Source organism: Theropithecus gelada, chromosome 13, assembly GCF_003255815.1.
Source record: "Theropithecus gelada isolate Dixy chromosome 13, Tgel_1.0, whole genome shotgun sequence".
Taxonomy (NCBI): Eukaryota; Metazoa; Chordata; class Mammalia; order Primates; family Cercopithecidae; genus Theropithecus; species Theropithecus gelada.
This window is the reverse complement of record NC_037681.1, coordinates 91,147,292-91,291,470: the sequence shown is the minus strand read 5'-3', so window position 1 is coordinate 91,291,470 and position 144,179 is coordinate 91,147,292. Positions and strand designations below refer to the sequence as shown.

Here is a 144,179-nt window from a genome sequence, read left to right as displayed (position 1 = left end):
AACTGTTTACAATATTGTTCCCTGTTCCATCAGGCCCAATTCTGAAGAATTCAGGCTAACCCAGTGCTATGGTGTGAATGTATGTTTCCCCTTAAAATCCATATGTTAAAACCTAATCTTCAATGCAATAGTATTAAGACGTGGGCCTTTGGGAAGTAATTAGGTCTTCATGAATGAGATTAGTGCCCTTATAAAAGAGGCAGTGAGAAGGTGCCATCTTTGAAGCAGAAAGCAAGCCCTTTCCAGACACCAAATCTGTTGATGCCTTGATCTTGGACTTCCCAGGCTCCATAACTGTAAGTAATAAATTTCTACTGCTTATAAATTACCCAGTCTAAGGTATATTGTTATAGCAGCCAAAACAGACTCAGAGTCTGAGGTTTAAAGACTGCAGGAGGCTGGAGGCCACAATGATGCCACATCCTCACTGTGCCTGGATGCTACTAAACTAGGCCAATCTCCTACACCCTTTGCAAGTGTCTTTGGATAAAGTGGCCAATGTGCTCCTAAATGAGCATTTGATGTGCTTTAATTCAGTTTACCAGAGATCACTAAAGCCTAGGGGAGGACAAGACCTGAGATTCAACTTTGAAAGCTGCTGATAGACTGTTTTAAAAAAATGAAGCCCTTGATTCTTGCTCACCTCACTGTCATCAGTGATGAGGCTTTGAGAATAACGTCAGCCCCACACTGAACTGCGAGGGGTGCTGGGTGTCTTAGGCAGAAACCCTGCATGCAGCAATTGGAGGCCAATGAAAGCCCTCCCAAGTCCATGTCCAAGCTGTTTGGGGATGCACTGGAGGCAGGGAGAATTCCGTAAGGATGTGACGATTTGGGTGGGTCCCGAACCTGAGATGTGTGCTGTGGCCAGTACTTGCTTTCCCCCACAGACCCTCAGGGTAGGAGGCTTGTATCCTGTTTGCTAAATACATCAACTAAAGCAAAGGGCCACAGAAGGAATGACTATATCCTAAAGGGTTATATTCACATTAAATCTCTTACCAGGAACAGAAGCCTTAAACTGTGAAAACGCATCTGTAGTCTATACACTGGCCATATGTTTTTAATTAATCCAGCCATCTCCCCACCCCTTCACTTTCATCTTAATGTCATCAAGCTAACCTCTTAATCAGCAGCCCACTTCAGCCCACCCCCACGAACATTTTTTGGTTATGTCTTTTAATCTTCATTCCATAAATAAGATTGCAGCCATTATGTCTAAACTAAACCAAGATGTTTAAGATCTCTTATAGCCCTATCTTGCTAAAAGATTGTACCAGAAACTACCAGTACCCAACCTGGTTCTCAGAAAATGCTTCCACCCCCGTAGGTCTGAAATGACTATTTCTGTGGGTGGGGTAAGGTGAGTGGTGAGGAAACCCTCTGAAAAGTAGAAATAAAGCTCAGATAAGGGTTTGAGATCCCTGAATTGAAACCCCTCTGGGGTTTACATCAGAATCTGGGGCTTCAGCAGCCTCAAACCCCCTTCCCTGCCCTCATCTCTCTCTTAATCTTGGCTGTTTGATAATATTTTACAAAAGACTCAAAAATTAAGAAACACTAGCTCTAAAACTCTCAGAAAAATGTACAACACCAAACCTGAAGCTGATTTCCAAATACAATGTAAGCCTTCACACCCAGCACCCTCACCACTCCCTGCGCCCATCTCTCCTCACGCACATCCCTCAGACGTAGAAGCTTTTCCAAAAAGATGAGAAAACCATGTCACACTCCTAAGCGTGTGTAAACCAAATTGGTTTATACCATCAGAATCTTACTCAAAGGCCTTATCCAGTTGGACCTCCCTGGTAGGTGTCCCTAGCATATATACACACACAGGCATGTACTCAACAGCACTTACTCACAAGTTCCCTTCATGTCCACACGTTTTTCCTGTTGTAGCTTCTTCATCATGCAGGTTTATAAGAAAGAAGCACAAAAAAGGGTTTGAGGAAGACGAGTAGGTCAGTTGGCAACTATGATCCGCAGAAGACACATTTGAGCATGGTTCTGTATGCTGCAAGGGTCACCTGATGGAAAACGAATCACCTGCAGAGCAAAAATGTTTGGAAAAATGTGACTGATGAGCAGGAAGGGTGGGCAAAGGAGACAGGAAGAGAGAGAGGAAAAGGGGGCCTGTGCTAGATGAAAGCAGGTGGAGAAGCCCCTTCGGCGCCCATGCAACACCTTATTACAATGCGTAGACTCGCTGCATTTCTACCACCTCTGCATGAAATCCACAGCCCACTTTAAAAAATCAAACTACTATGACACTCCAGGGTTTCCAAGGCGTATCTAAAGATACATATAAAGTCAGGAAGTTTTTCAGAAGCTGCAGCTCTGTCTTCTGATTCAGAGTTTTTAGATTCTCATCTTCACTCTACATCCTACAGTGCTGAATCAGCTGTGATCACCGGAAGAGAAAATTATCAGCTTTATGCTTCCTGGTGGACTACTGTGCTTGGGTGATGTTTGGAGCTAGAATTATCTTCAGACTTTAAACATTTGCTTGAAGTTTGACAGAAAAAAATTTTATTATCTTACAAGTTGGTGTGTGGGGGGCATGTACACACATATACATACATATGTATAAATACATATACGCTTACAAGTATATATATATTTCCTTTTGTTGGCACAGATGCAGAGATGGATGGGGGAGAATAGTTTTCAAGCTGCATATGAGGATAAAGATAAACTTCATGCAGTTAAGTGAAGTCGCTTTATTTGAGAAGCCACAGACTGGGAGATATTAGAGATTTCTTCCTGAGACTCACTGGGCTGGGGAGGCTCCCTAGATCCTTCTGAAGTCCTATTAGGGTATCTGTAAGTATCAGCTCCCAAACGGAAACCTAGTTTCATGAATTTAAAGTGCCATCCGCTTTTCTTCTCTCTCCGTCTTAGCACCAGGTAGACAACTTGTCGATTTAATGCAGAACTATTCTTAGAGATTCAAATACTCCATGCTTTCTGCTGTGATGATGAAAGGTGAATTTTTGTTGTTGTTATTCAGTTGTCCTCTTTCATGCTATCAGCAAGCTTTCAACAACATCATAGAGAGCTTATAAAAATGCTACATTATCTATTAACGAATTTATGAGGTTACGTAAATTGTGGCGTCAGGGTGCCCTCGGTCAGAATGGTTTTATTTTGACCATCGCAAGGGCAACAGTTTCTATAACCCCAGCAGAACCCTAGAGCTGATGTGAAAGAATACAAGACTATGTGTGCTCTGTGTGATGGGCCCTATTATTTTTACAGCTATCCCAACTGAACAAAGACAGCTGCAACTCCAGAGAAGCTTGTAGGGTTTAACCTAAACTAGAGTGACAGCAATTTGTCTGCTTAAAATAGCTTTTTACTTCCCCCAGAAATCCTGACTTTGGTAGCATTTACAACCTCAGGGCCCCTAGCAGTCACTTCCTCATTCCCCACCCCCACATCCCTCCACCATGTCCAAATGCACAGAAGATGTAAGAAAGTATGTGGAGAGTGAGTTGGGTGTTTGGTTTCAGGCACACACTTTTGAAGACTGTGCAGAATCCAAAATGCCTAAGTAGATATGGTTAAACAGCATTGTGCAGATATATCTTATTAGGAAGCCACACAGAAAAGGCTTGGCTTGATCATGGACATTTCAGTTGTGTTATACGAATCCCTCAAATGCAGCAATATTGGAGGAGATTTGAATGAAGTCTTCTTCATTGACTCCAGTTGGCCACTCACGGGGCGGGGGCGGATTAACAAGTTAGCTGGTTTTAAACATCAGGACACTCCTAAAGTGCTACCACCAGAAACGAAATAAAATGTTCAAAGATGATATTCAGGATATATTCAGAGACCGTTTAGAACAGAACAGAAAAAAATGGAAATTCTTATGGAGTAAACAATTTCAATTCATGCACTACTAAAAATAAAACCAATAGACTACACATAACAAGAATTTTGGTTAAAAATGACAGGATTTAAAGAAGAAAAAAGAACAGCTGATGAATATACTGAGAAAATGATCAATTTCACTAGTACACAAAGAAATGCAAATTAAAGTTGGCCACACAGAATGCTGGTAGGAGTGTAAAAAGTACTTACATTCCTAAGTAAGGAGGTGGTAGCATGACCTCCACAGCTGCCAAATTTTACTTTGGGTTGCTCTTAATTGCAAGTTACAGTTGTATTCAGAAAACCCTAGTATCACCCTTGGTACCCAAACCAGGCTTTACAAGCTGGAGATAGCAAGGCTGAGACTGGGGACCGCAGCAGGCATGCCCATTATCACCGCCATAGACTGCTGGAAGGCCTCCAACCCTGACCTTGCCCCTCATGGCTTTTTCTTGAAAGGGAAAAAGTTTCAGAAAGGCATAGAAACAATTTTAGAATAGGTGAGAAATATTAAAAACTTTTTGTTTCTTGATGAGCCAAGGTCCTATAACAAAGGCCTATGGCCTCTATGGGGGACCTCCCTGAATCCATTGACATGGAGGAGATTTTCCAGCTTCAGCTGTGTCACAAACTCACTGACATCACATTAGTTAAAAACCGGATACTGATGCATTTCTGGATCACATGTCAATGTGCTACAGAGCAATTCCTGAGGATGTAGAGGTTAACACAATTGAAGTCCAAAGCACGGGTGGGGATCCCAATAGATGCAATCTGGTCTTTACAGTTGTGTGATCCAAGCTAAATCATCTAATCCTAAAGATTTTAATTATGAAGTTGGTTATTTGTCCTTTCCTATTTGTTTTCAGCATTGGTAGGACAAAATCCCAACTCATGAAACAGACCCTCTTGTTTCATGAGGGTTCAAAATCCATACCTCCAGCCCAGACTGGTATATTCAGCTGCCTACTTGGCAAGTTTGCTTAGATATCTACTTTTAAATTTAGCATGTCCAAAAGTAACCTCTGCACCCCCTAAAAAGATTGTACCTTTCATTTTCTTCCCCATGGCAGTAAGTGGCATTTCCAACTGCCCGGGTGCTCAGGCTGGAAATCTCTTCCTCTCACACCACCATCGGTCAATCCTGCCATTCCTATCATTGCTATGCACCCCAAATTCTCACCAACTCCACCAGTATCACCCTGGTCCAAGTAACCATCTCCTTCCACCTGGATTATCGCTAGGGGATCCTCCCTGGCTTCCTTGCATCTATTGTTACAACAGTGCTGTCACTAAAATATCTCCACCAAGAAATTCATCATAAATTTCTATTACATTTTATAAAAACTTACAAAGTTTTTCTTTTTATGCCAAAATCGTAGAAAATGGGTGGATGATAGCAAACTTTGCTATGATTTGATCCATTGCTTTAGAACGAGTTTCCATTCTTGGTGAAAATGATCAAGACATTCAAACCTTGCACTTTTGAATTCTTCTGGCAATGGTCACATGACTGAATTGAATTAACTCCAGTTCTATAGGAGCCCATTTCCAGCCCCCGTCTTCCTTTCCTTACCCTAGAGGCTATAAGGCAAATTCCAGATTTAACAACAACTCCTGCAGCCAGCAGGGGATCGGGGACACAGTGGGGCCCGTGAGACAAAGTCAGAAGCCTGCTGGTGTCATTCATCTCCCTCTCGTCCCATATTTTCTAGCCTTGGGACTAAGATGATGCCTGGAGGATAGCAAACATTCTAGCAATCACAAAATCAAAAGAACCAGAAATGTGAAAGGGACCTGGAACAAGAATGGCATTGTCTGTGGCACACGCAGCCTGATCTCCCAACCTCCAGTCACTTGTGATATAAGAAAATGAATACCCACAATGATCATACAACTATCAAGAGGGTTTTACATTGCTAGCCACCAAAAGCATTCCCACATTTTACAAATATATATACAGAGCGGATGAACTCATCTTACATTTAGGATGACTGAGTCATCTTGGTTTGCCTGGACTTCCTTGGTGTTAGCACTGAAAGTCCTGCCTTCCGGGAAAACCCTCAACTGGATACAAACTGGGACGGCTGGTCACCCTGTATCTGTGCAGTGCATACATTCAAGGACAAACATCAGGAAGCTTTGAGGATGTAGGCTGTCTTTAACATTTATTTGTTCATTCGGAAATTTACCTGTGCTATCTTGAAAATTTGCCTTTATTGTTTGTAAGTCCAAGTATTATGGTAGAGGCTGTACTGTGAGACAACTGTCGCTTCAGAAAATGAGCTGGACACTATGTCACAGTGCAGGGGACTGGCGCACATAAAGAACTGAGCCTTAAACATCTGCTGTATTTGACCCTTTAAAGTTGCTCCCAATAAAGTTACTAATGGAGTTTCCTGGAAGCAAGAGCCATTTTCTACATTTGGAAAGAACAGCCAAGGACCTGGATTATGTGAAACCCAGACTGACTTTAAAGTATTATAGCTCTGTGCAGGTAATGAAGACCATGAGACAAAGAATCAACGCAATGGGCTTGATCTCAGAGAAAGCTGTGTTAGCAATTTAATATCCTCAAAAGATTGGCATTGGTGTACCTAGCGTATTTGATACCTGGAGCGGGCTGGGTTTTTAAAAATCCCCCTCTCCTATATACAATGAAATTGTTTTTAATAGTAATAATGAAACAGATAAAAACAGCAGAAACAGTGGATTTTTTTATTGAACCTTTTATATATTATCACACCAGTAAAAAACCAATTATTAGAAAATACTACAACAAAGAAAAACAATAAATTAATGCATTTTAATGACAACAATGTATTTTTTGAAAAAGAGAGAAAACGCATACCTACATAGTGGTCTGGCACAGAAATGAGTTATAAAATAATAACAATAATTTCTGGTTTTGAGACGCAACCTCTACAAATTTGTCACTGCCCTCATCAAAAATGATATTTGTGCGTCTTCATATTCATTGGATGAAACGGCCAGATTTATCAATCTTTGTTCATAGTTGAAAAAACCCACTTTTAATTCATTTTAATTTCAAAAGTTTTTATCACATGAAGCACCAGATATATAAACAATTTGGAAAAGTCTAAAAGACAAGGATAAATTTGGTAGAAATTATACTTTCAGAAACAATGATGGTGTCATTAAATATCTTCACCAAGAAATTCATCATTTATTTCTATTACATTTTATAAAAACCTATGCAGTTTTTCTTCTTATGCAAAAATCATAGAAAATAGGTGGATGATAGCAAACATTGCCATTACTTGATCCATTGCTTTAGAATGAGTTTTCATTCTTGGCCGAGCCACGGTGGCTCACGCCTGTTATCCCAGCACTTTGGGAGGCCGAGGTGGGCAGATAACTTGAGGTCAGGAGTTCAAGACCAGCCTGCCCAACATGGCAAAACCCCATCTCTACTAAAAATACAAAAAATTAGCTGGGCATGGTGGTGCACACTTGTAATCCCAGCTACTCAGGTGGCTGAGGCAGGAGAATTGCTCAAATTTGGGAGGCAGAGGTTGCTGTAAGCCAAGATTATGTCACTGTACTCCAGCCTGAGTGACAGACCGAGATTCTGTCTCAAAAATAAATAAATAAAATGTTTAAGGCTACTGTCAGCGCACTGCCCATGGGGTAGTTCTAATCTACAAGGAGCAGTTAAGGAAAATAAAAAAAGAATGAGTTTCTATTGTTAGTGAAAATGATCAAGACATTGAAACTCTGCCCTTTTGAATTCTTCTGGCAATGGTCACACAACTAAATTGAAGTAACTCCAGTTCTACCTCTTTATCCTTACAGTCACTGTGCCATTGTTGTTTATTGCAAGTCTCTTTCAGCGTAGGACTATGTAATGCCACAGAATTGGAGACACAAAGTGCCTCTGAAATGGGATTAAATGACTCTAAATTGTTATAAACTTACTTTCCAAACCTGTGTAACTGAATCCATATGTATCAGGGGCTGACTGTTTACCTGAGAGGTCTCAATTAGTTCCATGTAGGACACAATGTTTATTAATAGATAAGTAATGAAAATCAACTAAGTGGAAACATGCATTATTTAAACTCAACAACAACTGCAACAACTGTTTAGAAGTTAGAGTATTTTTTAGGAGGAGGAATATTTTATTACTGGTATTGTTTAGAACTGTCCCTCTAAAGTGATTATAAAAGCAGGCAGACTTTTAGTCAATTTATCAGTTTTTAAAATTCTCCACAGCAAATACACGCTCTTACTGCCTACACTGAGGGAGGACTGCCTCTTCCATTCCATCCATCTAACAGTCTTCCAGGTAGAAAATTTGATAATATGTTTAAAATGATCATTTCTCTCTGCTTTTCCAACCTGCACTACTTAATTTCTTTAAAGATCTAATTGCATTTATTAGCACTTCCAGAAAACTGATAAGAATAGGCGATAGAATGTTCCTTGTCTTTTTCCTGGTTTGAATGGAATACCTCTAGTGTTTATCATTAAAAGTAATATTGGCAGTCAGTTTTATTTAAATATATATTAAGAAAAAAAAACCCTTGTTCCCAATTTACTAGATGATTAATCAAAAGTAAATATTGACTTTTATCAAATTACTTTTGACAGCTATTAATACCCTGTTTTTCTCTTTGACCTACAATGTGATAAATTAAGCATTTATGTCCATAATTATACCATTCTTACATTATTTCAACAAGGTCTACTTGGTCATGGAGTATTTCTTTCAAATTTCTGATGATTTCAATTTGCTAGTATTTTCTTTATGATTTTCTAAAAATTTATATTCCTAGGTCAGATCAATAATTTAAAGTCATCTCTCTCTTTTTGTCATAGTCATTGTCCAGTTTGGTATCAGGGTTATACCAGCTTTGAGAAGTGCATTGAGAAATGTTCTGTCCTTTCTTGTTCTAAGACCATTTAAATAACATGAATATTTTCTGAGTAGACTTCTCTACAATCTCTGTGAATGCAATAAATGTCAACACATACATTTAAGATAGTTTTTGTTTCCTTTCAAGCTGGTGTTTATTACTTTTAGAGCTTTTATTTTTCATTGCCTGATCAACATATTTTTATCTATACAATTTGTTTAGGTATCTTGGGTTGCAATGGAGTATATCATAATTTTCCCAGAGAAAGTTAATGAATGAAAAAGTACTTTTATTTAATGGCTTTTTATCTAGCAGCAGGGTTTCCAAGAGTGGGTTAAAGTCCTTAAGCAAGATATAGGTGTATATTGCTTAGTTTTGCCTGATCTTTGTATTTTATGTAAATGGAATCATATTATATATATTCTTATGGAACATGCTTCTTCAGCTAAATATTATGTTTTTATATTTATCCATGTTACTGTATAATCTGTAATTTGTTTTGCTTATTTTTCTATGGTTTATTATTGCTATGAATATGTCACAATTCATGTGACCTACTTTTTATTTTATTTTTTGTAGAGACAGAGTCTTGCTATGTTGCCTAGGTGGGTCTTGAATTCCTGGCCTCAAGCCATCCCTCCGCCTTGGACTCCCAAAGTGCTGAGATTACAGGCATGAGCCTCTGAGCTCAACCCTCATCTGACATACTTTTGATGAAAATTTGGGTGGTTTCCTATTGTTCACTACTGTAAACCATGCTGCTATAAACATCCATTGCATATAGGATATATAACTAGAAGTTGAATTGCTGGGTCAAAGAGTATCTACATGTTCAACTTTATTGGGTAATCTAAACAGTTTTCCAATGTAGTTGTACCTCTCCAATCAGCCAACTCTGAGAGTTCCCATTGCTTTATATTTACTGAAGCAAATAAATCCAAAAATGTCAGTAGCTTAACACAATAGAAGTGTCTAATGTGTAGTTTCTGGTTTGTGGTGGAGCTTACGGAGAAGGCTGTGCTCCACACAGTCATTCAGGGACCTCAGCTGATGGAACACATGCTGTCTTCAACTAATGGCTTCTAAGGTCACCAGCATCAATAGCTAGCTGGCAGAAAAGGGAGAAGAAGGTATAATGACTTTTTTTTCTTTTTTTGAGGTTGTTTTCTTTCTTTTTTTAAATTAATTAATTAATTATTATTATTATACTTTAAGTTCTAGGGTACATGTGCATAACGTCCAGGTTTGTTACATATGTATACTTGTGCCATGTTGGTGTGCTGCACCCATCAACTTGTCAGCACCCATCAACTCGTCATTTACATCAGGTATAACTCCCAATTCAATCCCTTCCCCCTCCCCCCTCCCCATGATAGGCCCCGGTGTGTGATGTTCCCCTTCCCCAGTCCAAGTGATCTCATTGTTCAATTCCCACCTATGAATGCGAACATGCGGTGTTTGGTTTTCTGTTCTTGTGATAGTTTGCTAAGAATAATGGTTTCCAGCTGCATCCATGTCCCTACAAAGGACACAAACTCATCCTTTTTTATGGCTGCATAGTATTCCATGGTGTATATGTGCCACATTTTCTTAATCCAGTCTGTCACTGACTTTTTAACTACAATGGTGTGGAAATAACATGTGTAACATTCATTAATGAGAACTAGTGCATGGCTGTCCTAGATACAGGAAAAGCTGGGAAATGTAGTTCCTGTCTGGGAAACTGCCTGCTGACAATTCTGTTTCATGGAAAGGGGAGCATAAGCTATGGTGGTCAGTTAGGCAGTTCTGCCATGGATGGGTTCCTGTTCACAAATTCTGAGTGGGACACAAAGAATTCTTCTGCTAGTACCTAGAGTTCAAATACTTTTCTTCTGCCATATCTTTGATTATTTCTGGTCTGCTTTGTTCTGGTTCTTCTTCAGTGGTGTCAGTTAGCTGAATGTTGGTCACCAATCTATCCTATTATCTTCTCTCTTGTTTTCACGACTTGCCCCTTTCATCTTAATTATGAGGTGTTTTTTTCTGTTTTTTTTTTTTTTCATTCTTATAACTAATTCAGTTTTCTTCAGCACTAATTCTGATTTTTACCGAACTCAAAGTGGATTTTAATTTATTATATTTTAGTTTCCATTAAAAACTTCCTTATGTCATTCTTGTCCCTTTCCCCAAAAAATAGGGTGGTGGTGTATGCCAGTTTTCTCATGACAGTCTGGTTATACACTTAATACTCTGGCACTTTTTTCTGTTTTTTCTTTCTACTTTTTAGTAGGGGTATAATATATATTCAGTAAAATATGTGGAATCACTAATCTTAAATGTATAGCTCAATGAATTTTTTCACATGCATTTTCTAGTGTAACTACCATCCAGATAAAGATACAGAATGCTTCTAACATTCCAGAAAGCTCCCTTGTTCCTCTTACCCCTGCAAAGTAACCACTATTCTGACTTCTATCATGTTAATTTTGTCTGCTCTTGAACTTTATATGAGGTAGTCCCTGTATTATCCACGTGGTATATGTTACAAGACCCCTAGTAGATGCCTTTTCGAAACTGTAGATATTACCAAACTTCATCTATACTATGTTTTTTTCCTTTACTTACATACCTATGATAAAGTGTAATTTATAAATTAGGCATAGCAAGAAATTAACAATAATAGTAAAATAGAACAATACACTGCAATAAAAATTATGTAAATATGGTCTCCCTCTTCCTCCTTCCCTCCCCCCATCTCTCTCAAAATATGTTATTGTACTCCACTCACCTATTTTTGGACCGAGGTTGACCACTGGCTCCTAAACTGCAGAAAGCAAAAGCACGGATAAGGGGGGACTACTATGAATGGAAACATACAGTATATATTCTTTAATGCCCATTTATTTTGCTCAACATACTGTCTGGGATCTTCATCCATGCTTTTGTGGTATCAGTAGCTTGTTCTTTTTATTGTTGAGTATTCTTTTGTGTAAATATACCATAATTTATTGCCCATTCTTCTGTTTATGAACATTTTCATTGTTTCCAGTTTGGGGATGTTATTAATTAAAGCTCTGTGAACACTGTTGTATATACCTTGCCTTGAACATATGAACTCTTTTCTAGTGGGTGTATACCTAGCAGTGAAATTTCTGGGTCATAACTATATTTAGCTTCAATGGCTATTGCCAAACAATTTTCCAAATTGGTCGCGCTGTTTTATACTACCATTTGCAGTATATAAAGGTTCCAATTTTTCCACATCACTGCCAATGCTTACTTTTGTTAGTTTTGATTTTAGCCATTCTGGTGAGTGTGTGGTGGTATCTCATTGTGGTTTCAATTCCTATTTCCTGATGAATAATAATATTGAACACTTGATATATACTTATTAGCTATTCTCTTTTACAAAGTGACTCTTTAAGGGTTTTGTGAACATTTTTATTGGGTTGTTTGTTGTCTTTTTCTTTTTACTTTTTGGCATTCTTTTACATTCTGTATACAAGCCTTTTTGTCAGATATGTTTTGTGAAAACTTCTCCCATTTTGCCAGTCATCATCTCACTCTCTTCTAAGTAGTATCTTCTGATAAACTGACATTCTTAATTTTTAACAAAATCCAATATATCACTTTTTAAAGCTTGTGGTTAGCTCTTTTTGTATACTGATTAAGAAACTTCTGTGTACTCCAAGGTCCCTGTGCTAGCTTCTCTTGCTACCTAACGACCAATTTCAAAACAGTGATTGAAAACAACAACAGTCATTTATTATCTCTCAGGGTTTCCGTGGGAAGGAATTTGGGAAGGGCTTAGCTCTATGCTTCTGGGTTCTCTCATGCAATTGCAGTTGGATGATGGCTGGAGCTGGAACAGCAAGAAGCTAGAGCAGCAGGGGGCTGGCCAGGCATTCATATCATCTTCTTTTCGTGTAGTCTTGGGACCTCTCCATGCGATCCCTCCAGATAGGCTGACTTTGGGCTTCCTCATGTCATGGTGCCTCAGTTCAGCTGCGCTGCTTACATGACAGTTGTAGTCTAAAACAATGGCTATTCCTGTAATCCAGGTTGAAGCTGAATTGCCATTTATCACCTGCTGAGGAAGCCATGCAGCATATAAGCCTATCTAGATTCAAAGAGAGAAAAAGTAAACTTCTGTTAATGGGGCAGTGGCAAAGCCATATTGTAGAAGAACATTTGGGATTTGGATTGGGATTACAATAGAATTTAGTGAGGATTGACATCTTAACAATATTGTATGCTTTGATCCACAAACATGGTATATTTCTCCATTTATTTTGGTCTTTTAAACATTTTCCCTTCAGTGTTTTGTAGTTTTCAATGTAGAGATCTTAAACATATTCTGTTGTATTTATTCCTTAATATTTGATGATTTTATGTTGTTGTATATGGTATTTTTACTTCATTTAAAATTATTTACTGCTAGTACATAGAAATTAATTGACCTTGTATTCTGCATCCTTGCTCAGGTCACTTATTAATCCTAATTATTTGTACATTCTATTGAATTTCATACATATGCACCCCCTTTTCAGACCTGGAGTACAAGTTGACATGCATGAGTCCAGACCAATTTTCAGTTTCTAGCAGGCATGCGCCAAATAACAGTTTCATTCTACTGAGGTAGCACATTCCCCCATCTAGTTCTCTATTCCTGTGACCCATAGAGTCACCTGCAAAACTGCAATTGATAGTGTCCTGCTATTAGGACTCTTCCTGTCTCCACCCTTGTCTGTAGTGTTTAGCTTGTAAAGTTAAAGTTACACCTCCCAAGATACAGTACAAATTGCTGGTTTTCCTTCTTCCTACCCCTCCCCCACATATACACACACTTCCTGGCCAGTTATTTCCTGGGAGGTGCTATCTCCAAATAGATGTAGTACTAGCATCCTCAAAAAGCAGCACTTCCATCGCACATGAGTGCCTGCTTAGTGTTCTGGTTGGTACAGACTGTGAATCTCTGTGTCTCTAAGAAAATAGGGGCAGCTGGCTTCCCATTGCCTTCTATTACATGAGGCATAATTTGGATGGGTTTGTATCAATCCTATGTTTCTTGCCTTATGATTAAGAACAATGCTTCCAAGAATCTGGATAAGTCTTTGATTGGGTCAAAGTTTCTGGTGCTTGTTTTGAGTTCTTGTCTTTTTCTTTGTTTTCAAAGATATCGTAGGAAAGTTAGGAGACACTGCCTGAGACATTTCTAGCCAAATGACATTTAAAGCTAGAAGTTATTTCTTTGTGGCCACGTATTTTTATATATGTGTTTAGATCTGTCATTAGGAGAAGAGGCAAAGTGCCAGAAATCTGCCAAATAGGATTGTTTTTGGTTGAGCAGAATGACATAAGGAAATAGAATCCATACACTAGAGAACGCTATTATCTTGTCACTTGTAATGACATATTTATACAGGACTTGTTTTTCTCTATATATCAGACATCATTGCATTGATTTCAGCATGAAGGGATCCCCTTTCCTGCCTCTCCTCCAGTCCGCATCTTGCCAGGTCATCTTTTCTGACCATAGGACACTGTGCTAGCATCTTCCCCATCAGCTGAGACCTCCTAGAGTGCAGATCTTCTCGTAGTATGTGCTTTACAAAGTGAACACTCCAGTCTCAGCTGCTCATTTCTCAACCTGCTTCCTGAGTTTATTCTCGTAAAACTATTTGATCAGGCAGTTAAATCTGGAAAAACACAAGAGAAAAGGGTGATCTGGTACGACCACGTGAGGTGGAAGGTGAGCACTTAAGAAATCTAATCCACACGGTGTGAGGCCGACTCTGTGTTGTCTTCTTACCTTTTTTAAAAAAACAACAACAACCTGTTTTTCAAAAGCGGTGCTGTCATATCCTGAGAGTGACACTGTATGAAAAAAAAATTAAAAATAAAAACAAAACAAAAAAACTTATGCTTTCAGACTTGCAAGGCTAACATAGACTAGCTCCCAAAGACATGTGGGGTAGTGGTGGTTTTATGATTTTGTTTTGGTCAAAGGTTCCAACAAAAGGGTTTGGGATTATTGGAAGATTTAAGGATGTTTCAAGGATTAATTCACTCATTGATTGAACGAATACTGATTGAGAATCAAGCACCTTCTAGACTTTGTGCTAGGTATATACACTTCTAACAGGGAAGGTAGACATGAAAACTAACAATTTTGGAAGTCCTTATGTAATTGTAATTGTTCTATGGGCATAATAGTTATAAATTTAGATGAAAGAAAAGACCCTTTAAATCTGGCTTGAGAAATTAAATCTGGCTTGAGAAGCCCAGGCTGTTGGTGTTCATCCGTTTATCCCTGCTATCCCTGGGTGATGTCATCCAGGAAAATGAGGTAGAGCCCTATTCCTCAGACTGGGTGGCTCCCACAGGGGCTGGCCTCTGTGGAGGAGCCCCTCCTTCTATGCTTGACTATGGCAAGTCCCCCCTGAGGGACCCAAGTTCACAGGCTTAGTGCCTGGACTTCACAGCTCCTTAGCAGCTCTCCATCAGAGGTCTTATCACTGCAGGGAAGATGGCGCCATGCGGTTGAGCTCACAAAATCAGCTACTTTCTTCTCTAAGCCCAATGCCCATGGTTCCAATGCCCAGCTTGGTTCCCACTTCCACCTAGGAGGCACACAGCCTCCACATCCTTCTGGGGATCCTTCCACTGAACACCTCAGGATGCTTGCAATGTCAAAAGAATCTAGCGAGAGGTATATTGGGGTAGAAGGGCATCCATACCTGCATTGTGGGATCAGACAAAACACCCCAAGATGGGGACAAAGGAAGTGCTATGAATGCCACGGGGAGGTCTATAGGGCAGTATGAGTTCATGGGTGGCCCTGACCATGTTTGAAGAATCAAGGGGGACCTTGAAAAGGTGAGGTTTTGGCTGAGCCCTTAAGGGCGACTAGGAGTTAACAGGAGCCATTTAAACTTGGCAGTATGGAATATTCTTTGTGTGTGTGTGTGTGTGCTTCTGAGAATATGAGAATGCAGTAAGTGTGGGAATAATTCTAACAGAATTAGAAGGATGGCATTTTGATTGGGAGCATAGCTGGTGAGTAGGGTTGCCTCAAACAAGTCTCATGTCTAGACATCTCTTATCTTCCTGGGACTTCCAGCGACACTCCCAAGAGCACAATACTGGCTCTGACTGCCCGGCTGAATTCTGCAAGAGCCAGGGAATTCAGAGATGTCTCCCAAATTTTACATTGTTTATTACGATCTCCAGGGGTAAATCATTAAGCATGTTCCAGGTTCTTCCTTGTACTAACTATGAATTCCTCCAAATCATTCACACCACCATGCATGTAAGAACATGTTTGGTGTCAAGATTCCCGTATGTGAAAGCGGCAGAGGGTAGACCCCGCCCACAGGCGCATACTCGGCATTCCTCATTCTCTTAGTCACTAGGTTCTCTACCCAGCTCCTAGGTAGCTTCTTTCAGCTGTAATGTTTCCAGACAGTTTTTTAAAAATTGTCCCTTTCTTCTCCTTTCCCCCAAGTTTTTAAAATAATAAATGGGCAAAGCTAGCTTTATTTTCAGGATCAAAATACAGAGCAAATGAAAAAACTTATGGTATTTAACCTTCCCAAGTTTGAGCCTTCACAAAGAACGCAGCCAAGTTTTATATTTGCAACAGCCCTTCTACGTACACTTTACCTTCTCTAACTTGGTTCCAAGCTTTATCTTCATTCCTAATTACGCCGATTCCATTTTTATTTAAAAAGAAAAAAACCTTCCCAGTTGTTACTAGAAACTACTATTTAGCTTCCCCTCTCTGCTACCTAGCAAACCACAGACAGGAGTGTCCTAGGAGTAGCCAGTCTTACGTGATTCATGGGGCCGCTTAGTCCTTACATGAACCTGGCCGCCAACATGTCTATTTTACTGTGGTAATGACGCTCAACTGTTATCCCGTGTGAGAAATAGGAGATTCCCTTCTTTTTCATGCAGTGGTACATAAAGTAATAGTCTCATCAGTTGAGCTAGCAGGGGACATCCAAGAGATCCGTGAGAGTTCTGAGATCTGAATAATGAATATCACAACAGAACTGGGTCTTTAATTCCTCTCTGCCAGAGGTCCTGGTGGTGGGGATGTCCTTCCATGGAGAGCTGGTCCTACAAGACAGAAGTGATGACTTTTCTTTAGCTCATGGCAGGTGCGATGGGAAGAAGAAATGTCTGCTGGGCCCACTCTGTGCCAGGCCCTGGATCTGAAGTTCAGAAGCCCAGGGTTCAAATTCTCGCCCTGATGTTTCCTGGCTGTGTGACCTTAGACAAGTCACCTAGTTTCTGTGAGTCTCAGTTTTCACATCTTTAAATTGGGGATAACATTAGTAGCTTCACCTCCCAGGGTTGGTGTAAGGATCAAACAGATAATTATTCAGAAGCTCTTTGTAAGTGGCATCATGAGAAGGAAAATTTGGTTATCTCATTCAGTGTGATCCAACAGTAATATCAGGGGACCTATCCCACCCCCACCCAGGACTCTCATCCAGGGGAATCCCAAGGTCCTGCCCAACTGGAGAAGCAAGTTACTCGCCTGACTTGTGTCTGGCATCAGGAAGAGGCCTGCTGGCCAGATATTTAGTGATACGTAAGTCAAGGACCGGGCGGGCACATTTTTCTCAGATCTGACGTGCAGTTTCAGAGCATAGGTGAAGGCTATGTCATGAGCAAGAACTGGATTATGCTGAGTTACTTACTACTATATTTGCAAACATACATTGTCAAGTTTATAAAAATGCAAGAAAACACACACACACACACACACACACACACACACACTAGAGGTCAGTTGTCTAACAGTAAGAAATAAAATGGCAGGATAAAACACCTTTCGGATCAGCACAGAAGTCAAAGGATTGTTGTTAATTTAAAATACATGCACACACAGTGGGAAAAAAGTTAAGTGAATTATATCTGAATAAAGGTCAACTAAATTTAGGTTTTTAATTAAAACAAGAAAAAATGACAACATAAAGATCTCTTAAAATCAATGACGTTAACATTAAATAAAATATCATATAGGCGCTTACTTTCTCTTATTGCTGGTAAACAGAGACAGAAAGTGAGAAATAGGAAGACAGACAGGACAAGAGGGAAAGGAAAAGGTGGTAGGAGAGCAAGCCCAAGTGGGGCGGCAAGGAGAGAGACAACACAGCCCAGGGAAAGGAAGCAACAAAAGGTTCTTTTTTCTTTTTCTTTTTTTTTTTTTTTGAGATGGAGTCTCACTCTGTCGCCAGGCTGGAGTGCAGTGGTGTGATCTCAGCTCACTGCAACCTCCGCCTCCTGGATTCAAGGGATTCTCCTGCCTCAACCTCCCAAGTAGCTGGGACTACAGGGGTGCGCCACCACATCCAGCTAATTTTTGTATTTTTAGTAGAGGCGGGGTTTCACCATGTTGGCCAGGATGTTCTCGATCTCTTGAGCTCGTGATGAGCACCTGCCTCGGCCTCCTAAAGTGCTGGGATTACAGGTGTGAGTCACCACAACCGGCCAACAAAAGGTTCTAAAGTAAGTGTGGAGCCCAGCAAATGGCTCCTGTCCCCTGAAGCATGAATCGCCAAATAATTACTGACTTTACTGACTCTTGGTTTTCCGACAGTTTCTCAGAGCAATCACTTCTGCTCTCAACATCACTTATCTACCTGTGGGGGAATAAATGCTTGTTCTCATTGGAATTCGGAAAACGTGATGTGTAAAGAAATGACTTGTGTTTAGGGGATTTTCTTTGTGTGAGCTTGGCTATATCTTAAAATCTGTTGGCTCACAGTGGGTCCTCAAATAATGTTTTGTTCACTGTCGTTTTGTTATAATGTTGATGAGAAAAAAAATCAATACCTGGCTGGGGCCACTGTCTGAATGGAGTTTGCACATTCTCCCTGTGTCCGTGTGGGCTTTCTCCAGGCTTTCCAGTTCCTTCCCACATCCCAGAGATGTGCACGTCAGGTTCCTTGTTGTGTCTACAGGGCCCCATTGAGTGAGTGTGGGTGTGTGTGTGAGCGCCCTACGGTGGCCCGGTGCCCTGTCCAGGGCTGGTTCCTGCCTGGTGCTCTGAGCTGCCAGGATATGTTCCAGCCACCCCTTCCCCTGAACTGGAATAAGTGGGTAAATAATAATCTTACATGTTTTTATTCATCTTTCTTAAATGTAAGTATAGCTCACATTTATTTCATTGTTCAATACTAGAAGTGTTTTGGTCATTATTCAGAAGTTTGGTGATGTTTTTGTAACCAGAAATATGCTGTATGAACTTAACTCTTGTTTATATCAATTAGCCTATGGTAAAACTGGTTTTGTTATACGTCATTTCTTTTAAAGTTGCGGTTTCCAAGAACCCATCAATGATGTTAAATGAGGATTTACTACACTTTACCTTTCTGCATTCCTGCTGGTGGCCAATAGAAACTCGAGATAAAAAGAAGTGGGATTTAAAGACTTCTATGTCTGATAAAAACTCTATGTCTTAGCAGGTCTAATTGAGGGGGGTTTTGAATGAGCATCTGAAAGGAAAGGAGTATTTCGAAGTGTGGGAGGTTGGACAAAAGGAAGGAGTGTTTCCATAATTATGTCAGTACTTCCAGCCTCGAATGAGCTTATTGCCAAAGGTCAAAGGTCACTTGGCCCAACTGACCAAGGAATTGGGAATGCCCCATTTCTTGGGAAATGAATGGACAATTCAGAGGCCTAGTCAGTCACTGCTACTTCTTAAGCTTTAAGCCATAAATCTAAAACACATAGTAAACAAGGAAAGCTCTTTAAGACTCCTTCAGCAATCTAGTCTGATTGATTTTATTCACAGAAGATGCCAAAAAAATCTCCAACTTACTACAATTTTTTTTTGTAAGAAACTGAAAAGAGGAAAAACTCAAATGTTGTTGCTGTCCTTCATTTGAACATTTCTAATCCAAAGTAAACAGGGGACCTCTGTCCTTTGTGTTGGACAGTGGAAGACACAGGGCCCTTGTTCCAGGAACCAGCAGTATCGGCCCATCACAGGCCCCGGTTCACACTGAGGCGCCTGTGTCCAGGCAGTGAGATTGGCCCAGACAGCCTCTGATTCCTGCCTGCCCTGGTGCACCAGTGCAAACAGTTGATGTTCAAACTTCACTCTCCACAACCCCCAAATCATCTCTACCCACAAAGGAAGAGAAACTCTCCCACCTCTCATTCCCTGTAGCTCTGTAACCAACCAAGCCATTCTCACTGTTTTTCCTTCTGAAAGAAATTAATCTGTTTCTTATTACAAAAGCAAAATATATTCATTGTGGAAAATTTAAATAAAGAAAAGCAGAGAATAGACAAAGAATCACTCAATTTTACCACCCCTAGTATTGAAACATTTTGCTGTATCTGTAGCTTCCTGTTTCTCTGTGCATGTATATAACATATTTATGGGGAGGGACAAAAATTGGATCATACTGTACATTTTTTGGAATATATTGTAAATAGTCATCAAAATACATTTCCATTGAGTTAAAGAGCGAAAAAATGTAAAATGTAAATGTGCTAGAATAAGCATAGATGAATATTTACTGCAGATGTTGTTAACCTGGGATCCATCATAAATTTCAGAGAGTCTATAAATACCTATAATAATATGTGCAATTTGGTATATAGAGACATGGATATAAACATAAATATATATGGGAGTAGCAGGCAAAACAGCTCATAGTTTTCATCAGACTCTCCAAGGTGTAGGTGACCCGAAAAATCAATAATTTATATTATGAAGTTAAACTAATGCAAAACAGTGTGAAGTTGTGGAAGGGGACAGAGACAGACAAATAATTAATACAGAATATAAATCCTGAGGGGGGGAGCATGGAACCAGGAATATTAAATAATTTGCCATATGATAAAAGTATTATTTCAAACAATACCTTGTTTGAAGTGGGGAAAAGAATGGATAAATGTACTCAGTATCAAAAAACCTTAAGATTCTTCACCACAAATCAAACTGTATGGAAAATGTTATATAATTGTGGTTAAATTGTGATCTGTGTTTGGTCCCATTAATAAGAATACTCCAAATGTCTTAATACGAAGGATTTTATCAACGCTGATTTGACAGAGGTATTCTTTACATAAATGAAATATCCTATTTCCAGTTAACAAAGAAATTTTCCAGCCACTGTAGATAATTATCAGTTTTATCTTTTATTTTAAGATGTAATTATTTATATTAATGAAACATTACCTGAATTACTAGAACAAACTCTACTTTGTCACAGTGTATGATTTTTCATGCCATTTGAACTTTGATTTGGTAGCATTTTACTTACCTTTTTCACCCATACTGTTAGGTCAGATCGGTCTTTTCTTTTTTGCTTTTTGTTTTTGCTAATTTAGTTAGTTTGGGGTATCAGGATTCCTTTAGTTTCAGAAGCTGAATGGGGACCTTTTTCATTCTTTTTTAATGTTCTGGAATATTTTAAACAGCAAGAACATGAAATTTCTTGAGTGAAAAGAAATCCACGGTATAACTCTGGAACAGGCCTTTTTTATAGAGTAATTATTTAACAATATATCCCTTTCTTCTTTGATTATTAGTCTTTTCAAGTTTTCTAGCTCTTGAGTCGATTTAGCAATTACATTTTCCTGGAAAATTTATTAATTTAAATAAAATTTTAAAATTCATTAACATTCAATTACACATTTTCTTATAATTAAAATACCTTTTCTATGCCACTTCTCATTCCCAACATTGTGCAGTTTTAATTTTCTCACTACTGTTCATGATTAGTCTTGTCATGGTTTCATTATTTTCGAAATGCTCTTGTATTGCTTTCCAATCTTTAAATTCATTAAGGTATGCTTTAATTGTAAACCCATATTTTTGCCTTCCTTAGTTTTACTTTATTGCTTTTTCCTTCTCATTTCAGTTACTTTTTGTTACCTTAGTGAGTTTTGTTTCTTGATAATAAAAGAAAATTTGTGTCTGCAAATTTTTCTTTGCATATAACTTTAGCTGAATCCCAAATGTTTTGATTTTGCTCTCATAATCATTTTGTAGCATTCACTTTCTCTTTGATCTGAGAGTAGTATGGATAAAAAAAATTTATTTCCAAGTGATTAGATGTTTAAGTTGTCCTTTTGTTATTAAGTTCTAGTTTAATTGTCTTATAGTCAATGGCTATAACCTAAAAAGTGTTTTCTTAGAATTACTTAAGATCCTGAGGGTTGGCATATGATCATTTCTTAAAAATCTTCTAAAGATACTTGAAAGGAATATATATTTACAGAGTAGAAAATTTTGATTTGTATTTATTAATTATATTGGACAAATTATTCAAATTAATCATAATTTTACTTAATTTCTTTCCTTTTGAGAAGCCATAGACAGAAAGATGCTCGGGTTTGACAAAGTGTGGTCATTGCTTACTGCTGCATAACAAGCCCCACTAAAATTTAGTGACTTAAAACAATGGCATTTTATTATTTTTCACAATTCTGTGGGTTGACTGGGTTCACTCTTACAGCCAGATTCAACTGGTAGGTGGGGTGAGGGGCTGGGTTCAGTAATGGGGGCAGTGCCCCATGCGGCCCCTCGTCAGCCTCTAGTAGACTAGATTGGCAGCTGTTCATGATGCAGAAACATTCCAAGAGCACAAGCCCTAATGCACAGGAGTTTATGAAGTCTCTGCATGCATCATTCTCTTTACTCACGTCCCATCAACCAAAGTAAGTCTCATGGCCAAACCCACAGTCCATGTGGGAGGGGATTACACAAGGACAGGGTAATGGGAATTTTGCTTCACTGGGGGCCATTAATGTTACAGTCTACCAATACAAAGGAATTATAAATTTGCCCTTGTAGTTTTTCTTATATTTCTAATAGTTTTGACTAAAATGATCCTGTGTATATATTAATTTCTTTTCTGTAGTGAATTTTTGTTTTCTCCTCATTGTATCACCTCCCCAGGTTTTGTTTGGTTTGCATTTACTGAGCAATGGTTTTTGCTTAATAGTGATATAAATCACTATTGGGTGTGTTTCTTACAAGCCTTTAGTCAGATTTTGTGTTTTAAAGGAGCAGTTAAGCCTATTCATGATTAACAAGAACACAGATATATTTGTGCCTACTTCTACCAATCTAATCACATTATATATGCTTCCTAGCTTTTCTATCTTGGGATTTTCTTTGTTCTTTCTTCTTGCTACGTTAATATTACACACAACATCTCTTGCTCACTCTCTTTGTTCTTTTAGAAATTTGGATAAATTCTATTTTTATCCTATTACTAGTTACCTTTAACTTTTTAAATAAATTTTAAATTTCTCTATCAGAGGAAAGATTTCACAGTAGCTATTAATTCTCTTCCACAAAAGATGAGCCTGGTATGGTGTCTCAAACCTGTAATCCCAGCACTTTGGGAGGCTGAGGCAGGCAGGAGTGGTCACCTGTGGTCAGGAGTTTGAGACTACCCTGGCCAACACAGTGAAACCCCATCTCTACTAAAAATACAAAAATTAGCCAGGTGTGGTGGCACATGCCTGTAATCCCAGCTATTTGGGAGGCTGAGGTGGGAGAATCACTTGAACCCAGGAAGTGGAGGTGAACCGAGATCACACCATTGCACTCCAGCCTGGGTGAGAGGGTGAGACTTCAAAAAAAAAAAAAAGAAGAGAGAGAGAAAGAGAGGAAGGAAGGAAGGAAGGAAGGAAGGAAGGAAGGAAGGAAGGAAGGAAGGAAGGAAGGAAGGAAGGAAAAGAAGCACATTTTTACTTTCCCTTCTCCTATGCCACCCCGTCCTCCCAGTTTCTAAGACAATAATATGGGCCTTTAGATTTATTTTATTATTATTTAGTCCCAACTCCTAATTCATGTATGTTGTTTTAGAACTTTCTGCCATATCTCAGGCATTATGGAGATTGTAATCACCCCACACAGAAACATGGGAGAAAGAAACAGGTCCAGGGCTGGCTCAGCAGCTAGCTCTTCAGTGTCAAGGTGGGCATGTCTCAGACTCTGTTGGCCTCCTCAGAGTCACAAGATGGATGCCACAACTCCAGATATTTCATCTTTTGACAACCAACTTCGAGGCAGAAAGTCAAGCTACCTTGCTGCCTGTCTTTATCAAGAAGCAAATTCCTCCCCAAAAAGCCTAACAGGAGACTCCCCCTGACATTTCACTGGCCAGATTTAGTCATGTGTCTGCCCCCAGGTTAATCATCAGCAAAGGCCAAGGCATTGTCTTGCTTCTCCTATGGGCAGAGGCATGCTGTCCACCAAACATAATTGGGATTCTGTTAGCAGGAAGGAAAGTAAAATTTCCATCCTATTGACAACCAACAGTGAGCAGTACAACATATTAAAAATCAGGAATTGGGTTCAACATTAAATTTTATTGCTGTCATTCACTGACATTTCTTTTACTTTATTGAGCTTATTTGCTTGGCTGGAATATTCTCTGTGGATTCTTTTGTTTTCATTTGGAGTGGTACATAAATGGTTTATTTTTTAATAGGTTATCTGAAATATGTTGGTAAGAAACAGAATTTTGTGTCACAATCATTTCCCTTCAAAATTCCATGAGTATTGCTTTGTTTACTTTGGCAATTATGTCAAATGTCAATGTCAATTATGATTTTTTTTAACTTTGGAGGTAACCTGATTCTTTTGCCTGAGTAGCTCCACAAAGCAGAAAACACTTTACTTGTCCATTGTTGAATACCTAGTGTCTTATCCAGTGCCTGGAACACAACAGGCTTGCAATGAACAAATGTGGAGTGAAGAGATGAAAGAAAACTATTAAGAGCCAGTGGTGCTCTGTGGGGGCCCCCAAGAGAGCGGAGTTTTGCCTTCATATTGAAGAGCTTCTTTTCCCCGCATGCTGTAAACACATAAAGCCAGCAGGGAGCTTGTGTGGCTGCCTTCGCCCCTGCTCCCCAGCAATGTTTTCTCTGTACCAGGCACCGAATTAGGATCCCCTCAGTGGGATCCCTGCTCTGTATGCACCCCAGTACCTGGGCACTTCCTAAATGTTTCAAGAGGATGGAGACTTGCCCCACATGTTTATTTATTTATTTATTTAAGACAGAGTCACGCTCTGCCGCGCAGGCTGGAGTGCAGTGGCGCGAGCTCGGCCTACTGCAACCTCTGCCTCCTGGGTTAAAGAGATTCTCCTGTCTCAGCCTCCCAAGTGGCTGAAATTACAGGTGCCCACCACCACACCCAGCTAATTTTTTTTTTTTTTTGTATTTTTAGCAGAGACAGGGTTTCGCTGTGTTGATCAGGCTGGTCTCAAACTCTGACCTCAGGTGATCCACCCGCCTCGGCCTCCCAAAGTGCTGGGATTATAGGCGTGAGTCACCGTGCCCAGCCTCTGTGGTTTATTTTTGCCTGCAGCTCTTGTCATCACCAGTTTGGGAGCATTACTGAGTCTGGGGTTGGGGGTGGGGGTCCTTCCCTGGAGAGGCTTTTCTCTAAGGTGAATTGAAGGTTGTCAAATCCTTCTGTCAAACTAGTCTCATCTGCATTAAGTCTTACAGAAATTCCTTACAACGTCTGGCATGTGGGTGGAATCCTTCTTTCAGTTTTGAACAATGACATAGATTTTCCCCTAACATTATTTTCCTTTGGTTCTTCAATGGGAGTTTGGAAGCAGGGGGTGGGGATGGGATGAGATGTTCAATGTGACGGTTTGGACGTCTGTCACAGAATGCAAGTTTATCCTTGCATCTTTCATAGTCTCTTTAAACAAGATCCTCTCCACCTTATAGACCTATGGGATTCTTAACACCTTCTTGCCATCACTAGTCCTTCCTTCTGGGGGATGTAAGAAGTTTCTCTATCAGCTCTCTTTGTTTCTGAGCGCTCCATTACTATTTTGGATATTCTGGCTTTGGCTTTGTCTCATACCTTAGCTGTCCCAATTTATTTTCCCTTTTCCTCCGAGCTTGGGGAGAATCTCTTGAGTTTATCAGGCACACTGACCCATCACTGAAAAATAAATTATCAAGCCACCTTTTCAGCTCTCTGTAGTTCTTTGATTTCTCCTTCCTTGATTCTTCATATTTTCTTTCTCCTATCTCTCTGTTGCTTCTGTTAATCATCACTACCCTATTTCCATCAACATCATTAAGTGTACTTGCCTGAGGATTTCTGGGTGCTTGATTTAGGACTTTCCCAGGGGCACTCCTGCTAGGGCAATCTTTCCAGTCTCCAGAAGGGTATGGCTGTGTGGTTGAGACTGCTGAGGACAGTAGCAAAGATAGGAGGACAGAATTGAATGCAGAGTTATCCTGCCTCCAAGCACGCTTAATGGAACGGCTTCACAGCAGTTGTGCTCCATCCTGTGGGTACCGCTACTGCATCCTGTTGTCTAGGAAGCTCACAAACTATACAATGTCTTTCATGTGGTAGCCACCTGGTGACCCTGAATCCTAGAGACTCTGACCTAGCACCTTGACTAGGACGTGGAGCTGCTTGGACCACTAGTGGAACACCAACCTCCACACTTCAGTACTGGGCTTTAGAGCCATTCTGTGAAATCTCTGGAAAGGAAAGATTTGAGCTTCATTTTCAACTTCAATGTGCATTCCAAAGGTAGGCCTGAGAGCTGGGGGATGGAAGATGTTAAGCAGAAGGTAAGACCAGTCTTCGGACAACACTGGCAACAAAAATCACCAAGGTAGCTGAGAACAAAGCAAATGCCTCTTATCTCTTCTTACCTTGCCCATTATGCTGGTGATGAAAACTGTACAAATGAGCCCAGCATAAGGTTTCCTACTTTTTCCTTTGGCAAGAGATAAGGAACACACTAATAGCTAAGGCCCCAGAGGGAGCTGATATTTAGACAATAGATTTCTTTTTCTAAATCCCCTTAACACATTAAAATCTCCTCACTCTCCCTAAACACAGTTCTCCAGAGTCCTTAATAAAACTTCCCTCTCTTTCTTTCGTATACACAGATGACATCTCTCCTTTGCCCTCCCACTACACCAGGTGCCCCATCCTGTTTTCCCTCTGAGCCCGGCTGTCTGCTGCTGTCACCCAGGAAGGTCCTGCAGCCACCTGAAGCCAGCCCAGTCACTGCTCCCTGGGGCTTGACTGTGGGAATTGTAATTCCTTCAATGCTGGGCCCATGGCTGTGCGTCCTCCCAAAGAATGTCTGGGCTGTTCACTCCCCAGTATCTTGGGTAACTGCTGATCTAAAACAGCAAGCTCAGCTGGCCTGAATTATTCAAGGAAGGCTCTGGTGCTCACAACTCCACAATCACTTCCACAGATGAATCAGGAAGGAAGGGGAGGCTGATCACAGTGAAGAAGGGGGCTCTTTAAACATACCCTCTATAATAAGCATGTAGGAGAAAGGAAAGGGAAAACTGACAGGGGGTTTTACTGGCTCTCAGTAGAGCATAACGTAGTTCTCTTGTTTGCACAGGGAGGAGAGGCTGTGATTGGCTTCTCGCAGAAGAGATTATACTGAGCTCAAGACCAGCTGCAGCAAGTGTGTGCAAAGGCAGTCCAGGCAGATTCTTAATGGGAAGGCCACATAATTATCAGGCTCCACATGCAGAGAAACAGGAGCTGCAGTGGCCAAGCCAGGCAGATGCAGTGTCTGTAGGTGAAGGCGCATACCTGAGTCTCCACACAGCTTCAAGGGGCTACAGTTGGAATTTCACTTGGCTCAGAGAGTGAGGTGTTCCAATACAAAATGTCGCACCACCCTTTAGGAGAAATGATTGCTTTGCTCTAAATTGCATTCTGTCATTTTTTTTCTAATTTCTTTCACACCACAGGCTGAGAAACAACTTCATACCTCCTGATTCATCTGTGAAGATATTTCCCATAGGAAGAGGTGTACACGTGCATGTACGTGCATATGCTCAAGCAAAGGAGCTGATATGAAAATGATAACATAAAGATAGTGGAAAGGAACTAAGAGAAGGGAAAGGTGTGTCCACTGAGGGAGTTTTCTTTTAAATAAGAGGTAGCTTTGTTGATGTCAAATATTGTGCTAACTATGCAAATAAATTCTTGTATTTAGTACTCATATCAACCCAATGAGTTAAGCATTATCCTTATTAAAAATGTGGAAACAGAGGCAGCATAGCATAGAAGCCAGCACATGAGCCTTGGAACCAGCTTGTTCTGTCTTCAAAATCAAGCTCTGCCCCTTATTGCCTGTGTAATTCTGGATAAGTTACTAAATTCACCGCCTTGATTGTTCTCTTATAAAAGGGGGATGGGGTCTATCTCATAAGATTATTGTGAGGATTAAATGAGATATATAAAATGCAAATGCTAGAGCATCAACAATTTAGGATATTAGGTTTCCTCTATGACTAAATGTTTAAAAATCATTTCATTTCAGTTTACTGAAAAATGACCTTTAAGTTAAAAAAAAAAAAAAAAAAAAAAAAAACAGCCCCTCATGACCTGTTGGACTTGAATGAATGAATTGGAAGGTTATAAAACTGTAGATATGGACCAGCTTTTGAAAATCTTGGAGGGAGAATTAATGCTTTTCAAGCATTAAAATGTACTTTGATTTGGATACTCTTTAGTTTGTAAGATGGCAAATTATCTGTTTTGTTTGTTTGTGTGTGTGGGTTTTTTTTTTTTTTTGGAGACAGAGTCTTGCTCTATCACCCAGGCTGGAGTGCGGTGGCACAATCTCAGCTCACTGCAACCTCTGCCTCCCAGGTTCAAGTGATTCTCGTGCTTCAGCCTCCCAAGTAGCTGGGACTACAGGCGCACGCCACCATGTCTGGCTAATTTTTTGTATTTTTAGTAGAGATGGGGGTTTCATCATGTTGCCCAGGCTGGTCTTGAACTCCTGAGCTCAAGCAATCCACCCACCTCAGCCTCCCAAAGTGATGGTATTACAGGTGTGAGCCACCGTGCCTGGCCTGCAAGTTACCTCTTGATTTAAAATATTTTCCAATCATGAAGGAAATTGGCTTGATTCTGCTACTTCCCTCCACCTCTGACTTTGGAGGTAGGGGGCAGATAAGCAGAAACTGCTGAGCATGACTCTCAGCCAGCTGGGCAGCCATCCCTCAGCCACAATGAGCTTGATTTGCGTGTTCCAGGAGGAAGCAAGGAGTCAGGTCCTTCTCCAGTCCTGGGGAACAGGAGAAGGGTGGGGGAACCCCTGATTCCTCCCCTTCTGTAGCCAAGGCAGACTTGTTTAGGGAGAAGACAGGGAAACCACCAGAGTAGGTCAAGATCAACCTGAAGGAAGTGGGAGTCAGGGACAACCTACTAAAGGAAGTGCATGTGTGTCTTGTACACACATGGGGTGGACCAAGGAAAAGAGTTACCCTAAAAGAACAAAGTATGCTCCAACAAATGTATTGAAAGGAATGATTTACACTGGTGCTTCCTGCCCAAATGTTGAGACCAATGACCTGGTGCTTCCTTCTTGAAACTAGGTTGCTCTACTTACATGAAACAAACTGGGCAAAAGTCAACGGTGAGAGCCTGAGCCTCCCCAAGTAAGCAGCAATAGATTCCCCAGGCCCAACACCCCCCACCCCCACCTCCAAGGAAATTGGATCTACTCGGAGCACCTAGGCCAGAGGAGGCAGGAGAGGAGGGTCAGTCCGTGAGCTCTGGGTACCTGCAGAACATGACTCTCCCGGGTGTACTGTCCCCATGAGGGTCACCAAGGAACCTATGGATCTTCCACTCTTCGCCCAGAATGTTTTCCCTGTATCCCCTCCTCATCCCCAAATTCCAGCACCAGGGGCCACCTCAGAGTCACAAATCCTGAAAGAACCACCCAGGTGACTCGGGCCCACACACCCCTCTTTCGGGGTACACTTGGTGGCAGGCTAGCAGGCTCTTGGCCTCAGCTGGTGGTGCTGTATAACCAGATTCGTCATAGAGACCCATCTTTTATCAGCCCCAGGCCAGAAGTACGAAGACTGATCATTACGATGTGGCCTGCCTGGGAGGTAAGGCGGCAGGCGTTGCAGAATTGATGGGGACTGGGGCACAGGTGGGAAACCTAGTTTAACAAATTCTTCATTGATTCGGGAACCACTCTCCTTGAGCCAAGTCTTGGCAAGCGACCGGCGAAACTCGCAGGTCCCTTTCCTGGCTGCGTTCCCAGCCTCCAGCCTTCCCCGCCCCAGAGATGCCCCAGGAGCGGCCCCTCGATGTAGGTAACGGGCGCCCAGGCGGCTCCGCTCCGCCGCCTAGAGCCTGGAAGCCGCCACTGCGGCCCAGGACAATCCGGCTGCGCGGCGCGCGCCGACCCCGCACGCTAGAGTCTGCTGCCGCACGGCGCTGACAGTCGGGGGTGGTGTCTGAAGTCAGGCGCTTCCTGCCTTTTCCTTGGCCCGGGTGCCCAGCTCGCGCCGCCAGGCTCTGGGATCCCAGGTCGCCCCGCCCAGCAGCCCGCGCCCTGCTCGGTGCACTCAGCGTCCCCGCCCCTTACCCCAAACCCCCACCCTCTGTGCCCTCTGGGGGGCACCCCCATCGGGGCGGGAGGGGGGGTCAGCCGTGCCCCGGTCGCCGAGTGGCGAGGAGGTGACGGTAGCCGCCTATTTCCGCCCGGCGGGCAGCGCTGCGGGGCCAGTGCCAGCAGAGAGTCGCTCGGTCCTCCCTCCGCCCGCCCGCGCCGGGGGCAGGCCTGGTCTGCGCCTTATTCCCCCGCACCGCGGCGCCGCTCCGCCACTCGGGCACCGCAGGTAGGGCAGGAGGCTGGAGCGCCTGCTGCCCGCCCGCCCGTAAAATGGTCCCCTCGGCTGGACAGCTCGCCCTGTTCGCGCTGGGTACGTACTCTGGCTGCGGCGCCCCCTGCGCCCCGCGACACCCTGCTTCCCCAGGTCCCCGCCGAGCTCCCCTTTCCGGGGGTTTCTGCGCCAGCCTGGGAGAGTGGAGAGAGGCGAATAGTCTCAATGGGTTGGCGCCTGGGAGGCAAGGGGAGTCATTAAGAATGACAAAGAGGGGACTGTCCGGTCGAGCGCCCAGGCTTCCCCGGGAAAGTGGCTGCCTGGGCCGTGCCTGAGAACGCCTGGGAAGGGGAAGCGGAGTGTGAACCGGCTTGAACTTTAATCCGCCGCGGCTGTGTGTCTGCTCAGACACATGCCTACACCTACCTGCTTACCTGGCCGCCTCCAAGCCCGGCTCAGCCGGCATCGCTGGCGTGTAGACTGGGCTGCCTCGGAATGGGGGCCGGCGTCTGACGCTCTGGCCGGGTCTTGCCTGCGCCCCTTTGGCACCCCCTGCCCACCCCTAAGCCCCAGCGACAAGCAGAGATGTTCACGATCCGCAGAGGCGCCCTCAATCTCCTTTCAGGGCTCTTGAGCTTTGGGGGTAGGTTTTGGATTTTTGTGCGGATTAATGGTTCCTTTAATTAACTTCCCTGGGAGAAGTGGTTTCGGTGTCAGCCGAGGGCAGGAGCGAAACCCTAGGCGGAGCGTTGCCAGTTTCCTTTGAGTATGTCCTTGCCAATGAAGGAGGGATGGGGAAGGGGAGGGGAAGTTGAACCCCTCTCCCGGGTCGGGTCTGCGGAGCGGTGAGTTCTTTGGCGGTGAAGTTCACAGGTCTGTCTGGACGCAGTGAGGGCGCAGCGCCTTGCGCCGCCTGGCCAGCTCTTGCCCCTTGTGCTGGTGGTTCTCTCTGGTGTTGAGATAGCTGATTAACAGTGCAGGTGTCCCGGTTATTGCTACAGTTTTCCGTGAAGTCAATTGTTCGTTCGATATGCCGCGAGTTTAACCCTGTATAGCATGCGGCTCGCTACAGGGTCGTTAGAGTCTGTGGAAAGCCGTGGAACCCCTCACCAGAAATGCCCAGAGCCGCAGCCTCACCCAGCTCCCTGTTCAACTCCAGGGGGTTCACGACCCCGCCTGCAACCCTGCCCTAGAAACGCTGATTAAAAACCGCAGCAGAAGGGGAGGCATCCTCTAAGAGAAATACAAGGCAGTCTTGGAACCGGATGCTCCCAGCTACACCCTTACCTGAAACTCACCAGCAGGTGACATGGGTATGGGAGGCTTTTCCCCCACTTTTTTGAATAATTGCCTTTTTTGTGTGCATGTATTGACTGTTGCTCTGATTTAAATTTTAGAAAAAGCAATAAAACATTACCGATACAAGGGAAGCTTCCTGGATATAATTATCCCTTGTAGTGTTTTTGCAAATAATAGTAGTAAGTAGTAGTAATAATAACAGCTGACACTATTCGAGCATTTTACTCTGTGTCAGACACAGTCCAAGTGCTTTACATTTATTCATTCAGTTTTCACACCAACCTGATAAAGAAGGTATTAATATTATACTCATTATATAGCAGAGGAAAGTAAAGCACACAGGGTCCACAATTAGTAAGTAGTTGGACCAGGATTGTCAAAGAACATGGAAGGAATATGAATATGAAAAGTCACCTAACTTGTGGTGATTATAGTCCCATCTCTCAGTTTTGGGACTTTGCCTTAAAGAGAGATTATGTGGAATACCCTGGAACTTGCTGTTCAATTGAGTTTCCTATTGAATTCCTGGGATCTCAAGGTGGTTATTCGGTAAAAATTAGAGGCAGGAAATGATGAGGCTAAGCACATTTGAGTAAGTGTTTGAAAGTTGTCCCTATACCCCACGCTGCCATCCCAGAATACTCGCCCACGAAGACTGCATTCATTCATCGTGTGATTTTTCTCCTTTGCCTGAATATTCTTTTCAGCTTGATCTTTGTTTCCTTCCTTAAGAAAATGATGTATAAACTTTAAAAGATTGATCAATATGTAAGAGCTGGTTCACACAGTTCCAAAATGTGCGCAGTTGAAAAAAGTGGAGGAAAAAAAAAAGGCAGGAGTAATTTATACCAGTGAGGACTCCTTTTTATTTACATGTCTTTAAAAGAAAAATCAGATCTGTGAGTTCTGTGCATTTACTAGAACTGCTGCCTCCCACATATAGCTTTACTTTGCACGTTTCCTCCAAAGCTGCTTTCCCCTCTGATTTTTCTTAAATAGTTGAAGGCAGTTCCAGGAGAGTTAACCGGTGTTGCATCGCTACCCAAGATCTAGGAAACCTTCATGGGCCTAATCTGAGAAGGAACAGGCTGTTAGGAGTCTCAGTTAATGTTTGATTACTTGGAACCTAAGCATTGATTAATGTTTTGAGTAAGAGAATGTGAAGACTGTTGCCCACATGGCAACACTGGAAACATAATCCAGGTTCCTGTGGTGGCTGCCCTCCCATGTCAGGTTTCCATCACTGGCAGGCAGACCGCACAGGGGCTTGGCATTTCCAGTTACATTTCCTCCTCTGTGTTCACAGAGCAAGATGTGTCATCTTGGGCAAGTTACTTAGCTTTTCTGTGCCTTGTTTTTCTCACCTGCAAAATGGGGATATTAACAGGGTTGTTGAATATATTTAATGTATATATTAAATATATATACCTGGTATGTAGTAAGAGCTTAATCTCATCATCATCATCATCATCATCGTCGTCGTTGTTGTTACTTTGAACCCCATAGAATTCCAGACATCATTGCAGGTTATATGAGTTGTATAACTGGGAGAGTTTGTAGGTTTTCATTTATCTCATCTCCAGGCTCTTTACCATTCCTTAGAAAAATATCACCCAACCTAAAAACCTACCTAGGTAATTTCTGGTGAATATTATTTGGCCGATGACAAATTCAAGCAAATCTGGAGGTTCTTTTAGACATCATGAATTCTTTAATTTTTTTATGCAAAGCGTTTGTATCTCCTCTTTAATATTCAACGATCAGTTGTTTATGGAGGTTAGCACTAAGTTCCAGTTTTCTCGTCCGTAAAGTGGGAATAATAAAACTGTGCCCACCTCATAAGCTGTTGTAAGACTCAAATGAGATGGTAAATATGGAAGCTATTTATGAAAAAAAAATAAGGACTGCACACAAAATGCAATTGATTTTATGATACAAAAATGGGTTTTATAATCCAGAGATAAGCTTTATTATTTTTATGGCAACTCCCATAAGTAAGGACTGAATGTGGACCTAAAGAATGATGTCATAGGACACGAAGTAGCATTAAGGATGGGCAGAGGCGAAATAGATCACCTTCCCTGTTTAAGTCAAGACTGAGGGACCAGTATGGGAACTGAAATAAGACATTCGTTTTCTCTGTTACTGGACGTGATGTCTTTCAGAGTAGACAGTGGAGGTTTTCCTAGGACACATGTTTTCCGTATTGGGCAGCCGTAATTAGGGAGTGTTCGCTTAGAACATGGGCTGTAAAGGTGAATATGGAAGCCTTGGAGGCTGAGTTTTCCATATTTGCTTTTCCAGATTTTGGGTTCCTCAGGATGAAGTGATCCTTCTGTAAATACTCAATGTCCCCTGCAATGGGGACTTTTCTTATAGGAATAAATGATGCTTCTTGTTACTGTTACTGTGGTAACATGAAAAATAGATGACTTTTCCATTAGGCCTATCTAAGGACCTTTTCAAAGTGTGTCTTGAACAAAGTCCTACTCTTTGCACTGCCCTCTAAAAGGGATGGGCAACGGGAAGAGGAGGTTTGGTGAACGGAAATGAAAATGGCTTGTACACACTGAATTAAGCATGTTGTGCTTGATGTCATACTCAAGACCTCTGTAGTATCTTCTACAGCAGGCCTTACATTGGAATAACCTGGAGGGCTGGTTAAAATGGATTGCCAGGCCCTCTCTGCTGCAGTTGTGATTCTGTGGGTGGGAGTTTCGCCTGTCTAACAAGTTCCCAGGTGTAGTTATGTTGCTGATGGGGAGAGGGCAGAAGGGACACTTGGAGAACCACTGCTTTTCAGTCAGTTGCTGTCAGGGAAACGTTTGGCTTAACCAATTGCATCTTACCTAAAGTACGTTCAGACGTTTGTAAATGCCACCGTGAATTTACCAGCTGTTATTAAAGGCAATTCTAAGGCCTGTCTTGCTGACCAGGACAGAGTTAGCCCTCTCACTGAGACCTCTTAATTTTAAGTGTTCTTGTTCTTTATCCATGGAAAATGTAATGACCCTAAGTTATTAAACTTAAGCTTACCAGTACTAATCATATCACCTTTTCCTTTGGATTGCCAAAAGCTGACCATTGTTTTGCTGCTGTTTCAAATATTTTTAATCACCTAATTTAAAAATATGAACATAGTTCTCTGCTAAAGGGCTAATATGTTTAAGATTGCACCTAGATAGAGGAAGATTGGGAGACTTATACGATGGCTTTTGGTTTTGTTTAGCCTTTTCTTCCCCTTAGGAAATGTCAAGTATAAAAATCTTTCATAGACTCAAGAAAGCCAGAAATCTAGACCATCTCTTAGGAGCTCTTCAAGTTCAAGGCACATTCCCTTTAGAATAACACTAAAAATCTAGGTAAAAACTGGGTAAAATGGTAAATTCTGTTAAAGATTACACATTTGTTGTACTGAGTATGACTTAAGAAATAAATAGTTGCTACCTGGACTTAGAAAAAGTTGGAAGTTTATTGAGATGGAATTTAATGTATTTTGCTAGTGCTCTAAGTCAGAGGAAGCAAATTTGTTTCACATGGAGCTGCTCCCCTAGTTAAGTGAGTTCTATGCCCAGCACTTTTGGCTTTAAATTTTTTTGTTGTTGTTGTTCCCTTACTGTGAAAGGCTTTCCGTTTTCTTCACCTTCGCGTTTGTACCCTTGAAGTGTTTTTTGCTGGTTAGGGTTTCCTCAAGACGGAACCCCTTTTTGTAACAAGCAGGCTGCCATTGCTTCACCAGTTTTCATCTTGAAATGTGTTAACTTTTCTGGCTGGGAACCCCAGTAGCAGAGCCCTGGCCCCACTGTGTTCTGGTTTGGATTAATGTTGGTTGGTGCTTAACCTCTCTCCTCTATCAGTTTGAGAGCTTCTTCCTCCTCATCTCTGTGTTTGGCACCTCTGAGCACAGGCCGAGCCTCAGCAGGGACCAATAAGTATTTGATGACCTCTTGGGGACTCAGTGCAGGATACTCTGAGGTACTCAGTTGGCAAACACTTGGTGGTATTCATGTTAATCCCGAAAAATTTTTTATTATGACAATCAAGGGAGGTTGCATATAAAGTCTTGCATCACTAATACTTGTAGTCTTCAGGATGGTGTTTTATTGTTTTTAAAAAATAGATTATAATTTAATGTCTTCACAATTGCAAAAACATATTTTTTCTCTAGAACACTTGGAAAATTAAGACAAGTGAAAGAGAGTGTTTTAATGACCTATATTTCCACCACTGAAAGATAACTGATTTTTTGTTTTAGAACTTGATGGATCTATTCTTTATAGTATACTATTGATCTTTTATAGATATAGGTATCTATTATATAGATAGTATAATATCTATTATACTTGTATTATCTATTATATAGACAGTATAAGTATCTATTCTTATCCTATTCTTATACTATTATATAGATAGGGCAAGTATTCTTTAAAAGCGTATATGTATTCCAGTGGGTTCACACTGTTTAATGTACTTGTTTTTGTAACTTAATCTTTCATAATAGTTTTTTGTTGTTGTTTTTTGTGTTTTGGTTTTTGTTTTTGTTTTTTTTAGATGGAGCCTCGCTCTGTTGCCCAGGCTGGGGTGCAGTGGCACAATCTAGGCTCACTGCAACCTCTGCCTCCCAGGTTTAAGTGATTTCCAGCTAATTTTTGAGTTTTTAGTAGAGACAGGGTTTCTCCATGTTGGCCAGGCTGGTCTTGAACTCCTGACCTCAGGCAATCCGCCTGCTTTGGCTTCCCAAAGTGCTGGGATTACAGGCGTGAGCCACCACACCAGCCAACAAACATTTTTTGTGTCATTAAACATTCATCTATAATATTTCTAGTGGCTGGGAAATATTCCCTTGACTATATATATTTTAATGAATTTTGAAGCACTTTGACCGCATAGATTTTTCCTATTTGTCACTATTATGAATATTCCACACATTGTTGTGGGAATATTAACTGATACAACATTTTTTAAAAAGTCAGTGTGGCAATAGCTACAAATTTTAAGTGGGCATAACTTCTGAGTCATCAGTTTCACTTTTTGATATATCCTACATGAATACATGTTGAAATGTGCAAAGAAAAATGTAGGAGATGGTGACTGTTGAATTGTTTGTAAGAACAAGTTGCTAGTACCACACTGCTACAATTATTTAAGGAGATTTCTTAAATCCTTTATTTTTCTATGTCAGTGCAATGATTTACTAGGTAGCTGTTTAAAAGATTTAGCTATTAAAAGGTTTTCTGGCCAGGCAAGGTGGCTCACACCTGTAATCCCAGCCCTTTGGGAGGCTGAGGTAGGCAGATCACTTGAGCCCAGGAGTTCAAGACCAGCCTGAGCAACATAGTAAGACTCCCTCCGTGGCTGGATCAAAGATGGCCGAATAGGAACAGCTCCACTCTGCAGCTCCCAGTGAAAGACTCCCCGCAATCTCTGCAAAAAAAAAAAAGAAAGAAAAAAGAAAAATTAGCGGGGTGTGGTAGCGCATGCCTGTAGTCCCAGCTACTTACTGGCGAGGCTGAGGCTGGTGGATCACCGGATCCCAGGAGGTCAAGGTTGCAGTGAGTCATGATTGAGCCACTGCACTCCAGCCTGGCCCTGTCTCAAAAAAAAAAAAAAAAAGGTTTTCTTTGGGATGGAGGGAGGAAGCAAGTGTTGAAAAGCATGGTACCTATTCGGCACCATGCTTACTATCTGGGTAACAATGAATCGTACCCCAAATCACAGAATTACACGATATACCCATGTAACAAACCTGCACATGTACCCCTGAATCTCAAAATAAAAGCTGACATTAAAAATAAAAATAAAATAAAGTAATGAAGGGTTTTCACAATACACTAAATTTAAAGGGCAGGTTCCAGTACTATATGTATAGTAGAGTGTCTTGCTCTGAATTGGTTAATTTTTTATAAGAAGCATATATTAAATCTATAGTGCCTAAAGTCAAAGAAGATAAGTAATACAACAGACATTCTTGTACATAAATGTTTGGCACAGCTTTTAATATTTAGAATAAATTTCTAGAAATTGGCCTTTTCTCTCACTTTCTCGACTCTTCCATAACACTGTAAGTTAGATTTAACATTTGCCAAGTTGATTGGAGAAAAATGAACTCAGCCCAGTTTTCGTTTTAGTATTTGTTAGGGTCAGTAAATTTGTTGGACGTTTGTCATTTTGCTACTTGCATCTTAACCTTTAAAAATGTTTTCCTTATTGATTGAGCATCCTTTTCTTGGAGTTTTATAATAACAGTTTATATGAAAAGAATAATAATCCCTTTTCAATCATATATTGCAAGTATTTTCCCCCATTTATTTTTTATCTTCTACTGTTTTGTTTATGGTGTTTTGACATACCTAAGGTTTTTATTTTTATGTAGCAGAAACTATACATCTTTCCCCATTAGCTTTCTACCGTTACTTATATATTTAGAAAAACCTTTTCTTATTCCAAGATACAGTCAATATTTTCTTTTTTTCTTAGAATTCTTTAGTGGTCTCGTATGTTGAAATATTTTATCTCTAATTTTTCTAGAGTATGTTGTGAGATGTAACTCATTTTCATTTTTTTAAACGGTCGACCAGTTAGTAGTCTCAAATGCTATTTATGGAATAATCTACTCTTCCCCCTGTGGTTTGAAATTCCATTTTCTTCATATGATCAATTCTGTTTTTTTTTTTTTTAACAACGAAAATTGTTTCTCTGTAAAATGATAAGAAATGGGGCATACTGTCGCATAGGAACTAAGCACACAAGACTTGGACTCTCACAGACTCTGGATTCAAATCTCAGTTCTGCCTTACTAGCAGTTTCTTTTTTTTTTTTTTTTTTTTTTTTTTTTTTTTTTTTGAGACGGAGTCTCGCTCTGTCGCCCAGGCGGGAGTGCAGTGGCCGGATCTCAGCTCACTGCAAGCTCCGCCTCCGGGTTTACGCCATTCTCCTGCCTCAGCCTCCCGAGTAGCTGGGACTACAGGCGCCCGCCACCTCGCCCGGCTAGTTTTTTGTATTTTTTAGTAGAGACAGGGTTTCACCGTGCTAGCCAGGATGGTCTCGATCTCCTGACCTCGTGATCCGCCCGTCTCGGCCTCCCAAAGTGCTGGGATTACAGGCTTGAGCCACCGCGCCCGGCCACTAGCAGTTTCAAATGAGACACACTATGCTTTCTTCTTCTTCTTTAAAGTCTCCTTCCAACACTTTTACAATTTTTAATTATTGTGGATACATAGTAGGTATATATATTCATAGCGCACATGAGATATTTTGATATGTAGATATGCAATGCGTAATAAACACATCAAGGTAAATGGAGCATCTGTGATCTCAAGCATTTATCCCTTGTGATACAAACAATCCAGTTATACTCTTTTAGCTATTTTAAAATATAAAATTAAATTATTATTGACTATAGTCCTCTGTTCTGCTATCAAATACTAAATCTTATTCTTTCTAACTATTTTTTGTACCCTTTAACCACCTCTACTCCCATACCACCCACTACCCTTTCCAGCCTCTGGTAACCATCATTCTACTCTGTCTCCATGAGTTCAACTGTTTTCATTTTTAGCTGCCATGAATAAGTGAGAACATGTGAAGTTTATCTTTCTGCGCCTGGCTTATTTTCATATGCTAAATTCTTAAGTATTGGAATCTGTTTATGGAATATCAGTTTGGTTCTGTTATTTTGTATTTTTGCCCTTACTGTGAATTTGTTCACTCGTTTATTCTATAAATTTCATATTTATATCTTATTTATATTTATATTTATATCTTAATGAGTTTTGTTAATTCTAATAGTCCTTCAGTTGATCCCCTTTAGGTTTTCTAGGTGGATGATCATTTAAGCTTGAATAATAACAACTTTGCCTCCTTTCTTTTAATATTTTAATCTCTTATTAAATACTTATTTTAATCTTTTATTAAATATTAAATTATTAATATCTTAATCTCTTCTTATAGCGCAGACCAGGACTTTAAGAGCATGGTTTCTTAAAAGGCAGTAGATTTCCTTGTATTTTTCATGGCTTTACAGATAATGTTTGTGCATTTAACAGTTAAGCATGAAGCTGACTTTTTGATTATATATACGTATATATACACATATATTCTTTATGATGTTAAAATGTGTGTCTCATCATAATTTACTAAAAGAGTCGGCATTTTTGTTTTGTTAGTTTTTTAAAGCAGGAGGTGATAATGTGTGGGGTTTTTTCCCCAAATGTTTTGAGGACATCGATTGACTCAATTATGTTAAAGCCACCTTTAAATTCTTGAAACAAACCCTTCTTGGCTGTGTGGTATTATTCTCTGTATATACTGCTAGATCCGATCCATTATAAAGTATTCGGGGTTTTGTTTTCTTTTTTAGATTTTGATATCAATATTATGTCAGCTTTATAAAATAAACTTTAAAGCATCTCATCTTTTTTGTGTTCTGCCAGTCAAAGTATCAGGGAAACCAACAGTTTTGTGAAGGCTTCAAAGAAATTGCTATGAAGCTTCTGGCCTGCTCCCTTTTTAGTGGTCAGTTCAAATTTGCTACTTTTTGAGTAAGTTTTGGTAATTGTATATTTTCTTCACAGTCTATTCAACTCAAATTTCTAAAATTTTAGCATAGATTTATAAATGAACTCCTTTTAATTAAAGAAACTTTTTTTGTATCTGTGGCCCCAGTTAATGTAATTTTTTTTTTTTTTTTTTTTTGGAGACAGAGTCTCTTTCTGTTGCCCAGGCTAGAGTGAAGTGACATGATCTCAGATTACTGCAACCTCTGTCTCCTGGGTTCAAGCAATTCTCCTGCTTAGCCTCCCAAGTAGCTGGAATTACAGCTGTGTACTATGCATGCCCAGCTAATTTTTGTATTCATTAGTAAAGACGGGGTTTCACCGTGTTGGCCAGGCTGGTCTCAAACTCCCGGACTTAAGAGATCCACCTGCCTCGGCCTCCCGAAGTGCTGGGATTACAGGCATGAGCCACCATACCAAGCCTAGTGAATAAGACTTTAACAAATGTGAAATAAAGTAAGTATCAAGGCCCCCAAGATAAGACATATTTTAAAGTTTGTTTTTCTTGATGATATTTAGGGGGGAAAAAAACCTTTCTTTTATTTTTTGTTTTTATTTTTATTTTTTTTTAGGCGGAGTTTCACTCTTGTTACCCAGGCTGGAGTGCAATGGCGCGATCTCTGCTCACTGCAACCTCGCCTCCCGGGTTCAAGCGATTCTCCTGCTTCAGCCTCCCAAGTACCTGGGATTATGGGCACCTGCCACTACGCCCAGCATATTTGTGTATTTTTAGTAGAGACAGGGTTTCATCATGTTGGCCAGGCTGGTCTCGAACTCCTGACCTTAAATGATCTGCCCGCCTCGGCCTTCCAAAGTGCAAATACCCTTCTTTCAAATAAAATTGAAGGAAAAGTTTCATAAGTAACAATGTTCCCATAAGCTCAGGTTATTTGTAGTTTGTTTGCATACATGCATATACCACAGTTGTTATAGCAATGCCGGTTCTGATTTGGAGAGTATATGACATTGTAATTTGTAGCTGAGGCTGCTAAGCAGCATCTTGATGCTCTGTTAAACTTTAAAAAGCTTAAAAACCTCCAAATACACCTTAAAAACCTCCAAATTTACCACCGTGTCCATTAGGTGCACAACCAATGCTTATATGAGAGAATTTATTGTTGGTTGGTTGGTTTTTTGTTTATTTTCTGTCTTGTTTTTAAAGTCAGTACTTCTAGGTTAAAACAGTAGATTCTTACAATGAGACCATATCTTCAGCTTGGGTTCCTTAGGGGTTTTACTCTGACTTTGAATGAGGTCAGTAAACAATTCTCCTGGGTGCTGAGAGGATAGATGTACCTTTACTCTTTTTCGTCATCTCTCACCAGGTCTGAGGCATTCTCTTTGTAATTACTGTACTTCCAAGAGGCAGAGGAGATTAACTGGCTAAATAGTTCAGGTAATGTGGTCACACAAAAGCGGCTGAAGCTGATAAACAAGGGGTTTGCAATTACATACTTTCCTCCCTTCCCTCTCCCAGTTCTTAGCAACTAACAAGGAAAACTCAAATTTATGAGATTTTTTTTTTTTATTGACAGAGCTTAAGATCTGTAACTTCTGCCACGGCAGCAGCCCTGAGGAATTGCAACATGAATTATGGTGTGCATAACCTGTCCATCTTATTTGTCAGTGAGCGCAGCTGAAAACTTTGGGCTGGAACCCTTCTCACCTTGGGATGGTTTCTGGGTTTTAAATTTGCAATGGAGGATCGCATCATCAGGCCGGTCTGCGTGCTGTATGCACTCCCTGCCAGCAGATTTCAACAATGACAGATGTTTTTTGCACATAGCAGACCTCGGGTGTTATAATTAGGGTTTCAGGGATGAATCATAGGTCCCTGAACTGGAGTGAAAGCAAGCCTGGGGCCTGAGCAGTTTTTAGGAATGTGAGGTAAACTCATAGATCACACAGATGGAGAATCCTTCTGGATTTGGGCTCTTTCTGAATCTCATCAAGCACTCTCCTCCCCCAACAAAGAAAACCCTCGAAACAAGCACACCCCTGGGCTGGCCTCTTCTCATTCATAGAACACGTAGAACACATGCATCCTCTGCTGCCATCTCCCTGTGTGAGCTCTTCACGACAGGCTCCTTTTCCACCAGCCTCAGTTCAATCCTGCACATTGTTTTCCCAAAATGAAGCAGAAATCAGAATCTGCAAACGGTGTAAAAACACCCCCAGACTGACTCACCAGACACATCCTCTTACTAGGTTTAACTACCAGGTGTCCTACCAGCCTTCTTTCTGGGCAAGGATACAGATATTTGTAGAGTCGTTTTTTTCCCTTCACAACATTGCTAGATTCTGTTTTAAAATCTGCTTTTTGCTTACAGTATGTGGGGAAAATATTTCTGTGGCAAACATATATAAATATATCTATAAACTATTAATTTTTAATGGCTAGGATATATTCTGTTATACAACTCTATCACTTATTAATCCATCCCTTATTGATGGAGATATAGATTGCTTTAAGCTTTTAAATATTCAAACCTGAAATGAAAATTCTTGCTACTGAGTTATTATCAGCATTCTAAAATTATTTTCTATAGATGAATCATCAGAAATTGATCACTAGGTCAAAAGTTTTACACTTCTTTTTGTCTCAATATATTTTGACAACAGAAAAGCTGTACACATTTATACTTCTATTGTCTATGTGTGAATGCCTATTTATTGCCAAATTTGCTCATTGTGAACATTGTCATTCTCTAGACTTTGCTAATTCTGTTGGCAAAATGGTATCTCATTATTTTAATTTGTATTTCTTTGGTTTTCAGTAAGATTGAATGCTGCTTCATGGTTGAGTATTTCAATTTATTTTCTTGTGAGTTACCTGTTTGTATCCTTAGGCCATGTTTTGGGTAGGTTAGTGATTTTATTATTGATTTGTAAGCAGTTTTTTAAAATACACACTGAAAATATTTTGTCATCTTGTCTTTTAAATTTATGTGAGTTGTATTTAGGTTTACTAAAAGTGTGATTTTTGTTTTGAACCTTTAGGGACTAAAAATCTGTTCATAATCCCTTTATGATTTCCACTTTTATATAATGCTTAGTCTTGGGGTAGAAAGGATTTTCTGTGACTCTTCGATCTCTGATTTCCCCTCACACCTTTATGTAGTTACCTTCAAATCTAAATTTTAATTCTTTGGGTATGTATTTTGGTGTAAGATGTGGGATAAACATCTAACTTGTCTTTTTGTCAAATAATGATCCAGTTATTCTAACATCATTTTTTGAATAGTTTATTCTCCACTCACTGATCTCAAATCCCACTTTGTCACTTGATACATTCTTAGGAGTACTTGGGTCTGTCTGTCGAGTTTCTGTTCTGTTCCATTGATCTGAGGATCATGGCTACAATGAACCACTCTTATGAGTCGGAATGTGTTATTGCACTAGAAAATTAAGGCAGAAAATATTCAGAACCAGGAAGATAAAGTGTATTACAGTGGATACCCATCACTTCTAACCCTCATAATGAGACCTTGCCTTCCCTCCTACCTAGGTGGTGTTGAAGGGAAGGATTACTTACCACGTTTCTTTCCCTGGTCTCTGGCCATTGTCTCACTTGGCCAGAGACTGGTGGGCACTGGGTCTCACTGTACTGAAAGGCATGGTGAACCTGCTTATACTCTCTCCTATTGTTTCTGGAACTTTGTGTTTTATAAGAATTGGGCTGGGTCATGAGGCAGGCCTGCAATCCTCCACATTCTGGTGAACTGAGACTGTATATTTTCATGTCCCCTTCTCAAATGGGAGTGCTAGTATAGAGTATGCCATGGCATATGTGGAATCACAGACCACACCTGGCACAGGAACAACGAGAGAATGAAAAAGGAACTTAACTGGCAAGTCATAACATTGTTTTCTATATTAAAACAAACTTAGATATGTTAATGAATAGGATGCAAGATTGAAATATCAAAGTTGTCTGGGTGTGGTGTCTCACACCTATAATCCCAGCACTTTGGGAGGCTGAGGTGGGCAGATCACTTGAGGTCAGGAGTTCAAGACCAGCCTAGCCAACATGGTGAAACCCCAACTCTACTAAAAATATAAAAATTAGGTCGGCATAGTGGCAGGTGCCTGTAATCTCAGCTACTTGGGAGGCTGAGACAGGAGACTCACTTGAACCTGGGAGGCGAAGGTGGCAGTGTACTGAGATCGTGCTACTTCACTCCAGCCTGGGCTACAGAGTGAGACTCCACCTCAAACAAACAAAAATATCAAAGTTAATTTTTAGAATAAAAGATAAGACTTTATGTAAATTGTGATTTTTTTTACTTCCATTGGGTTACTTCAGGCTGTGTTCCCAGACTAGAGGGATAGGTATGAGTTCCCTCTCTTTTCCATTTTATGAGGGTTTTGATGGAAAAGTTTGAGAAGTATAGGTGTACCTCAGAGATATTGCAGGTCCAGTTCCAGGGCACCACAATAAAGCAGATATTACAATAAAGTGAGTCACATGAACTTTTTGGTTTCCCAGTGCATATAAAAGTTATGTTTACACTATACTGTGTTCTATTAAGTGTGCAATAGCATTATGTCTAAACAAATTACATACCTTAATTAAAAATAGTGTATTGTTAAAAATGCTAACAATTATCTAAGACTTCAGCAAATCATAATCTGCTGGTGAAGGATCTCACCTTGATGTTGTTGGCTGCCGACTGATCAGGGTGGTGGTTGCTGAAGGTTAGGGTAGCTGGAGCAATTTCTTAAAATAAGACAATGATGAAATTTGCCATGCTAATTGACTCTTCCTTTCATGAAAGATTTCTCTGTGGCATGTGATTCTGTTTGATAGCATTTTATTCATAGTAGAACTTCTTTCAAAATTGGAGTCAGTCCTCTCAAACCCGGCCACTGCCTTACCAACTAAGTGTATGGAATACTCTAAGTCCTGTTTTGTCATTTCCACAATGTTTACAGCATCTTCACCAGGAGTAGATTCCATCTCAGGAAACCACTTTCTTTGTTCATCCAAAAGAAATAACTCTACGTCCATTCAAATATTATTGACATTGCAGCAATTCAGTCTCATCTTCGGGCTTTACTTCTAATTCTAGTTCTCTCTCTTGCTATTCCCACCACATCTGTAGTTGCTTCCCCCACTGAAGTCTTAAACCCCTCAAAGCCAGTCATCAGGGTTGGAATCAACTTCTTCTAAACTCCTGTTGATATTTGGACCTACTCCCGTGAATTACAAATGTTCTTAATGACATCTAAAATGGCCAATCATTTCCACAAGATTTTTAATTTACTTTACCCAGACTTATCAGAGGAATCACAAATCTGTGGCAGCAATAGCATTATAAAATGTAGGTCTTAAGACTTGAAATTTGAAATTGTTCTTTAATCCGTGGGCTGCATAGTGGATGTTGTGTTAGCAGTCATGAAAACAACTTTAATCTCCTTGTACAGCTCCATCAGAGCTCTTGGGTGACCCAGGTACATTGTCAATGAATAGTAACATTTTGAAAGAAATATATTTTTTCCCAAGCAGTAGATCTCAACAGTGGGCTTAAAATATTCTGTAAACCATACTGTAAACAGATATGCTGTAATCAGTCTTCACTCTTCCATTTGCAGAGGACAGGCAGAGTAGATTTAGCATAAGGACTTTGGAATTTTTGAATGGTAAATGAACATTGGCTTCAACCTGAAGTCACCAGCTGCATTAGCTCCTAACAAGAGAATCAGCCTGTCCTTTGAAGCTTTTAAGCCAGGCATTGTTTCCCTAGCTACAAACGTCCCAGGTGGCATCATCTAACTGAAGGCTATTTCATCTGCACTGAAAACTTGTTGTTCAGAGTAGCCACCTTTATCAATGGTCTTAGTTAGATCTTCTGGATAACTTGCTGCAGCTCCTATGTCAGCACTTGCTGCTTCGCTGTGCACTTTTCATGTTATGGAGAGGGCATCTTTCCTTAAACCTCTTGAACCAATCTCTGCTAGCTTCCAACTTTCTTCTGCAGTTTCTTCATCTCTCTCAGAATCAAAGAACTAGGGGCTTACTCTGAATTAGGCTTTGGTTTAAGGGCAAGTTTTAGCTGGTTTGATCTTCTTTCCAGATCACTAAAACTTTCTCCATATCAACCATAAGGCTATTTTGCTGTCTTATCATTTGTGTGTTCACTGGAGTGGCACTTTTAATTTTCTCCAAGAACTTTCCCTTTGCATTCACAACTTAGCTAATTGTCTGGAGCAAGAGGCCTAGCTTTTGGCCTGTCTCTGCTTACAACATGCAGACTTCACTAAGTGCAATCATTTCTAGCTTTTGATTTAAAGAGAGAGACATGCGACTCTTCCTTTCGCTTCAAAACTGAGAGGCCATTGTGGGGTTATTCATTGGCCTAGTTTTAACATTATTGTGTCCCAGGGAATAGGGAGGTCTGAGGAGAAGGAGAGAGATGGAGAAATGACCAATAAATGTTGTGTGTTCTGACTGCTCCATTGATCAGATAAGTTTGCCATCTTCTATGGGTGTGGTTCATGGCACCCCGAAACAATTACAATAGTAACATCAAAGATCACTGAGCACAGGTCACCATAACAGATATTATAATAATAATGAATTGTGAGAATTACCAACCAAAATGTGATACAGAGACACAAAGTGAATGCTTCCTGTTGGATAGATGCTGCAAGCTTTAAATGTTTAAAAAAAAAAAAAGAAAGAAAAAAGAAAGAAAACAAAACAAAAAACCACAGTATCTGTGAGGCACAATAAAGCGAAGTTCTATAAAATGAAATATGCCTGTGCTATCCCATGTGGATGACTAATTTTCAGATACTCAGCACACCACAAAACAGTAACTAAAATGAATAACTTAATCTTTCTTCTGTTTACTTTGCACTTAATTTGCTCTTCTCTTTCTAGTTTCCTAAAGTGGAAGCTTAGAGTATTGATTTTAGATGCCACTTCTTTGTAATATATTCAGTAAGTGCTATAAATCTCCCTCTAAGCCCTGCTTTTGCTGCATCCCACACAAGTTGTATTTTTATTTTCATTTAGTTCAAAATATTTTTAACTGCTCTTGAGTTTCCTTTTTGACCCATGTGTTGTCTAGAAGTGTGTTGTTTCCTCTCCAGTATTGGGGGATTTTTCAGCTGTCTTTCTGTTATTGATTTCTAGTTTATTTCCATTGTGGTTTGAGAGCATGCATTGTATGATTTCTCTTCCTTTAAATGTGTTAAGGTATATTTTATGGCCCTGAGATCTCTCTTGGTGAATGTTCCACAGGAGCTTAAGAAGAATGTATATTCTGCTGTTGCCAGAGCTCAACTATGTCCCTTATTGATTTCTGCCTGCTGGATCTAACCACTTCTGCTAGAGGGATATTGAAGTCGCTACCCATAATAGTGGATTCCTTATTTCTCCTTACTGTTCTATTAGTTTTTGCCTCATGGATTTTGACACTGTTGTTAGGTGCACATACAAGATTTTGGCTAACAGACTGGTGTTGCACTGGTGAACCACTTGAAAGTTAGGGATTTACACTTAGGAAAACAACATTAACTCACTATGTAATATGACCTTATTTTCTTGTGAAGTGTCTCTTTCCCATACTGTGCAACAGAGGGAAAAATAAACAAAACAGTCCTTTCAACTAAAATGGATGTTTTGGATTTCAGATAAAAAGCAGGGCATTTTTCTTTTAATAGTGAGAACAGAGGCATGTGGAATATCTCTGCTATCATCCCATGTAGAATATATCTAAGTGATCAAACAGTAGTTGTGATTTTTGTGAGCTGGGCCCTAATGCAACATTTGGTGCTTAATTCACCAGAGGTAGCTACTTTCTTTACGTAATGCTTATAGAGGCAATGGAATGAATAACAAAACTAAGATCAGCACAAAGTAGGAGATGCTATGTATCTACATATTTATTTTGGTGATTTATTTTGTGGATTGTTCACTTTAGTAAACATTTAACTATATATTAGATACTCTGCTGGGTCTGGTGTTATTAATGCAAAGAGAACCATGACCTAGCCCTTGCCCGCAGCTCCTGAATTTCTTATAGATCGTGGCAGGAGCAGACACACAGTTTTTTACAATATGACATGAGGTACACAGTGGACACTTTGGGCACCTTCTTGGTATGACAGGGCAAGGGTGCTTTCTTCTAAAAGATAATGGCCAACAGTTAGAAGGATGTCTGACTCATAGTTCTTCAAGTACCTTACATGTTGTACAAACTCCTTTAACCCACCTAGCAATCTTAAAAGATATGGTATCTCTGTTTTATAGATTTAAAAAAAACAACGAACTGAGGCACAAAATTGTTAGGTGGCTTGCCCAAGTTCCCTCTGCCAGCAAGTAGAAGAATAAGGATTTGAGCCCAGGACCCTTGCCTGCCATCCTAGCCACCCCGCTTCCATTCTGACTCTCCATGTCAGCCATGGAAGGCTGTGGATGCTGAGGTGCCTGGAGTTGTTTGTGTGTGAGAGCACCATCGTGTAACAGACTTGGGCTAAATGCAGCCAGACTTTCAGACAGCCACTCTCCAACATATTTACCATGATGAGAGTAATTCCTACACAGGTGGTTGTCATACTGGTTAAAAAGAAATACTGCCCTTCCCAGTGCTAGGAAATATCATAAAAAAACAAGTATGGTAGAGTGGTTTTTTTCCCCCTCCTTCAGTCAACAGTTCAGGTGTTCAGATGATCACATGAGGCATGCTATTTGACATATTTTATTATGACCAAGGAACCTCTAATAACAAATTCATTAACAGGGGCTTGTTTGCCTTCCTACCATAAATTTTTTTAAAAGGTGTTTGATTTGAAGAGTGATCTGTTGGTGTAGGCAGTCTGTCCCCCAGTGAGTGACATGCCTGGAAGTCATGGAGCATGTGAGCTGCAGCCCCTGGGGCACTGGCTTCACCTCATCCTCTTCCCCCTCTACACCTCTCGGTCAACATTTCCCCCAAACAGTGGCAGAAGGCTGCCGAGTCTTTTTTTTTTTTTAATACTTAAGTTCTAGGTACATGTGCACAATGTGCAGGTTTGTTACATATGTATACATGTGCCATGTTGGTGTGCTGCACCCATCAACTCGTCAGCACCCATCAACTCATCGTTTACATCAGGTATAACTCCCAATGCCATCCCTTCTCCCTTCCCCCTCCCCACAATAGGCCCCGGTGTGTGATGTTCCCCTTCCTGTGTCCAAGTGATCTCGTTGTTCAATTCCCACCTATGAGTGAGAACATGCGGTGTTTGGTTTTCTGTTCTTGCGATAGTTTACTGAGAATGATGGTTACCGAGTCTAACACTTTTACTTCAACACTTTTAGTTCTTCACAGTCCAACTAAAGATAGAACCTGTGTGAGCACAGTTGCTAATAGCTGGCTTACTTTCAGACTTGTCCCCACCAACTTTAGCAATGACATGTACCTACAAAAAGCATAGGCATTTCCACTGACTTGAAGGAACAGCAGATGAGAACAAAAATAGCATTTGCTCTTTTACTTGTATGTAAGAACTTCATTCAGCTGGCAGCATTTTTGAGTGGTCTTTGTACCTCCCAATAGTGGACTCTTCAGTATCTGGTTCGGGTCTGGATCCCCAGGTGTTAGAGCAGGGCCACAGTATGTACAGTCTACAAATGTTTGTTAAAGTTGTATTTTCTTTTTTTTAGATAAAGAGAGTTGTACGCATTAGCAAACAGTGTATTGCTAACACACAAAACAACCAGTGAGACAGAATTCTTTGTAATGAATAAGCTTCTGGAAAAAAAAAAAAATGTAAATTTTAAACATCTGTCTCTTGTTTAAAGGACCTTATGGTCTTCCATTAGGAGAGTTTCCCCTTAATTTGCTTGTAATTCCGAATCATTCACATCTCTGGATTACTTGAAGCAGATTACCTCTACTGCAGTGCCCACCCCTTCTCCCCGGCAAAAGTTGACTACTTGTTAACTGTGTAAAAGCCTATCCAGCTAGTCTATGGGGGAGGAAGAGTTGATGTTTTCAGAAGCCAGGAAACTAAACTATCTCCTGAGATTTAAACACACAGACATCAGCTTCTTTTTAAAAATTCTGCTGCTCAGAGCAGAGGCCCTTGTAGTATTTTCTGCAGTTTTTGTTCACATTGTACTCTAGGCTTCCTTGATCTTCATCTGGGTCAGCTAATCTTTGTGACCCCCAATCTGAAATTTGTCTTCCTCATCTGATTGATGTGCTTCCGTTGTAACATTCAGCAGGCATTGGGGGGGTGGGGTGGGGGAAAAGGTTTCACCTTTTATAACAGAGCAGTCCCTTTGGGTTGAAATTTCTTCATCTTTTCAGCTTGTACCTCAGAACACAAGGAGCCCAAACTACACAGAGCTGGTGAATGATAACACGTAAAAGACGCTGTTTTCTAGCAGGAAAGAAAATAAACTGCTGGGCGTGGGAGCTTACGCCTGTAATCCCAGCACTTTGGGAGGCTGAGGTGGGTGGATCACTTGAGCCCAGGAGTTTGAGACCAAACAATATGGTGAAACCCTGTCTCTATGAAAAAAAAAAAAAATACAAAAATTAGCTGGGCGTGGTTGTGTGCATCTGTCACCCCAGCTCCTCGGGAGGCTGAGGTGAGAGAGTCACCTGAGCCCAGGGAGGTCAAGGCTGCAGTGAGCCATGATTGTGCCACTGCACTCCAGCCTGGGCAACACGGTGAGGCCCTGTTTAAAAAAAAAAAAAGAATATAAACTTGCTCAATTATTCGGAGATGTGCTTCACCTACAATCAGGGAACAGCACTTTCTGGCTGTTTTTGGCTCCTCTGTGGGAGGAACTGCCTAAAGCAGGGAGAGGGGTCTGCTCTAGCGGTGACTGTTCACAGGCCACGGATGGGGACCGGCTGAGAGAGGATGGGCAGTTTATCTGAGTTCCCAGCCTTGAGAAATGAACCACAGGCATAAGAGGGTAGGGTATGGTTTTTATCCCAGCAAATAAGATATGATATGCATCTTCCCTTGAACACACTTTTAACAAGGCAGGCACCGGCCATCCTTGTGAATGAGGAAGAGGATTGCGTTGGAAAGGGAATCCCTATCTTTGTGTGCATGCTCCTCTTCCCTGAGCCAAGGCTGTGCCTGCCCTCTGGGGGCTGTGATGTCATCTGTCTCCACTGGGGGCAGAGCAAAAGTAGATGAATGGCCTCCCTGCTTGGCCTTGAAGATAACGTCATTAATTTTGGGAAAACTCGTGTTTAGTTTCCCAGTAAGATAATTAGAAAACAAGAACGAAATCTGGATTGTTCTAAACTCCCTAGCTATTTGCTGGTTTGGGTTTTCTCTATTTTAGCTTCTTCCATAAATGATTCTGTTGCTTTCAACTGGGCTATTTATCACCTGATGAGTTATTTTCAGAGGCTTTGCAGGCAGAAACTTTCCAAAACTCTGGAGCTTTGTTTATATAAAAACCATTTGCTTTAAGGAAGTAGATAGATTGGTATGAATAGCTGTTGATATTCTTGTGTACTGTCTCCCTTATACTGGGGGGTAAAGAATCCACTTTCATTTTATAGTCAATACCAGCGAGTGTCTCTGGAGGACCTCTTGCTCCATTGGCAATAATTTTGTGTGAGTATGTGAGAGTGTAGGTGTGTTTCAAGTAGAAGTTTCATTTCCTACTTCACTGACTTTTTATTTCACCTTTCCTCTTGCCCTTCTGTTCAACCTCTGCAGTGACATTCAAGGGTTGACCAGTGTTTTCATTGATGACATACTTTACCCTTAAGAGTCTCTCTTCGCTTCCCTCTTTTTTCCTTCCGCCCACATCCTTGACATAGCAGCAGATATTGTTTGAACGTAAGTGGGAAATAGTCCATCTTCTGTGCCAGTTGTGATCACTTGGAACTAGCTGTTTAGAAGGACTTGGAAGCTGCATCTGAGTTCAGCAGGAAATAGTGCTGTGATCAATTAATAATGTCTGCTGTAGGTTCTGTATGGAGGTGGTGATACAAGCACAGTGTATTTGCATTCTTTCTTGAGATAGTGACTCTTTTCCTTAAGAATGAGGAAAATATGTGTTTCTAAGAATTAGTTGAAGGTGTCCCCACTTATGTTGCTTATATCTCATGGCTTTTTATTTTTTTAAATACAGTACTTGAGGTTTTAAAAGGTGTTCCATAAACCTAGTACCATAGCCACGGGGAAGCACTACTGAGTCCTGTTAGACAGGATTGGCTTCCCAGCAAGGCAGAGAACCCATGAGGGTGTGGACTGGTATGTTTGTCATCCTTCAGGACACACTGGGGTATTTGCCTCCCCTCAAAGTAAGAGGCAAAAAATCATAGCTAATGTGACTGACCATACTCTGTGTGGATGTTCAGGTCTGTCAACCTTGGGCCCTTGTTAAGTTATCACAGGAGTATTCTGTCTGGCTCCTAGTTAGAAGGAACACTGCCTTCTACCTTTTGTTAGAGGGGAGGACTCCTTTCCCTGGAGGATATAGGGCATGTCTGAGTGCTCCTGCCCGAGCAGCCAGCTCAGCATCATCACACCCACTTCAGTGGGGGTGGCTATCTCTGTTACATTCTCTCCCACAGGCACCGTGTGGAGATATGAAGGAAAGTTAAGACCTGGGGCCTCAGGGATTGCTGCAGAGGTGGTACATTGAGGGCATAGAAACCTAGAGCAGAGCACAGTCTTGGGCTGGGCATTTGCAGCTTGCATGTGCTCTGGTACCAGGTTGGCACTGAGCCTGTTTGCTTTGCCTCTGATGGACCCTTCACCTCCGAGCTTGGGTTGCTGTCAGACCTGTCTGCGGGTGGTATTGCTGAGGTCTGTGCTGAGCCAGACAAGACACTATGTGAGCTTCCAGAAAGCCTTGGGCATAGCCATTGTCACCTGGAGGCTAATTTCTCCTGGGTATTTAATGTGTGTCTCATAAGTAAACCTGGAGTTACCTTAGACCAAGCTTGTCCAACCTGTGGCCCACGGGCTACCTGTGGCCCAGGAGGGCTTTGAATGTGGCCCAACACAAATTCATAAACTTTCTTAAAACATTATGAGTTTTTTTTGTGATTTTGTGTTTAGCTTATCAGCTATTGTTAGTATATTTTATGTGTGGCCCAAGACAGTTCTTCTTCTCCTTCTTCCGATGTGGCCCGGGGAAGCCAAAAGATTGGACACCCCTACCTTAGATGGAGATCCCTAGGATCTTCCTGTGAATGACCAAAGCCTTCATTCCAGGTGGCAGCATCCTGAAGTATGAATATTTCAGGGATGGTGGGCAGACCCTGGAAGGGAACTTGAAAGTGCTTTAGAGAAATTTTAAACTATCCAGACCAAGATAATATTTACTGATGTAGGTCTGACCTTCATAGCATTTGAGCCTGCTAATGGATGTCTCTAAGCCTGTGTTCCTACTTATTCATGTGTTTGCTTTTTAAATTTTTTTGAGGGAGACACAGTCCCCCATCTGAGGCGGTCAGGAAAGGTTCTTGAAGACATTGGTACTTGAACTGGCCTTGGAGATGGAACATGGCCTTGGAAGTAGAAGGAGAAGGCAGGGAATAGTAAGAGGCAAAAAATCAAGGATAGAGGCAGATGGAGGCAGAGGGAAGAATGACGCCAAAGTATACCTCCACGTTCAGTCCCTCAGGAAGTTCTGCTGGCTGTTTCTGTTATGTTCTATGTCTGACAACTCTCATATCCTAGCGGCCACCCCACTGTGACCTTCACCTGAACTTCTACAGTGATCTCACACTATTCTTCCAGTTCCCACTTGTGCCTCCTTAAGGCCTTTTCTGTCCCCAGGACCCTGAGTGTCTCTTCTGACACATGCATCAGATGTTGTTGCTCCTCTGCTCAAAGTCTTCCAGGGGCTGCCCAGCTTGGAATAAAGTCCAGGCCCCTAATGTTCCCCACTGGAGGTGTCTGCTCCCGCATCTCTGCAGCCTCATTTCCCAGTATACCCTCCCTCAGCCCCAGCAGCCGCCTGCTTTTTTCTGGGACTAGTGGGATTCACGCCTCAGGACATTTGTACGTGTTCTTCCTCCAGATATTTCCAGGTCTGGCTCCCTCATTTCACTCAGGCCTGTGTCAGATGTCACCTATTCAGAAAAGACATCCATGATGACTATTTATCTATTTACATGCACCCGTGATAAAAATTGCTCCAGTGTCTGTGTTATTTGTTGGAGAACTGTCATCACAGAAAGGTTTGAACAGTGTCTCCTTACTCCAGATGGAAATTACCTAAATTCCACAAGGTCCTTACAAAGTTCTGCTGCTCAGATAGGAGTCCAATTGTTGTCTTCTGTAGTTCACGCGCCCTGGATGTCTCTGTGGAACTGCCTGGCAGGTTTGGCTTGAAAAGAAACAATTCATTCCGCAAGTATTGGTTAAGAGCTTGCCTATGTGTCAGGCACTGTTCTGGGCAATGAGAATATGGTGAACCAAAAACACTCCCCTCCACCTCACACACCTCACTTGGTCCCAAGGAGACAGAAAACAAACAGACACACATACCATAAAATGTCAGGTTGTGACAGTGCTGGGAACAAAGATAAAGCCAGGGATGGGAGTGAGCTGCTTGCTGCACATTTTCACCAGAGGTGGATGCTGGACAATTGAGAGCCCCCCTCATCCCACCCAGTGCTCTCTTGTTTCTTTCTCTCCTGAAGTGTAAGAAGGAACAGGAAGAGGAGGCTGGAAGAGTTCTCTGTAGTTGTAGCTTCATTTTATGATAAAGGCCGTGTCTTATACCCACTTGGGAGCCCTCCCTTATGTAGCTGGAGGATCAAGAAGTTGAATTAAACCACCCTTGTAGTAACTCTTAGGTTCTGCCCTCTTGGTCACAGAGATCACTGACAATAGATTTTTAAAAATTGTGTTGATTACTTATCCCCAGCTGAGAGCCAGCACACCTAAGATACATCGTCCTTTTTGTGGAAAACCACACAAGCAAGGCCAGTTGCACTGAAACCAGGATACTGACTTTTCTTCGTTGTTTCAAAGGCTGCTTAGATTCCTGACTGTGTGCCTGTCAACCTTTCTACTAGATGACTTCTCTGGAAGACCCCCTCCCACATCCTTCTACCCTTCCCTCCCCTCTTCCTCCACCCCTGCCTTTTCCAGGACTCTTTCCACAGGGATCATGGTTTTTCTCAGCCTCCTCTCATCTGATATGCTCCCAGTGTGAGAGTGAGGCTTGGGGTATGGGGCAGCCCAGCCCGGTGAGATCAGCTACTGATCGAAGCTGGTCATTGCTTCTCCCTTGGAGCCACTGTGAATACATGCTACTATGCCCCTGTTATTAACATGTGGTATTGATGTAGTATGTTTGTTACAATTAATGAGCAGTTGTTCAAAATGTATCAAAAACATTGATACATTATTAACTAAAGTTAAGACTAGTTGACTAAAATTAGATGTTACTGAACATAGCCCTTCAACAGGTTTCGTGATAGGTGAGAAATAAGCGTGCTCCTGCTCTCTCTGTTTTCAGCAGGGTAGAATTCATTGTGATGGCAAAGGTTGGAAGTGAACTTTGTCTGTCTTTGCAATCAGCCAAACCCACAGGGCAGCAGATGAGGCTGAGAGCCACAGTGCTCCATAGAAGGCTGCTCATCCCCAACTAAGCAGGGTCTCCTCTGCATTTCAAGAAATGTCTGACTCAAGCTGCCCCTGCCATAGCCTCCTTAGGAGAAGGACGTTGTACCTGAACCTAGGGAAACAGTATGACTGGACAATCCAGAGTGCAGAGTAAAGTCATCCAACTTCACAGTGCTGCAACTGTCATCAGCTGGTAATAGAATGCTTTTTTAGAGTAGCTTTAGATTTATAGAAAAATTGAGCAGGAAGCACAGAGAGCTTTACCCCACTGCATAGTTTCCCCTATTATTAACATCCTGCATTGGTGTGATATGTTTATTACAATTGATGAGTCAATTTTGGTACATTATTAACTAAAGTTAATATTAGTTAACTAAAGTTAGATATAAACTAAAGTCTCTCATTTACATTAGGGCTCACTCTTGTAGTTGTACATTCTATGTGTTTGGACAGATTTATAATGACACATAACCACCATTATAGTATTGTACAGAGTCGTTTCACTGTCCTAAAAATTGCCTGTGCTACACCTGTTCATCCCTTTCTTCCCTCTCCCAGGCCCCGGCAACTACTGATCTTTTTACGATCTCTACAGTGTTGCCTTTTTCAGACTGTCATATAGTTAGAATCATACAGTATGCAGCCTTTTCAGACTGGCTTCTTTCACGTAGCAATATGCATTTAAGCTTTCTCCATGTGACTTGATGGCTTATTTATTTTCATTGCTGTATAATATCCCATTGTATGAATGTACCACAATTTGTTTATCCATTTACCTACTGAAGGACGTTTTGGTTGCTTCCAAGTTTTCACAGTTATGACTAAAGCTACTATAAGCATCTATATGCAGATTTTTCTTTGAAGATAAGTTTTCAACTAATTTGGGTAAATACCAAGGAGCACTATTGCTGGATTGTATAAGAGTATGTTTAGTTTTGTAAGAAACTGAAAAACTATCTTCTGAAGTGTCTGGACCACTTCATCAACTGGTTTTGACTCCTGAACCACTTTCATTTAGATGAGTCTAATTTTTCCAGGAAATACTTCAGAAATGCACTAACTATTAATAACCTGAAACCCTTTTCTCACTGCCCTCTTACATGGGACTTAGATGTGAAATGCCAGCACCTTCATTCTTCTTTCTGTAGTCTTCCTGCTGGTCTCTGTTCTTGCTAGAACTAAACCATCCTAGCAGGAAACTTGCTCTTTTCCCTCTCCCTCCCTTTTGCTTCTCATCACTGCCCTTTCCCCAACAAAAGTTAAAGGGGAAAATGGGCTAGAGCAGGGTTGGCAGGGGAGATCCCACACCCATTTTCCCATAGAAGAGCTATTGCGTGTTCTCCGGGGTTTTTTTTTTTTGCCTTTAAAATGCTTTAAATTGACACTGCTGAAAGGTGCATGATGCTCTCTGCCCCACAGCTCTGGGGATGGCATGCCTTGTTCCTTACTGGTTTGTCTCGAGTCAGTAAACGAGATTCTGCCCGTACAACTAAGTGCATTTGGGGCATTAACTGAATAGCTTTGCTACACATGGCTGGTAAGAACATGTATTGACCTGAGGGAGATACATTAGGGGCCCTAAAATCTGGCAGTGGACCAAGAGAGAGTCAAATGCATCACCCCGGTGTGTTTCTTCCCTCTCAGGGCTCCCGAGTCTCATTGGAAGCCCACGACTATAAAACACCTGGAGTGGGTTTTGTGACTTGTCAGTCTTGTTACTTTATAAATAGGCTTCATGTTGTGTAACCTGAATGCTTTGGGTTAATACAAAGAGCCAGACAAGATAGGCACAGGACCTGGAGAATAGAGGGAAGAGCTGACAGGAAAGAGAGCATTCGAGGTAAATGGGGGCAGGTTGGATCACCATGGTCCCTCTGTGACCATTTTCAAGGCCCTAATGAGTGGCCCTGTCTGCTCATGTGACTACCAGCTTGTTCCATTTCCCCTGAGTTTTGGGTACATCTGCCCATATACAGTTGGAAACTAAATGACCTGCAGTTGAAGGGACTTTCTCTGTAGGGACTGAGAATTGCTCAACAGAGTGCACTGTCAATATCTTAAGCAAGACAAGGTTCTGTGCATTACAGAAATCAGAAACTTAGCATCCCTGGCCCCACCATTAAGTACCAGTAGCACCCCTAGTCCTTGCGATGGTCAGAAAGCACCTCCTTCTACAGGTTCTCAGATGCTCCCTAAGGGGCATCTGCTACCAGCAGTGAGAACCCCCTGGGCTAGTGGGTGGTCTGGTCAAAGTCTCCCAGTGAAAGGGAGTGAATCTGAGCACCACCCCCTCCACTCCTCCTCTTCAGCACCTGGAGCCTGCACTTGTTGCCCAGGCCTTTCTCCCCTACTCGCTTCTTCTCCCTCCTCCTGCCCCTTGCTTCTGGGGCCCAAGGAGGAGAACTTAGAGATTCTGCCAGTTTGCAGTGTGATGTGGGTTGAGAAATGTGGAGCTACAAGAAGTGTATTTACCCCTTAACTCTTGAAAACCTGTAGTTCTGGGGATTTGTTTCCTCCTTGATTGAACTTGCTTCTTAATCAGCCACCCTTATTGACTCAAGTGAGCATGCCTAAGGGGTGTCCTGTGGCCAGCCTCCGAGGTGGACAGTGGGGATTAGCAATGGAACAGCATTGTCCCCTTCCCCCATCCCCTACTTCCAGGCTGATACCGCATTGATCTGAGATTCTGCCAAGTCACACTGGTATTTATGTTGGCCCAAACCCAAAGCCTCACAATGCCTTCTGCAGGGTGGTTCCGGGGTGTCCAGGGTGTCGTGCACCAGGGGGCAGGGATGAGTTTGTCATCACCGAGCTATTCACATGGAGGAAATGGGACAGAGTTCAAGGATTGCTTATTTTTACCTCCTCCCTGCTCATACCCTACTTTCAAGCCACTTGTGTGAATGATGCCCACACATGGCCTTGACTGAGCTGAGGGGATGGACTTGGTTTGATTTCAGTCACCAAGAGTCTAACTTTGCTGGCCCGAGTTGCACACCAGCAGAACCACTGCTCACCTGGGCCCAGAGGATGGCAATTCTGAGACGTCACAGGCCAGGGAAGTTGAGATGGGGCCGATGGGCCTTCATGGATAGGGAGGGACTTATAACATCCCCATGGATCCTTCCAGAGGTGGTGTTTGGTTCCTGTACTTCTTGTCAGCCAGGTGCCCTCTGCTCAGCTGGTTCACAATGCAGAGGGCCCGGGGCCCTGTGGATATAGCTATGGCATCTGCCACTTTATCCCCAGCCTTGTCCCTAGCCCACCACCCCCATCCCCTTCTTCCTCCCTCCTGCACTCTGGGAAAATCAAGTGTCACCCTTTCCAGAGACACCTCAAGGCCTCGCGTCACAATGCCAGTCAGCTGGAACAGGTTTTCAGAGTACCTCAGCTTGGCACGGCTTCTCTGCAACCTCAGAACTCGGCCCTGGTAGAGCCTGTTAGTGATTCAGCAGCTGGGGAACTCCAGCCAGCCCGAGAGGGCTCGGCGATACTCGCCCTGTTGCCTTGCAATTCCAGGAATTTGGATGGGGGCCCTCAGCCAGCCAGTGTGTGAGCAGCTCTGGGGAAGAGGAAGGTTGACTCAGTACCCAGCCCCTGGTCTCAGTCTTTGATAAGGCTTTAACTCTTCAGAAGAGACAGTTGCTTCCTCCTGGCACAAAAGGGTGTGGCATAGATCTGCACAGGTGGGAGCAAGCACAGGGCCTTCCTCACCTCTAGCCAGGTGCGTGCTGCATCCTGGTTAACATTGTTGGCTAAAGATGTTTTACCTGTCTGCTATTTGCTTTGCTTTATGAGAGAGGGTTCTCTTGGACCACCAGATCAGTGGGCAGCCTTATCCTATAAGGCTTTGAAGTGGGTAACATGTTGAGGAGAATACAGGAAGATGTCTGTGTGGCAGTGTGAGGTGTTACATCACAGTGGCCGGGCCTTAGAAACAAAAATGTCTCAACAGGAAGCACCTGGCTCCTCCTCCAAGGGTCTCTGTGCTTTTTTAAATTTAGTTGTTTATTTTTTGCATGCTTTTCAAAATGCATGTTGGGAAAAGCATTTCACCTCCTTTTGCAGCGATGTTACTTCTCTGTTAACATAGCTGCAAAGGGTTATGTAACAACTATGTTACTTCTAAGGTGTCGGTTCTGGGCACTTGTTAGGGCATTGACTCTAAAGAGTTCAAAGCATTTTGCCAATATTCTCATTTGTCTCTTGAAGCTGGGAAAGATAGTAACCAGCTCTCCTAAATCAGTAATGGTAGGAAATGAGGTCTGGGCTGAGAGAAGGAGGGGCAGGAGGTACTGGTCCATGTGAGTGACCTGATCTTACACCCAGCCCAGTGCTGGTGGGTGTTAGGAGGTGCAGGCAGAGAGCCCTGCCTGCCAGAGTGGTCAGGGGGCATCATGGAGGACCTGGGGATCTAGCTGGACCTGGAAGGCCAGGTAGAAATGACATCAGGCAGTGAGGAGGCTTTTCTATTCAGAAGAGAGGGAATTAAGTGTTTGTAAGAGACCTGTACTAGGTAAACACATTTGGGTGGAAGAAAGGGCTGAAATAGGGAGCATCAGAGATACAGGAACACCACTGGGTGTGTTTGCTTTGATCATCTGGATTGTAAACTCCTTGGGGCAAGTCTTGCCTTTGCTTGAAGAGCTCCGGAACACAGCGTTCACAATGAACATTCACAGTAAGCGTTCACTCTCTCTGTCTTAGCCTCCCTGGGAGGCTAAGCCAGGCCTCTTTGGGGTCACTGGATGGAAGTCTTTGTGTTCTCATAAAAGTTTCAGGAAAAGCCAACTTTTAAGTTAAGGGTGGAAAATAAAATGTTGCAGGGGTCCTCTCATCGGGTGACCGAACAACTCAGGATCAACTTGACAGGCCTCTTTAGCAGACTTAACTCCAGGCTTTGGATAAGGATGACAGTTCCTTCATTCCTCATGGATTTTTCAGTATTCTAGTGGTACTATTTAATATCATTATTAATAGAAACAGAAAATAGAAAAACACAGATTTAACTTACCACCCAACTGAACAATGGTACAGCCATTTATAACGGAGTTCAATGGTTTTTGAGAATTGGAAGGATTCTTTCTCATAGGAAGGGACTCTTCATTCATTGCTCTCTGCCCAGCACCTAGAACAATGTCCCGCTAATGGTGCAGCAGGTGCTTAGTGAGCACTTGTTGAATGGATGAATGTCAGGATTCAAGTGCTCTGTGCAGCAAACCACCATGGCAAACGTCTACCTATGTAACAAACCTGCACATCCTGCACGTGTACCCCTGAACTGAAAATAAAAGGTGGCTGTAATCCCTGCACTTTGGGAGGTCAAGGCAGGCAGATAACTTAAGGTCAGGAGTTCAAGACCAGCCTGGCCAACATGGTGAAACCTCGTCTCTACCAAAAATATAAAAAATTAGCCAGGTGTGGTGGCACACACCTGTATCCTAGCTACTCAGGAGGCTGAGGCAGGAGAATTGCTTGAACCTGGGAGGTGGAGGTTGCAGTGAGCTGAGATCATGCCACTGCATTCCAGCCTGGGCAACAGAGTGAGACTCCATCTCAAAAATAAACAAATAAATAAATAAATAAATGTTAGAAATAAAAATTCAAGTGCTCCCCATCTCCACTGAAATCAGAGTAAGAACCAAGACCTAGAGCTGTAGCGGCAGGGATCTAGAATAGAAGAAAGGAATTCCCAAGGATCTGTGGGTTTTCCCATTCCCCATCTGCACACCCTCAGTACTCACTACCCAGCCCCTAGTCCACGTCTTTGATAAGACTTTAACTCTGTTTTCAAGCTGGTGACCTCTTAGAGAAATTCAGTTCAACATATATATATTAAAGTCCTATGTAGGTGCATTCGGCAGGTGTAAGGATAGAGATGATTTAGCCACAGCTCCTGACCACACTAGAGAGGAGAAACAGATAAGATGTAAAAACTTCTGAACTGCAAGGCAGAATAAAGTAAGGATTCCTCTGAGGAAGAAATTTTTTTTTTTTTTTTTTTTTTTTTGAGACGGAGTCTCGCTCTGCCGCCCAGGCTGGAGTGCAATGGCCGGATCTCAGCTCACTGCAAGCTCCACCTCCCGGGTTCACGCCATTCTCCTGCCTCAGCCTCCCGAGTAGTTGGGACTACAGGTGCCCGCCACCGTGCCCGGCTAGTTTTTGTATTTTTTAGTAGAGACAGGGTTTCACCGTGTTAGCCAGGATGGTCTCGATCTCCTGACCTCGTGATCCGCCCGTCTCGGCCTCCCAAAGTGCTGGGATTACAGGCTTGAGCCACCGCGCCCAGCCAGAAATTATTATTTCTGACATTTGAGCAAGGCTTTGAGAGGCCAATTTGATTCCCATGGGTAGAGGACGGGATATGCCGACTTGAGAGATCAACATGATATGAATGAAAACTGTCAATAGGCTAGGTACAGTGGCTCATACCTGTAATCCCAGCACTTTGGGAGGCCAAGGCAGGTGAATCATGAGGTCAGGAGTTCAAGGCCAGCCTGGCCAATATGGTGAAACCCCATCTCTACAGGTGCGTGCCTGTAGTCCCAGCTACTCGGGAGGCTGAGGCAGGAGAATCGCTTGAACCCGGGAGGCAGAGGTTGCAGTGAGCCGAGATCATGCCACTGTACTCCAGCCTGGGAGACAGAGCGAAACTCTGTCTCAAAGAAAAAAAAAAAAAAACTATCAAAAGTAGCAGCTACCATTTGTTTCATGTTTATTGTGTGTCACTCAGTATACCACATTTTTCTCATGTGTCCCTTGTTTAATCTCTAAACAACCCTGTGTAGGAGTTGGATATCTTTATCTGCTTTTCCAGTGAAGGAAACTGAGGCTCAGGCAGCTAAACTAAAGTCAGCAGCCGTAAGAAGTTGGGTGAGGATCCTAGTAGCATGAGCCCAAAGCACCAAGCTGGGAGTGCCAATTTTTGTGCAGGGAAAAGGGGCAGTGCTGGGCTGCTGGGGTCAGAGGACCTAACAGGAGGGAATGGGCGGAGTTTAGGTGGAAACGGGGTCTGGGACCAGGTTATGCATGCTAAATCTCCACTCAGCACTTGGGACTGGGTTCTGTTTCTGTGCTGGGTTCTGTGAGTGGTATGGAGCCCATGGAGAGTTTAGAGGAAAGAAGTGATTTCATTCAGCAAGGTCAGTCTAGTAGTAGGAGCAAAGATTTTTTTTTTAAGCTGTTGGCAAGGAAACCACTCTAACAACTATTGTGATAGTGCAGGGAGAGATGATAGGGCCTGAATTGGGGCAGTAACAGCAGGGATGCAGGGGGATGGAGAGGATGGACCGTGTGGAGGCTGGGTGTGTAGGAGGGCTTGGCTTGGATACTGGTGAAGGAGAGGGAGGTACTGACAATGACTGCCTAGTTATCAGTCCCACCCAGAACCAAGTAAGAGGTGGAGGACATGAGTTTAATTTTGAACACATGATCTGGGGTACAGGCCTTGGGGAGAGTGGTGGAGGTTGGAGGTAGTGTTTGGGCATGGAAGCAGGGGAAGCATCTATGGGAATATAGGGTCAGTCCAGTGCCTCGGTGGGCTGTAGTGATAACTTCAACAGCCTACACTTGTCTGCCTTTGTTGAAGTGTGGAAGATTCCATTTTCTCTGGTAGTTGCTGTCCCATGTGACTTGGACATTTTAAGGGAAAGTCACAGGTCTCAGATTTCTCTTTTTTTTACTTAATTTGCTCACAGTAGGTAGGTGCTCAATAAATATTTGATTAGTTAACATAAGTAAATAACAATTTTTTTTTTTTTTTGAGTGGGAGTCTCGCTCTGTCACCCAGGCTGGAGTGCAGTGGTGCAATCTTGGCTCACTGCAACCTCCGCTTCCCAGGTTCAAACAATTCTCCTGCCTCTGCCTCCCAAGTAGCTGAGATTACAGATACCCACCACCACCACACCCGGCTGATTTTTGTATTTTTAGTAGAGTCCAGGTTTCGCCATGTTGACTATTTAAACCCTCAAAAGGCATAAAGGGCATGCTATTTCAAGATCAGTCCATGGAACATCAGTAGCCTGCAGCTAAGTGACCCCGGGGCCTCAAATAAAACCCTTTGTTGAAGTTGCCTTAGTGACTTCCAAAGGGAGGAGGGTCATGACCACCTCCTCGTCATCCTGAACTTCCTGGAAGTTATGATGAAACAGGAGCAACATGAAGCGCCATCAACTGCTGTGTTCAGTGGGTGCTCACGTGACTTCTGGACCTCATTTGCTCTATTTCATTTTGTTTCACTTAATCCTTGCAAGTCCCATGAAGAGCTGTTATCCTTGTTTTATGGATGAGCACACCAAACCTCAGCGAGGGTACATAATACAGACAAGGTCTCACAGTGAAGGAGTGGCAGAGCCAGGATTTGCACCCAGGCCTGATGGCAAAGCCCCTTTCTGCTGTGCTGTGACAGGCTAGAAAGTGGTAGGGGGTTGTGGTGCAGGCAGCCGTTTGCCCATCTCTCTTGCCTCCCTGATCCTGAAGGTTCATTCTGAATACTTTGTTTTTTGCTATTATCAGATATGTTTAGACGGATATGGAAAATTCCTATGAGCTTTCAGGTAATGCTGGATCATTTCCTGTGATATCATAGTCATGAAGTATTTCCCCAGATTTATCAAGTTGGAACTTGCTGCTGTCCAATGGAGATGCCACGTGGCTGCTTTTGGCCTTAATATCCTAATCAGTTTGTGGATAGTCCATGATATGCTCATCCTACCAGCCTTGCTCGTAGTCCTCCTCTGCAAGGCCTTCCCTTTTTCCTTCTTAATCAGTTCTTACCCTGAAGCCAGCATCCTCACCTGGCTGTCAACCTCTTGGATTTAAAAATATTGATGAAATCATACAATTTAGTGATTTTTGCTATGCAGTTAAAATCCTGTCATCCTTGCAAATAAAATTTAAATGTTGAGATATAATTCGCACAGGAAGATGCCATGAACCTGTACTGACTGGCCCTGGGTTCTTTGTGGCCCATTTCTTTATATGTTTGTGCCCACATGGGAGCCTCTGCAGACCTCTCCCTGAGCAGCGGGATTCCCACCCTCTATGTACCACTGACTACTTCCTGTTCCTTAGGACCTGCCAGGTCTAAGAATGGTAGGAGAGGAAGGGGAAAACCTGCTGCCCTCTGAATACCTACACTCCCTTCTGCCCTGCCCTCTAGCACAATTCCTATCCTCCTGCCCTGAGTGTGTTCTTCATCCAAAGACCTTTCCTCACCACCTCTTCTGAATCCAGAGCATCCTTCATCCAAAAGGACCTGCTGCAGCCTCTTCATCCTCCCACATCCCCCCGAAAACAAAAACTCACCCTTCGCCCCTTCATTCAGGAAGTCTGGCTGAGAGGATCCCAAGCAGGTGAAAGGTAGAGCTCTTGATATTCTAGAGGGAGCAACTGCTCCATGCCGTGGAGTAGGTAGGGGCCTGAAAGCAAACACCAGCCCCAGCAGAGGCCAGAGCAGGACGTGGTCCACTCTGCTGAGGTGGCCGGGGCCGGAGGATACTCCTCCCAGCTCCAGGCACTGTGGCTGAGTGTCCACAGAAGAGGTGGTCACCAGGCCAATGGGTGGTTGAGGATGAAGGGTGTTGGACGCTGAAGGCACAGCCTGGGTATCTGTGCAGAATTGCTAGTCCTGTGCCTGAGTGAGGGGTTGGAGTAGGGGTGTCCTGCTCTGGGGCCCAGGGGAGAGGGGTGTCCAGCCTCTCTCAAGAGCATTTCCCATTGACACATCAGCACATAGGTTTCGGGATGGCTTCCCTTCTGGGGACTCATGAGCTAAATAGGTGAGGCTCCTTTTTACCTTGTTTCTGTTGGGAATATTTACCTGAGTACCAAACAGCTGAACTACAAGCATAGCAACACTTGTCCTTCCTAAGGGCAGACCAGGTTCCCACTCTATTTTGGGGGGCACGGGATCAGCCTTTCATAAGGGTTTTCTTCCGTTGCATGTGGTTTTCCCCTTGACACCACCCGCTTCTTTTCTTTTTTCTTTTTGAAGTCTACAGTCTTGGGATTCCCCTCTTTGGAGCTATTTAAACAGAAATAGGATGCCAGCAGGAGTGGCCTAGAAGGGATTCCTAGAAGCCTTCCTGTCCCGAGGGCCTGTGGCAGGCAAGGGCCAGCTTTGAAACTTAGGCAGGAGGAGCCTGTGGCTGTGGGCCACCAGGCCTGTGCACTGCGTGTCTCCCTGAGCCACTGCATGTTGCTGCGGTCCCTGTGGCTGTCCTCTCCCCATCCTTCCTTTGTTTGGGATGACCCTTGGAGCCTGCCAAGGTCATGTGTTTCTGGAAGGCCCCCACACAGCCTGGCTTTCTAAGCACAGTCGTGTGGCCAGAGGGCTGGGCAGCTGGTGAGCCTGGATGCTCATACCTTTGCCCCTCAGTAGACCTTGTTCATGGCAGGGAGATTGGAGGCAGTGGGAGAATCCCCAAGAGCCAATGCGTGGCTCTCAGGGAGAGAGAGATCAAGGCTCAGCCACTGGGCCTGCAGAGTCTGTTGTTTGGACTCACCTGGGGTTTGTGACTGCTGAATACACACCTGTGTCACAATTGGCTATGGTCAGAAGGACTGTGGTGTGGTCTGGTAATTAGACACTGTCTTGTGCATGGGAGTTGGACACACTTAAGTTTGAATGTGGCTGCAGGAACTTGGGCAAATTTCTCAACCTCTCCAAGCTTCAGTTTCTTCATCTCTATGATTGGGCATTTCTACCAGCTGGACTAGAAGGTTGGGAGGCACCTATGTCATGAGTTGTTATGAGGACTAAGTAAGATAACACATGCAGAACCTTAGCAGTGGGCCTGGGACTAGGTCCAGTGCATATCCACCTGCACAGTGAGAGACCTGAACCCTGTCCTCCTGCTCCAGGGTCCTCTTAGGTTCACCATGTAATGAAGACAAAGCAGAGGCCTTGCCGCTCATCACAGGGCCTCAGCTGATGCTGGGCATGGATCAAGATTGCAGAGTGAAGCTCAGGGCACCAAGAAGTCTTTTTCCATGGGAGCGTGAGGGTATAGAAAGGACCTATTCTTCTTGTGTTGCTCAAATTATGAATAAAAAGCCAGTGTCTTTCATCTGTGGAACATCGTGGTTTTGCAAACTTCAATTCATTCCCAAAACACCTCTGTGAGTTTGGCAGCTGCGAGCTCATAAGTGAGGAACAGAAGGTGAAGTAAGTTGCCCCAAGGCTGGGGAGCAGGCCCCCATCGCACACCCTCATCTTCCTGGAGCAGTGGTGCTCATCAGTGCCTTGTCCTGGATTCAGCTGCACAGTGTTTGCTTTCTTGTCTGGGTTTTGCTTAAGCAGAGGCTAACATGGAGCCTAGGAACCATGCTGACTGGGTTCGCCCTGACCGACAGGATATGGAGCAGGAACAGGGCGTGAAAATAATTCATTAGTTCAGGGGCAGTTTGTGACAGGCAAGTCACGCTTCCCCTCAGAGTATGCAAAGCATCCCTAGTGTCATCCTTGGATGCTATTATGGGTCACTGGCTGACTTTAGCCAAGGGTGGTTTGTGGCAGTGCCAGCGAAGTCAGAATGTGACTGTTCCCCAGCTTCAAGTGGGCAACCCCTGACTTTTCCCGGCTTGGATGGGGATGCCTTGTTTTAACACTGGCGTGTGGGTGACAGAGGGGCCCTGGGAGCCTTGCTTCCAAAATTAGCATCTATTGGAGAGCAAGAAAGAATTGCACAGGGAAGACATGCATGATTTTACTGATTTTCTCTCCCTGTCCCCCTGCCCTGCCTCCAACTCCAACCCAAACATCTGGCTTAGGATTCTGTAAAAGTCTTTGGGAGGTCCATGCCAGACCTCCAGTAAAAGCAGCCTGAAGTTCTTATGTTTCTCATTTCAGAGGTTGAAAGAACATTGGGAGCATGATTGCTTTATCTGTTCCAAGTGCTTTTTTTTTTCTTTGAGAGTCAGGACTTCTGTGTCTACACCCTAAGTGAAAAGGGGCAAGAAACCCTCACAGCCTGCAGAGTAGGGGGCCGCATCGATCCTGTAACAGACAGAACTTTGCTTGTTTCCTGTGCTGACTTGATTCATCTGCCTTCTGGGCTAACCTGTCAGAGGCCCAGCCCCTTGGCATGGCAACCATGGTATTTTTTTGCATTTCAGTTTTGGGAAGTCATTCTAATGTGGCTCATGCTGGTTGCATAACTCAGAAGAGTTCCTTCTTCATTGGAAGGTTGCTGCTGTTTCCAGAAACCTCAAGTACTGTAATCTGAAGGCACATAAAGGTCATCTATTGGCAAGGCAGGCTTTATGGGCATGCAACCTGTGTAGGTCCCACAGGACCCCATGCTCACAAGGGCCCTAAGCTTGAGGTTTAACACTCTGTAGTTGCAGTCTTAAAAATCTTGTAGTTTTATCTTTGAATTTGTGTCTTGTAGGTGAAGTCCAGTGGGACAATACAGTATGCACTGGGGGCTTAGAGCCTTGGTTCCCATGGTCCTGCCTATTACTATCTCCCTGCCTCCCCTAGGTTTTCTTGCTCCTTGCCATGCTCTGTCCCTGGCGGGGCCTGGACACAAAAAGGGTTGGGGGTAAGTGCATGGCATCTCAGGGTCCGGCATGGTGGCAGCTGTCCCCATTCTGGACTGGCAGCTCCATGGCATCCTCAGTGGGCAACTAGAGAGAGGTGAGCTGCTTGACTCCCCCAATCCAGGTACCTAGTACATCCTGACAGGGAGGAGGCAATATCCTTAAGGGGTCACCCATCCATCTTGGGTTGGGACAGCAAGTTCCTGGAAAGAAGAGATACCTGACTAGACCCCTCAACCCCCAGCTGGGTCACAGCACATTGGTCCGGCTGCCAGCTGGAAGGAAACCCCAGAGGCAGTGGATCCTTTGCTCCCTTACACACTCTGTCCCTGGGGTGCACCTGTGAGGGGCTGCACTCAACCTGTGGATATCCTCATACCCAAAGGACAACAATGACATAAATAGCAAACAAACATGACATGAACAACAGGGTGAAGGTACTTAATGTCACTGAAATGTACAATTAAAATGGTTAAAATGGTAAATTTTATGTTATGTGTATTTTCCCACCATAAAAATATATATATATATATGGCGTTAAGAAAAAACAAAAGCCAAAACCACCCTGACAGATGCAGATACTGGGAAGAAGTGGAAGGCTCTCTATTTCAGTGCTTTTCATGGGCACTTTCTTCCTGCTTTTTCAACAAGGGGCTCCACGTGCTCATTTTGCACTGATATCCACAAATTATGTAGCCGAGCCTGTCTACCAGCCACTCTGTAAAACCACCAAGCATTTGCCTGTCAAAGGGTCTGCCCTCTAAGCGTCTAAGGACATCGTTTGCCAAGCAGACTCTGACCTTTTCCCTCTTCTCCTCCACCCAACAGGTATTGTGTTGGCCGCGTGCCAGGCCTTGGAGAACAGCACGTCCCTGCTGAGCGGTGAGTGCAGCTGCCGTGGGTGTGTGGATGGTGTGTGGGAAGGGAGCAGGCCTGCTGCTGTGTGGAACCTCAAGAGCTCCGTCCCTGGCCTCCTGCCCACCAAGCACACGCCTATCCCAGAGGCCTCTCTGCTCCTCCTCAGGGGCGAGGTGGCGCTCACTGGAAGGCCTTAACTGCAGGCCCAAGTGGGGGCTGCTCCTGGCCCCCTCAGAGGCCTCCCCTCCCTGTCTCTCTTCTGCTGTTCAAACAATTCCTGTGGGCAAGTGTGTGAAACAGGGCCTGCAGGACCCCAGAGCCCGGGGCCAGCCATGTTTTCCCCACTCTTGTAATAGTCCACCTGAAGTAGAACCCAGATTTCTGAACCCCCATCTGCTTCTGCCTGGTGACCTTTGTTTAGTTATTTTTGGTTTACATTTTAATACTTGTAGTAAAAAAAAAAATCACTGTGTGTATATATATATATATTTTTTAAAGATCCCAAATCAAAATAGTGGAGAGCTTGGGACATGTACGAGGCAAACCACCGGTGGTCACAGCACTGCAGGGGAGAAACCTCTGTTTGATTTGCATGTTGCTTTTGCTCTTTCTCCATGTGTGTTAATATTTTTATACAATTAGTCCTGGTGAGGAAACAATGTGGATTCCTGCTTTTTAAGCTCAAATGTTGGGACTGTGCATTGTTCCATGTTGCCTGAAAGTCTTGAAATCTCTTCTCTTAAAATGTCATGCTGTCCCATTGAAGTGAACATGTGTGATTTAAGGAAACATTCTCCACTGGATATTTATGGTGCCTCTAGTTTCTTAAGTTATGATGTTACCTATTCATGCCTACAAGCTTTCTGCTCCTTTTGGATTCTTTCCTCAGAATGCATCTCCGGAAACAGGAATAAATACAGATTTATGACCCTTCGTACAAACTGCCAGATAGCTTTCCGAGTGAATGGTGCTGATTTTTCCAGCAGTGTGTGAGTGCGCCAGTCCCACGACTCCCTGGTTAGCATGGAGTGTGTTTCACTAACTTCTGCTCCCATCTGTTACTGCACTAACCTCCTGCTGTGTCTCCATAGTTATTTCAGGGAGGTTCCAGTGGGAGGGGCAGGTTTCTTATCTATTCATAAATTCTGTAGCCAACCACACTCTGTCCCTGGTACCTTGCTGTTCTCCTCCAGGCCTTTCCCTCCAAACCCACTGGAGGTGACAGTGCCTGTCCCACTGGGTACCACTGCTGCCGCAGCCCCACCAGCCCCCCTTGCTACTGTTATCCTTGATGCGCTTGGACTCTTAAGGTGCCTAAGCCACTTGCTGGTCCATGATGACACAGGAGAAAATGCCTCTCCCACTCTGTGTCATGCTTTGTTGGGGCTGGAGGTGAAAGGGTGTGAGTGTGTCCACCCCAAAGCAGTGCTTCTGGAGTCCAGGGTCTACTAGGGTTTCCATAAAGAAGTACTTTCACTTTTAAATTACCTCCCATCCACAAAGGACTCAGATATGAACACATAGGGAGGAAGAAGAGGATAACTTAGCAACTCCACCATGCCATTCTCAGAATTGCCCGAACCCCCTTTCTAGAATGCACTTGCCCCAAGCTTCACATTCTGTCCCTCCTACAGATAGACCTCTGGTGACCTGCCCAAACACTAGAAAGTACTGGTACTCCAGCAACACTTACACACTGGGTATCATTTGAGAGAACCTGGACACTGAGCCAGTTGGGGGTTACCACTCATTTGATACTTGTCACTGTTATCTCCAGGTATCTCCATGGGCTGAGAAGCCTCCTGTTTTCCTCACCCTCCCTGCTCTCTTCTAAGTCAAGTTGGGTGGAACTGAGGTATAAAGGCCTTGAGATTAAGCCAGAAGGGGGTGATGGAGTCCTGTGCCCCAGGCCTCTACCCCTAGTTTCCCAGCTCTCTGGTGGAGCCTTCCTCCCGCTCCTCCTGATTCTCACTCTAAGACCTGGTAGGCCAAGAGCCAGGTCCTCTATTGAGTCAGGTGACAAGTTGCAATGATGGCGAGCACTGACGCTGCCATGCATAGAGAAGGGGGTCCCGTTGGTTATTTCACACCCCCCTCCAAGTCTCCATCCATTCAGACAGACAAGAAAAGCCTAAGGGATGTCGCCCTTGAGCCTGTTCCCCAGGAGCCTGGCATAGCTCCTGCCTAGGCCTTTTGGGGTTCCCCAGGCCCTGCTGGGCAGATGTGGGCAGACCTGATACATTTGTCCAGAACGGGACTATTCTTTTTGCAGTCATGAGCAACCTCTGTTCCATCTTTTCTTCCTGAACTTCTTTCTATGAGAACATCTCTGAGGTTTACTTCCCCTCATTGTGATGTGTGGTCAGAAAACAGCAGGTGAACCCCTGCTGTGTTGCATATTACCCTGTAACTGGCTCAATGCCACTCTGGGGCCTGAGGTGGTCTGTGACAGCAGAGGCAGTGCCACACCTTCTAAAGTCCAGAGAGCCTCAAGCCCCCCGGGTTGGCCGGCAGTCTGCAGAGAAGGGAAGTGGCTGCCCGTCTGCCCTCTCTGTTGCTCCCTGTTTGATGGGTCACTGAGCTACAGAACTTGTGCCCCAGGACTTAGAGATTTAATGAAATTACTCTTTCCAGAGTTATTTACTCTTGGCCCTGCCCAGTGAGACCCAGACATGAATCCAGAGAGGGCTGGGCCAGGAGAAAAGTCCAAGTGGTGATGACTGTGTTATAGTCACACCTCCAAAGGCTGGGGCTTTATGACTAGATCAGGCTTATGCTTAACTTTCTTTCCTTTAGGGTGATCTTCCTGTCTCCTAGAGGACTGCTCAGGCCCTGGTAGGCCTTCCCACCCCATCCCACCCACTCTCTTGTCACCGCACAGGGCTGAGATCCTGTGGTGGGCACAGCTCAAACTGGGGACCAACTCCCACCAGCCACACTCACTGCCCGTCATTGTAGCAAGTGTGTGTGTGTGTGTGTGTGTACTCATGACTAATAAGTAAAACTCCCTGTTAACATTGTATTAGAGAAATCTTCATCCACAGAAGAAGAGTGAAATCAGTTCCTGTATACCCATCACCCAGCTTTGACAATTAGCATCATTCTGTCATTTTTCTTTGATCTATTCTCCCTATCTTTCCAATTTTTCCCTTTGCTAGGGCATTTTAAAGCAAAGCCCACTTCACTCGTAACACTTCAATATGTATACCTAACAGATAAAGGCTTTTAAAACGTCACCTCAATTCCATGACTGCACCAGCAAAGGCAATGATGATTCCTTTTTGTTAGATGCTCAGATATGGAAGGTAGATGATGCTGTATTTAATTTTGTACTACTTCGTTTTAATTTGCGTTTACTTTCATGTTTTTGTATCTTGCATTCTACTTATATTTCTTTTCAGGTGAACACTGTTTTCATAAAACGTATTCCTGTCTCTGCTGGGTGACATTCACGTCCGAATGCCCCTAACTCCCAATGCTCTGGATGCTGGTGGGCTCCTTTACTCAGTCCCAGAATCAACCCAGAAACAAACCACCCAGAAAAATGTAGATGGTGTGAAACCGTCCCCACCAGTGAGGTGTGAAAATGGGTAATTTTAGAGCAAAAGCTATAAGGACTTTGCCCATGATGTAAATTTGCAGGCCTTCTCACTCTAAGAGTTGACGGGAATGAGAAATAACAATGGATGTAAGATAGGTTTTGATACATTCCTGAGTGACAGCACTAGAGCATAGGGCAACAGGAATACTCAGGGTGAAGCCTTCACGCTTTAATGGAACATGACGGAGAGAAAACTGTCAACTCCGTGTGCTAATCAAAGGTGTCAAATGTGCTCAAAAGAACATGGGGCTTTCTTGTGCATTTTTTTTTCTTTTCTTTTCAGAAATGAAATCTTGCTCTGTTGCCCAGACTGGTCTCAAATTCCTGGGCTCCAGCAGTCCTCCCACTTTGGCCTCCCAATGTGCTGGGATTATAGGCATGAGCCACCACGCCTGGCCTTTCTTGTGCATTTTGGGGAAAAAAAAAAAAAAGTTCTGTATTCTTATTACTTGACCATTGCTCTTGGCCTTTCTTCTTGACATTTCATTGGTTTCTTCCTTTCTCTAAGATCCCCAAATATGGAGGGAAGATGATGCCAGAGTTACAGGAAACTGGCATTGTCATTAATAAATGCTTCTCAGACAATTTGAGTGGGACAGCAGAGGGATGTGGTGCCTGAGGCTGGAGATGAGAAATCATGGGTTTGGGGTCATTTGGTCTCAGTGTTTTCTGAGTTTTCTGAGTTGTTTTTTGTTTGTTTGTTTGTTTGTTTTTAGTTTTTTTGCCCAGTCGCTGGGCAAGTTAATTTTCTGGTTCCTGTTTGGATTTTGTTTCCTCATCTATTGGACTCGAATCAAAAGTGGCCTGTGAGATTTTTCACATGACCACACACTGATGGATTGGTAGAGATGACTTGGAGAGCCGGGGTGGGGAGGGTTATAAGGCTGACTGCAGGTTTTTAGGAAGTACTGCACTGATCCATTGGTGATGCCAATTGTCACAGGCCCAAGGTAGGGAAGTGGTAGTGTCCCTGACACATATTTGATTTTCTTGGAACCAGATGCTTTTTTACATTCAGGTTCAAAGATTCTAGTTGCTGGAACTAAACAAAGGAGCAGGCTTTCTCTGCCTTCCCCTCAAGGAGCCTCCCATGCAGGTGAGAAAAGACAGCATGGGAACCCATGACGGAACGTGTCACAATGATGTGGGCATCCTTGGCTGACTGCTTAATGCGTGATTTAGAAAATAGTTGCCATGGGAGTGAAATCAATAGTATGGCTGGGGACAGAGTATTTTTACCAGGTTGGTTGTCAATTTGTAAAGCATGCAGAGAAACATTAGCTGGAGGCGGGACAAGGGTGGCAGCGCCTATAGCTTAGAACACCTGTCACACCCTCTCCAGGAAGGAGTTATGACCTATCTTCAAAAGACACTTTTAAATGTCCCTTAAAAGGGACAGAATGCACCCTGGTTAAGAAGTCGTTGGGTGGCTACTTGCTTAACCCTGAGAAATGTTGCACAGTTCCCAGGCTGCCCATCTGGTTCTCAAATTTTCATGAGACTCACTCTAATGACCAAGGGGGTGTGGTGAGGGCATTACTCAGGCGCCTGGGAGCCAGCCTCCAGGCTTCCATCTGCTATCTTTCTTGCATGAGCTGGGTACTCAGAGCTGCACTTTAAACCTCTGAACTTCTGCTCCTTCCTCTGGCCTGTGTCTAGGGACACCCACCTGGAATCAAGGCATGTTTGAAAGTGTGCTTAATTTAGTGTCTGGGAGACTTCTGAGAGGTGAGGATGAAAGAACACGGAAATTCACAGTGCGGTTATTCATGGGGAATGTCACCATTAGCAGCTGGCTTACGGAGATGGTGATCAGATCTCAGTGGTGACCCTGGGCTTAAATACGTTGAGGTGGCAAGTTTGAGCTGGGGTTGCACAGAGGGAAGGCAGATGAGATTATAGGGAAAAGCCTTTGAAGGCTTTACTTGTTTGGAAAACAGGTAGAACGTGTGTCAGCCAGCAAGCAAGCGATCTGGTTATTGCTCATCTCGCCTAACAAAAGCTTTTCAGAACTGCGAACTGCTTCCCCGTTCCATTGTCTAGAGTTTTCCCACGTGCAGCTGAAGTCATTCTAAAATTAGAAGGCTCATGTGTTCTTCCCAGGTACTACATTGCTCACCTGCTCCAAATATGTGTCTATAACACAAGACAGTTGGTATGTCTTAGTTTGGGGATAAAACCACATATACCTATTTGTGCTTACTTTAAAGAATGCTTAGAAGAGCGTTAGGAGGGAATGAGGGATTCTTCCTTTCCTCTCCAAGATTTATCTTTGTTGCCCACATTCTCTTTTCACCTTCTCATTTCACCTTCTACTTTTTGCAAAGAAAATTGTGCTAGGTCAGTGCCTTTTGAGCAAAGGCTGCTCAGGGTAGTAGACAGAACACAGGATATGCAATTCAGAATCGTAATTCTGACTCACTGGCTGCAACACCTTAATAGAGCTCTTAAATCTTCTTGAACCTCAGTTCTGCCATCAATAAAATGAAGGAGTGGAATGAAGTCAATGTCTTTTCAAACTGAGTTACAGAATCACTTTACGGATTATAACCAACATTTTTAAAAGTGGAACTGAATAGTTTAGAATAGAGAATTTCAGAGTACATTACATGTAGGGAGGACAGGTACCGTTTCATGACTCTTGTTTTATTTATTAATAGATTCATATATTGGCATTCTGCCTCACTTTACTTGCATGAATTACATCCATATCGCTTCTATAATTTCCAGACTTGATTTATTCATAAATAAGAGCTTAGACACTTGCAGAGTAAGTGCCACAAATCTTTCTAGACCTATAACATTCCCCTCTTCATCTCCCTAGTTTTTTTTGTTTGTTTGTTTTTGAGATGGAGTATCGCTCTTGTCACCCAGGCTGGAGTGCAATGGCACAATCTTGGCTCACTGCAACTTCTGCCTCCCAGGTTCAAGTGATTCTTCTGCCTCAGCCTCCCCAGGAGCTGGCATTACAGGCACCCACCACCATGCCCAGCTAATTTTTGTATTTTTAGAGGAGACAGGGTTTTGCCATGTAGGCCAGACTGGTCTCAAACTCCTGACCTCAAATGATCCACCCACCTCAGCGTCCCAAATTGCTGGGTTTACAGGCGTGAGCCACCGCGCCCGGCCCTCCTAGTCTTTTATAGTTGTCTTATCCACCCCTAACTTGACAGCAGTTCATCTTCATTTTTCCAAAACTCTCTACTTATAGAAACAACAGCTCTTTTCTTATGCACAGATATTTCATTAATTTACATAATATGTAATTAACTTACATAAGTGCAATAATGAGTACAGCTGACATAAACAGGTTTGGTAACAAATGCAAATGGCCTCTTGGTAAATATAAATAGCCTAACTGTTGAAAACAGAAATAGGCTGATAAACTAGAGTAACCAACTGAGTTTTTGCATGCTGAGGGCATTGGTGCAGACGCTTTAGCAAAGAAATGGAGAGTGTGGGGTCGGGCAAGTCAGGGGCTTGATTTAAGCAGAACTCAGTTAATAGAGCATCTACCATCTTCGAAAGAGGCAAGGCAAATGACAAAACTAATGGATGTGGATATGGACATAGCTGCCTGAGAAACAGCTTAACATTAATAGTGAACTGAATTCCTTAGTATTAGTAAGTGAAAACTTAAAAATTGTATATGCCCTGTGACCCAACTGTTGCACTTAGGGATCTGTTTTACAGAACAATCAGATGTTAGGTTATTATCCAGTAGAGTGAAAAGTAGCCAATGTCAACAAGAGGGAAATAGTAATGGAACAGGTAGACAGACAGGCTACTATATAGCCCTTTAAAAGCATGTTGATGAGGAATGTTTAAAGATTGAGAAAATGCACATGATATATACATAGAAAAAGTAGTATATAAAATTGGATGATGTAACTCAAATTTATAAACTATACACAGAGATGCAAAAATACAGGGCATATAGTTGTTCACATTAATGATCTCTGGTTAATGAGACTATACATGAATTTCATTTGCATTGTGCTTTCCTGTTTTTTCAGTGTCTAAAAAGAAAGAAGAGGCAGTGGCTGCCCTGCAGGTCTGTTGGTCAGTGTGCACTGAGTGCAGGCTACCTTGGCCTTGCAATCCAGTGACTGCAGCTGTCTCCGAGGCTCAGGCAGTACAGCTGTCTCTAGAGCATGGGGAAACAGTGGTGCCTTGCATGAGGGACACCCATTTTTGTAGCTTGGCTCCCAGGCCTCATTCCTCAGCACAGCAGCCCTCACAGGACCTTTGCTGTCTGGATGAGTTGGCCCCAACATTTGCCACTTGGCCTCAGAAATCTGGGAATGTTCATCCAAACTCTTCTTCAGTGCCTGTGACTCCTAAATACTGATCCACTTTGCAGAAATTTCAAGTACTTAACACTTCTAGGTTTCAACAGAGAGGTTGGGCCTTTCTGGGCACCCAGGTCTACGGTCAGTCTCTCAAATGTGAAGACTCTGAAACCAGACGGTCCAAGTTCAAATTCCACCTCTGCCACTTACTAGCTGTGAGACCTTGGGCAAGATACTTAACCTCTCTGTGCCTGGCTTCCTTGTCTGTAGAATGGGAATAATAATAGTACCTATCATAGGGTTGATGTGACAATTAAGAGTTGACTATAAAGCATTTGCAACTGTTTGTATACCCAGCAGCTACTCTAAGTGTTAGCTACTGCTGCTATTACTACCCTTACTGTCATTACTGGTGATGCAGATAGTGTGAAGCAAAGCTGTACCTTTATGGTTACTTTTTGCCACCCGGAGGTAAGTCCTACTGTAGTGGTCTTACATTTCAGTGTGCATAACAGTCATCCTGCTGATTCTGTTGAAATGCAGATTCCTAGGCCCTCACAACATGCCATCCAGAAATCTGCATTTTTAGTCATCAACCACATTTTGTTAGAGTTCGATGGGAAGATGAGACTGAATGTACTGTCCTTGTAAGCTGAGATGCTCTTGCCAGAAGGTGACAGCACTTCCCCGTCCCCCAAGTTCTTGCTTTACCTCAGCCAGGCAGTGCTGGTCGCTGGGAGTCTGTGAAATGTGTGTGACCCAGGACTGACTTTCTAGTATTCACCCAGGACTTTGGTAAAGAAAAGCCAAAAACCTCAGAACTTGGGCCACCTCAAACCTCAAACCTCTTCTCTCTCGTTGGCCTTACTGTGATGAAATGATGAACACGGTGGCTTTCTGGTAAACATCAGCTCTGTTTTCTGGCTGTGCAAACCTAAATTCCTGGCTTCTGAGTTCAGAGATTGACCTGGAGCATCTGATTATTTACAGATGAAGAGACCTGCAGCTATTTTAATCCAGCGAGGCTCAGATGTCCCCACAAGCAGGCTCTCCCACTGTTTGCTTTATGGATTTGTTCAGAATCTCCCTTCCTCGTTTCCTGTCTTGAAAGTTACGGCCCAATTACCTTATCAGAATGTGTAATGGAAAGTGATTTCACACATCTGGACTTTTTATCACCAGGCTGCATTGACTAAAATGTTTCTTAAATACCAAAACACAGGAGAAAATGGATTAGATGAAGTAGAATGGAGGGCCTCAGTTCTATTCACAATGTAGCCTGGGGCTCAAAAAGGGAAAGTTTGTTTTTTGTTTGTTTGTTTTTTCCTTCCTAGTTGTCACTTAGCAGCTTCAGGAGGAATCCCTCTTTTTGGGTCTTTTTTCATTTTGACTTTTAGGGGCTTGGATTTAATGAACATCTCTCCCTGCCTTGCACAGTAGGTCCAGAAAGGTATTTTTAAGATCTTGAAAGTGAAACATGTCAGGCATTGCTATGAAATCTGCCACAAGTGAATCTTCCTGGTGTTCTTAGGTATGAAAAATAGAAATATAATTAATCACCTAACAGTCCATGGGAGCCTCTATAAAACTCAGTTTCTAGCAGGCTTTCTACCTGATATCCTGTTAAATAAACAGCCCAGCACAGTGAAAGGCTCTAGAAACCTAGATGCACACCTGAACAAATGATAACCAGATTGCAGTTGCCATTGTGGGCAATTTCTCAGGGTTTCAGCCCTTGATCAATGCTTCCCAACCTTTTTCAGAATAGAGATCCATTTTTAACATCAAAACTGTGTGAGACCCCACAGAGAGTAGTTGTGCCTTTACTATTAACCTAAATTATAGTAAATAAATTAATAAACATGGTCAAAAGCTGCTATGAGAACTCAGTGACACTTTACAATGAATTTGTATTTTATCAATCACAATAGAATTTATATAATAATATGAATTAACACTTACAGAGTACTCCCCATATGCTGGGTGCTGCTCCATTTAGCTTTATTTATTTCTACAACAACTCTAAGAAGAAGGTACTACTATTAGCTCCATTTTACAGTTGGCAAAATGAGGCACAGAGAAGTTAAGTAACTTGCCCAAGGTCACCTAGTTAGAAAGTGGCAGAGCTGGGATTTAAACCCAGGTAACTGGTTGCAGAATTCTAAGCACTTCACCACTATGTTTCAAAAACGTACACACACACAGATACACGTACATCTCACTCAGACCACAGATGTTATTTGAGGGGAGATTTACAAACACTTTGCATTAAATAACTGTGTGACTCTCTTTCTTTCCCTTCTCCAAGACAGATTGGAAACCACTTTCTTGGGTTTTTAACCCTTCATTTCATTAAAATTTAGACATACAGCTTAAAGCCAGGTATGTGTGTGTATAACTATGTGTGTGAGTGTGTACATGTATACATATATACAAATGCACATGTGAGTATATGCATGTATGTATATCTAAGCTTTTATTTTTATCTTATCACAAAACTATGGAATCTTTTCTGTGTGTGTGTATATGTTTGGTTTTGATTTTGATACAGAGTCTTGCTCTATTGCCCAGGCTGGAGTGCAGTGACGCTATCTCAGCTCACTGCAACTTCCGCCTCCTGGGCTCAAGTAATCCTCCCAATTCAGCCTCCCAAGTAGCTGGAACTACAGGCACATGCCACCACACAGGCTAATTTTTGTGTTTTTGGTAGAGGTGAGTTTTTGCCATTTTGCCCAGGCTCATCTCGAACTCCTGAGCTCAAGTGATCCACCTGCCTCGGCCTCCCAGTGTTGGGATTACAGGCATGAGTCCCTGTGCCCAGCCTGTATATAATTTCTTCCACTCAACAAACACTAACTTGTTTCCTGCAATGGACTTTGTTCTGTGGTGTCTAGGTTCTTATTATTGTAATGTTTTTGCACAAATCTGGTCACAAATAGATGTTTCCTAAAAGAGTCTTTTCATGAATTGACTAAAGATGACTGTGTCAGTAGGTTTATGAAGCACAGGGGATTGAACCTGTCAGACTCGAAAGTCACAGAGTCAGTGGGGATGAAAACACAGTCTTCCCTCTCGTTAGCTTGATTCTGTGCACAGAGCTCGCCATCTGCTAGCCACCTTGGGTGTATGTCCAAAGAGGAGGCCTCTAGGTCACAGCAAATGCATCGTTTGATTTCCACTTCTCATTAACATGTGAGGAAATCATGCCTTTTTATTATTTAAATTTGGCTTGATGAAAAGTTGCCTAAAAATAAAAACTGTAAGTATTTGATAGCACAGTGGTTCAAGTCAGGAGCCAGATGACCTAGATAATCTTAACTGTGTTCCCTGGGGACTATGACCTTAGGCAAGTTTCTTAACCACTCTGTGCCTCAGTCCCCCATCTGTAACATGGAGATAACAGCAGAACCTACCCCACAGGGTCTCCATGAGAATGAAATGAGAGAATATACCTAGAGCACTTAGAACAGGGCCAGGCTTACATAGGACACAGGTTAGGTCCTATGTAAGTATTTGTTATAATTATTTTCATTTAGGTTTACAGAGACAGAAAGCAATAACATACAAGTAAGAAATGGCATCTGAAATGCCAAGATGGCCTGAGCCAATTGATGGCAGAGACATGATTTGAGCTTAAAGTCATAAGGGCCATGACAGGATCAATCGCATGACTCAACACTAAGGAGTTATTTTAGACACTTAAAGAACAGATCAGCTGGGCATGGTGGCTCACGTCTGTAATCCCAGCACTTTGGGAGGCTGAGGGGGCGGATCACTTGAGGTCAGGAGTTCAAGACCAGCCTGGCCAACATGGTAAAATCCCGTCTTAGCCAGGCATGGTGGTTCGCACCTGTAATCCCAGCTACTCGGGAGGCTGAAGCATGAGAACCACTTGAACCCGGGAAGTGAAGGTTGCAGTCAGCCCAGATCATGCCATTGCACTCCAGCCTGGGTGACAGAGTGAGACTCCATCTCGAAAACAAAAACAAAAACAGATCAAAGGAAGCCACACTTTGGCTGTTGGGAAGCGGGGTCATGGAACCCGCTATTCCAGTATTTGCCAAAACACTGAGCTTTACTTTTTAGAATTACGGCACCCAAAGCAGAGAAAACACACCCCTTCGGTGGTTTCCTTTACTTATGGGAGATGTGGAATGTTTTGCACTATTCCAGCAACGAGATTCAGGAGGAACATCGAGAAATTGGAGGGAACCAGCAGGGCTGCTGTGTGGAAAGGCTGAAGGTCAGAGAAGCAGAGGCACGGGACAGCAGAAGAGGAAAGTGAAGGAAGGTTTCAGCTCCCTGCAAGTGCCCAGCACCTGCCACACAAGCACAGAGGTGAAAACGGCAGGACCATTTGCTTGAGGAAGTCATGTTCTCACTTGCTCGCTCACTCCATGGAAGCCCTTTTCACGCTGTTCTTTAAAATACAAACAGGTTGCTCTCCTTTGGTGTGAAAGGTTCAGGGAGCGGTGATGATCACAGGTGGAGACTATTCATAGCACTTTATGTGGGAAAAGTTAGCGCCTAATTTCCTTTTTGATGTTAATGCTGTAAGAATTGAAGTGGGAGTACAAGTTAGAAATGTATAAAGATGGAAAATAATTAGATCCTTAAATGGAGAGTATACCTAATTGGAGAACTAGAACTATTTGGGATTAAATTCTTTACCATCTGGGGGACAACATGGAAGAAAATCATACCTGCTCAAAAAAAGAAAAAGTTCTTCGGTACCCTGGAGAAAGACGGTATTATTATACTGAAGTGCTCTTTGGCCCAATTTAAGGTGACTTTCTCTCCTTCTTGTTTAAGCTATTTTTGTGAGTGAGCAGGAGGGCTTACTGCAGAGGGCCGTACTGGGCATCAGAGATGAACCAAGGACAGTCATTGCCCTTGGGTTCTTCTCAGTGGTGAAGGTGACAAATAGAACTGCAAACCATTGCCTGAATTAAATGACTGCCTGCCAGACTTGTGAACAAAATGGTGTTAGGAAGGATGCAGGCTGTCCTCTCCTGAGGGCACTGAAGAAGTTTCCCTGGAGGAGAAAAAAAAGAGCACTTTAAAATTTTTTTCTTTAAAAATTTTTTGGACAAAAAAACATGTGTGGTGTACTTGTTCCAATATATGAATACATTGGGGCATGGCTAAATCAAGCTAATTAACATATGCATGAGTTCACGTACTTAAGACCCTCATCACATAACAAATACAAAAATCAACTCAAAATGGATGAAGACTTAAAAGTAAAACCTGAAACTGTGAAACTACTAGAAGAAAACAGGGAAAGAGCTCCATAACATCAGTCTCTGCAATTTTTTTTTTTTTTTTTTTTTTGGAGACTGCCTTAAAAGCACAGGCAACAAAAACAAAACAGAGAAAAGGATTACACCCAATTAAAATGCTTCTGCACAGCTAAGGAAACAATCAACAGTGTGAAGAGACAACCTATGGAATGGGAGAAAATATTTGCAAACCGTACATCTGATAAGGGGGCTTATATGGAAGCCTACACAGGGAGTTCCTATATAAAGAACTCAAATGGCTCAGAGCAAGGGTGCCCAGGGCCAGCTCTTCTAGGAGAGAGAGTGCCTTTGACTTAGGATACAGTGGAGGCAGCACCAGACAGTCTGTTTTACTCCATTGGGGCAAGGAGCTGAGTTGAGCAGTTCTTCCTCCCTACTGGTCACGTTTTGAATTAAAATGATCAACCTTGGTAAAGAGTGTTGGTACTACAGGGCTATTCAAATAGTTGCTCTTGGAAAAAAATAGTACTGACTCATTTAGCCACAAGGATTCTCCAAAAGTACATTTTGCCATTAAGACGACGAGTTAACTTTTTTTTTTAAACTCTGCTTAAGTAGTATAACTTTGTGAGTGAATGTAGCCCCTGAACCAGGATGTTTGGGGAGAGAGCTTTGTTGATACCAATATTTTAAAATATCAGTGTATTTTTATTGGTGTTCAAAGGCTGATACTACTAAAAATCTGTCCTGGCTAACACGGTGAAACCCCGTCTCTACTAAAATAAATAAATAAATAAATAAATAAATAAATAAATAAATAAATTAGCCAGACGTGGTGGCAGGCGCCTGTAATCCCAGCTACTTGGAAGGCTGAGGCAGGAGAATGGCATGAACCCAGGAGGTGGAGCTTGCAGTGAGCCGAGATTGTGCCACTGCACTTCAGCCTGGGAGACAGAGCCAGACTCCATCTCAAAAAAAAAAAAATATATATATATATAGCCCAGGGAGGATTCTCAGTTAATATTTTTGTTTTTAAGTAAAAGAGTTCCTGATGCCCAGGCCACTTGCATGTGGTACCTCCTTGAAGAGGATGTCCCCAGAAGCCTCTGGCAGCTCTGTCTAGAACTGCATCATCCAATATGGCAGCCGCATGCAGCTGTGGAGCGCCTGACACATGGCTAGTTCCAAAGGAGATGTGTTGAAAAATAGATACCATATACCATATTTTGACGACTTAGTACATTAAAACTGAATATCTTATCAATAAATGTTTATATTATTTGTTTATTGAAGTCACACTATTTTGACCTTATTTGGTTAAACTAAATACATTATTCAAATCAATTTCACCTTTTTATCCTGAAGGTGGCTACTAGAATATATAAAGTTACTTATGCGGCTTACGTTTATTTCACAGTTTCAGAACCTTGTAACACATTTGTTTTCACTCACATCCTTTCCTTCAATCCTGGGTTTCTCCCCAAATGCCAGCCCCAGGGTCATCTTTCCTCAGTCTCACCCCAATATTGTGCTGCAGCCAGATGTTGAGTGCTTTCTCATGTCCCCCCTGTACTTGTGAAAATGCTCTGCATAGGGATGAACCCCTAGTGCAATGTCTGACACAATAGATACAAAATAAAAGTTGAGCAAATAAATGAATACTAGCTCTCTGTAACTCACAATTTCTTTATAAAGAAATGAAGTACAGAAAGTTAATATGGCATTGAGGTTACTTCTAAAAGTGCAGACCACAGGCTGTTGGCATAAGAATCACCCAGAATGCTTGTAAAAATTAGGATTTACTCCAGACTAAAAGGTTCAGTCAGAAGATGTTAGATTATGCTGCAGTGACAAAATTTCACTGGCTTAACAGCAGGTTTAACTCTCGGTCACTCGGTGTCTACTCTGGGCCCTGGGATACTCCCCAGGAAAACTGATAGTTCAGGTTAGAGCTCCATAGCAGCAAGTGGGATCCACCGGCAGGCTGGGTGCTCCCGCCTAGATATGCGTTACTTGTCAGTGCTCACATTTCATTCTCTGAAACAACTCATATGGCCATACCTAGCTCCAAGGAGATGGGGAAGGCCTCTGCATACCTAGAAGTAGAGGTGAGTGTATATTGGTAAGCAATGGGAATATCTGCTTCACAGGCCAAATGCAAATCTCAGAGGGAGGGTCTGGGGATCTGCATTTTTAACTTCCCTGGCGATTCATATTCACTGTAAGTTTGAGGACCATTGAGTAGAACAAGAGTTCTCAACTATGGCTACACATTAGCATTACCTGGGGAGTTTTAAAAACACTAGTGTCCTGGCCCCACCCCAGACATTCTAATTTACAGGGCCTGGGGATGGCATCTAGGCATCAGTAATTTTTAAAACCTCCCCCAGGGATTCTAGTATGCAGCCAGGGTTGAAAACCACAAGTGTAGGGGAAAAAGAGGGAAGGACTATGGAATCCTGACTCTTAACACAGACCGAATCTGGTTTTGCATGTCTGTTGATGGCAGTAAAGATCAAACAAATGTGAAAGCATTTGTCAACTATAATATAGAACAAACAGTGGCCATTATACACTGGCAGGTGTGGACTTTTATGCAAACTAGATCTGTGCAAGCTGTCATATATGTATGACATGATCTCACTGCCACACATAAAACCAGGAGAGGAGGGGCAGCATCCACCACACCTTTGCACCTGCCACCTTTTATAGTCAGTAAATGGGTGGTCCCTTCTACCTCCCCTCCCCTCCACTTATCTTGATGATAAAGGAGATAAAGAGAAGAAAAAACTCATTCCTTGTCTTGATTTTTTTCTCTCCAGCCTGTTCCAAAACCCTTAGCCCAAGCCCCATTCTCCTTACTCTCTGTTAACCTGAAACTGGTGCCTCAAACCTCTGGTCCTCTGCAACCTCATCTCCTCCTCTTCCTGCAGCCTATTTCCCATCTGCCACCTAGTCCCATGCCAGGAAAGGCAGGGCCCTGGGGGAGCCCCATGCCTGCTGGCTGATGGCTTGAACAGCATAAGGAATCCATATTCTCAGAAAATCTGTGCCCAACATTGTCCCTGGTGGTATTGTTAAGTATGGCAGATTCAGCAGCACTCTGAGAGGTGAGGTATGCAATAGGTAAGACCAGCTTTTGTGAGCTGCTCCAGCTCTGTCACCCACTTTTTATAACATTCTGTTTCCTGTGGATTCTGAGATCTCACCAAATGATTTGCAAACAAGCTCTTGGAATGCTACTGTTATGTAAACTGGAAATTGTACCGACAGTCAGTTTTCTTTGGTCATAAAAATCCCACATTGGCTTTCTTCCATTGGCAGAGCTAAGAGTTAATGCTGGAATAAGCTGTTTTTGGTTATTTTTTCTCCTGTGTCTAACAATTTTCAAGGCAGAACAATGCAAGAGTACCTCAAGTAAATAACTGTAACACCTTTTGTGAAAAATACAGATTTGTGCATTTTATATGAATTAACTTTAAAAAATGATGGAAAGAATTGCTCAGCCTGGATAGCTGTGATATAGGTTCTGTACAATGATTCTTACTGGTCAGGCTGACATGGCAGATGTTCTTGGTAGTGGAAGTTTTATGTGAAGCAGCAGATCACAGGTCACCACCACATTTTCAAAAGCTGGAGGCCACTTTCTCTTGTCCTACCCACCAGCCTGACCCTCCTTTCTACAGTTGTTCTTAATCAGAAGTTAGCAGGGCTGGGATGCAATGTGCCCAACGGAGAAGATGCTCAAGGAGCTCAGTTCCTTGTAGGCAGTGACCACTGGTGCAGGCTTTTCTTATTTCAGTGCCTCTCACATAGTAGGTGCAGAAAGTGCTTTTCATTATTTTATGCATGGTGCTAGGTCTGCTTGTGGACCTTGGAGATTCTCTGAATTGAACAGAAATGCTTAGCAGTCTTAAAATGAGCCTCCTAAGTTAAGATCTATGTCATATACTTTGTTGCAAAGGAAATAGTTAAAAATGTGTGTAAGCTTCTGGTTTAAATGGCAAACCCAATACTGCATCCCTCATATCAACAACTACAAGAACATACATAGTAACATACTCTTGAAGTAAAGTCCAAGCTCTCCCTTGCCCTGCAGGGCCCTGCCAGGTGCAACACCTGTTCCCTCTTCCTCTGTAGCTCATACCTCTTCCTCCCTACTTTCTATGCTCCAGCTCCCTGGACTCCTTTCTTTTCCCCAGATGTATCAAGTCCTTCTCTAACTTCTAGGCTTTGCACTTGCTCCTCCTTCTGCCTGGAATGCTCTTTCCCCAGTTTTTCCAGTGGCTGACTCATTCATGACTTTGGGTCTCAGATGTGCTTCACCATTTCAGAGAAGTTTTCCCTGCACGGTGATTCTGGCAGTAGCTCTTCATCACATCTCTGTGCATTTCCTTAGTAGCACCCAGTGCTGTCTATAATGATTTGTTTATTTACTTATTTGCCTGCCTCCCCCATTAGACTTAAGTTCCTTGAGGGCAGGGACCTTGTCTGTCTAGTTAATTAATGGATCCCCAGTGCCCAGCACAGTGCATGACACATACAAGACACTTGATATTTTGTTGAGTGAGTAAATGAATGAAGGAAGTAAAGAAGGAAGGAACACTATGCACCATACCAAGTGCTTTGTATCACCCATTTCGTCTTTATAACATTCCCTATTGATTCATGGGGAAACTGAGCCCCAGAGAGTTTCAGTGACTTGCCCAAGGTCAGAATTAGTCAGTCACAAAGAGCCAAGATTTGATCTCAGGTTTGTCTGCCTACAAAAGTTTGTGCCAGAGTCAGGTCTGAGGTTATGGTTCAATATTAAGTTTTTACCTCTTTCTGTATCTTCATAGGTATAATAGCAGAAAGTATTCTGTTTTTTCCTGTGGCTCAAAATGTTTGGTCCATGGCCTTTGAAATAGGTCCTTTCCTGCTATTTTCTGCAAAAGAACTTGGTGGTAACAAGAAAGCGTTCTGGTAGGAGCATACTTGGAGGGAACTGTGGAGATCTGCTTGAGAGCGAAGATTATGAATGACTCTTATTTGAGAAGAATATGTGTCTTAAAGTCTCATTTTTAGAAAACAATAAAAATAATTTATGGCAGCAACTGGAAAGCAGTGCCCAAGCTTCAGATAACAGTGACAATGCTCTGGTAACACCACCTCCTTCCCCCAGTCTCGGGGCCTTCAGGTTCACATACATGAGTGCGGCAGCAGCTTTGCAGTGTTCAGCTGAGATCTCCATGGCAGCCAGGCTCCCCAGTGCTCAGGAGCCTCTGGTTGGAAAACAGACAAATCACTATTTCTACAAATTATGTAAGTATATATCAAGGAAACACACACAAACAGCCACAAATGCCTATTAGAAATCTTAAAAGTAGCCAGTAGGGTGCAAGTAAGAAAACAGTCAGTAGTTTTCCTATAAAACATCAATAACTGATTAAAAATTATTCTGAGCAGGGGGGAAAAACGGGGAACTATTATACTATTCAAAGGGTAGAACGTTCCAGCTATGCAAGATGAAAAAGTTTATTGATGTATACAACATTGTGCTTATAGTTAATGATATTATACACTTAAAAGAAACCCCCTCAAGGCTGGGCGCAGTGGCTCACGCCTGTAATCCCAGCACTTTGGGAGGCTGAGGCGGGCGGATCATGAAGTCAGGAAATCGAGACCATCCTGGCTAACATGGTGAAACCCTGTCTCTACTAAAAATACAAAAAAATTAGCTGGGTGTGGCGGCGGGCACCTGTAGTCCATGCTACTCGGGAGGCTGAGGTAGGAGAATGGCGTGAACCTGGGAGGCGGAGCTTGCAGTGAGCCGAGATCGCACCACTGCACTCTAGCTTGGGCGACAGAGCAAGACTCCGTCTCAAAAAAGAAAAGAATCCCCCTCAAATGACAATAATCATAGTAACAATAAATATGCTGGAGAAAATCACCTTCAAAATAGTTGTAAAATATAGACTATAGACCAAGTAGAAATAATCTTTAAGAGATGTGTCAGAATCTATTTGAAGAATACCATAAAATTGCCTTTTAAGGCAATTTATTTGACTAATAGAGAGACCTGTGCCCCTGGGAAGGCAAAAGGTTATAGAACTCTTCTTCTCATTATTACTTTAGAAATCCAAGACAGTTCTAGTTACTCTTTCCACAGGATTAGGATGAATAAGGGGGAACTTAACTCCGTGATTCTAAAGTTCACCTTTAAGGCACAAGAAAGTGCTGATGTAAAATGTGGAGGGATTTGTACCTCCAAATATTGATAAACATTAAAACACTGAAATAATTAAAACATTGCGACACTGGGACAAGAATAGACACATTCATGAGCCAGCATGGCAAGCTCCAAAAGAAACCCACTTATGCATAAGTTGACATGTGACAGTAGTGGCATTTCATATCCATAGGAAATGAGCAGATCATGTCACAAATGTTTCTGAGATGGTAGGTTAAACATTTTAAAAGAATCTAGATCTAAAAACATAATGACATTCTAAAATAAGTTCTAGGTGATTGAAATACTTTTTAAATAGAAGCATAAAATTTCTCCAGGGAAATAAGTGGATATATATATAGTTTACACAAAAGGAGGACTAATCAGAGCATTGAAAACAGAAAACATAAAGGAAAATAGACACATAAAAATTATAATTTTCTGAACATCTCCTGAAAACCACTATAAATAAAATCCATATTTGCTAGTGTTTGAATCCTAAAGAGGATTTATATCCTTAATATGTAAAGTACACTTGCACACCAATAAAAATTTTAACACATCAGTAAGAAAATAAGCCAATTATTGCAATAGGCAAGTCACAGAAGAAAAACCACATACGGCCAATAAACAAAGAAAAGATGTCCAGCCTTACTAGTCATCAAAGAGATGCAAATGAATGAGATATCATTTTCATTGGTCAAATTAGTGAAGATAAAAATAAGTGCTGGCATACAAAGCAGATAAGGTCAGAGACTTGTTGGGTGTATAAATTGTACAACATTTATGACAGCCATTTGGTAATACTTATCATAAGGCTGAAAAATAAGCCCTGCTTATCTGTTGGCCCAGAAATAACACTTCCAAAAATTTATCCTAAGGAAATAAGCATGGGTGGATTTGTGCCAACACTTAGCTTAGTGTTCATTGCAGCCAGATGCTTATCAGGAAAACTCCAAGCACTGAGATGGTAAGAGATGCTGGGGAAGGGTTAGCATTGCTTTGGAATGGATGAGCAGGGCCTATGTCGATGTTCTTGGGCCACAGAGAACATCTTGTACTCAAGTCATTGGCAGGGGGTTGAATGAGGCATACATGTAATTGGCCATGATGCATTTGGTGGTCTATTGTTTGGGGTGTTTTTTCTCCCTATTTTGATGGAAGTTTTTCAAGTTTGTATCTTTCAAGTTACTTTGGATTTTGGGTCAAATTTCTCATTGACAGTTTTGCCATTGCACACCTACTTAGGTTTGTGTGGATATAGACATTTGCTTGAATTTCTGACTTGTGTTGGCCCTTGGCTTATAATTATATGAACAAAAAGTATAGATTTCCTCTTCCTACTGCTCTAACTTGTTTTGCATTTTAGAAGGGGCATCAAACTGGAAAAGTATTTTTTCTACAGACAACAAACAGATGATTGAACAAACAGAAGGAAATAATTTTCATTTGGTGCAGAAGGCTGAATTGTGGTCCCCCAAAGATGTCCAACTCATGTTGTCCAGAAACTCTGACTGTGTTACCTTACATGACAAAAGGGACTTTGCAGGTGGGGTTAAGGACCTTCAAATGGGAAGAGTATCTTGGATTATCTGGGTGGGCCCAGTGTAACCACAGGATCTTTGTAAGAGGGTGGGAAGAGGGTCACAAACAGAAGAAAAGATGTGATGAGGGAAGCAGAGGTTGGAGTGATGCAGCCTCAAACCAGAGGATTCAAGCAGATTCTAGAAGGTGGAAAAGATGAAACAGATTCTCCCCTACAGTCTCCAGAGGGAACCAGCCCTCATGGTGATGACACCTTGAGTTTAGCCCCATAAGACTCATTTCAGACTTCTGACATCCAGAACTATGAGATAACGTGGGTGATTTTAAGTCACTAAATTTGTGGTAACCTGTTATAGCAGCGATGGGAAACTAATGCATTTGGAAAAGGAGGAAAAATCAAATTTGTACTAATATACAGCGTATACACAAGTTGGTCCTGAGTGGGAAGTTCAGAGGCCTAGATTCTAGTCCCAACCTTAGGAAGTCACCTCTTTTTTTTTTTTTTTTTTTCCTTTTGAGACGGAGTCTCACCCTGTCGCCCAGGCTGGAGCGCAGTGGCGCAATCTGGGCTCACTGCAAGCTCTCCCTCCCGGGTTCACGCCACTCTCCTGCCTCAGCCTCCCGAGTAGCTGGAACTACAGGCACCTGCCACCACACCCGGATAATTTTTTTGTATTTTTAGTAGAGACGGGGTTTCACTGTGTTAGTCAGGATGGTCTCGATCTCCTGACCTCGTGATCTGCCCACCTCAGCCTCCCAAAGTGCTGGAATTAGACGCGTGAGCCACTGCCCCCGGCCGGAAGTCACTTCTTTAGAGCTCCTTTTCTTCATCACTAAGGTTCCCTTCTTGCTCTGAAGTTCTGTTCCTCCTTAAGCATTTGTTTACCATCATTAGATACGTCATTGTTATGGCCCTGGTAAGTATGGGTGAGGCTGCTGAGTAGATTTTAGTTTCTTTGTTTTGAAAGCTGGTTACACTATTGTTAGCATTTTCCTTTTTGGGGTGGGTGCTTGGGTGAGTAGTGTGTTCTCATATGGGGGATTCTGAAACATTTCAGAGGGTATTGTGGAGGCAAACACAGAGGTTAGAAGCCATCAGAACCAAAACAAATTGGCAGGTGGAGGCCTCACAGAGTCTTCCATAGTGGTCCTAGGTCCTTCTGCAAAGATGTCCTAAAAGATTCCTCCTACCCAGACTCCTATGCTAAAATCACTGCAAAAGTTTTCACATACAGAATGAGAAGTTTGAAGCTATAGTGTCATGTCAAGGCCATGCAGAGGAACAGCCCAGGTTTCCCCGGTCACTTGTCCTGAAGGGAAGGTGAGCCTCCTGAGTCTCCTCACATGCTCTCTGGCCCACAGAAAGCCACAGTCAGTGCTACTAAAGGAAACTGAAATGTGAATGCTGAGAGTTACTGCTTGATACTACAGGGTATATGGCATGTTTAATAACTCGGTATGTGGAGCATTTGGGTTTTATCATGTACATTCTTTCATCTATATGTAAGTACAGGAACCATAATCAATATTCATTACCATTTGAGATTGAATATATGAAAGATAAATATATACATGTGGTGTTCATATTTGTATATGTGCCTATAGGGAATGAGGGCTACATTTTAAAATTTTTAAGTGAGAATGAGTTTTAAAATCAGAATGAATTAATCTTATAAGCATTGGATACAAATTGCTATAGAATTTAGCATTCTAACTAAATGCAGTTATTTTTCTATCAGGGAGTAACATGAAAGGCACCTCTGTTTTTCAGAGCACATTTGAAGCACAATTGGTGATTAAGAAACATGTAAAAGGGTCGTAGTTATGACATGTTAACCCAACATTTGGAAAGGTTGTGAAATGGAACCTGGATTTTGAAGTTAAAGATGAGAATATGGAAAACCCCTACTTTACACAAATTCAGTTCAGTAATCAAAAAGGATGTCCAGAAACATCAAGGTGAACAAAGCCTCATACAGTGAGTGAAGAAAACAGAAGCCTGGGCTTGAATCACCAGACAGTCCTGGGACGCTGGCATGGCCCTGGTGCCAACCAGCAGAACATCCTTAGACAAGTCACCTAACCTCTTGTTTCTGTTTCCTTGTCTATGAAATGGGAAAATAATGCTTGTTTGCCTGGCGATGGTGAGAAATGGGGCATACAGCTACTCATCTTGTCCACGCTGGACCTCAAGGGACCACAGTCCAGCTGAGAAGATGCCAGGGTCATGCTCGATTGTCCATGATCCAAGCCAGAGCCCATTAATTCCTGCTGTAGAGTCCTCTCCTCTGGGCTCCAACTTCACCAGGTGTGGAGAAGGAAATGGCACATTCAAGTATTTGTTAAGGTGCCATTATAGGCTATGGGATAGCTTCCAACAACATAAGACAAGCTTGCTGTCTCTCCTTCCCTTCCCAACTCCTGGCTGTGTCAGGTCCCAAAATTTTGTCTGTATTCTTGCCTTCCTCCATTTCTTCCCTTCTTGATACTTTTTCCTCTCCCTGTATCACCATAAATTGGAGTGTGGGTACCAACCTCACGCAGGTTTAAGATCCTGTGAACATAAGGCATGATTTGCTCATGGTTTTTCTTTTCTGCAGCATCTAGCCAAGTATTCCTGCACAAGGAAAGAGCTAAGTTAATATTTGGTAAGAAATAAAAAAATGTAGAATTGAAGTTCTCATCCACAAGAAGCTGGAGATGTGCCATTGTGCAGCTCATTTACTGGGTTTTATGCACTCTTACTCCGTGATGTGTGCAGTGCTGCCCTGGGACTTCCCAAGGGATGAGGGCAGGAGACTGACAGAGCCATGGAATCTTGCACAGGGCAGGGAAGCCATATGTGAACCTTTCCTTAGGGGGCCGGAGGACAGCAAAAAGTATCTTTTGCTCATAATGGAAGAGCCCTTTCAAGAATAAAGGCAGTGCCAACAGTCATGTGCATGGGACCCTGTTATGCCACTGTCTCCGGGAAAGGGGCATGGCTGGCTGGGGACAGGGTAAGAGGGAGACTTGATGTTGTACACTTTTGTCCTTTTTGAATTTTCTAGAAGGTAAAGGGAATGAACATTTTTAAAAACCAAGTTTCATATAGGCCAGTTCACAATCCAGAGACTCATGGAAGCACAGGTGGGCTTTGGTGGCACCATCTTGAGTGGAGTGGGCTTTCCTGGCCTGGTGTGGTATGGATGACTTCTGAATCATAGCAAGCTGAAAACTTTGGTTTGGGCCGGGAAGGTTTTGTGTCCCCCACGCTTTACCGAACTGAAAGCCACTGGTCCTGGCCAACCTCCCCACACCTTATTGTTGCCCTGCCTCAACATGGGTTTGTCCTGGGAGACCCCATTCCATCCCCATCCCTGACACTACATACCTGGCTGCTGAATAACCTGAAGGAAGCACCATCCCGAACCTCCACTCGTTGTCCTCAGACCCAATCTCAGCAAACTTGCTGGGTTTCTGGTGGGGCCGTAGGAGCCGACAGTGCCTTTGTAATAGGAGTTCAATTAAAAGTGGATGGGTAGGTGGGTGGGTGAACTCTGTGCTGCCTCTGGGCTTGGACTACAGAATGCTGTCAGTTTTTCTGTGGTCAGTTCCCCCACCGAATATGGTCATATCCTATATAAAACCTGATCTGATTGGGGAAACCTGAACCAAGAGCCACTTTCTATTTTCCTGAGTAAATTTTATGAATGGCTTGAATTGAATGGAAAGGCAGATTGGTCCACACACATATCTACATTTCATGTTTTGTAAGTGGACTCCAGGACCAGATAAACAAAAAAAGACACGGGAAGCACCATAAGCTGAGACTTGTCTTTGGAGCTGACATCCTGCCTAGGTGACTGGAACGTTAGGGCAGATGTCTTTTCATAACTCACCTATGAGTTGAAAGCAAAATAAGGCAGGAAGTTAGAGAGAGACCAATTCATACCCCCTTGATTATTTACTCAACATGATGCTGAAAGACATTTGTGTTTTTTGGAAGTTCTGTCCCCTGGCAGTGAAACAAAACCTCCTTTCTAAGCGGGAAAGATTGATGTCCAACTGCATTAAAGGAGTGTGTGAGTAAAAGGAAACTCTGTATTCTACAAGTGAACACAAGAACTTCCACTGTGCTTATGTAACTGTAGTGCAAAGCGCATTATCAGACTGAAATTTCCAGTGCTAAAGGAAAATTGTGCTAAGGCTGAAGCATAAAAATATTCCCATTTGCCATCATTTGAAAATTACTATATGAGGAGGTTTTGTTTCAATTAGTCACAAGGTGGAAAGAAGATGGGGGAGAGAATATGTTACCTTTTACCTTCTCTGAATAGTGCAATTCATTGTTTTTCTCAAGTACATCATTTATTGACACTATATGGTAAAGACATCAGATTGGTGGTTATATGTTCAATTTATTTTCAATAAATTTTGCTATAGTTGTTTATAAACTTTCTATGATTCTATTTATAGTCCAGGAAGGGATTTCTCATTCTTTCTTTTAATCTATTTATATGTATACTAGACCAGTGGTTCTCAAACTTTGCTATATATTAGAATCACCTGAAGAGTTTTTAAAAACCCCATTGTCCTGGCTGCACCCCATCACAATTAAATCATTATCTCTGGGTGCGGGGGTGGGCCCTGGCATGGGTACTTTTCCAAGGTGATTGCAATGCACGTGGAAGATTGAGAGGCAGTAAACCAGAGCCACATATCTCAGCCTACAATGTGTGGAAGACTCTCCTGGGGGCTTGGTTAAAATGCAAATTCAGATTCAGCGGCTCAGGGGTGACATCTACACTCTGCATTTCTAACAAGTTCCCAGGTAGCACCAGTGCCACTCGTCTGTGGACCACACTTTGAGCAGCAAGATCCTAGACTATAAAAGAGAACATATAGCTAGACCCTAGATTGTAGACACAGTGAATATAAAATGCCACACAAGTTCTCACTTGTCCCTTGACTGCTTTGCAAACAAACAGCAAAGCCACCACAGCCTTTATCCTCCTTTTCCTGTGAGGACTTTTGTTTATTTGTAAGCACCGAAGGAAAAAGCCCCTCTCTCCGACATTGTCTGATGGTTTTCTTGTCCCTGAGCACATCAGTGACCCCTGAGTTGGAGACTGGGGTGCCCCCGCCTTGAATGGGTGGCGACCGTGTGATTCTCTGCCAAGCAGCTCACCGTTGTGGGAACATTCTCCAAGCAGCCCAGAACATCCTGGTCTCGTGCTTCATCTGGTGTTGAGGAGAGATTTTAGTAAACACTGCGTGGGAAGAGGAATGAAATAGGGAGAGAATGAGGTTAAGGAATGGGTGTGTGAAACGCCAGGTTGAGCGAAGCCAGGGTGCCTCTGAGCAGCATTCCAACGCCCACCTTTCTCTAACAGCTGGTGGGAGAAGGCGCTCACCTGCCCAGGGAGCCTCTGCCTGTGGCACAGAGCCAGGCACCCTCTCCCCAGGAGCAGACAGGCAGCACAGGGCACCAGGATGCCTGTGCCCACAAGTGCCTACAGAGGCCCTGCCTCCCTGGTGTGGCTGTGTGTACATGGTCTGTTTGAGCCTCACTCTGGGGCCTAGAACAAGGGAGCAGCTCCTGCCCATGCCTCTCACACCCAGCCCTTCACAAAAAGTCTCCTTCCATGTACCAAGAAAGATCATCTTACTCTGTACCTCCCATGACTTCTCAGATCCTGGGAGGGTCTAAGTCAAGGCCAAGACCGCTGAGTCAATTTAACTGGAGACTTTGATCATCCTTTGAACCAAGAAAATCTTAGGACTAGGCCCTCTGTGTTTCGAGTGGATGGACTCTGTAGAACTGCCACCCCAGACGGAGCTCAAAGAAGCATAAAAACTTACTCAAGCTCCATTTTCCTGCATTGCTACTCTGTAGTCAAGAGTCTACCTTGGCTGCATGCGGTGGCTCACGCCTGTAATCCCAGCACTTTGGGAGGCCAAGGCAGGCGGATCACTAGGTCAGGAGTTCTAGACCAGCCTGACCGACATGGTGACACCCCATCTCCAAGAAAAGTACAAAAACCATCCCAGCTACTCAGGAGGCTGAGGCAGGAGAATGGCATGAACCCGGGAGGCAGAGCTTGCAGTGAGCCAAGATTGCGCCACTGCACTCCAGCCTGGATCACAGAGCGAGACTCCATCTAAATAATAAAAAAAACTACTTTGATTCCTACTTTCCAGTCACATTGGATCTCATCTACCACCCCAACGCCCCCACCACCCTGCCTCTGCATCTCTGCGCACACGTTCTACACTGGAAAACTGACTCCATATATTTGCTGTGCCTTTCCAGATCCCACATTCAAACTCACTGTCTCCAAGTTTTCTCACATTAAACTGGCTGCATTTCAACAATCAACCTTTATTCCTTTAGCACCTAATCATTCCATTAACAATGGATGTAACATTTAATTCCCATAGGGCTCCTCAAGGACTCTCCCATCCTCTGTCTCTTTTTTGATAGAATCAGAATTTTAATCTAAAAGGAATCTTGGCTGTGTAAACCAAATTCTTTGTTTTACAGAGGAGGAAACTGAGACCCAGGGATGGGAAGGACTTGGCCAAAGTCATCTAGAGTGAATGTGACAGAGCTACTACTGGGGCCCGTGCTGCTGACTTGGAATCTTTTGTGCCATCTTTCCAGCCCTGGTACACCCTTCCAGTCTCCAATGTATGGTATTATAGCAGGGCTTGGTGGCTGAAGGCCTTTTCTTTTCCTGTCAGGGATGGTTAAAAGTAAGCTGAGGGTGTTACAGAGAAATAATAAATCCAGCAGTGGTGGTTGTATGCAGGACTTCCATGGAACTTTACTGCAGGGTGCACCACAGAAATGTGAATAAATGGAGAAGCATAGCACATTGGTGACTAGGAAAACTACTTGTTGTAAATGGGCCAGTTATCTCTAACTTAATGTATAATTATAATGTCAGTCCCCTAAAAGTTTGGATATGGGGAAGAGAACTTACAAATGATTCTAACGGTCATCTAGAAAAACAAACGGGGGAGAATATTCAAAGTGTTTTCAAAAAAATGAGGGGTAGGGACAAGGAAGATGACAAATTTGTACTGCCAGATATTAAACATATTACAAGGTTACAGTAAATGCTTTGGTGCTGGTACAGAAGTAGAATCTCAGTGGAACTAAGTAGAAAGACTGAAAGAGAGTTCTTAGCCCATGATAAAGGTAACATTTCAAATCAATAAGGAGATGACAAACTGTTCAACAAATGGAGTTAGGTTAATTAGTTGGCTGTTTAGAAAATAATGAAATATTGGCCGGGCACGTTGGCTCAAGCCTGTAATCCCAGCACTTTGGGAGGCCGAGCCGGGTGGATCACGAGGTCAGGAGATCGAGACCATCCTGGCTAACACGGTGAAACCCCGTCTCTACTAAAAAAATACAAAAAACTAGCCGGGCGAGGTGGCGGGCGCCTGTAGTCCCAGCTGCTCGGGAGGCTGAGGCAGGAGAATGGCCTGAACCCGGGAGGCGGAGCTTGCAGTGAGCTGAGATCCGGCCACTGCACTCCAGCCCGGGTGACAGAGCGAGACTCCATCTCAAAAAAAAAAAGAAAATAATGAAATACATCTTATGCACTAAAATATAGATAGTTTAGAATTAAATATAAACAATAAAATAATGGAAGGAAGCATAGGTAAATATTTGTATAATCTTAAGGAAGGGAAGGCCTCTAATAATGTCAGGGTGAATTCTGCATAAACAAAGGGAAGACACAAGCCACAAATTATTTGTAACATATATAACAGGATACAGAGTTATTAATATTTTAAAGAGCACTTTCAAATAGATAAGAAAGAATGTATCCCTAGAAAAGTAGGCAAAAGATATAAACAGCTAATTAACCAAAGTTGAAATACAAATGTTAATAATCATATGAAAAAAATCTACATCAAGAAATTAAGAAAATGCAATTAACATGAGATTCTTATACATCTCCATGAAATTGACAAAAAGGGAAATGAAAAATATCTAGTATTGGAACAGTTATGAAGAAACACTCATCTCCTCCTCAGGGGAGTGTAAATTGTTACAAATTTCCTGGAATGTAGCTTGACAATGTGTCTCTTTGCCACACTAATTCTACTCTCAGAAAAAGAATCATAAATGTGCATGAACAAAGATCTATGTGGAAGGATATTTGGTTTCATATAATACTTCATAATATTATATGAGATACTGGGAAGCTATCACAATGCCCAATAAGAGGAGATTGGCTAAATAGTATATATTAGATGAAAACTTCAGCCATCAAAGATTACCACGTCCAGACTGAGCATCCCTAATCCCAAAAGCTGAAATCTAAAATGCTCCAAAATCTGAACCTCTTTGAGCACCCACATGACACCACAAATGGAAAATTCTACACCTGACCTCATGTGGTCACAGTCAGAATGCAGTCAAAACTTTGTTTCATGCACAAAATTATCTACAATATTGTATAAAATTACCTTCAAGATATGTGTATGAAGTATATATGAAACAAATGAATTTTATGTTTAGAGTTGGGTCCGATCCCCAAGATATCTCATATCTCATATAGGTATATGCAAATATTCAAAATTTGAAAAAATCCAAAATCCAAAACACTTCCAATCCCAGGCACTTTGAATCAAGAATACTCAACCTGGGCTGGTCACGGTGGCTCACGCCTATAATCCCAGCACTTTGGGAGGCCAAGGCGGGTGGATCACGAGGTCAGGAGATGGAGACCATCCTGGCTAACACAGTGAAACCCTGTCTCTACTAAAAATACAAAAAGAAAAAGAAAAAAAAAAAAAAAGCCAGGCGTGGTAGTAGGTGCCTGTAGTCCCAGCTACTCAGGAGGCTGAGGCAGGAGAATAGCGGGAACTCAGGAGGCGGAGCTTGCAGCAAAACGAGATTGTGCCACTGCACTCCAGCCTGGGCAACAAAGCGAGACTCCATCTCAAAAAAAAAAAAAAAAAAAAAAAAAAAGAAGAATACTACTCAACCTGTAGCATAATACTTAATTGAGTTGGGGAAATGTTCATGAGTAATGAGTAGTATCATTTTATTCCCTGTTGGGCACGCAGGAGAACACAAAATAAAGACAATGTTTATATTCCAAAGTTTTAATAGTGGTTATCTGTGAATGACTTTTGTATGCTTTGAGTTTATTCTTTTTTGTACTTTTCTGTTATCTCAAGTTTTCTCTCTTAAATGTGTATTGCTTTTGCAATTTCAAAAATGATTAAAAACAAGAAATAGGCAGGCATGGTGGCTTATGCCTGTAATTCCAGTACTTCAGGGGGCCATGGCAGGCAGATATCTTGAGTTCAAGAGTTTGATACCAGTCTGGGCAACATACAAAACCTCATCTCTAAAAAAACCACAAAAATTAGCCTGATGTGGTATCGTGCACCTGTAGCCCCAGCTACTTGGGAGGCAGAGGCGGGAGGCCGTGTTTGCCTCACTGCACTCCAGCCTGGGCAACAAAGTGAGACCCTGTCTCAAAAAAAAAAAAGACAAACAACAACAACAAACAAACAAAAAACACAAGAAATGAATAAAGGCAGGGGGTGCAATTGTAAGGATCTTGTTGGAATTTGTTTAGATGTTTTTGAGAGACAGCTTAGGTATTTGTGGTTGGGGTCTTGTACAACCAAGAGTATACCTTAGAGGTATTCAGACATGGATGGAAGGAGGCAAAATACCCTGCCTTTGTTCCCTGTACCCTTCATCCCTTAAGGGCCACTGTGGAATAGGTCAGAATATTCATTGTTTCACCATCTAAGTCTACAGAGGTCATTTTTGCCACATTGGCTGGAGGCAAAATATAGACCTCCATCTGCGAGAAGAGTGTCATAAGTGGGTAGGTGAGGGAAAAGTCCACTCCAGTGGGCAGTAGAAAGCAATGACTTCCTGATGTAGCAGGCTAGGAAAAATATGTTCAGCGCACTGTAATTAAGATATATACTTCGTGAGCTTTTGCCTTTCAAATACCATCAGCTTGGCACTTGGGAGTATAGAAGAGTCCTCAGTTCCAGGAGGAGGCAATATGATTGTGAATTGTGACTTCCTGCTGAAGGATACAGTGTTGTCCCTGATGTAGCCAATTAGTAAGTATCTGGTTTCTCTTGACTGTTCATCTGAGACTTGATGGAGAAGGGCCAATACAGCCAGCCACCAGAGTGGAGTGTTTGCCTGCATAAATGCAATATATGAATATAATTTCAGCTATAATGTCTTTGCAGCATACAAAGACATGGAAATAAGTAAGTACATGTTTGGCAAAAGAGCCACTAGGCTGATCAGTGTGTCCCTAAGCTGAAATTGCGGGGAGAGAAAAAAGACTCAAAATGATCAAGCCAGATGCTGTGGGAAGGGTAGCAGGGGTGGTTTGAAAACTAAGCAGTGCTCGGTTCCTTTGGATTGATTCTCAGTCCTCAGAGGTGATACTGGATTTATTTTTTAATTTCATAAAACATTAAAAGGGACTGTGCCAGCACTTTGGGAGGCCGAGGCAGGTGGATCATGAGGTCAGAATTTCAAGACCAGCCTGGCCAAGATGGTGAAACCCCATCTCTATTAAAAATACAAAAATGTGGTGGGCATCTGTAATCCCAGCTACTCAGGAGGCTAAGGCAGAAGAATAGCTTGAACCCAGGAGGCGGAGGTTGCAGTGAGCCAAGATCGCGCCACTGCACTCTAGCCTGAGTGACAGAGCAAGACTCTGTCTCAGAAAAAAAAAGTGGCGGGGTGGGGGGACTGTGAAGGTAGGTGCATCAATTTAGGATGGGTGAGCTTGAGTGAAGAAGGAAGAGTAGTAAGGCTACAGAACACGGTATTGCTATAAACAAGACTTACTACCTTGGGTAACTACAGACTTACAGCTCACTTTGGGAGCAGTGAATAGGTGAAACTTGACATTTTAATTCAGTTTCTGCCTGTGGGCTTGTTGAGGAAGTATTTTTGGAAAACTGAAGTAAATCAATGGTTGCAATGAGTTGAATGGGTGATTCCATGATCCTGTGGGCACTGGAGAGTTGGTGACAAGGAATAGCATAATAAAAGGTCAGTGGAAGAACAGACCTTGTTCCGAATATATCAGCTAGGGTTCTTTGGTTGCAGCAATCAATTCCAACTAACTTGAACAAAAGCAACCTTGTTGGAAGGCTGTTGGGAGCACACAGAATCTGTGGGAAAGCTGGAGAACCACCCTTAACAGAACAGAACAGTAACCTAGATGACTCCAGGAAGCCAGGAATCGGGAATGGCAGGTTCTATCTCAGAAGAGAAACTGTGCTCAAAGTGCCGCAGTTATAACGTATGAATTCCACAGCATTATCTTTTTGTCTTTCTTATCAAGATTCATATTTTAGGTAGAGAGGATAGAAGGGTGGGTAGCACATCTGATCATGGTGATAAGCCAGTGTAAACCTGTAGGGGAAGAGGTAATTCCCTAAAAGAAACCCGAGTGCTATTATGAAGTAAAGAAATGTTTTCCAGGCAGTCCCAAATAAATAAACGGGCTCAATAATGACATGGACAGTTGCTTCAAGAAGAAAAAAAGAGGATATCAAAAGTTATATCATCATAGATCAATTCTGTGGATAGATGATCTAAGAAATTAATATTGTCTGGATCTTGATGACAAAGTAGTCATAAGGATAGAATGTGGTTCGACAGCAAACTTCAGATGGGTACATTTTCTGGAAATCTCAGCATGCCACAAATTGAACACCTGAAGAATTCTTTACATACCTGTTGGTTATGTATTACTCAGAAGATAAAGAAGACAACAGGGACACCTGCTTCTGTGAATGCAGTCTTGATCAGAAAGGATAACAAGTTGGTATCTATATGTGCTACAGCAGTGAGAGAAGGAAACACTAGGTAGAGTTCAATTTCAGGCAATCAGAGTATCCAAAAATTCAGGGGAAAACCAGATGTGATCCCACAAGCATGATTCTAAAAGGGAATGTGGCTGGGCCAGTTGAGAGGCTTATAGAGTTCTGAGTTCGTAGTCAGAGGGTGCATGAGAAAGTAAAGGGGAGAGAGACTGTAAGGAACCCAAATGTGACTGCAGAAGGAATTCTCTGATACATCATCTACTAAGTTATGCAAAAACATCAAAAGAAGGATGTGTCCCAAGAGGTGACAAAGAATAGAATGGAAGGGCACTTTGTTGAGTGGGCAAGCATGTTGGTGCCTCCTAGGTGGCAGGTGTTTATGAGAATGTCAGGAAAACTGAAGGACAGAAAGAACTAGAGTTGTCCACATGGCTATTGGCCACAAACAAAACCAATGGTTTTCTAAAGCTATCTTTGGGAACAGACAGGTAAGAAAAGGAAGGTAGAAAAGGTTAGTGCAGTACCAGGAAAAGACTATTATTGACATAATTTTGTTTTTATATTTTCTGTCAAAAAGAATGAAACAAACACAGTAAATATGAAATAGAAGGTTGAGTGAGTATCCTAGTAAAAGACCCCTAATACCACAGAGGTACTCTTCAAGGGTACAGATGAATTTCACCTCAATGTACTGAGAAACGTAGCAAAAATCACCCATCCCTGTTGGTGATTTTTAAGAAATAGCAGCAAATGTAAAAATTGCTCAGAGAATGAAAAAAGACAAATACATTTCTGACTTTAACGACATAAAAATGCCTGAAGATTGTTTAGAATGTAGATGATAAAACTTGACACTCCCAGGAAAACATGAGATCAATTTATTACAGCAAATAAAGAATGAAAACCTAGGCCCTTGAGTAAATCCATCAAAATGAGTCATAGCAGATTAACTTTACTCCTTTTTTAGTGTTGTAAGACTGATGAGGGAAATGCCACCAGCATAAGGCTGTATGAGAGAATACAAGTTGAGTTCAGCAGGGCACATGACAAAATCAAAGTATTCAGTTGGACAAAATGGAGAAATATGAGTTACAAGAGTTCACAGTTGACTAGTTGGTGAGAAGGAACAATGCCAGTGACCTCTTTAAATGAAGAGATCCCCAAACATACCCGCCATGGGTTCACCTAGGAGCTTTTGGGAAGGGCAGGACATTTTTAACTAGGTCATCTTCAGAAAACATTTGTTGATGTATTCATATTGACCTAGAAGGGGGCCTCCTCGGTGTGCCAGCAGGCTTTATCCTTCTTTCCTGTTGAGAATTTTATGAGCAAATTGAAGGAAGATATGTAAGGCAAAGTTTATCAGATTTAGAGACGACACCGTGCCCAGAATGATAACTGAAGTATTGGATGATAGAATAAAGACTCAGGAAAAAAAATGTTTTAAGCCAGAACAATGGATCACAGCCAACCAACCAAGTTAAATTGAACAGTGACACATTTATAATAACAGTTAGTATTTGGGTTAAGAGTAATGATTTAATTAGGAAGATATGAGGCCAAATTTGACAGTAGTTTAAGTGGAGAAACAGCCAGAGGCCTTAGTTGACCACAAGTTTATATAATCCAATAGCATTCCAGGACTGCTGGCAAAATTGAAGAAGAATTAAGTTCTATCAGTGTAGAAATCAGGTCATGGGAGATGGTTTTCCTACTGTACTCTGTTCCTGTAACCCAGAGCCTTAGAGCTAGGACTCTGAGGTCACACTGCCTATTTTTGGATTTCCCTTCTGCCTCTTTCTAGTTCTACATCTTTAGGCAAGGCTTTTAACCTCTCTAAACCTGTATTCCTCATCTGTAAAATGGATAGAATAATAGAACCTATGTCACAGGGCTTTTATAAGAATTAGATAGTAGGTATAAAACTCTTAGCACAAAGACCAACATCCAACGTATTTGGTAAATGTTTTTTGTTGTTGTTGTTGTCACCATTACTCTATAGTAGATTATTTTAAGAAAGGCACTAAAAATAAATAAATAAATAAATAAATAAGAATTTTTCCGGAGGCAAGAGGTTTGCAGACTTTCTTCCTTAAAGAATACTTACAGAAACTTGAAGTGTATGTTATTTATTGCTATATGATAAATTAAAATTCAGCAGCTTAAAGCAATAAACATTTATTTTCCCACATGGAGTCTGAGAGGAATTCAGAAGTGGTTTTGCTGGGAAGTTCTGGGTCAGGGTCTCTCATTGTGGTTGCTGTCAAGATGGCAACTGGGGTGCACTGTCATCTGAAGGCTTGAGTGGGGCTGAAGAATGGCTCACTTACTTACAAGCTGTTGGTGGGAGGCCTCTGTCTTTCCATATGGACCTCTCCATTGTGTGTCCCAATGACTTAGCAACTAGCTTCCCCCAGAGTGACCAATCCAAGAGAGAGAGAGTGAGAACAAGGCAGAAGTTACAGTGCTTCTTATGACCTAGTCTCTGAAGTCACATCCCATTCATATTCTATTGGTCACACAGACCAACCCTGAGACAGTATGGGAGGGCATTTCACAAGGCTGTGGATACCAGGAGGTAGGGATCATTGGGAGCTATCTTGGAGGCTGGATGTCAAGGGGAGTTTAGGACCACAAAGACCCAGAGGTTTGGTGGCTGACTATAGAAATGGAAAGAACTGCTGTATAGAAGAGGGAGACTTATTCTGTGTGGCTTCCAAGGATGGAATTCAAAACAATACACAGAGGTTTCTGGAAGGCAGATGTTAGTGTGGTTTAAGGAAGAACCTCCTAGCAACGATCTGCCCAAACAGAATGCCAGTACTAAGGCAGCTCATTCTATTTGGGGCAGTAGTACTTAGTACTGCCTTAGAGACTGAGCCCCTGAGTACTGGAAGAGTAGAGCACAGGTTGGGTGTCCTCTCCCAGGGACACCATATGCAGAACCCTGACTGGGTAGAAAGATAGCTGTGAGTACCTCTGACTCTGATATTTCACTTCTGGATTAGGGGAGAATTTTGTGAAAGGAGACCCTTAGGGCTTCATTTATTTTACTTTTGAGGAAAAACAAATTTTTCATGGAACTATTAGGTCTTTGCTTCTGAACCAGTATGGCTTGGAGAAACTATTAAGAGGTAAAATGACCCTGGTGTTTCTGGAATCCCTTAACATTTCTCCTTTTAAGAGCAGAGCTCCAAGTTGTTTGGTTTACACTTAGCCCAGGGGATTTAAACCAGGAATTCCCAACTTTTTTATGAGGAAGAGCCTTTAGATCATGGAAGAGGCAGGAATGTTGGCATTGAGTTTTCCTCACGGGGAATCCTGGCACACCTTGGAGAGAGGGAGGGGGGTTGCAGCTCTGGGAGATATTGTCCGGGGAAGGCTCAGATATCCATCAATGGAAATCGGTCTACTCTTTGAGTATGCAAAAATACTAGCTGATGCTTTGCTGGGGATTCCCATAGAGAGAACTGAGAATGCACTCATTTTTAAAATAGACTCCTGGGGAAACTTTTTAAGTTGTTGATGGGGGTGGCGAGGCACTGCTATATTGGTCACCATGTGGGCATATAATGTAGAAAACATCCATAAGCAAAGGGTTTCCAGGGATATTAACACTAGAGCATACCATGTTTACTCCTCCCTTAGCCTGATCCTGAAATGATCAGTGAAATATGAAACTGTTTCTAAATGTATATCAGTACTGGAAGCTCTGAAGACTTTATGCCAGTGCAGGTGGCAGCCCTTCTACCCTAGTCCAACAACCACTACTCTGGAAGACAGGATTGTCAGGAGCAGAATCACCCAAACAGCCCAACCTTGGAAGGCCAAGGTATGAAGGTGAGGGCAGGCCACTGGATCCTATCAGTGCCTCAAGAAAGGACACAGTCAAGGCCACAATAAGTGACAAACTCAGTCAGCTCTCACTACTGGCATGGCATGAATGTCTGGAAAACACAGGGGAAAAGAGAAAACTCTTTAGTCTGTACCTGTTGTCTCCTGCTTCTACCAAATAGATTTCTTAGATATTTGAAGGCATTACAATTAAACTTCCCCTTTTCTGTCTTTATCTGGGCCCAAAATATTGAATAGGGCCATTGTCTCTGATGGAGCCCACCGTAACTCCCCATCATGCTACACGAAAGCAGATCTTTCTCTGTAAAGATGATGATGCAAGAAATTGCTGGCCACAAGAAAGGATTTTACCATATGAGAAGATTTTTTGAGGAATATCAACAAATGGCTCTATTCCTAAGAAATGAGTAAAGATATTGAATAATCTAATTTATGTCTTCAAAACTGAAGCTGACATTGCATCTATGAAACAAGTAAGAAACGGCTGCAAAGAGATGACAGAATATGGTGACCAATTTTAAATCCATAGTACACTAATGAGCAGAAGATTAGACATCACAGTAAAGTCAGTAATTTGTTTAAATGGCTGGGAAATTTCTCCCAGAACTCAGGACTCAAAAACAAAAATAATGAGGAAAAAAGGGGAAAAGACCAGGTGATCCAATATACAGATAATTCCAAAAGGAAAAAAGAAAACCAAGGCTGACACAATCATCAAAGATCATTAAAGAGAGCTTTCTTAAGCTGAAAAAGACTTGTCCTTAAGATTGAAAGCATTAACTTCAGGGTAATTTAACCAGTTCTCATTGCAAAGAAAAGGTCTTATAAGCACTGAGGTGAAAATAAAAACAGGTTACAAAGGAATATAGTAAATCTAGCTTCAGTTTTTTTCGTCAACAAGACAGAAGTCAGTGGTGGGAGGCCTATGGGGTCCAAAGCTCATGACCCAAGTTGTTATTCATATGTAAAGTCATGTACATGAATGAAACACAGATGTTCTCAGACATATAATATTTTAGTACATGGACATACCTCTCACATGCCCTTCCTGGAAAAAATGTCCAAAGAGCCTCTTCAGCTAAATAACAGCTATATCAAGATTAAAAACCCCCAAGTGGGGAGGATATAATTTTTTCAAAGCCAGTGATAATATGTTCAAGCAACTGTTGTCAGTTTAGTTATACTAGTACAGATGTCAAATTTATTGAAATAGAAGTGATATATAAAATAATGAGGATATGAAATCAGATGACAGAAATAAAAACTGGTAACTGGGAAGAAAAAGAAGGAGGAAGTAAGTATGCTAATTTTTTTAATCTAATGACACATCAGATTTCATTTTTAACATTGATAATTGAGAAAATAAACTAAATTTTTTAAAAAATTTAAACAATAAAAAGGGTATTTACATTCTAAATCACAAAAGAGGAAAGAAGTCAAAGAAACATGATCTTTTATACAAAAGACAAAAAAGGCAACCTACTAAAAATAATAAGCATTTGTAAAATGTTTTCTAAACACAGGTTATTTCTTCTCAGTGATAAGACGGCAAGTCGTTTGCTTAGGATATTTGTATTTCCAAAATTATACAATGAAGATGCATAACATTTTAAATAACAAATTATAAAATCCCTTGTGGGGGCTGTTATAAAATGTTATTTGATGTGTAACACATTACCAGTAAAACTAAAGAATGGATGGATGAGAAGTTCCCAGTTACAATAAGATATGATCAGGATATTCTGGGCTAGGATGGTCGTGCTTTTTTTTTTTTTTTTTTTTTTCCAGTGGTAACGATTTAAGATTTTGCAGCTGGTGAGATACATGATCATGGCCATTTGGAGAACTGTAGAGCACCCATCTTCTATGTCGAGAAGATTGATATTATAGTAGTTTCCATGCCGTCCTGCCTTGGCAATTTCTGCCCAGAGGGTTTTGAGAATGCAGTAAATTTACATTAGCTGTATATCATTTTCATCAAAACAGCTGTGCCCTGCCTGCTGTCAGTTGTGGCTGCACCACTTTATATTTTGTTTTATAGAGTTGCAGAAGCAGCCTTTGCCCCATCCACACTTTGTTCAATTCACAGCTGATCTCACTCCTCACCCCAAAAGACTGTTACTACCCCTGGAGAGGTTTGTGAAGGTCGACCTGATCCTTCCAGGATGGAGAACGGACAGAACAGACCTTAAGCTGGGGACCAGGGTTTCAAGGTCGAGTCTCCCAATCAGGGACAGATTGACTTCAGATTGTAAGTGCAGGGCATGTTGGTGTTTGGGTGAGGCTCCTAGAAGAGACAGTGAGAGAAAGAGAGAAAAATGATATGATTTATTGTGAGGATTTGTCCCACATCAGAAATTCTCTAACCAATCCCCGAACACCGTTCAGAGTTAACGCTTGGCATTAGAGTAACACTCCTGCTGTAACAGATAAACCCTGAATGTTGTTTATTTCCTGCTCATGTCAAAGGCTCTGCAGGTTTTCCTGGCCCTGCAGACTTCTTTCCATGTATTTATTCAAGGACCCAAGCTCCTTCCATCCTGTGGCTCCTCCCTCCTCCATGTCCTGCGGGAGCCTCTCTATTCAGACAGCAGCTGGGAAAAGACAAAGGGAGATCACATAGGGAGGTTCTTATGGACCAAGCCTGGAAGTGGAGCATGTTACCTCTGCTCAGATCCATTGGCCATATCCTGGTCATATGGTCACACCTAACTGCAAGGGAGGCTGGGAAATGTAGTCTGTATTCTGAGAAGAAAAAGGACTCCAGATTTAGGGGAAATCCTGGGAGTCTCTGGCCCACACTTTATCTTTTGCATATTTCCTGCCCCCTTAAGAGAGAAGTTTCCCAGCTGAACTCTTTCAATTAAAAGAAAAAAAGTTACATAAGTATAGTGGTTGGAAATGGAATGGATCAAATAGGCTGTACTCTTTTGGGGTTTTGTTGTTGTTTACGGTGGGAGTGTGTGAGGTTTCTGTCCACAGAGACCAAGCCTGAGGTCATCTCTTACCAAACATCTTTCTTCTGAGCATCTTCTGTCTTCTCTAAATGATTATTTTGTCTCCTTCCTCCTTATTCCTATTTAATGATAAAATGTGAGACGGTAACATGATTTTTCTTGCACAGATCAAGTCTAGACTCCTGAAGGCCAGTCTTCTATAACACTACAATTCTGTCTGTGAATAAAACACTAAAAATAAAAATTGGTTAAGCTTTAACTGTGTTTATAATGTTGTGGGGTTTTAATTTTAAATGGTTGTGTTCAAACTTTAAAATGCTCACTTCATGAAATTTGAAAATTTATAAAAGAAAGTAATTGTGCATAATTTGACCACTCTCTTACATCTCAGCTTCTTTCCTCTTGAATATAATCTTGATTGAAGAGCTTTTATCTAAGGACGACCAAAATCATCTGTACAAAACTCAGAGGGAATAGGAAAGAGAGTCACATTTTTGTCATGGGACATAGTCCCAACTACAAATTCACTTCTATGTTTTTAAGACTGTTGAGCTTTGCCTTAAATTTACCTCTGTATTCTTCAGTTTTCTCACTTAAAATGACGAGTATCCTTCTTCCACCCACACTGCATCTGCAAACTACAGATGAAAAAGGCACCTGTCAAAAGTTCTGAGGACATAAAATGTTCTAGAAAAACAATCATCCCAATAGTGCTTATATGTGCTCAGTGTAGAGGGTTTAAAGGGATTATGGTTCAAAGACTCAACAAGAGGAAGCATTTTTTCCTAAGGGTGGATTGAGAGTTTCCTGCCAACCACTTTACCTAATAATTTTGATACTTATAAGGAGAATAGAGGCACACAGAGACTGCAAAGGCAGGTAGCCCTGGGCTCTAACGGGGCTGCTCCTCCAACAAAGCCAGAACAGAATTCCCCATCCAGCAGGACTGGGCTCCAGTTCCCAGAGCCATTCACATTCTCATTCAAAGCCAGCTGATGAGAGCCAAACATAGACCTCCTTGTTTACTTTGTGAATGGAACTTGGAAGTAAAGTATTTTCCAAATGCTGGTTGACACCAAGAGGATGTAATTACAATAAGGGGCTTTCTGGTTTGAAGATATGAAAGAAGGAAATGATTTGTCTCTTTGAAATCAAATTATCACATATTAAAAGAAAATGGGGAGGCTTAGCTTCCAGTCCTCAAATCAAAATCATGACCTGTAATTTTCTTTTTTTTTTTTTCTTAAAATTACTAAGACCAAGGTAGGGATAGAAGAAGCCGCCTGGGAGCTGGAGAACGGGGTCATGAGGAGGAAGAGGAGCTTAGTGGGAGAGAGTGTGATCTTTGTGCAGCATATTTCCCATCTATTTCCATTGCATTTTAATCCATAATGAATGTAAAATGGTGATTGGAAAGCTGCTTGTGGAGTCTCACACCTGCCTCTCTCCTCCTTATGCCTTTTGGGGGAGGTAGTGATGTTCCCAGGGGGAGTTGGGGTACAGGTAAGAGGCCAAGTTGAAATATGTATGTCGTGCATCTTTAGATGGATACAATCTCTGGTTTTAGCCTTCACTTAACATGATTCCATTGAGGTTTTATTTTCATTTCCCAGAGCCTATTTGCTAATTAAACCCTTTGCCTTGGGACTCTTAGCCCTTTTAATTCCAAAATACCCCTAAATTTTCCTGTTAATTCCTGATTTGTTTATTTTCCAAATGAGAGTCATCTTGAGTGTGTGGAAGATGCCCACAAGGACTTCTTAACTCTCAACTCTCTCACACACACACATGCCCTCTGAAGTGACAGTGTGCTGTATTAGAAAGGACGAGAGCTTTAGAGGAAACCAACCATGAGTTCTGGTTTCAGCTCTGCCATTTGCTGACTTCACAGCATTGAACAACCTTAAACCCCCTGAGCTCCACTTTCCTCATCTGTAAGATGAGATAGTGAGGATTCCCTTGCAAGATTTTTGTGGGAATTAAATAGAATTCTCTCTATAAAATGCTGGGCATAGCACTTGCAGTAAGTGAACAATCTAATAGTAGCTGCTACTAATAATATCATCATCATCATCATCACAGTCCAACCTCAGAAAATTCTACATGGGGTTAAAAACTCTAAGACCAGGTACTTTAGATGGAATTGAAAGCTGGCAAAATACTTCTGTGTTCATGTTATCTGATTTTCTTCTCCCTGATGGAAAAGAAAAAGTTACCAAAATGATGCAAACTCTGCTTTTGCCTTCAAAGTAAGTGTGATGAACCCCACTGGGCTTCTCTGACTATATCTGTTTTCCCAGTACACACACACACACACACACACACGCGCGTGCACACACACACACACGGCTGCTGAGTTATCAATAACAAGTATCTTTGTAGGAAAGTAGAAACTAAATTGTCTGCTTCTTTACCAATACCTTTGTTTGAATTTGGTTCCATCACATCTGATGCCCCTTGAGTTTTTCCCAAAGGGAGAAATGGTCAGAGGGAATTAAAATGGCTCAGATATTCCCTTAGGTTTCCCCTACAGCATCTTGTTTGAAGCTGCAAAAGCAATTCAGAAGTCCATCTTAGGCCTGCTCTGAGCTCCTGGATAAGAGCACTTTGTAGCCCAGAGGTTCCTGCCCTTAGTGGAAGGCCTGAGAGCATCTCATGTTCCAGCCACCACCCTACTTCCAGCAGCTCCTCAATTAACCATCATCCCTGGACATGTAGAAATCTCTTTTGCATCTGTATTTTCAACCACTGCTCCCTTGTGTGAATAATAAGTTCCATATGTATAGTTCCCCACTCCTCCCCCAAATAAAGTAATACTTCCTCTTGTTTCTCCTGAAAGTGCCCCTTTCTGATTCCTAGAAGATGTTCACAAGTGTTCCCCTTCCTCACTGCAGTGTGATCTGTGGGTTGGGATCATGTGCCTTCTCAGCATTTGTGTTTCTGGACTTGAATAGCATCCTAATTTTCTATAGGTCTTCAGTCTTTCAATGTCAGAGAAAACTGGGACCAAATTTCAGTTCTACTACATTCCAGGTACATGTCCATTGACAGGGTTTCTAAGCTTCAGTTTTGTTTTCTTATCTTAAAAATAGAGACTAATAATGCTAACCCCACGGGGTGGTTTTGATGTTTAGTGAGATAATATGGAGTCCCTGCCCTTCAGTGGGGATGGAGGGGTGGGTAGGATCTAAAGTCAGTGTATGATCAGGGAAAGTTAAAACGCAAATAGAGTCAAATTTCTTCAATATTGGAAAAGATCACTGAAGAGCTAGTAGATTTTCCAGGGATTATGTTATAGGAAAAATATGTTCTCTTTTAAGCATAGAAATTCTCTCAGTAAATTGAGAATCTGGGGTTGGGGGATGGTAGAGACAAAAATGGCCCTGCCGCACCCCACCCAGCTGAACAAGCGGAACAAACAGCGAGAGAACTGTAGCACTGTAGTTACCTTTCTCTCTTTCACTGCTGAACTACAATGAAGGCCCCTTCTCTCTTAAACGATGGTACTGCAAAGCTAAACTCTGTTTTCAAATGGTTTTATATCCATCATTTAAAAGATATTCAGTGTTCTTGGGTTTAATAATGAATGAGTTGCATAATTAAATTTGTCTCATCTCCACCATGCCACACTCCCCGCTCTAAGACAGCAACATTGAATTCCCCTCATTAGTTGGTAACACTTGAGATCAATTTCCTACTGTTAATGTGATGGGGATTCCTTCTCTGTAATCCTGCTGACATTCCCGCTCATTTGAAAACTCTCTTGTTCTTCTGCCCGCACACACCGCCCCAGGAAATGCCCCTATCAATCAATTTCCTCGAACGGGCGTTGCTCCCTCTGCAAAGGTCAGTGGCAATGCCACGCCAGATGCTGACAGTGCTCTTCCTCTTCGGGATCATTCACAAAAGTAAGAATCATTCTCACCTCCCCCCACCCACATGCCCAGGGGAGCAGGGCCCCCGCTCACCAAGTCTCTCTGGACAGGCACTGGGTTCTAGACCATTTACTTCTCTAAGCTCTGGCTTAGCAGTTCGGCCACCCGAGTGTAAGCCTCTGCACCAGCCTCTCCTTCACTCCATAGCTGCCTTTGCAGGTTCACGCATCGCCTCCCGAGCTTGGAGTGCCACCCTTGTAAACTGGGCCTGCTGCTGCCCTGAAGCCAGCCTCCCATGCCAGAGCTGAGTCCAGAGCCTTGGGTGACTCCAGCCTGGCCTCGGGGTGCAATGGAGGCCTCGATACCTGGGAGTATCAGACTTATACCCCCTCAGCTTCCCCAGTAGCTACTGCTGACTCCCATCTTTACTAAATTAATCTACTGCCTTTTCTCCTAGACATCCAAAAAGTATTAGTTGGCTTTGCCATTGTAGTATCTGAAGACAAAATATTTAGTCCCAGGTCAGAAACTTTGGCTGAAAGTTCCTACTAAAAAGCCAGACGTCATGATTAAATTGTTAGAAAGTTAGCTATGATATTTGAGGAAGTTATGAAATGGCTATAAATGATGTAAGTTCTGCAATGGGCAAACGTGTTCACAACTTTTGACATCTGGGGAAGAGAGTTAAGAGCCACGGGCTCAGCCGGCTCCCACTGACCAGCACAGCATGAAGTCCAATTAGGGCTGCTTTTAAAGGGAGTGATTGTGCTCAGTGGTGTGGACGCTGCTCCCATGGGAGCAGGGCTGTTGGAAGGAGCTGTCCAGATGGCTGTCTCCCTGGCTGCTCTGAACTGCGGAGACCCCTCCTGTGAATTGGATGGGGGATTTCCCTGCGCCTCAATTGCTATTCCAGACCCTCTTCCTGTAAGTGGGGTTGGGCTCCAGGCCCTATTAGTGGGTCTGTGGTCTCTGGGCAAAGCTTTCACAGCTTCCCCAGAGAGCAGTGGTGTCTGCAAGATGTGCGTTTGGTTAACATGCTGGAGGGGCCTCTCATAAATTTCATGGCAACAGGAACTGAGTGGCTTTGAAACTCCAGCTGCTGGTGGGCTCGATATGAGGTCTGTTCCGAAAACTGGAACATTTGCTTTTCCTATCATCCGCCCTGAGTGCTACTCAGACCTGGTGTCTGGAGGAGATGCGCCAGAGTCCTGGGGGCCAGCGCCAGTTCTTCTCTGCCCTCAGCTGGCACATCTTGAGGAGACTTTCTTTGGACATTCCCTGCTGGCCTTTGCCACCTTCCTTTTCTAAGTGATTCTTTTTTAAAAATTTTAAGTCTCTAGGCCTTTCCTTCCCTCACTCACTATTTTCCTGAATTTTCAGAAAAAAAAAAAAAAATAGAGTGGGAAAGGGAGAGTGAAGGGAGGTAGAGAAAAAAATAGGAAGAGAGAGAAAAGCAGGAAGGAAAGAAAGAGGCAGACTCAGAGACTGAGAGAGAGGCTGAGAGAATCATTCTTAGGAAAGATACAAGGAATTTGGGAGTTTCCTTGTAATGCTCATTTTTATAAAATAACTAGAGGCAGTTTTGCCCCCCAAGGAGGAGATTGTGCTCTACGTTACTGAGCAAACCGTTGCCGATTGACAAGGTTATCTAAGCTTCAGTTTAGTTTTCTTATCTAAAAAATGGAGACTATTTAGGTTAAAGCAGGCCGCCTACCCTGCCTCGACTTGGGGGATGATGTAAGGAAAGCCCCTGGCACTTAGCCAGCACTCAGTAAGTGACACCCCTGTCCCTGCCCTCCCCCACCTTCCCCAAAGTGTCTTTCATAGGAATAGCCTTGTCTGCCTGGGCCGACCCTGCTGCAGTATTGGGGGTGTTCTTTGCTGAGTCTGGGAGGATCTAAGACAAACACCTTTAAAGGCCCCCAAATGGGAACAGTGACTCACCCTCACTTGTTGCAGGTGGTTTTAGTAAAGCACATCAGCTCACAAGGCACCCTAGGGACACACAAGCCCCAGTGCCGCCCTCCTGCAGCTGGCTCACCCGAAGGGTGCACAGGAAGAGCAGAGTGGCCACAGTGTGGCTTGCCCTTGGGACTGTGGTTTGACCCACTCCTCCCTGTCCACTTACGTCTCAAGTTTGAATCACATTCCCTATTAGAAAACCTGTGACAAGCTCCAAAGCTGCCGAATATGCTGGTGGAAGCGGAACCCGTCCTGCACATGGTGCACATTGAACTCCTCTGGGTGGCGGGGGCAGGACAGCACCCTGTGCAAAGAGCCTCGAACTTGAATTAAATGCTTGTTTTTAAGATGTTTGGTTATATGGGGGGGGGCAAGGCAGCGGGGGGAGAATGCACATAAGAGAATAGAAAGAGTGAGCTTAGGTGCGTGTTCACGTGCAGCGTGTACTTACATGGCTCTCTCTACATGGTGGATTACAGATGGGTTTTATTCTCTAATATGGTATTTATTATATATTGATTTATTTTAATTTCCTAAAATGTATCACTTTTGTAATGAGAAAATGTTTTGAAACTTTTGAAAAAGTTTCAAGAGTGAATGTATCATGGTTGTAGTTAGGTAAAGGGTTTGTTTGTTTTTTTTTTTTTTTTTTTTTTTTTTTTTTTTTTTTTTTTTTTTTTTTGTATTTTTTTAGTGGAGACGGGGTTTCACCGTGTTAGCCAGGATGGTCTCGATCTCCTGACCTCGTGATCCACCCGTCTCGGCCTCCCAAAGTGCTGGGATTAGGGTTTGTTTTTTTTTAAATAAACAACCTTTTGATGATAATCCACTAGCATCAAGCTCCCTTCATCCTCTCTGACCTTTGGGCTGAGGCAGACAGGTGGAATTACGGAGGACCAGGAGCTTGCACTCTAAGCCTCAGGCTTGTTTCCACTCTGGTCTCTGAATACACAGAGCGAGACCACCACGTGTCATCTGCCATCACTGCTACTGTTGCATGGAATTTCTTCATAGCTTGGACTCTTCTGGCTTCTTAGTGAGCTATGTGAAGTGAAGGAACTGATGGTTTACACTGGCAGATGGTTCTTTGGGAAATTGTTCAGGATGTCATCCACCATAGCACATGAAGCCCCCTTCAAAAACACCCGCAGAAGAAGAGAAGTTGCTCTCTGACCATTGCTCTCCAACCATAGACTTAGAGAAAGCTGAGCCTGTCCAGCTTGTGCAGAACAGGTATATATATTCCTATCTAATGAACCTTATACATCCTTGCTAAGACTGCCAGGAGGCATAGAGTTAGATTTGTCCCTCAGCTTCGGTACATGCGTGTGATTTTCTAATATCCGTCTTTGTGTATTAACCTGGTGCCTGTTTTGCTCATTGCTACTCCTTACCTTCACTTTCCTTCATCCCAATCTCTCCTTCCCTCTCTCACTGCCTGCTTGTCTGTTTTTTCCTGTTTCCCTCTCTCCCCTCTTCTCCTTCTCTTCCTTCTCTCTCTCATCGCTCTCATAACCCACCCCCCATGTCTCTGTACTCTGTCTCCCTTCCTGTCTCCTTCCCTCCTTCTTCCCTTTTATATCCCTGTCCTCCGTCTCTCCCCTTCTCTCTCTTTCTCCCACACACACTTCTTTCTCGTTTGCGTTGCCTTTTTATGGTACCTATTTTTATAACACCTCTTCATGTCATTTATAAGAAGAGGCAAAGGTATCCATCAGTAGGGGTTAAATGAGACCATAGCAGAGTCCACCATTCACCCATCAGTTTTGGAGGAGAGTGTTCCAAAACAGATTCCAAGTTTTCTCTGTCTTTGAGTGTATTTCTACTGACCTAATACTTTACCACGAAGAACCTCAGCGGATTTAAGGCTTTAGAGTCACACAGGAGTTTGAAGAGCTGGAAGATAATCAACTCCAAAAAGGACCCTGGCCCTTCTACTTTTCCAAGAGCCCATTTATCCTTTGCTTCTGTGTAACACAAGCCTGCATACCCCACCTGCAGGGGGCCAGATGTGGTGGCTCGCACCTATAATCTCAGCACTTTGGGAGGCCGAGGCAGGCGGATCACCTGAGCCCAGGAGTTCGAGACCAGCCTGGGCAATGTCCCTCCATCTCTACTAAGATACAAAAATTAGCTGGGTGCAGTGGCATGTCCCTGTTAATCCCAGCTACGCCAGAGGCTGAGGTGGGAGGATGGCTTGAGCCTAGGAGGTCAAGGCTGCAGTGAGCCATGAATGTGCCACTGCACTCCAACCTGGATGACAAAGTGAGATCCTGTCTCAAAAATAAATAAATAAATCACCTGCAGGGCAAACGTTACAGTATAGCAATTCTATTTCAATAGGCCTGACTTTAGAAAATCACCTGGCAAGTTTGTCCCATAGATTTCTGGGCCCCACCCCAGAGATCCTGATTCAGAAGGTATGGGCTGGGTAGGGGTGGCAGACAGACTCAGGGGAATGTGAAGCTGTCTGTCCGTAGATCACACTTGGAGGAACCCAGCTCAAAGCCCTGACAAGGGATTTCCTCTAGCCGCTTGGAGGTGGTGGTTTAAACGGCCTTTTGTGGAGCCTGTTAAAAGCCTTTTTGAATATGCACATCAAATGAGATCCACTAGCCCAGCAGTCCCCAACATTTGTGGCACCAGGGACCAGTTGCATGGAACACGATTTTTCCACAGACTTGGGAGGGGTGCTGGTTTCAGGATGATTCCAGCATGTTACATTGATTGTGTACTTTATTTCTATTATTATTACATTATGATATTTAATGAAATAATTATACAACTCACCATAATGTAGAATCAGGAGGAGGCCTGGGCTTGTTTCTCTGCAACTAGACAGTCCCATTTGGGGGTGATGGGAGACAGTGACAGATCATCAGGTATTAGATTCTCACAAGGAGCACACAGCCTAGATCCCTCACATGCACAGTTCACAATAGGTTTCCCGCTCCTATGAGGATCTAATGCCCCTGCTAAACTGACAGGAGGCGGAGCTCAGGTGGTAATGTGAGCAATGGGAAGTGGCTGTAAGTACAGATGAAGCTTTGCTGCCTTGCCGGCTTGCATCAGGCCTCCAGGGTCTAGCCCCTTCATCTCTCTGTGTTTGCTCCTTGACACATTCAGTGAGCACAGAGAAGCCAGTTATGCAAACTACAGCAGACCCTTCCTGTCTCAATTCAACATCCAGCATCTACTGTTAGCCAGTGACTGGGCCCATTCATCAACCACTCAGGCCAAGCACATGCAGGTGACTGTAACCAGTCCAGGCAACTGGACCCAGCAGTCCTGCAGACTCCTGCTCAGAGGAGAGTCCGGCAGCCCCCAGTTGATATCTCCACCTGGCTTTGGGCTTCCCTGCTTGTCCTCAGGTGTGAAAGACAATAACTGTCATTAAGGGATAAAGGGGACACTTGGTCTTTTAGTTACACCTCACTGAATGTATGGGGGGATTACATACTGTAGTGGTTTTACCACATGTAGATATTCATTCATATCTTGGGATTGTTAGTGTTGACAACAGGAGAGCTAACAGCTGAGTGTCATACCAGACAATCTCTTGAGTACAGAACTTAACAAGCATTACCTCATTCAACCGCAGAGGCACCAAGGAGGCAGGGGGACCCGCTGTCTTGTAACTACAGAGGCAGGCTAGGAGAGGCCAGCTGCTTCAGGTGGCAGAGGCAGGATTCAAACCCGTGTCTCTGACTCCAAAGCCCATGCTTTTAACCACTACACAATGTGTCTCCTTCAATGTCAAGGATTCTATTGTATTTTTAGCCTCTGCTTTTCCCCCCTGGAATTATGGGATTTCTAAAATGATGACACTTCTAGAAGCAGCTGATGAATAGAAAGATAGCAACAGGAGTTTAATATTTAGAGATGGCCTAAAATCTCCCAAGATATGAAATGTTCTGTCATTTCTCAGAGAGCAAGAACTCCAGGAACATGGGTTTTTTTCCTCAAAAAAAAACTAAGTGGGAAAGACCCACTCCTGAAATACCCAAAATACAAGCATAAGAGGACCTGTTGAAAGGAGCGATGGAGACTGTATCGATGGAGCTGTCCTGAAATAGCGACATACCATGCCTCAAATTTACTTTGGACAAAATGGGAGTGGAATAAAATAAGCCCAAAGTACTGCCTGGTCAGCAGGTCTGTTGTGCATGATGGTGCTCCTGAATTGGCTGGCTATTTTTATTCCTGTCTGAAAGCCAAGGATGGAAAACCCTGAGAGGTTTGGCAACCACCCCAATCTCGTGAGAGTCATGGTACTAGGGCTCTGAGTAGGACCGTCTCAGGCCCTACTCTGCTCTTTTTTCTCTCTCCCCATTACGGGAAAGAGAAAAGAATTTCCCAACACTGACTGTGCTGCTCTCACATGGGTTTCTTGCTTTAAGTAATCTTTTTTTAAATTATTTAATTTTTTTAAGTTCCAAGGTACATGTGCAGGATGTGCAGGTTCGTCACATAGGTAAATGTGTGCCATGGTGGTTTGCTGCACATAACAATCCATCACCTAAGTATTAAGCCCAGCATGCATTAGCTCTTTCCCCTAATGTTCTCCCCACTCGCCCTCCCCCAAAAGGCCCCAGTGAGTGTTATTGTTCCCCTCCCTGTGTCCATGTGTTCTCTTTGTTCAGCTCCCACTTATAAGTGAGAACATGCAGTGTTTGGTTTTCTCTTCCTGCTTTAGTTTGCTGAGGATAATGGCTTCCTGTTTCATCCATGTCCCTGCAAAGGACATGATCTCATTCCTTTTTATGGCTGCATGGTATTCCATGGTGTATATGTATCACATGTTCTTTATTCAGTCTATCATTGATGGGCATTTGGGTTGGTTCCATGTCTTTACTATTGTGAATAGGCCTGCCATGAACATACGCATGCGTGTATATTTATAATAGAATGATTTATATTCCTTTGGGTATATACCTAGTAATGGGGCTTTAAGTAATCTTTATAGCCTTATCACTCCTAATCTTACCAAGAGAAGCCCTGCTACCATCTTCGTGCATGTCCTTCCCAGACTCCTTCATGTCTAATTTCTATTTGTGTTGTTTTGTTTGGCTTTTAAGGAGGATCATCATACTATACAGACCTTACTGGAAACCCACTTACTTCACTTGCTGTATATCATAAGCACTTTTGTATCATTAACTCTTCCGCTTCTGCATCAATTTAATGGTTACAGAATATTCTTTTGTACCTTTCTCTTCTCTTGCTTTCAAAACAGATTCTTATGAAAGCTATCTAAAAAAAAATCACTGTCACTTTGCAAAAGTGAAATTAGGTGGCTCTTGGGTTGAAATAGTAAAATTGCTCTGTTATCTTTGAATTACCTTAGTTTGGGGGGAAAATTGTTTTGCTGTCTACAAAAATGAAAAGCTGGAAAGCGTGCTATACAGGCGCTCTAGGCCTGTCCTAGGCTTTAGGAAGTAAGTGAGAGCCGAGGAGGGGGTGCCCCAGGTGACAACCCAAAGTCCCAGCCATCGGGGGCTCCACCTTCTTGACTGGTAGGGTGGGAGGCGTGGGGTGTGCATGTCAGCTGTTCCTGGATCTGAGCCCCGCATCTTTCCTCTCCCCAGCAGACCCGCCCGTGGCTGCAGCGGTGGTGTCCCATTTTAATGACTGCCCAGATTCCCACACTCAGTTCTGCTTCCATGGAACCTGCAGGTTTTTGGTGCAGGAGGACAAGCCAGCATGTGTGTAAGTATCCCCTGTTCTCCTGGAGTTCTGGGGCGGGTTCAGTCTGACATCCAATTAGAAGAGCATTTACCTCCACAAGACTTGCCAGAGGCCCAGAGACCCTTGGAACCAGATGTGTCAGAGGATTGGAACAGTGAACTGAGGGACACCTTTTTCAAAACCAGCTGGGTAAAAATCCAGGTTCCAGGGCACCCAGCCCACAGCCACTGAGGTAGAACCCCCGGAAGTTCAAGCCTGGGGCTCTGCATTTTTAACAAGAATCTCAGGTCACTCATGGGTCCAGTAAAGTCTGAAAATTCTTGGATTCAAATTTCATTCATAACTTAGAATTTCTGGAGCACAAGACACTGGGATGGATACCTTTGAGTGGCCAAAGTCTCTGAGATGTGGTCTCTGCCCTCCAGCATCTTCACAGTCCAGGTCATAAAACAAGCCAGAAGCGCAGGCAAAGGGCTAGTGTACATAAATGGTAACAGAACCAGGAGCAATTTAGAAATAAAGATGCAGGACATGCATGGTGGTCTCCACACCTGGCTGATCATCATCCTCCTTGGGGGGCTTCTCGAAGTATTACTGCACCCTGCTCTGACCTATGGAATCAGAATCTCAAGGAGTGGGAGCTGGGAATCACATTAGTTCAGAGCCACGGTGATTGCCACAGTCAGCCAGGTTGGGGAAGAAAGTCACTCGAAGAAAGCTCCCCAGAGCAGGTATTACGGTTAGACCAGCTGGAGAGAGTACAGAGGTTGTTCCAGGCCTCACGTGCTCGGGGGACCTGCTACTGCAGGTCAGCGTGGCTACACCAGGGAGACAGAGAGGAGACCAGCTTAGAGACAAATTGGAGGCCAGAGCCTGTTGAAAGCTGTCTTTATTCTTTAGGCAATGGAAGCCATGTGAGTTTGAGAAAGACATATTTAAAGACAATCGGTCTGTCTATAATAGAATACGATTGGGGGACCTATATTGAACCTTGGCACTATGACATTTGGAGCTGGGTAGTTCTGTTGTGGAAACTGACCTGTATACTGAAGGGTGTCAGCAGTATCCCTGGCCTCTATCTACTAGATGCCAGTAGCACCACTATCCCTGGCTGTGCCAATCAAAAATATCTCCAGACATTGTCAAATGTCCTCTGCAGGGCAAAACTGACCCCAAGTTAAGAGTCACGGATCCATATGAAATTGCCATTTTTGTAGGTGAAATATGGTTGAGGATCAGCAATTTCATACTCATCATTAATAAAAACTGGCACCTATTAAGGTTTTGGCTTCATGTCAAGTACTGTTTGAAGTACAATCCATGTGCTAACTCATTTAATCATACTGACCCCATGAAGAAGAAAGAGAGGCTATACCCAGCTCACATAGCAGGGCCTGGACTCGAACCAGCCTCTCTGGCTCCTGAAGCCGAGTTCTTAGCTATGATGCTTAAGGCCATCAGATGCACCAGCCCAGGAGCCTGGGGACCAGGAGAGCCTGCTGCAGTAGGCGGTGTGGGCAGGGCTTTCCTCTGCCTGAGGTGCAGCTGTGTGAGCCTGAGCAGGCCCCTCAGGGTGCCTCTGAGCCTCACCTGGAGAGGAAGAAGGAGAGGCACACTGGCCACCCTCCTCCTCGGAACACCGCAGGGCTAAGAAACTCCTCCAGATGACAGGCCTCCGCACCCTGTTAATACAAAGCACGATGATGATGATAGACACTGTCATTATTCATGATTATCATTCTTATTAATAATTAACATACTAGGGGCCCCTGGGGGACTGATGGGGCTGTTTTCATTGGTGCCCTGGTCATTGTGGAAAAACACTGGCCCTGAAGGAAGTTTGCCCTGGTGACCCAGATACCAGAAAGCTTCCCTGTACAACAGGCAGAAGGTACTCTCCCACCAGCCACGTCCAGGGCTCGGCCCAGAATCAAGCATACAGGCCTCTTGTGCACTGGGCTATGAGTTTAGAGAGTCCTCTTTGGAGAAAAAGGCAGGTCTTTACCAAGTTCTGACCCAAAGTGAGTCAGAAGCTCAGTTTTTCTCCTCAGGTGCCCTCCCCACCAGATCAGGGCTGGTGTAAACTTTCCAAGAGCTGGCAGCCAGGCAAGTCAAGCCACAGTCACCTGTGTGGCAGAGAAGTCCCCTCTTCAGCTGTTGGAAGCCTCCTGAACGCTGGGGTGGGTGACTGCTCTCCCACTCCCCTCAGTCCCAAGCCCTGCTCTTGGCCCAAGGGAAATATAACTGTCCATCACATTCACACACCCTTACACTTTGCTAATCAGGGTGATCAGCCATCTCTCCACATTCACATCATACACATTACTATTAGTAATAATAGTAAGTGCTCAATAAAAGCTTAGTTGGTGGCAGGCATGGTACCCAGCACTCTGCCTACCGTAACCATGGATCCCTCACAACTCCCCTCTCAAGAAGGGATTATTACCCTTGTTGTATAAGTGAGAAAGCTGGGGTTCAGAGAAGTTGAGCAACTTGCCCAGAGTCCCAGAGCTAGTAACTGGCAGAGGTGGGGTTCAGTCCCATCATTCCAGCGCCAGAACCCATACTCCCAGCTGCTGCCCAGAGGGTGCTGTGCCTCCGCTTGGCAAAATTCACCTCAAACCACTCAGCTCTTTTGTTTCCAGGCATCTTCCCCCTGCAAATTAACCCTCCTCCTAAGAAAGGTCAGGGTCATCCCCAAGCTCAGTCCCCTGATCACAGACTCTTAACAGGTTTTTCCTATGGGCCAAGTGCAAGGCTACAGAGACAGCTGAGATATACTCGCATTTGGAAAAGCTGACCATCTTGGGGGAGCCACAGCCGTGCAAGCAATTACACCTCCTTGCCTCATTTTCCCCTCTGGATCTTGATGGCCCAGGGATGGTATTCAGTCTACAGAAATGCTTTATATGGCAACAGATAATGAGCCACACTGTTCTTAGGTGACTTTAATCAGTTGTCAGCATTTTAGAAGTCAGATTTCACATTTCCATGCAGACGTCCGGGTCCTCTTGAATAAGCAGAATGGCAACACCGGGCCTGAACTTCCAAACGCAGCCCCTCAGCTGGGACTCACTCAGGTGTGCCGCCCCAGATAGGGCTCGCCCTCTCCAGCCCTTCATTCCCCACCTCTCCCCAAAATTCCCGACAGCAACATGGAACATTGGTCCCTGATCCCCTATTGCCCTGCTGCTCTGCTTACACCAGCCCACTTGGCTCACTTTGCCATCCACGGGACCCCTTGGAACTCGCATGTGTTCAGCCCTGGGACAGGGTCCTCTGCAGGCCCCTCTGCAGCACTCCTTACCCCCCTGATGGCTTGTGAGCTCTGGGAAGACAGAACCATACCTTATCCCTTTTTGTATTTATAGTACCCAAAAGAATGTTCTAATTAATGAATTCCCTCTAGACCAGAAACACTTGAGTGCATGTAGAGAAAGCAGAACATTCTGTCCCTGCTCCTGTGACTTGCCCAGCCTTGGGAAGCTGACACACACATCCTGGTCAATAAACCTGCAAACCCTGAGGTCAGGCCCCATCTGTCATGGCCTCATCAAGCAAACCCACAGGGAGCCAGGATTCTAGGCTACAGAGGGAGCCCTTTCTAATAAACTCCGTCTTCCATAAGAACAACAGTCTTTAGGTTTCCAGAGAACCTAAAATGGCATCTCACACTATAAAATGAGGGAAAGAAAAAAAGTTTAAACAAATAACTAGTCACAGACTGCCAAAGGTGGTGAAAACTAGCCTTAGATATTTATGCTTCAGGTGAACCCTCGATGGTATTTTACAGCTCCCTTTAATAAATCCCCTAGCTCCCAACCACAGCAGAAAACTAATGGGAAGAGAATTTGCAAAGACAGTAAAGCTATAGAAATGCAAGGTTAGGACTCTCATCACTTTTTCCCCGAGGCAGATTCCTCACACCATTGGTCTGCTGCCTGCAGAAGCCTTCAAACAAAGGAAAGCCGTTGAAGGAAGCCACCCAGGTGACAAGTTTACCCCTGGCAACCAGTTTGAAGTTTCTCACCTGTCCCAAATGCTCCTTGGTGACCCAACTCCCTGACAAGTTTCCCACAGCAAAGTATGAAAGCAAATTCCTGTCAGCCAAGGGAAACACTCCACCTGGCCCTGGCCACAGAACATTCCAGTGGAATCTGAACAGAGTCAAACACCCAAAGAGACCTGACCGCCATCAGTTCATAGCCAGCTGCCTGTGTAACCAAGGTGGCGCCTCCCCAGAGATTAGGATTGGGGCAGTTTTCTTGTTGGTACTCGAGCCCCCTTACATAGATCTATCAGCAGGTGGTGGGGGTAGGGTTAAGAAGGATGGCATCACTCCCATCCACAGGTCTGGAGAAAGTGCAGGTCCTCCCAGAGTGGGGGTCACACACCAGGCAGGAGGACACCGCAGTTAAAGGCATGGACTGGAGGTCAGGTAGACAGAGGTAAAGTCCAGCTGAGTCTCCCATACAAATGACTTGGCCCCTTTAAGCCTCTGTTTCTTTGTGCACAAAATGAGGATACTAATACTTCATAGGATTGTAATGGGGACCCAGTGATGATAATGTATATAGAGCAATTGCTGCCTATGACAAGAGCCACTGGACTCATAAGTAATGGGACTACTTAAATTAATTGCTTAAAATTTAGTTTCTCAGTCTCACTAGCCACATTTTAAGGATGTAATACCTCAGGGTAGCTAGTGGCTATTGTATTCATCTGCCCAGCTACAGACTCTGTCATGATCATGGAAAGTTCTATTAGACAGCACCGGAGAACATTCAAGCCCAGTTCCCAGCACAGCATATGAGCTCAAGTGTTTGCTATTGTGGCCGCTGTTGGCATCATCACCGCAGCCAAGGGATGTTGTGAGGTCCTGCTGGAAGGAGTATATAAGTAGGGCTGACCATACTCCAGCCCTTTCCTACCCAGCCCCCAGAGCACAGAGGTTGTAGGACTTGGTGAATCTGGTTCTTAAAAGGCTGAGAATGCGTGAGTCCAATACACGTGCCCTTGGTCCTAGTGCACCCACTGCCTCATAGCCCTGTGGAATGTGCAGCCAGGTGGGAACCAGCGCCTACCTGAGGCCAAGGAGAGAACAGCAGTTGGGTCAAGTGTGATGATTCATTTGCAGCCAGGTGAGGTGACTCTTCCCACTCCTTCTGTGACTTGTGCCTAAACTAATCAGCATAATTAAGTCTAATATTAGTAGAAGCTTGGGAAGTTTTTTTTTTTTTAAGTATGTCACTAAACCTTTTTCCTTTTCTGTCATAAAGAGCAACTGAGAAGTACCCCCAATATTACAACTAGGAAGAGAAAGGATTGCCCTCCCCTGCCCACTAGAATCAGCTGGGAGCTTTAAAAATCTTGATGCTCAGGACTGACTCCTAGAGATTCTGATTTAATTGATCTAAAGGTGTGGCCTGGACATCAGGATTTTTGAAAGCTCTGCAGGCAATTTCAATGGGCAGCCAAGGTTGAGAAACATGGGTTTCACTATTAAAAACTTCATGGTGGCTCTCAACTCTGGCTGTGTCAGAATTACCTTTTGGCCCTTTCTTTAAAATGCCCTGGCCCCACTTGCAGAGAGATTTTGATCTGGGAGGTCCCAGCTGTAGGTGAGACCCACTGGGCTGCTTGGGGCTATGACACAGAGTTCTTGGAGCTCTTCTAGGTCAGGACCTGGAGTCCCAACGATGAGGCAGTTCCCCAGGTGCCTCCCGTGCCTCCCACCTTGGGGAAGTGTTCGCTCAGAAGCATGTTGGGCTCCCTCACTCTGTGGGACTGGGAGTTGAGTGTTTGCAGCTATTACACTAGAGTGATAGGCACTCTTGTTGGCATGAAGACTTTCCTAAGGGGCTGGGCCTCCTGCTGGGGTGGTTTTAAAGCAGAGCTGATTTGCAGGGGCCAGCATGCATGAATGGCAAATGTTCCTCTGGGAGAAAAAGCATGGAAAGTCAGCAAGGTGTGTCCCAGCCCAGGGAGTTGTCTCCCTTGGTGTGTTAAGATGGCACTGTCTGGGGGCACATTTGCACCTTGCCACACTGACAGCAAGGAGACCTCACTACAGGACAATCAGTAGCCCATCTCTTGTGTCTGATCAGGTTTGTGTTTGTCACTAAATCACTAGCCCGGGGTATCTTCCAATCCAATTTGCATTAACCCAGAAAGGTAGCCTTATTGGGTGAGACTGTTAGTTCCCAAACCTCTAGAAGCTTTTGTTTCTTCATCTGTCAAACAAGGTAAGTAATAGCTGCAACCTCACAGGTCAGTTGCGATTGTTGGGATTAAAAGAGATGATTCATGTAGGAGTTTAGCCTACTGCTTGCAGTAAATGTTACATGTTGTAATTAGCAGTTGGCTGCCACTATTTTATTTAAATGAAATTTACTGGGGTCTCCAGTATTGATGTGTTAAGTCATAGCATTTTTAGAGCTGAATAATAGGCGAGGTGCTAGAATCCCTCTTTCCCAGGGCCTGCTGGTTAGAGTAGAAACATTTCAAGTTGTGTGAAATTGTCATGGGTTGTTCACCTTCCTATACCCTGAGACTTTCACAAAAGACTCTGCAAATCCTCATTATGGTACCCTTCGCCAGGAGAAAGAAGCACTAACCCTAACCCTAACCTTTTGCAGAGAAGTCTCACTGGCTTGTCTACAACTCCTGGTTACAAATCTGATAATCCACTCCAAAGCCCAGGCTCCCCGGCCCCATTCCCTTCAGTGGTTCACCAGAGGTTTCTGTAGAGCTAAGCCTGGCCCTGCCCTGCAAGAGCAAGAAGGGTGGGGCCAGAAGTGAAGCTGGTTGGAGAAGAGCAGTCAGAAAGGTGGGCATAGTCCTGGGGGGTTCAAGGAGGAGAGGTTAGGGAGATCAAAGTGAGCTATGGAAGAATGGATGGATGGGTGACAAAAAGGAATGTGAATGAGTCTGTAAATTACATTCTTCTGGAGAATGTGATCCTTGGAATGGAGCCTGAGGAGGAGGATGAGGAATGATAGAATGATATTGCAGGTGGAGAAGGTAGCCAGAGTTGAGATTCACAGTGGAGGGTAGTTGTTCATTCTGCAGGTGTGTCCTGAGTCCCCACATGCTGGGAACTGTGCTAGGTGCAGTGTGTGGATTGGCAACAACTTGGATTGGCTGGAACCTAGGTGGGTGGGAGATAAAGTAGAGGCGTGGATTAGGGCCCTGTGGGAGAGAGGGCTAGCTATCACAGAGGAAGCGCACAACTCAGGGACCTCATCTGGAAGGTCGGAGAGCCATCTGGGTGCAGCGTGAAAACTTGAGGAGCTAGAGGGAGGGACCCTTTGCAGGATTTTCTTGAGATATGGACGGCTTAGATTTATGCACTGCCTAAGACTGTTGCTTATCACCTCTCAGCCTGGAGTCTAATCCACTCTCCGCCTCCACCTCATAGGAAAGGGCTGGTGCCTGCGGGGAGAGCTGTTTCTTGACCTTTGCCTTTATGTAATTTTGTTATTAAAATCAAAGCAAGCAAACAAACAATAAAACCCTGTCCCTGTCCCATAGCCCCCTGAGCCATTGAAAGTCACTGTTCTTATTCAGAGTTCTGTGATCTCCTCTCAGTGTGCCTGGTCTTCAAAGGCCTTTTAATCTAAAAGTGAAGGTTAGGGGCTAATTAATCAAAAGATAAACTCTTTTAAAAAGTTTAGCTATCATTGCCATGTCTAGGGGAGAAACAAAACAAAACAAAACTTTAAATCTAGCATAGGATATGGGGCCGCTCTGCTGAAGTCCCCACTGGCAGGCAGGGCGTGGTGACTCACGCCTGTGATCCCAGCACTTTGGGAGGCCAAGGCGGGCGGATCACCTGAGGTCAAGAGCTGGAGACCAGCCTGGCCAACATGATGAAACCCCGTCGCTACTAAAAATACAAACATTAGCCAGGCGTGGTGGCATGTGCCTGTAATCCCTGCTACTCAGGAGGCCAAGGCAGGAGAATCGCTTGAACTCAGGAGACGGAGGTTGCAATGAGCTGAGATCCCGCCACTGTACTCCAGGCTGGGTGACAAGAGCGAGACTCCATCTCAAAAAAAAAAGAAGTCCCCCCTGGCAAAGGAGGTGGTGATCTTACATTTCTATTGACAATAAGAATGTTACTCCATACAAAGGGACCAGTGTCTAAGCTAAGTATCTTTTATTGAGAAGAATCACATGCTTGGGGGATTAGTGGCTCAGGGTGAGGGGATGCCTGTAGAAGAAAATGACCATCCCATCCTTATGGCCAGGGCACATCCTGAAGCACTTTTGAGACCCACTCGTGCATAGCAGGGGGCTGTGATTAAAAGATTAATGCCAAAGAACCTCTGAATGGTAGCAATACCAGGAATTACATCACTTGGTGTTGGTACCACACTGTACAGGCTACACGCATATTCAAACATGACCTTGCTTCTGCCTTTACTAAGCCTGGTATGGAGGTAGACCAGGTATTGATGGACAGGAGGACACCAGGGTTCACAGGAGAGTAGTGACGTCTACAGTCCTACAATGACCTGGTAGTAGTGCTGGGTAACCTGGTAGATACTTGAAGAACTAATTAAACTTGATGAAGAAGATAAAAAGGCAAACCACAGCCTATGTCTCCACTGGGTTCAGATGTTTTCTTTCTCATCACCAGAAATTCTGAAAATACACATTTGGTTTAAAAATAACCTGGATTTTTTATGAACTGTCATGAACACATTTACTGCCTTTATTCCTCCAGGATGTGGCACAGTCACAATAGTCATGGATTGCTTCAGGCGTAGCTTGCATCCTCAGATGACAAGGATGATTCGATTCCCCTTCCTTCTCCACATAAGCGGTGCTGCCTGCAGCAGAGACGCAGGAGGCATTTTGCTGACACCTTTCCCTCCAGTTGCAAAAGCTGGCAGGGCCCCTTTGGGCTTTACCTGCAGGCTCTGGGTCCCTCCAGGCAAGCCCTCTGTGGAGAGCTAGGGTAACAAGACCTTTTGTCAGGAGAGTGCACTGACGTTCCTTTCTTCCCCAGCTGCCATTCTGGGTACGTTGGTGCACGCTGTGAGCATGCGGACCTCCTGGCTGTGGTGGCCGCCAGTCAGAAGAAGCAGGCCATCACCGCCTTGGTGGTGGTCTCCATCGTGGCCCTGGCTGTCCTTATCATCACATGTGTGCTGATACAGTGAGTACTTGCTGCTCCTAAGGCCAGGTCCCCTGCCTGCCTCCCCTGCCAGGGACATCTGCAGTACATCCAGATAACAGGGCCACCTCAGCACAGCTTATTGCTGCGATGTCTGAGTGGTGTCAGCAAAGCTAAATGCTACTTTGATGACTGTTGGCATGGCATGGCAGCCAAGCTGCATGAAGGCCTCGTACATGCTGGGTGGATCCCCAGCTAGGGGGTTCATGCACCGTGGAGGCCAGTGCAGAACCAAAGGCATGCTGGTTCTTTCCACGGTTGTGTTGGAGTCTTCAGAATAGTGATGAAGTGGGCAGGTCCTCCAGAGAGGACTGGAGACAGCTCCTAGCCTCCTTCCAGCAGCAGCAAAAGTGCTTTCTCTCTACAGAAGTCATTTTGCAAATACTAAACCATGTCGAGGGCCATTGTTGCTGTTACAGGCTGATGACCATCACTCTGTACAGCTCTTCCTCTTTGTCCACGTCTCTGCCCCTCCTCATCCTCCAAAACTCAGTTACTGTGTTGTATCTTCCAGGAAGCCTCCCTGGGGCCTAGACCAGGAGAGACCTTTTCAGGTGTGTCTTGGCCCCATTTGCTTGCCCATATCTCCTGACTGGACTGCTCTGCAGCGTCAGAGACCCTGGGAATACAGTGCAATATTCCTAGCATTTGGAACTATGCCAGATTTATTCCCTGGAAATATCTGAAGTCTGAATCTTAGGGGATTTGTTAGGTTTGTTTAAAAGTAACTGCGGTTTTCACTATTACTTTTTAAGACCAAAACCACAATTACTTTTGCACCAACCTAATATACCTGATTGGATAGGCACAAGGAAGTCTCAGAACAGTTAAAGGCTGCCGCTCAATTCAGTGTAGGTTAACTCATGGTGGAGACGGTCAGTGGGTGGGCCCCTCTGGCAAGGTTGTGGTCAGTAGCTACATGTCGATGCAGGAAGCCAAACTTATACCCTCCAAGGTTGCCTAAGGTTTGGACAGATAAACAAACTGTCCCTTTGGTTTGTGGCTCTTGAGACATCTGAAACACATGCCCCTGGTTCTGGTAACAGTGGGGCACCCCTTAGAGTCCCAGCTTGTTGAGAGTAGCCACAGCTTGCTCACATCCTTCTCCTGGACCAAGGCAGCACTGAGTGGTGAGGGATGGGGTCTGAGCTGGGTTGCCCTTTCCGTCCCCTCCAGGCAGTATCCATTCTGCTTCCAGAGGCCTTGGAAAAACATGTTTGCTGGGAGAAGACAAGCAGCTCTGGTTCAGACTGGGCCAGGGCCCAGGCTGGGCCACTCAGAAGGACCCTCCTCAAGGAGCAGGAGCAAGCTAGTGGGCTGCCAGCCTTACTTCTCATGGCCAGTAGCTGTATGTGCTGCCTCATCCTTCCATTGTCCTGTTTCTGTGGCCAGGAGGGTCACAGGGACTTAGGAATAAGACTGGGGGCCCATGTGGGCCTCCCCAGAGGGACCTAAGAGCTAATTTTGGCAGATTGTCTGGAAACAGGAATGATCTAGATGCCTAGACAGCATCTTTCATTTCCAGGGAGGCAGCCAGTCCCAACTCCTGTGTCTCTTCCCAGCCTTGGTCTCCCTGCCAGAGACCAAGTTCAGAATTCATGAGCCAGAGACTAAGCTCTCACTCCTGCCAGGCTGCTGGCTTCCTGGGCTTAGGGCCCTCCTGAGTTGCAGGGTCCAAGTTGGGACCAGCTTGTCCCATGCTGGAGGGATCTAGAGGCCTTGATCCCATTGCCCTGGGACCAGCTTGTCCCATGCTGGAGGGATCTAGAGGCCTTGATCCCATTGCCCTGGGATGCTCCAGTCTGGGAAGTGACAAGGACAAGCCCACCTGGCTGGCTGACTGTGAGAAAGTAGTCATTGATGGCTCTGGAACCAAGGCCTTTAGAGCCCCCTGGCATGGGATGTGCTGTTTCCAGTCCAGACTCTGCAACTCAGGAGGGCCTCATGCCCAGGCACACTGCTCTGGGCTCTCAGTTTTCACCTGTGACATAAGCAGGTTGGGCAGGAAGGTCTCAGAGCCTCCTCCTTAGCCCTCCTGTCCAAAGATTCAGGGGCTCCAATAACCTGTCCAGCTTCTCACTGCAGGACAGTGCCAAGACAGGGACTGGGATGGGAATCATGAAATGCCCACTGGATACCAAGAGAGAAGCCCAGCAACAGTCTTATTTCTTCATCTCTGCCACCTGGCTCATCTTAGGAAATTTCTCCTAACTCCAGCCCTAGCCCAGGAACACGTAAATTATATATGCATTAAGGTTAGAATGAGTGGAAATGAAGTTCTCCACGATATCCCAAGGGAAACGGCTGGCAGCATCTGTGGGTAACTCCTCTCTCACTCAGTGCTTTCTTTTCTCTTCTTCTTTTGGGGCTTTTTTTTTTCTTGCAAACTCTGAAAACTCTCCATTCCTGCCCACAGAGGGAGGGCTCCGGGTCACAAAGGTTTACAGAGAGGGTAGATGTTCCAAAACTAGAGAAGTTTAGTCCTGAAAGCAGGATTCAAAGCCATTGAGATCCATAACTCATTCTTCCATTTTTTTTTTCCATGGGTCAATTCAGCCATCCAAGTTCCCTGTTCTGCTACTGGCAATACTAGATGAATAATCTCTTCCTAAACCCCCACAGCCATGCCAGCTGGAGGTGGCCACTTTATCCCAGTCCTTTGTCCCAATTCTGAGGCCATTACACTTGTGGAGTTACCCACCTGGTTCTTTATCAAGAAAGCCAGGTGGAGGACCAGTTCCCTCTGACGGCTGGGGAAGCTGGAGCCAGGTCGGCTTGCAGAAATGGAGCAAATACTTGAGGGCAGCCAACAGATGCTTCTGTTGTTGGCCAGCATCTGCCCCAAAAAACCACTGCCCTATCAAGCCCTCACCCCCCTATGGGGCGTGTCCCTCTAGAAGCCCCCATGGGGAGCTGGTTTAGAGCTGGAGCTGCCCAGCAGGGCCCTTGGGCAGATGCTGTGCCACCCTGGCCCTCCTGCCAGGCTCCTGCCCAGACTGGGTCCCCTGTGTCTTTGCAGCTGCTGCCAGGTCCGAAAACACTGTGAGTGGTGCCGGGCCCTCATCTGCCGGCACGAGAAGCCCAGCGCCCTCCTGAAGGGAAGAACCGCTTGCTGCCACTCAGAAACAGGTAACGAGCCTCTTCTCTGGTGGGAGACACTATTGGGTGGAGAAAACGACCACTTTCTCCAAGTCAGGGCAGAGGTTCCTGGAGTATGAAGCAGGAAGAGGGGAGAAAAGGAAGAGACTGTCTCATTCTACCAAGTCAGGTTTAGCTTATTCATAGGTGCCTTTTACTTAGGAGGGACCCCTTATATCCTGGCTGGTGGCTGTGGGACCTTTGACAAGTTACTCAACCTCTCAGAGCCTCGAGTTGTTTTGTTTTGTTTTGTTTTGTTTCTGTTTTTTGAGATGGAGTCTTACTCTGTCACCCAGGCTGGAGTGCAATGGTGCGATCTGGACTCACTGCAACCTCCAACTCCCGGTTTCAAGTGATTCTCCTGCCGCAGCCTCTCGAGTAGCTGGGATTACAGGCTGCCCTCCACCACGCCTAGATAATTTTTGTATTTTTAGTAGAGACAGGGTTTCGCCGGGGTCAGGCTGGTCTCGAACTCCTGACCTCAAGTGATCTGCCCACCTCAGCCTCCCAAAGGGCTGGGATTACAGGCGTGAGCCATTGTGCCCGGCTTAGCCTTGGTTTTCTTATTCTTAAAAAGATGTTGTGCAAATTGCATGAGTACTGATATAAAATACCTAGTATAGTGTATCACCCAAATTGTAGGCACTCAAGAGATGTTCATTCTCTTTCCCTTGAGCGAGTCACTTCCCCTTTTTCATCTGTAAAAGGAGGCATTTGGCCTATGGAAGGTCTCTGAGGACTTTAAAACCCTTAGATCCTATGATCTGCATTAAGTGTACCTTTTTTCCTGGACATTTTCGCCAACATCCATAAAGAAGATTGGACATCAGGATGTGGGGCCCAGCTTGCACCTCAGGAGCCTCCTCGGAGCATCAGTGGCTCTGGGCTCATGGAGGTGAAGAGTCCTTCATCCAAACAGGGAAGGAAAAGTCTCACACCGGCCAGCTTTTCGGGGATGCGGTTTTGACCAAGAGAGCCCATCGTAAAGTTCTTCTTGAGGACATAGTGGGTCAGGAGACAGTCATTAAAGCGAATCCACCCAGAAGTGTCCTTCCCTAGTAAACAGTTGGTGTTCAGAAGTTCCAGGGTCCATGGAGAGGGTAGGGAGGAAGGCTGCTGGGAGTCTGGACACACGTGCGTTCATTAGAGCTCGTGGTCATCTGGAGGGAGCTGAAGGCTCAAGAACACATGCATTTGTTCTTTATTTCAATCACCATAGTCACTGTGTGCAGTAAGTGAGCACACACAGACTGTGCAGGAGCAGCACTTGAGATTAGGAGCCATAGCTCTTGAGGATGCAAATCCATTCAGCCTTACAGTGACCTTAGGAAGAGGATGGTTCATGAGTGATGTGGGTAAACTGAGTCTGCTGACAGCCTGCTTGGGTCCCACTGGGAGTCAGTGGGGGAGTGAAGATGAGAACTAGGGCCTCTAAAGACCCCTCTCCACATCTCCTTTCAATCACCTTGGGCTAATCCATTGAGCTAATGAAGGCAAATCTTTTTATTTTTTCTTTTAGCACCAATAGAAACATGTTTTTAATCTTTTAAGAAAATTTGTAATAGATTCTGTAGCATTCGTCTGAACCTAACAGAGTCATTTGGGGTGGAGTAAGTTTCTCGTTAATGTCACTTCTTCTCTACCCACATTTAAGAAGTTAGCTCTAAGCCTGGGGTTGGGTCTGGCCTTTAGAGATGGCCACCTGGGCTGAAGTCCCTTTCCCTCAGATGGTGCATATCACCACCTCATGTAGCACCTGCCAGGCCTGCTGGGCCTAAAGGATGGGTGAACCAGGGGTGCTTACCTGTGAGCACCTCCAGAGGAACCATGGCAAGGACCTAGAAAGATGTCCAGACTAAGCTGAACTCAGGAACTGAGGATGGTCCATGCTGCCTCACCACAACAGATACAGAGGATACCCTCAGGGCCCAGCCATTGAAAAATAAATGGGTCCATTCTTGTATGGCCTCAAGGGAAGCCTTTCTGCCACCAGAGCCCTGGACCAGGGCTACCCACCAAGTTACCCCTTACAGAAGCTGGCTGCAGGCCAGATTAAAATGATACCCTCACAACAGGGGGCATCCCCCTGCTCCCCCGCTCACTCACTCACTTTCAATCAGTCTCTCTAGCTTCCTTTGGCACTGAAAGCACAATGTCAAAGGTTGCGGTCCCCGAGACTGAACCAGCAGAATTTGGACTCGGGCCTAACTCCCCGAGAGAACTTGGTGACAATTGGCTGTGCCATCTCCAAGTCTCTTTCCTAAGCTTATTTTCCCAACATGGCCAGGGTGTGGCCCACAGTACCTAACCCGTTTTTCCTTCCTGCCAGTGGTCTGACGAGTCCAGAGGAGTTTGGCCAGGTGGACTGTGGCAGATCGATAAAGAAAGGCTTCTTCAGGACAGCACTGCCAGAGATGCCTGGACGTGCCACAGACCTTCCTACTTGGCCTACGATCACCTGTGCAGCCTTTTGTGGGCCTTCAAAACTGTGTCGAGAACTCTGTCTGCTTGGGGTTATTCAGTGTGACCTAGAGAAGAAATCGGTGGACCACGATTTCAAGACTGGTTAAAAAAGAACTGCAAAGAGACGGACTCCTGTTCACCTAGGTGAGGCGTGTGCATCAGTTGGTGTCTGAGTCCAGATGTGTGCAGTTGTCTTCTGCCAGCCATGGATTCCGGGCTACATATTTCTTTTTAATGGGCCACCTCCCCACAACGGAATTCTGCCCAACACAGGAGATTTCTGTAGTTATTGTTTTCTATCATCCGCCTACTGGGGAAGAAAGTGAAGGAGGGGAAACTGTTTAATGTCACATGAAGACCCCAGCTTTAAGAGAAGCTGTATCCTCTAACCACGAGACCCTCGACCAGCCCAACATCTTCCATGGACACATGACATTGAAGACTGTCCTAAGCTATTGCCACCCTTGGAGATAATGTCTTATTTATTAGATGGATAATGGTTTCATTTTTAATCTCTTAAGTCAATGTAAAAAGCATAAAACCCCTTCAGACTTCTACATTCATGATGTATGTGTTGCTGACTGAAAAGCTGTACTGATTAGAAATGTCTGGCCTCTTCAAGACAGCTAAGGCTTGGGAAAAGTCTTCTGGGGTGTGGAGATGGAACCAGAGGCTGGGTTACTGGTAGGAACAAAGGTAGGAGTTCAGAAGTGGTGCCATTGAAGCCACAAAGCCAGTAAATGCCTCAATACATTCTGGGAGAAAACTTAGCAAATCCATCAGCAGGAATCTGTCCCCTCTGTTGAGGAGAGAGGAAGAATGTGTGTGTCTACACAGGATAAACCCAATACATACTGTACTGCTCAGTGATTAAATGGGCTCACTTCCTCGTGAGCCCTTCGTGAGTATGTTTAGAAATAGAGCATTAGCCACGAGCCATGGGCATTTCAGGCCAAATCCATGAAAGGGGGACCAGTCGTTTATTTTTCATTTTGTTGCTTGGTTGGTTTGTTGCTTTATTTTTAAAAGGAGAAGTTTAACTTTGCTATTTATTTTCGAGCACTAGGAAAACTATTCCATTATTTTTTTTTCTTCATTTCCATTCAGGATGCTGGTTTTATTAATAAAAACTCTAACAAGTCACCTCCACTATGTGGGTCTTCCTTTCCCCGCAAGAGAAGGAGCAATTGTTCCCCTGAGCACCTGGGTCCGTCTGACCCGTGGGGCCTGCCTGTGAGAAGCAGTGGGCCCCTTCAAATACAGAGTGGATAGCTCATCCCTAGGAATTTTCATTGAAATTTGGAGACAGAGTAACGAAGAAATAATATATAAACTCCTTATGTGAGGAAATGCTACTAATATTTGAAAAGTGAAAGATTTCTCCCTACTAACTCTTAAGTGCACCTAGCTTACTACATCATGAAAGGTACATTTAAAATATGTCAAATTGGCTTGAACTTTTCAGAGAATTTTGTCTTCCCCCTAATTCTTCTTCCTTGGTCTGGAAGAACGATTTCTATGAATTTTCTCTTTTTTATATATATAATTCAGACAATTCTGATCCATGTCTTCACTTTGGGCACTCTTATTTAACAATGCCACACTGGAAGCACTAAATGCAGACCTCAGATCTGTTCAGAGCTGACCTCCCAGCAACATAGTTGACACAGCTCCAGGTTTTTAAATTATTAAAATAAGTTCAAGTTTACATCCCTTGGGCCAGATATGTGGGTTGAGGCTTGACTGTAGCACCTGCTTAGAGACCAATCAATGGACACTGGTCTTTAGACCTCTATTGATCAGTAGTTAGCATCCAAGAGACTTTGCAAAGGCATGGGAAGATGAGGCTGGACAGATGGCAGAAGCAGAGGTTCTCTGCAAAGACTTGAGATTTAGTGTCTGTGAATGCTCTGGTTCCTAGGTCCAGCAAGTCACACCTGCCAGTGCCCTCATCCTTATGCCCATAACACACACACAGTGAGAGGCCTCAAATATACACCTCCCTAGAAGTGCCTTCTAAGTCAGTTCTTTGGAAACCAGCAGGTCTGAAAAAGAGGCTGCATCAAGGCAAGCCTGGTTAGACCACTGTCCATGCCTCAGGATAGAACAGCCTGGCTTATTTGCAGATTTTTCTTCTAGAAATCAAATGACTGATAAGCATTGGATCCCTCTGCCATTTAATGGCAATGGTAGTCTTTGGTTAGCTGTAAAAATACTCCATTTCAGGTTAAAAATGCACCTTCTAATCCATCTCTGCACGCTCCCTGTGTTTCCTTGCCCTTTAGAAAATGAATTGTTCACTACAATTAGAGAATCATTTAACATCCTGACCTGGTAAGCTTCCACACACCTGGCAGTGGGGAGCATCGCTGTTTCCAATGGCTCAGGAGACAATGAAAAGCCCCCATTTGAAAAAATAACAAACATTTTTTAAAAGGCCTCCAATACTCTTATGGAGCCTGGATTTTCCCACTGCTCTACAGCCTGTGACTTTGTTTAAGCATCCTGGCAGGAAATGTTTTCTTCTACATGGAAAGATAGACAGCAGCCAACCCTGATCTGGAAGACAGGGCCCCAGCTGGACACACATGGAACCCAGCCAGGGATGCGCTGGCCATTGTGTCCCTGCGGGAGAGATGGGCAGAATGGCCCTAGAGTCCTTTTTCCTGAGAAAGGAGGAAAAGGTGGGATTGACACTCACCCACCCACACTGGTAAGGGAGGAGAATTTGTGCTTCTGGAGCTTCTCAAGGAATTGTGTTTTGCGAGTACAGAAAACTGTCTGTTGTCTTCAAGCCAGGTTTTCCAGGGCACATGGGTCATCAGTTGCTTTTTCAGTCAGTTTGGCCGGGATGGACTAATGAGGCTCTAACACTGCTCAGGAGACCTCTGCCCTCTAGTTGCTTCTGGGCTTTGATCTCTTCCTACCTGCCCAGTCACAGAGGGAGGAATGACTCAAATGCCCAAAACCAAGAGGACGTTGCAGAAGTAAGACAAGCATGTGTATATTTTTAAGTGTTCTAACATAAGACCTGTTCTCCCTAGCCATTGATTTACCAGGCTTTCTGAAAGGTCTAATGGTTCACACGCAGAGAGAAAGAGTACTGAAAAAGCAACTCCTCTTCCTAGTCTTAATAATTTACTAAAATGGTCAACTTTTCATTATCTTTATTATAATAAACCTGATGCTTTTTTTTTTAGAACTCCTTACTCTGACATCTGTATATGTTGCACTGAAAAGGTTAATATTTAATGTTTTAATTTATTTTGTGTGGTAAGTTAATTTTGATTTCTGTAATGTGTTCATGTGATTAGCAGTTCTTTTCCTTAATATCTGAATTATACTTCAAGAGTAGTGAGCAATATAAGATGCAATTGTGTTTTTCAGTAATGTGCATTGTTATTCAGTTGTACTGTACTTTATTTGGAAGGATGAAGGAATGAATTTTTTTTCCTAAGTCAAGACTGGAGTGTTTCTTTAATGAGATTAGGATACTGCTCAAGAAAATGAAGACTTTTCTCTGCAAATGTGATTGATGTGGAAAAATTAGATGATCTGTTACAAAATGTGGAAATCCTATAATTAACCATAGTTGATCCCTGTCTTCTTGAAGAATTCAAGTTCTCTGAAGCTCTTCCCAGTATATAAGTACTTAGTAGACTATGTGTCCAATAATGCTAATTGTTGTGGTGGAAAATATACAATCTCTGCCACTGCAGGAATTGAAATCTGGTGGAGAAGACAGACAGATAGGCTGAGAATAATTCTGGACTATTTCTAGACAATACAAATAAGCCATGAAATTATAAGGTAGAGAATATATGTTAACAGTGGTGGTTCTCAAAGCATGGTTCCAGACCTGCAGCATTGGTATAACCTGTGAACTTGTTAGGAATGCAATTCTTTGGGCTCCAGCCCAGACCTACTATACTGTGAGGGTGCTCCACACTCTTTCTGCCCTCTGGGTGATTCTAATACATACTCAAAATTTTTAAATATGTTTTAATTTTGTAGAGAGACAGGGTCTCCCTGTGTTTTCCAGGCTGGTTTCAAACTCCTGGACTCAAGCGATCCTCCACCTTGGCCTCAGAGTTCTGGGATTATAGGCGTGGGCCACTGCGCTTGGCTGATGCTCAAATTTAAGAACTACTATGCTACGGGACTCAGTGAAAGGACAACTTAGTGTTGAGCTACAGTTTTATGGAAAAGCTTTGAAGACGCTTTGCAGAAGAAGTGAAACACAATTTACCTCTTGGAGTTCAAATGTAATAGCCATCAGAAAGCATAGCCTTGAATGAAGGATCTTCTCCGCTCAGCCTAGTTGAAGGAAAAAAATAGATCTGTCCATCTCCCACCATACCCCCAACCACCCCCGGGCTCACCCGTCCCTGTTCCCCACCACCCAGTCTGTAATTATAAGGAATTGTTCTAAAACAGTCAACCGGATCTTACAAACCCATAGTAAGGCCTCTGCCCTTTTTTTTTTTTTTTTTTTTTTTTTTTTGAGATGGTATCTTGTTCCATCACCCGGGCAGGAGTGCAGTGGTGCAATCTCGGCTTGCTACAACCTCTGCCTCCCAGGTTCAGGAAATTCTCCTGCCTCAGCCTCCGGAGTAGCTGGAACTACAAGTGTGTGCCACCACACCCAGCTAATTTTTGTATTTTTAGTAGAGACGGCGTTTCACCATGTTGCCCAGGATGGTCTCAATCTCTTGACCTTGTGATCTGCCTGCCTCACCCTCCCAAAGTGCTGGGATTACAGGCGTGAGCCACCGCGCCCGGCCGGGCCTCTGTACTTCTAACCCATGGGTGGGATTCACATGTGCAACATAAGAAGCGCTCACGGAAAAGTGGAGAGTGAAATCGTTGCTGCATAGTATAAAATCCTGGGCCCCAAAGAAGGTTCTGCTCTTTGTAGAGAGGGACGAGCATGTGGAGCTTGCTGTCCAGACCCCAGAGGTCTTAGGATCAGCCAAACTTGCAGAAAGATGGAAACTCAAGCAATTCTTCCTCCCAAGCTCCCTGGCTTGGCATCTGGCCCTCTTGAAAGAGAGTGGGGAGACTTCCTACCCAAACCTGGTCTTCCTCCTCATGACCCCATTTAGTCTTCAGAGACATCTCCAGGCCTTCTTCCTAACCAGTGGGATTTTTCACTAGTCCCCATTTTTTCTCCTCTTTCCCAATTTCTAAGCCATCTACCTGCCAAGGCTGCCTGCCTGCCAGAACCAAGGTCCGGTGACTGTCCCTCGTCCTGGTCAGGTGCACTGGACTGTCTGGGGTGAGAAGGAGCCATCCCAGGAAAAAGCACCCATCAACTTTGAATCAAGCCAGACTTTTCCTCATCCAGGTGACTTGCAGTTGACAATTTGAAAGCCATGTTCTGGATGCTTTGGGTCCAGGCTTTTTGGATCCTGTTGGCCCAAACTTCAGACCTCTATTTTTTCTGGTTGCCTTGACTGATGCCTGGCTCTGTTTGGGGACATTTGAGTATAAAACCCTTGCCTTGCTTCCTCTCTAGCTCAGAGCTTCACTACCAGCACTTTTTTCCCCTGACTCCTGAAATTCCTCTTCCACAACTGCCTTCTGCAGGACTTGCTACTTCCAGCAGGCTCTGAGGTTTCTGCCACAGCCTTTCACCTCCAGAAGTCAGGAGTGAATTGCTTGCAGTCACAGAAGCTGTGTCTAGCGATGCCTGTTTCATAGGGTGGTGTCTGTCACCCAAGATCAATAAGGAATCTGAATATATGGGGATGGACCTTAAGCATCACTTTAAAAATCTCTCCAGGTGATTCTAATCCATACCCTACTCCCCTTTCGAATACACCAGGCCCCAGGGGGCAGGTGGCATGGGAGAAGTGATGCCTGGAGCTAAGAGTACCTGGTGCTCACCCAGCACACCCATCCTCAAGGAGATTCCTTAATATCCAGCAGATGTTCACCTCTGGGGAGACAGAAGCTTGGGCCTCCTCTCAAGTGGGATCGCCTAAGGCAGAGAAGTGAGAAATCTCCTGTGGGTACTCCTGTAAGGAGTGCCTTGTGGCTGGTGCTTGAGGTCATAGGTCAGGCACAAGTGGGCAGTGGCTTTTTTTTTTTTGTTTCAAGTCAGGGTCTCACTCTGTCACCCAGGCTGGAGCACAGTGGCATGATCTCAGCTCACTGCAACCTCTGCCTCCCAGGTTCAAGCAAATCTCCTGCCTCAGCCTCCCGAGTAGCTGGGATTACAGGCGCCAGCCACCACGCCTGGCTAACTTTTGTATTTTTAGTAGAGATGGGGTTTCATCATGTTGGCCAGGCTGGTCTCTAACTCCTGACCTCAAGTGATCCACTCGCCTTGGCCTCCCAAGGCAGTGGCTTTTTAGGAGCCAAATTTTACACTTGGGAATAAAAGAAAGTTGGGCATTTATGCTGAAAGGGAAAGAGAGAAAGTAGGAAGGGGAGACCACTGTCCAGGACCATCTGCTCCAATGGAAGCCTCAGGCTTGTGCATCTGCACAGGTGCCTGGGACCCAGAGTCCATAAGAACCTCCATCCCAAGACTTGCAGGGGAAGCCCTGTGGGAGGTAGGTGAAGTTGAGTGCTGGGCAAGAGGACATCTCCACCAACCTGGGGCTGGGCGTTCAGCTGCTGGTCCTGTGCATTGCAGGAAGGGATTCTGGACATGTGACATCCCAGGAGAACTGGGCTGTGAGGAGCCAGCATCACTTAAACCGTGTCCTACCAAATCAGACCAAACAGCCACGCCCCTCCACTGCAGCATGACTCTCCCACCAGCCCTTGTGAAAGAAGCCTCCTAACCAGAGTGCAGAGGTCCAGAGCCCCTGTGGTGGGAGAAGGCTTGGAGGCAAAGGCTGTAGTGGGTTTCACTACAGCCTGCTTCTTGCTGACTGTGTCACCCTGGGATGTTACTGTTTCCTTCTGAGCCTCCTGTGCCTCTCTGTTTAATTTCCACTGATTTAGCCCAGGGTTGTGAAATAAATCTCAAAGCACAGCCTGATTCTTGGAATAAAAAAAATCTGGTGTGATCCTAAATGCTATCAATATATTGTCCAGCTCAAGGGAGGCCCCCCTCCCCATGTGCCCCACTGACTTTCAAGGTAAAAGAAGCTGGGAGGTGGGAGGTGCTCATGAGAAATATTTTCATAGATCCAGTATCAAATGGGACCAAACCCAGGGGTTGATGATCTCAGGACATCACCTTTACAAGTGGTTAATGACCCAGAGGAGTGAGGACAACTGTCTTCAGACATAAGGAGGTTTGGTCTGACCTCAAGGGGCAAGTCCAGGAGACAGGTTAATTTTGTTTCAGTAGAGGCTTCTGTTTCACTGTCAGAGCTGCCTGCTGGCTCTGGCTGTCCTCCAGGCAAATGTGCTTCCTAACTCCAAAGTAATCACACAGAGGTGGGTGCCAACCAGGGCCCAGAGGGTCTCCTGGTGAACTAGAGCATGAGCCAGAAGACCTGGGGCATCTGACCATGGTCTCCTACCTATGAGTCCATGGGTTACCCCTATTTAGCTCCAAGCCTCCACCTCCCACTGCACCCTTCTGGAATAATCTTTGCAAGCCCAGACTTGAGCCTCTGTCCTCCCAGGGCTTCCCAGTGATGGAGGGGGATCTCAGGCCCTGCTCAATCCCCTTACCTCCCATCTCCTAACATCAGAGCCATCCTAAGGATGGTCCCCACACAGGGACCACATCCCCAGTGACTCTCATCAGGAGAGGGCTTTCTCTGGCGCTTTCCACTCCTTAGGTGCCTACGTGTGCCGGTCATTTGCCACTCCCAGTTCCATTCTCCCCATTTCTACCCTGTGCCCAGAAGCTGACCCCTGTGGGCTGCCTCCCTGGGGCTCTCTTGTCTTCTTGCTTCCAGTTCAGCCAGTGGGAGGCACTGGCAGGAGATCGGAGTGGAGTAGGAGGAGAGACATGGGGGTTTGTCATCCTCGCTCCCTCCCTGTTCCAATACTGCCTCCCTAGCAGCAACTGTGTCCCAAGGCTAGGCTCCCTGGGCCCCTACTCCCCAGCCCCACTCCCACCGGGCTTCGGGACACTACGTCCTCCACTTGCCCCTTCAGTACTGGAGTGGTAATGCCTTCCCACAGTTGCCAGTAGAACTCTGCCAATCTTCCCCCTCCTCTCTCTTTAGAATCCAATGATGCTTACCCAGAGGTTGAAAAGTCAAACACCTCCTGGAGTGAAGTGGGTCATCTGAATTAGTGCAGCTGCTTGATGAAAGCATGAATGACCACAAGTGAGTCTGAATCCAGGGTTGCGGTGGACACGGTGATGTACTGGCAGGCACTGACCCCTGCTGAAGGGGGAAGTCACTTCTCAGTTCCAGTCTAAAGTGGATTTTTTAGTCTAAAGTAAATTTTTAGTCTAAAGTGGATCTCCAGCAGGAGGTCAGTTTCGCTATTTTTTTTTTTCAAGAGAAACAGAACATCTGGACCTTTTCATAAAAATATCTCCATTCCTAAGTGTGGTTCCGGTTTAGAACCGCTCTGTGGCCCCAGCACAATCTGTCAGCAGGCCACCATTCGCTAGCAGCCGCCACTCTCAAGCTGTCTGCTTGTCTCTGGCTCTGCCAGGCCCCTCACGCCTCTCTACCTTCGTAGTTCCCTTTGCTGGGAAAGACTTTTTCTACATCTTTGCCTGAGCAAACTTCTGTTCCTTCAAGAACAAGCTCACGCACACCTCACTTTCTTCTGGAGCCTTTCCGGAGCATGAAAAGATAATGCCCCCACCCCAAGGCCCCTTGCATACTTGCGTTTGAATACTCATCTCAGGTGCTGGACTTTTCGTTCCTTCTCCATGAGCTGTCTGGCGCCTCTGGCCATTCTGTGCCCCAGGTCTTGAATCTTCAAGGTAAGGAATCTCTGCGCATCTTTGTAGCCTGGGCATTTAGCGCAATGCCTGAGACATGGTAGGTAACATGGTAACATTCTGTGGAAAAAAATCGTTAGAGAGATGAGGCTTTGGGTGGACCACTGTATGTCTCTGGAGGCAAGAGAGCAATGTCGTATGGGATCCCTGGGTCTTGTGGGGCTGCGTTATTGGTATGTTGTGTTGGCTGCTATAATCAGACCCCTTGAAGGTCAAATAGGTCTTTGCGACCCTCCCTGGTTCCCTATGTACCATG

General features: G+C 43.6%; 1 protein-coding gene and 1 long non-coding RNA gene across 7 annotated transcripts; both read left to right on the top strand.

Moving 5' to 3' along the window:
- The first annotated feature begins 30,203 nt into the window (after window positions 1–30,203).
- Window positions 30,204–138,507, top strand: TGFA (transforming growth factor alpha). 6 transcript variants are annotated; one of them, XM_025353899.1, is made up of 6 exons: window positions 30,204–30,482; window positions 69,170–69,223; window positions 120,164–120,281; window positions 129,277–129,426; window positions 132,464–132,573; window positions 134,912–138,507. In XM_025353899.1, the coding sequence occupies exons 1-6, from the start codon at window positions 30,443–30,445 to the stop codon at window positions 134,917–134,919; spliced, it is 480 nt and encodes a 159-aa protein (XP_025209684.1). In that variant the 5' UTR covers window positions 30,204–30,442; the 3' UTR covers window positions 134,920–138,507. The 6 variants fall into 6 exon arrangements, with proteins under 6 accessions (XP_025209684.1, XP_025209680.1, XP_025209683.1 ...); XM_025353895.1 differs by having other exon boundaries at window positions 120,161–120,281; window positions 136,153–138,507; XM_025353898.1 differs by having other exon boundaries at window positions 120,161–120,281.
- LOC112604654 lies at window positions 104,446–118,814 on the top strand. The gene is made up of 3 exons (XR_003115261.1): window positions 104,446–104,501; window positions 117,699–117,822; window positions 118,501–118,814. It is a non-coding gene; the product is annotated as an uncharacterized LOC112604654 (long non-coding RNA).
- Window positions 138,508–144,179: the final 5,672 nt, after the last annotated feature.

Bases quoted from the DNA above. Each gene is read 5' to 3' on its own strand.
- TGFA (XM_025353893.1), top strand. From the start codon at position 30,969: ATGTTCACGATCCGCAGAGGCGCCCTCAATCTCCTTTCAGGGCTCTTG. The intron at 69,224-120,160 runs GTGAGTGCAGCT...TCCTCTCCCCAG, and splicing joins CAGCACGTCCCTGCTGAGCG to CAGACCCGCCCGTGGCTGCA. The intron at 129,427-132,463 runs GTGAGTACTTGC...GTGTCTTTGCAG, and splicing joins ATCACATGTGTGCTGATACA to CTGCTGCCAGGTCCGAAAAC.